Source organism: Eschscholzia californica, unplaced genomic scaffold (assembly GCF_041429995.1).
Source record: "Eschscholzia californica isolate CP2 unplaced genomic scaffold, dmEscCali1.0.p SCAF_3, whole genome shotgun sequence".
Taxonomy (NCBI): domain Eukaryota; kingdom Viridiplantae; phylum Streptophyta; class Magnoliopsida; order Ranunculales; family Papaveraceae; genus Eschscholzia; species Eschscholzia californica.
Window position 1 is genome coordinate 11,105,678 of NW_028238420.1, and position 144,179 is coordinate 11,249,856.

Sequence of the window (144,179 nt, forward strand, 5' to 3'; positions counted from 1 at the left end):
ACATAAATTAGATTGGATGTACAATAAGAAAAATATAATGTTATTTGGCCCGACAAAAAGTGGTCTGAATGGCCCGACAAGATCAAATTTGCACATTACATCAACAATTAGGCCTTGTCAGGCCATTTGAGCCCTTTTTTTGGTCAAGTTGAAGGAGATATCTTTTCATATGAAGGAGATGTCATTTGACCAAGATGACAATGCGCTTAATTTGTCAGATAGGACAATGATGACTTTATCCAAAAGATCATCTAGTCCGGTCGATTTAGAGATCGTAATACTTAGCTAGAAGCTAACTACGATTGTCGGATCACTAATGGGTTGCACCAAAGAGTGACGGCTTGATTGGAGAGATAAAACTAGAGGGAACGGTGTTAAAAGAGTGGATTATATCTCCTTCAACAGAGACCCGAAGAGTGACGGCCCAAAGAGGTTCGGATGAGATCCAGAGATATAGAAGAAACCGCGCCTGAAACAGAGGCCCTGATCAACGAGAAGGGCCCGACTATATCGTGGCAGCTATGGTTATGGGGTGGCCAGACCAAGCCCACTAATGGGACTGTCCTGGCCGGCCACTTAAAGGAGTCCCAGATGGGACATAACTTCCATATGGGAATCCAACTTAGAAAAGGTTTCTCAGTCTTATCTTTGCTGGAGTTTTTAGGAATCCTAATTCAAATGGGATTCTAGTTTTAGGGTTCTCTATATAAGGACTAATGTTAGAACAGAATTTTCTCAAGAGAAAATCTATCTCTACAACATCAAGTAGAGAAAGAGATTTTAGAAAAAAAACTCAGATTTTATCTATCTAGCAAAGAAGAAGGGTTTGTGGTCTCAACCTCTCGATAAAGTCCTAGGTGACTCTAAAGGCTGAAGATCAAGTCGATTGCTCGGGTGTCTCAAGTAGAGGAGTTGCTATTTGGAGTCTCATCTTATGGGATAAAGGCACAGATTTAGTTACAGGGAAAGCGATTCAGGTAAATCTTTATCCCGTTCTAGTTCATCTTTAGTTCTTGCATGTGATCCTCGAAACTAGTACTAGACGTCTAAGATTCCGCTTATAACACTAGGTAACACCAAATCCCAACACAAATGGCATTTTCAACAATGAAAATATATCAAGAATGGAAAACAGTATGGGACTCTTATAGAGTTCCACCGGCAATACTATCCATATTACCCTCCCGTATATCGGATGAAGATTTCAACCGAAGTTTCAATTTGGGGCAGACTTCTTGAAGTCAAACGCTGCCAAGGCTTTTGGTAAGCATATATGTCATTTTGTCATGCGAAGTGTTAATGTGGAGATGATCATTCGCTACCTTCTCACAAACAAAGTGATAGTATGGGGAAATATGCTTTGATCTCCCACAGAAAACTAAATTTCCACTTAATAAAATAGCATTCATGTTTTTTTTAATAGAATATAACACTCTTGTTATAACACAAGATGAAAGCATGCTAAGAGAGAGTGACTCCTCTCGAAGAACAAAGGTAATCCGGGTAGCATCTACATTAGTAGTTGCAACTACAATATTATAGTTCAATACTGGAACGAGATACCGTGGGTTGCTTTTAGCACTCTAAGTAACAACTTGGAGCCTGAGATACCGTGGGTTGCTTTTAGCACTCTAAGTAATAACTTGGAGCCTAAGAAGACAGAAAATTCGGTAGTAAATCGTCGAGTATAAAGGCAACCAGCCCAATCAACATTTGAGTAAGCAATTAAAGTGAAGAGGAAGAGTCCTGATATAACTGCGAAGCCACATGAATCGACCCTTTATATATGTAATGAATAATGTGTTTTACTACCCAAAAGTGCGCAATGGTGGGGCATGTATAAACTGACAAACAACATTAATCGAATAAGTCAAGTCTGGTTGTATTAACGTGTTAAATGTTGAAGGGAATCGACAATCGATAAAAAATAGGATCATAAAAGAGATGAGATGGTTTGACCATCTATTTTCAAAATCTTAAGAATATTGTAGAATACCTTTATTATATCTATATCTATATATATAATGATATTCAAATGTTTGAATCCATCTAATTTTATCAAAATAATTGGTCAAGCTGTACTCTAAAACTAAAAAAAGACTAAAACTAGGGAGCAAAGCATAAATAATTGGACAAATGTTCACATAGTTTAGTTTCTATCTATCTATAATCATTCTATATATATAGATGCTATCTATCTATAATAAATATTGGTAGAATACCTGTATGATAGTGATGAATCCAGATTTTATTTTTTAGAAACTCAGAGTCAAATATGAGACCTGTGCTTATTTGTTTTACTAAGTCATGAATGTTTCTTTCAACAAAAAAAAAGTCATGAATGTTTGATAATGTTGGTTGCCAATGCCTAGACTAATATACATTTTGAATGTTTCTTCTTATTTTTGTCCTAGAATTATTATTATTTGACTCCGTATACTTGCGGGGTATAAATTCTTTTTGGGCTTATCAACCTCTTACCGTGCTTTTTGACCAGCACAGGTTTAGGTGCCAAAGAGACTCATGCTGACATTCCATGTTCGGACTCTATCCACCTCCTTGGCGGTCTCAACAAGGATATGCTCTCGTTTGCGACCTTAGTCAATTAGTTAATTTCTTGACGTGGTCAAAGTTGGCCAATATTTGACTCAGTTGTAATGTCGCAGCAATTAGGTGCTTAGGTTTTCTTTTGCTGCAAAATTAGTATTAAAAAAGTAATAAAATTATATGGATATGTTTCCAGAATGAGCCACCTTTTTGTGTTGTGAATACTCTCACTAGTGATCTTTGAAGCTAATGGAATCCTTCTTATTGAACAAATAAAAAGAAGTTCCATGACACTATTAAGTTGAATAAGCTTCATTCTTCACCATCTATGAATCAGTTCAAAGTAACCATCTATCTTAAACACTGGGCACAAAATCAACAGTCTTGAATAAAATCTCTCACTTTTTTTTCTTACAATTTTGAAAAACATAAAACAAAGCAATATACATAAAACAATCATCATCACTTATCTTGCTATCTTTCTTTTATTGGAATTAGATATAAAATACACAAACGCGCAAATGTCTGAAATAGAATTGGGGTGAATGTTTAAGGTGACCCGTATAAATTAACGGATATACTAACATTTTTCGGTGTTGAAATGATTGAAGTGGCTGGATGATCATGTAACGAAAATCCAAAAATTATTTAAAAAAACATTTCAACACTATGTTCCCGTCTATCTTTGCATACCACCTTGAACCATGGGAGGAGTCACGACCTTATTCTGTCTCTCCATATTATCATGCCATCCTACAAAAAATTAAATAATTTAATCGACAGAGTTATTATACGCATAAAGACAGTCTATATGCTCAAGAATCTAAAAATTTGAAAATCGGTCTATAGTGCGTAGTTGTAATCAATAAAAGATTTGCATACATACCGAGTGACATGTCGAAACCCTTCTTTTCCAACTCCCTATATTCCTGGGTCAGTGCGCAAACACCACAAAAAGTATGTGTTAAGCAATCGCAACAACCATCTCCTTCTATTTTGTAGAGTTTCCTCAATTTGGTACGGTAGAAACAAGAGTAAATGCAAGGGCAACCAGTGAACATTCCTACAAGCACGTAAAGCGCTCCGTTTGATCCACAGGCTGCACCAAATACATAGCGTTAATTTTTTAATAGTGTAGATTATCTTTTACGAAATAATTATATATACACACACACACACACTAACATGAGGTTCCTCTGTCGACTATCTCAGATGTGTGACCAAATGTAACGCAAGGGCACCAATATGTTAAGCAACCTGTAAAAGGACGGATCAAACAAAAACTATTATGAGGAAGTAGATAGACATATATATAGAGACTAGAGAGAGGGAGAGAGATTGAGGGAGATGAGAATAGTCTCGTATAAGAGAAGACAGATCTAGTAATTAACCAAGAATACAATGTTTAGGTCCTCTTCCCTCGTAGTCAATTGGGTTTATGTTAGATGACCACAAACTTAACAAGAATTAGGAGGAAAAAAGGGTACATACAATTGCCACAATCATCAAAACAATCACAAAGTCCAGTAGACCAAGGGACCAATACTTCTTGATTAGTTTGAGATATTTGAAATGGTGGTGGTGGATGACTTTGAAAGTGAGTTGGAGCTGGCTTATCTGAAGAGAATTGGTTTGTGGAACTTACCGGAATACCGGTGGCCGGTGGAGGTGGATATGATGGTGTAGAATGGGTGGGAGCAGAAGGGTAAGAAGAAGACTGCATTGTCATATTCAGAGATGGTCTTCTAACTCAAGACAAATGAAGAGAGAGAGAGAGAGAGAGAGAGAGAGAGAGAGAGAGAGAGAGAGAGAGAGAGAGAGAGAGAGAGAGAATAGTATTAGTTGATATTTGGCTGAAGGTCTGGTACATTTTGGGTTATTAGTTTGGTTGGGATTTTATAGAAGAAAGAAGGAAGGGAAAGAAAAAGAGTTTCATTTCATTGACTGAGTAGATAAAAGTATTAACTAAGGGAGTTGAGTTTTAGCTGGGATATCTGCTTAGCCGCCTCAAGGAGACTAGATATAGAGCAGCCCCTCAACAAAAAAAAGAAAAAGATACAAAGCACTAAGAGCAGCCACCTTCTACTATAAAATACAACTAGTCTATATGTCGTGCCCCCACGGCACGGACAGTTATATCAATCAAATGTGATGAAATTTTAACCCAGTGCTTCTAGAGTCATCCGATTTTCTATATTTATTATTGCTATATTTAGTAATTATTTTTTTTTTAACCCTTGAAATATCTTTTGTTTCATTTTTTCTTAAATTAGTTATTTTTTTCAAAAGACGCGGTTATTTTTTTCTTTAAATAGGTTATTTTATTTCTAAGGATGATTATATTTTAAATTTTGAGAAGGGCTTCTAGACAATATTCTTTATTAAAAAAGGATGTTTGTCCCAGTCATCGTTTTCCCTTCCGTTTTATTATATAGATTATATGATCATAAAACTAGGGGCGAATTTTTGAACAACAAAAAAAACAGGACGAGGCTAGATAGGTGCTCCCATATGCCCAACAATGAATATTCTCGTGCCCTCAAATTCATGTGTTGTAACCCGATTCAAGGCCCGTTTGATCACTCTCAGTGTCTAACCTATCCAATGCCCAATTAACCACCACCTGCCTATGTAATCAAGTCTCACATATAACACCTTAAAAACCACTACTTCACTTTTTAGTCTCCAGATCTGCTGCTAATGCATTTAAAGCCCAAAAAAGTAATATGCGTTGATGTCAAAAAAATGACCTTCTGTTATATCAGCATGAAACAGGGACTTGATGCATGACAACGTCCGTTATGATCGAATATTCTGTGAGTTGATTAGGATTCTTTCTTTCTGCTCCTCGTTCCAACTCCTGCTCCTGATTCCTGGGGGGAAAACCTGTAAACGGTTTGAAAACCACTCCGACGCTCAAGACAGTCAGGTTGCTCTTTGCAGTAAAAGAATGAATATTGATTGATCCTTTTGGGGGCGAGTTATGGGAACTCTGTAAAAGTGAGGATCTTTCTGGTTGAGAGATTGTGTCTTGTGGAATACGATAGGGGGCCCTTTTATAGGCGATGTTAGGCCAACAGTGATAAGTGGCGTAGGTGAGGCGGCTGCCGTCAACCATTAGAGAAGTTACCTCTTAATCGTATCTCGGGTTTGCCTTAGAGTCTATCTTGTATCTAAGATAACAAGAAGTTCCTATGTTCAAGGATACTTCGTAGATATCTTGTCGGGGTGATAGATCTTTCGGGAGATACTTTCTCCTTTGAGACTCTTGAAGTCCAAACTTGCTTAAACACTTAAGATCCTTAACCGACTTGGATCCTTTAGGGAGATTCCGGGATTGAGTCGGTAAGTTGTGGGCTCGCTTCTGCGTCTCTATTTTGGGGTGTGAGACATCGGTCTAGCTTACGTGGACCTCCCTCATTCCTTTACAGATTCTAGGGCAGATCTATTCGTGCCGGGGGCGAAACAGAGCTCATACCTCTTAGCCTGTCCTGACCGACCTCCCAGTTAGGGGTGTAGGCGGCGGAGCGTTGTGTGCTTAGACGTTCTGCTGCCTTAAGCCGGGTTGACCCGTTGGATTTCAGGTCAAGTCTTGACTCCTTGGCGTCAGTCAACGTCTGGACAATTTATGCATCATCAATATGAACTTATGCCAAGACGTAAATTGTATATTACAGACATTCATCTTCACTTACAAATTGGAGTTACACCTTATAATTCTGTCAAAAATCAGGTAATTATTTTGTACATAGGATCAAACTACTTTTTTTAACGAAAAATGGTACTTACCTTATTATTTCTCTCTCTCTCTCTCTCTCTCTCTCTCTCTTCTCATTATCTTCAAATCCTTATTCATCTATCTCTTCTCTCATCATCAATTTTTCTCTCCCTATATTTATCTTCTATCATGTGTCTTTCACGTTAAAGTGATGATGTAGGTTTTGATAAATTTGATAAAAGTTATAATTCAAATGCCGCGAAAAGTGATTAATTCAAGAGCCTTCATTGATGGTGGACCTATATGAGACAAATAAATGAGAGAGAGAATAATACGAACAAAGACTTAATGATGGTTGAGAAAATAGAGCAGAAGAGAGAGAATGAAGTTAGTTCTATTAGCCATAAAAAAAATAATTTGGCATTCCATGAAATAGATTTACGTGGTCACTAAGGAATCTTTCAATTGGGGAGGCAAAGTTCAACTATGGTATCTTGAATCAATATAAGTAATTTTTGTTTGTTGCTAATGTCTTCTGTGTATCTACTATCTTTAGAATGTGTCCCCATAGAGAATAGTTTCAGGTCTCGCCACTGCATAAAACAATATAAAATTGGAGGTAGTTATTAGATTCATCCTCACCTTTATTTATACAAGTTACGAAGTTGCAAACATTTTAAGAGAATCTAATGATAAACATAAATTAGATTGGATATACAATAAGAAAACGACATTGTTGTTTGGCCTGCCAAAAAGTGGTCTTCATGGGCTGACAAGACCAAATTTGCACATTATGTCAACAGATTGGCCTTATCGTGCCATTCGAACCACTTTTTATTTGTTCAAATACTATTTTCCATAAAGAAAATATATCAAGAAAAAAAAACTGTGTGGAACTCTTCTAGAGTTCAACCGGTAGTACTATCCATATTACTCTCGTATATCGGATGACGATTTCAACCAAAGTTTCAATATGGGGTAGACTTCTTGAAATCAACCGCTGCCAAGGCTTTTGGTAAGAATATATTTCATTTGATCATGTGAAGGGTTAATGTGGAGATGACCATCCATTACCTTCTCTCGAACATAGTGATAGTAGGAGGAAATACGCTTTGATCTTCAATGAAATATCAAATTTGTTGAGATATGTGATACATGTGACAGATCGAGAAGGCAAAGATACGACGATCAAGACTAATCTAGGATATTAGAAGATATAATTTCTAATGTCAGGATATCTCTTGTAATTATGTAATGAAAATAATAGACAGATATTATCCAGTTTTTTTTACTTTAGTTAGGGGAAACTAGGCACAACTAATCACTATAAATTCTTTTCAATAATGAATCCTTTTCAATTCATACATAATAACAAGAACTATGTAAATATGTAAACCCTATAACAAAAATTGTTACACATATATATCTAATCAGGTATCTTAGCCATATGTGCCTATAGGGAATTATCGTGTTTGAATTTTTCATTGAATGAAAAATTGAAATTATGATATAGCACGTCCCATCTTGTCGCAAGTAGAACTGGGATAGGATATATGTGGATAGCTAGATAGATAAATCTGTGTGCTTATTAAATACAACCTCCCTTACGTACTTCAATCATATTCCACGAATTTTTTTTAACTAAAAACTAATGGGAAAAAGTGTCTCTCTTCTCAACGAATCCTTTTTTGAACTATGGAATCGGCGAAAAAAGTTATTGGTTGATGGAGAATCAAAGTGGATTTACTAATGAGTTGTGAAATGCTATGGTTCGTCCATATGATTTCTTAACTTGTTTAGAAGTAATTCGCGAGATCGTGCACCCTTCTTTCCTAGTTATAAAGAAAAAATGCAGCTGGTTAGATCTAGCCTATTTTTGAAATAAACAACTCGTACACACTCCCTTTCTAAGAAAAATACTTATTCGAATTAGGCCCAGATCTCATGTCAATTGTGAAATACCTCATTTGTTGCAACGATTTCTAAAAACCAAAAATGTTACAATTGGAGTAAGAACAGGAAGAAAGAAAGGAAGTGGGTCAGCTAATTCCTCATCCTCAAATCAATCCTCTATGTATAAGAGATGGTTCTACGAGTTTAAGCATTAGATTACATTTGATTAGAATTTTAATCATTTTAATGGATCACTACAATAGTGAGAAATAAATTATGTAGCCATTGTGACTTTCCGAAGATGTAGGTCGGACTATCCGACTGAACCTCGTTAAATATTGTGTCTTTACTTTATGGGCATATGTTTGATTATGATAAATCGTGAACTTGATATGGTATCTGAGCAGGTTAATCAATCTTGATTCAATCTTACGCTAAATTTCCAACGTTTTTCATTGTTCTTTGTGATATAATAGTCGATCAATTACTTTGACGGTTTTTTTTTAATTCCCAAGTTAATCTTGTGATTATCAAATTCCCACATTTTTTCTATTTTTTATGATTGTTTTATGTTTCATAACTTTCATCTTTCACGGAGTTTATCAAGTATAAAGTAAGAGTCGTCAAAAAAACAAAAGAAAAAAGAAAAAAAAAAGGAATGGTCCAGTTGAATTTCAAATTTGGCGCATTGATGGTGGTGATGCTTTATTCAATCGTGCAACCGTGTGATTATTGGTTGAGATACCTATAACCGACCAACTATAGCTTTATTGAATTTCAAATTTGGGGCCAATCCTAGCTATTTGTCTTCATGAAGCCTAGAAGCATTTTTTCCGACAATCGAGGTCGTAGTTGCTTCGTCAAACCTAGCAGATTCAAGTAAGCTCCGAATTTTCTATGGTATTTTGATCTTTTCTCTTCAAGCTAGACACTTTACATCTTCCGTGCTCCAACTTACGAGAAAAGGGGGTGTTGAGATACGTGATACATGTGACGGATCGAGAAGATGAAGATCTGGCGATCAAGACTAATCCAGGATATGATAAGATATAATATCTTATATCAGAAATATCTCTTCTAACTATGTAATAGAAATAATAGATAGATACTATCTGGTTTCCTAGTTTAGTTACGGGAAACTAGGAAACCCTAATTTACTTTATAAATAAGAGATGGATTCTAGGAGTTTAAGCATTCGATTACATTTTATTAGAACTGTTGTCATTGTAAGGGATCACAACAATAGTGTGAATAAATTATGTAGTCATTGTGGGTTTCTTTGAGGATGTAGGTCGTGACTGTCCGATTGAATCTCGTTCAATATTATGTCTTTACTTTATGTTCATATGTCTGATCATAATTAATTGTGAATTTGATAAAATTTTCACTTAATAAAATAACACTCTTGTTATCACACAAGATGCAAGCATGCTAAGAGAGAGATTGACTCCTTACTATCCAAGAATAAAGGTAATTCGGGTAGCATCTACATTACTAGTTGGAACAACAGTATTGTGGTTCTATACTGGAATGAGATACCGTTGATTGCTTTTTAACACTTCAAGTAACAAATTGAAGCCTAAGAAGATAAAGGCAACCAACCCAATCCCTATCTGAGTAAGCAATTAAAAATAAAGAGGAAGAATCTCAATATAACTCCAAAGCCATATGATCCCCTTTATATATGTAATGAATCAGGTGCTTTACTACCTAAAAATGAGCAACGGGGGGGGGGGGGGGGGGGGCATGCATAACCTGACAAACAACATTTGAAGATGATCTTACTTTATATCTATCGCAAGATGGTCGCTTTTCTTCAACACTTAACACATTAACACGACCATATTTGACTTATTAGGTATAAAAGAGATGAAATGGTTTGTGTTGAAAGTGTCTTGAATATGGGTTGATATTGAACCCGGTTTGCGACCCGCCAACCCGCTTACAAGGCAATGGTAATTAGTGTTAGTGTATCCATGTGTAATTCGGATTTAGAGAGAGAGAGTCGGTGAGGCGGTTGAAGGAGTTGAAGGAGATGTCCTTCGACCAAGGTGACAATGCGAACAATTTGTCGGATAGGACAATTGATGTAGAAGATCATCAAGTCCGATTGATTTAGGGATCGTAGAGTTGTAGCTAGAGACCAACTACGATCGTCGAATTACGAAGTAATTCGCGGCTAACTTCGATCGGATCCTACAATGGGTTACACATAAGAGTGACAAATTGATCTAGGATATGACTAGTGGGAGTGAGATATAATCATGGGAGTGTCCCATAAACATATCTCATAGGCCTAAAAAGGAATTAGGCAAAGATAGTACAAAAAGGCCAAAAACAGGGTTTTTGGGCCTAGACCGGTTCGGGTACTTCTAGGACTCGGATTGGGCTGAATTTTGGAGGGTTAGTTTCTGATATAATAAACATTATATCTGCCAATTTTCGTGGTGGTTGGACACCTCCTCCTTAGGGAATTGAGAAAATATCAATAGTTGCTATTTTCGACTATTTCCCTAAATCTTATTCTAAAGGGTGTTTTAGGAAACCTAAAAGGAGGTGGATTCTTATTAGGGTTCTATATAAACACTCTTAGGGCAGAGAATAAGGTGTGGAATGTTGGTTTTTACACCCTTCTACTAGTGTTTATAGCGGAATTAAGACATCTAATGTCTACACTAGTATTCCCAGGATCACATGCATAAGCCTATGATAATCATTAATTAAAACTAGAAAGATAAATACCTTGTTCGCTAGTCTTCCCTCGAACCTTTCCAATTGCTTATGAGAAGACCAAGAGCTTCAAGTGTAGCTCCTCTACTTGGGACACGAGCAATCAATTTGATCTCCCACCTTGTTGTATAGCTAGCACACCAATGGTGGTTGTAAGAAGAACTCCTTTCTTCTTGACTAGATAGATAGTTAATGGGAATTAGCTCACTTTCTCCTCTCTACTTGATGTGGTAGAGTAAGAAAGCTTAGAGAGAAATTCCACACCTTATTCTCTGCCCTAAGAGTGTTTATATAGAACCCTAATAAGAATCCACCTCCTTTTAGGTTTCCTAAAACACCCTTTAGAATAAGATTTAGGGAAATAGTCGAAAATAGCAACTATTGGTATTTTCTCAATTCCCTAAGGAGGAGGTGCCCAAACACCACGAAAATTGGCAGATATAATTTTTATTATATCAGCAACTAACCCTCCAAAATTCAGCCCAATCCGAGTCCTAGAAGTACCCGAACCGGTCTAGGCCCAAAAACCCTGTTTTTGGCCCTTTTGTACTATCTTTGCCTAATTCCCTTTTAGGCCTATGAGATATGTTTATGGGACACTCCCATGATTATATCTCAGTCCCACTAGTCATATCCTAGATCAATTTGTCACTCTTATGTGTAACCCGTTGTAGGATCCGATCGAAGTTAGCCGCGAATTACTCCGTAATTCGACGATCGTAGTTGGTCTCTAGCTACAACTCTACGATCCCTAAATCAATCGGACTTGATGATCTTCCACATCAATTGTCCTATCCGACAAATTGTTCGCATTGTCACCTTGGTCGAAGGACATCTCCTTCAACTCCTTCAGACTCCCACTTGGACTTAGAACAAGTACAATGCTCGATTCCCATGTCACTTAGTATCCCATCTGATACGTCACGTCATTCAGACTTTCTTGATCTCGAGTACAACTGTCAAAACAAATGATTAACTTTTAATCCATTTGAGCACGGCCATGCATTTTCAGTCGTTGCTCGTCAAGTGGCCCGAGGACACTGTACCCTAACATGGTTAGGAGGACATAATCCATTCTTGCGCTCCCACTCAACTTCATGTCTATCCTGTCCTTCCCAGTATCCGCCTTTATAACCTCCTTTTACGGCGCGGCGTTTAACGGAACCAAAGTCAGACATTCCTTACATAAGATGAGTTGAGCACTCATGTTTTGAGGAATCTCTTCAATCTTGTCTTTGTGAGAAGTTTGACGATTTCATCATTCTTTGGATGAACTTCTCACGTTGAGGGTTATTCCAGCGTATAATCCCTATTATGCACTCACGTAGTCGAATCGAATACACTATTCCTGTAGCCCATGAAACTGCGCTATCCCATCGACTCCCGTACTAGTCTTCGTGAGTCATTGTTGTCCATGCAATGACCTGGACTAGGGAATTGATAATGAATCACTCCAAGTTCACTTAGTAGGGTTTCATTCATCAGATCACGTATCTGACAAGCCTACTCGGAGCGTTTTCTTTATCGTGTGGACTGTCTCTTAAAATACCAAACCAAATTTTAAGGACAAAATAAAATTTCTTTTATTTTATTTATCGAATGTAAGTAATTAGGCACATAAACTCTATTATGAATCCAAATTACATTTGTTGCCATTCCCCAATGCGCTTTATACCAATGTCCCTCATGTGTGAATCATGTTTGGGCTGAGGTAACGGTTTGGTTAACGGATCTGCAACGTTATCATCCGTATGAATCTTGCAAATTACCACATCTTTTCTTTCTATGATTTCTCTAATCAAGTGGTACTTCCTTTGGATATGTTTGGATTTTTGGTGCGCTCTTGGTTCCTTGGCTTGGGCTATTGCTCCGTTGTTGTCACAATAGAGAGTCACGCCCTCTTCCATGCCAGGTACGACACCAAGTTCTATCAGGAACTTCTTGATCCAAACTCCTTCCTTTGCAGCTTCCGAGGCCGCTAGGTATTCTGCTTCAGTGGTAGAGTCTGCAACTGTGCTCTGCTTGGAACTTTTCCAACATACCGCTCCTCCATTCAGACAGTAGACGAACCCAGATTGTGATTTGAAGTCGTCTCTATCCGTTTGAAAGCTTGCATCCACATGGCCTACAACTTTTAGTGTATCTTCCCCGCCATATACCAGGAAATGATCCTTAGTCCTTTTCAGGTACTTTAGGATATTATTGGCGGCGTGCCAGTGCGCTTGGCCTGGATTTGATTGGTAACGGCTACACATGCTCAAAGCATATGAGACGTCTGGGCGAGTGCAGATCATGGCGTACATGATTGATCCTATTGCCGAAGCATAGGGTACTTTCATCATGTGTGCTAGCTCATCAGGACTCTTAGGACACTGATCTTTGCTAAGCACCATACCATGTGACATGGGAAGGAATCCTCTTTTGGAGTTTGTCATCTCGAACCATTGAAGAATCTTATCTATATAAGTTTCTTGACTAAGTCCGATCATCCTCCATGATCTATCTCTATAGATCTTGATTCCCAATATGTATTCTGCTTCCCCTAAGTCCTTCATAGAGAAGCATTTCCGAAGCCAGTCTTTAACTGATTCCAACATCGGAATATTGTTTCCTATGATTAATATGTCATCGACATAAAGGACTAAGAAAACTAGGTCGCTCCCACTAACCTTCTTGTAAACACAAGATTCTTCTGCATTCTTGAGAAATCCAAATTCTTTGATTTTCTCGTCGAATCGAAGATTCCAACTCCGGCTTGCTTGCTTGAGTCCATAAATGGATTTCTTAAGCTTGCAAACTTTTTCAGCATTTTTGGAATCTACAAAACCTTCGGGTTGTGTCATGTACACATCCTCTTCCAAGTGTCCGTTCAGGAAGGCAGTTTTGACATCCATTTGCCAAATCTCATAATCATAATGAGCTGCAATTGCTAGAATGATCCGAATGGATTTAAGCATTGCGACAGGTGAAAAGGTTTCATCATAGTCTATGCCATGAATCTGTTTGTATCCTTTTGCCACGAGTCTAGCTTTGAAAACGCTAACGTTTCCATCCTTGTCAGTTTTTACTTTGAAAACCCATTTGCATCCGATTGGTTTTGCTCCATCGGGCAAATCGATCAAGTTCCATACTTGATTTTCTGACATGGAATCCATTTCCGATCTCATGGCTTTTAGCCATTTTTCGGAGTCGGGGCTCGTCATAGCTTGGTTGTAGGTACTCGACTCATTATCTTCTAACAGTAGGATATCTGTTTTTTGAGATAATTCCTGGAGCCTTTGAGATCTACGAGGGGCCAGAGCAACTTTTGGAGTGTTCTCAACTAGTTGAGATGTCTCCTGCGAATTTAATTCGACTTGAGCGGGAGGTACTCTCTCGGCCTCATTTTCCTCTTCCATACTTTGTGTATAGATAGGAGCCGCTAAACCTCTTGATATTTCTATATCTGTGTTTATTTGTTGCTCATATCGAATTTCATCGATATCTACATTTCTTCCACTTGTCTGTTTGGAAAGGAATTCCTTTTCAAGGAAGACACCATCTCGAGCAACAAACACTTTGTTCTCAGATTCGTGGTAGAAGTAGTAACCCCTTGTCTCTTTTGGATAGCCCACAAAGAGACATTTGTCTGATTTAGGTGCGAGTTTGTCTCCTTGTAAGCGTTTTACATAAACTTCGCATCCCCAGACTTTTAGAAAAGACAGCTTTGGAATCTTTCCAAACCATAACTCATATGGCGTCTTTTCTACAGCTTTTGACGGAGCTCGGTTAAGTGTGAAAGCAGCCTTTTCTAGAGCATACCCCCAGAACGTGTTTGGAAGATTTGCTAAACTCATCATAGATAAACCATGTCTAACAAGGTGCGATTTCTCCTTTCAGAAACACCATTCATCTGGGGTGTTCCTGGCGGAGTGAGTTGAGATACTATACCACAACTCCTAAGATGATCGTCAAATTCTTGACTCAAATATTCACCACCTCGATCGGATCGAATGGCTTTTATTTTCTTGCCAAGTTGATTCTCTACTTCGTTCTGAAATTGTTTGAACATGTCAAACGATTCGGACTTATGCCTCATCAAGTATATGTAACCATAACGAGTGAAGTCATCCGTGAACGTGATGAAGTAGCCATAGTTACCTCTCGCCGGAGTACTCATTGGTCCGCATACATCCGTATGTATGAGTTCCAAGGGTTCTTTGGCTCGGTCTCCTTTTCCTTTAAAAGAAGACCTCGTCATTTTACCCATTAAACATGATTCGCATGTGTCATATGATTCTAAATTATACGAACCTAGAAGTCCATGTTCATGGAGCTTCTTCATGCGTGTCATGTTAATGTGACCCAAACGACAATGCCAAAGGTAACTTGGATTTGAATCATCTGACCGTAGCCTATTGGTTTCTATGTTGAAGACTTCGTTCTCAATATTCGTAATATAGAGACCGTTGTATAGCTTAGCACTGGTATAAAACATTTCACCTTTGTATAAAGAACAACGATGGTTTTTTATTAATAGGTGATATCCCTCTTTGTCTAATTCTGAGACAGAGATAATGTTTCTAGAAATAGAGGGTACATAATAGCAATTATGAAGTTCTAAAACTAGACCAGTTTCTAGAGGTAGACTTAAAGTTCCTACAGCTTTCGCAGCAACCGTTGCTCTATTTGCTACTCGTAGGACAAGCTCCCTTCCAGATAAATACTTGATTCCCTTAAGGCCCTGCACATCATAAATGATATGAGCACCACATCCGGTATCGAATACCCAGGATTGAGAATCAAATGTATTTGCTAAGTTAACTTCGATAACATAGATACCTTGGTCGGAATCGTGAGTTCCTTCCTTTTTCCTTTTGTTCTTCTGAATCAGTTGAAGTTCTTTCTTTGATTCAGACATTCCAATGCCTCTCCGGATTGCCTTAGAAGTTCCGTACTTCCTCAACCGTGATTTGTTTCGGGACATGTCCCTTAATCGACGGATGATTGTATGCGCATCCATTTTCCTGAATCTCTTTTGAAGATTAGGCTCCATGGTTGCCAACATAAGGCAAGTTACTGAAATTGATTTCATCCGGATACTTTTGGCCTGCTTTTGTTCCTCAATCTTTGAGTTCGCAGTTATTTTTGGAATAGGGGTATCCAGTACGCTTTCTTTGTTTGTAGATTTGAGAACACTTCTCAATCTCTTTTCCCAATCAAGGAAGTTATCCATGTTCAATTTGTCCTCATCAAGGATTGAACATAGGTTGAAAAGATTGATTTTTGCCATAGTAAAACTACATGAAACAGAAAAAGGATTTTGCTAAGTATTACATTCGATAATTTTTGCAAAAAGTCCTAAGTTTTTGCCACATTATTCAAGATAAAACGTGTCCCTAGATGAATAATGCGATTCCAAGATCCCATCTCTCAAGGATTAAGCGGACTAGGGCCCTGCCCTTAATTCCCATTGATTTAGGTGAGTGAATACTTTCACTGATCATACTATATGATTCTCGGTTGATGGATTACATGTTTAGTGTAAAATCCATCCTTTTGCCTCGAGTATCCAAGACTCTCTTGCTGATCTCGTTGAGTAGAACCATTTAGACATGTAGGCCTCTTCTATAGGCCTACCCGCAATGTCCCAAGGTAGAGGAGGTACTCTGCGAAGGCCGACCCACCTTCCTCGAACAAGGGCGCAAGGAGTGTCTTAATTTGGATAGGCACTGTACTCAAAATTACTTTTAGGGACTTTTACGCTAGTCTGGCGTTCGTTTTAGTGAACTAATTAGCCTAACTAACATCCACGACATAAAGCGTAAATAAGTAAGTAAATGCGCGCGAGAAAGTAAATCAAGCACATATGGATCCTAGTATGGCCCCTAACCTAGAAGATCTAATCTCCTTTGGTTTGCTTCTTGTTTCGCCTTTTAGTTCGTCTAGATCTCCGTCTTTAAACCTCCATTGATTTCTCCCACTCGCCTTTGGATTTCTTCCTTGAGTTTCATCAATGGACTCATAAACCCTAAACTCTAATTACAAGACTCAAACGATTCGCAGATCGTGTAAACTTGAAATTAAAATTATTACAAAACATGCACCCATCCGTGCTCAAAACAAGAATAAGAAATAAATTCTGTGGCCATACTAGTTTCCGCATTCACATCACATGCAATCATATAATATATTTCAAGGCTATCAATTATATATGCATGTATATCCGGGAGATACTTTTGTCGACATCCGTATGTCATGTACGCACCTTAAGTCTACATCAAAAGATTAGACTAATGGTGTGTCTTGGTTTGATTTTAAAATTTGATTTTAAAGAGAAATTCCGTTTGGGCCTTGAATGGCCCGGGTTAATTTCGGAAATATTTGGATTGGAATTTTGGGAGAAAATTTGGATAAAACTCCCACTCGAATAGTGGTCCCTTTTCGTGGTCCGAAAAGCCTTGAAAAGACTCGGGACAAGTCCTAGACAAGTCCCGGCCCAAGCCCACAAAAGGGCTTGGACAAGGTCCGGATATGGCACGGCCCATAGGGCCGGCATGTCCGAGCCGAGGCCAATAGGCCTGATCTCGTCCTGGCCGGAGCCAGGACGCTAGTCCAAGCACCAGACGCGTCCTAGACGCATCTGGTGCTGGACCGGACCAGCACTAGGTGTCTCGGACATAGTCCGAGACACCCAGGACCCCAGACGCGTCTCCAAGACGCGTCTGGTAGTAGCTACTGGACGCGTCTGGAAGACGCGACCTGGAGCAGCTGGACGCGTCTACCAGACGCGTCCTCAGGCTACTGGTCCGGCCAGGAAGCTTCCTGGCCGGACCTATTGAGTTTCTAAAAAACTCAATAGTCTCCCCTTTTTTTTTTTTGTTGCAATTTTAAATTGCTTTTTCCAAAATTTGAAACACTTCTAAATATTTCAAATTCTTTTTAGAACAATTCTAAGTTTCCAAATTTTGTTTTTCACAAGTTTCCAAAAACTTGAAAACAACTCCTCAAACCAATTTGGATCAAAATTTTAGGTTTTGAAACTCTTTTCAAGAACAAATTTTGAAATCTTTTGACACAATAATCTATCTAGGAAAGCATGGAATTGGTCCAAAACTTAGATAAGATAGGCTAATTGCAAGAGGCTCTGACGCCACTGTTGGGTTTTACACCTTTCTACTAGTGTTTATAGCGGAATTAAGACATCTAATGTCTACACTAGTATTCCCAGGATCACATGCATAAGCCTATGATAATCATTAATTAAAACTAGAAAGGTAAATACCTTGTTCGCTAGTTTTCCCTCGAACCTTTCCAATTGCTTATGAGAAGACCAAGAGCTTCAAGTGTAGCTCCTCTACTTGGGACACGAGCAATCAATTTGATCTCCCACCTTGTTGTATAGCTAGCACACCAATGGTGGTTGGAAGAAGAACTCCTTTCTTCTTGACTAGATAGATAGTTAATGTGAATTAGCTCACTTTCTCCTCTCTACTTGATGTGGCAGAGTAAGAAAGCTTAGAGAGAAATTCCAAACCTTATTCTCTGCCCTAAGAGTGTTTATATAGAACCCTAATAAGAATCCACCTCCTTTTAGGTTTCCTAAAACACCCTTTAGAATAAGATTTAGGGAAATAGTCGAAAATAGCAACTATTGGTATTTTCTCAATTCCCTAAGGAGGAGGTGCCCAAACATCACGAAAATTGGCAGATATAATGTTTATTATATCAGCAACTAACCCTCCAAAATTCAGCCCAATCCGAGTCTTAGAAGTACCCGAACCGGTCTAGGCCCAAAAACCCTGTTTTTGGCCCTTTTGTACTATCTTTGCCTAATTCCCTTTTAGGCCTATGAGATATGTTTATGGGACACTCCCATGATTATATCTCACTCCCACTAGTCATATCCTAGATCAATTTGTCACTCTTATGTGTAACCCGTTGTAGGATCCGATCGAAGTTAGCCGCGAATTACTCCGTAATTCGACGATCGTAGTTGGTCTCTAGCTACAACTCTACGATCCCTAAATCAATCGGACTTGATGATCTTCCACATCAATTGTCCTATCCGACAAATTGTTCGCATTGTCACCTTGGTCGAAGGACATCTCCTTCAACTCCTTCATGGAATTTCTCTCTAAGCTTTCTTACTCTACCACATCAAGTAGAGAGGAGAAAGTGAGCTAATTCCCATTAACTATCTATCTAGTCAAGAAGAAAGGAGTTCTTCTTCCAACCACCATTGGTGTGCTAGCTATACAACAAGGTGGGAGATCAAATTGATTGCTCGTGTCCCAAGTAGAGGAGCTACACTTGAAGCTCTTGATCTTCTCATAAGCAATTGGAAAGGTTCGAGGGAAAACTAGCGAATAAGGTATTTATCTTTCTAGTTTTAATTAATGATTATCATAGGCTTATGCATGTGATCCTGGGAATACTAGTGTAGACATTAGATGTCTTAATTCCGCTATAAACACTAGTAGAAGGGTGTAAAACCCAACAGTGGCGTCAGAGCCTCTTGCAATTAGCCTATCTTATCTAAGTTTTGGACCAATTCCATGCTTTTCTAGATAGATTATTGTGTTTAAAAGTGTTTTGAACACAAAATTTTGATTAATTTTGAATAAGATTCAAGTATTTGTCAAAAGATTTCAAAATTTGTTCTTGAAAAGAGTTTCAAAACCTAAAATTTTGATCCAAATTGGTTTGAATAAGAGTTGTTTTTAAGTTTTTGGAAACTTGTGAAAAACAAAATTTGGAAATTTAGAATTGTTCTAAAAAGAATTTGAAATATTTTAGAAGTGTTTCAAATTTTGGAAATAGCAATTTAGAATTGCAACACAAAAAAAAAAAAAAAAGGGAAACTATTGAGTTTTTAGAAACTCAATAGGTCCGACCAGGAAGCTTCCTGGCCGGACCAGTAGCCTGGAGGACGCGTCTGGGAGACGCGTCCCAGATTACTGGTGGATGCGTGATGGGCCTAGAAAGGTTACCCTAAATAGGTCTACACCCGCAAGTGCACGGGTGTCAAGTTGTAATTTTTCCGGTAAGACCGGTTCGTTCCTCAGAGACTAAGTGAAACCTATTCTAAGACTTGGAAGTAAGTACGGTTTTTGGTTTTTGAAAATTTGTTTTGGTGATAAAATATTTAAATAAAATAACGGAAATAAAAATGAACTCAAATGGGGAGAGGATTCTAGGAAGAGAGCCTAGGATTTTAGAATCCATTTTAACACATCCTCATGAAAACCTAATCATGCATATCTTTTTATCACTCGAGTTTTGGTAACCGAATGTACCAATCCCCGGAAAATAGTCTAATTAACGCCGAAAATAATTAAAGTCTAAATTCTAAAGCCTTGATATAAAGTTTCAACTATTGACTATCAATCTATAAGCATACACTATCAAAGAACTAAACCTAAGTATAATGTATCAAATCGAAAGCATAGTCAATGAAGAAATCGTCATATATCGAAACTAAGAATTCAATATTTTTATATTTAAACCACATCAAGATATTAAAGCATAAAGAAGATATCAAAATTATATGTCAAAACTTCATCACAAATCCTAGCAAGATATTTTAGCTATTCATGGTGGGAAAGATAAACATTAATAACATTGAAGAAAGAAAAAGATTCGAAGAAGAAAACACTTTTTTTTCGCTTTTTTTTCCTTCTGCACAGCCAAACAGAACCTTAGGGAAAATTATTTTCTCATCTTCCCGGAAACGATTTCCAGGTGAGAAAATAATTTTTCTTCTCTGGGTTTTTCTCTTTCCTTCTCTGTTTTCTCCTTCTTTCTCCTTCTGAACTCTCTATTTCTCTCTCTAAAACAAACCAGTAACACCTCTTTCTCTCTCTAACCGAAATAGTAAAGAAAGAAGAAGATAAAGAAATTTTAATGGAGTTTATATTAATTCAATCTCTCTCTCTCTACAAACCAGGAGCTCTCTCTCTCTTAACTCTTTCTATGTATCCTTTTCTCTCTCACAAAGAGAAGGATTAGAAGAAGAAGAAGAAACAGAAAAAGAAAACTCTTCCTCTCACTTTCTCTCTCTAGCTCTCGGTCTTCAATGGCTGTGGAGGAGTCGTTCCTCCTTTTTCTGTTCAAAAGCAGAGGTACCCTCTCTCTCTCTCTCTAATAACTTCTGTTTAGTTGAGCTCGAGAGGCTTCGTCCCATCCGACCTCCTTCATCCCTCTGTCTCTGTTTTCTTTTATAATTTCATGGCCGAATCTCTCTTTCTCTTCTTTCCTTTCTTCTCTTTTCTTTCCTTTCTTCTCTCTTCTTTCCTTTCTTCTCTCTTCTTTCCTTTTCTCTCTCGGTTATAAGAGAAACTTTCTCTGTTTGAAAAATCTCCGTTTGAAGAAGAACAACTCTCGGTTCTAATAAAAGGAAGAAGATGATGATGACGTCAGCTGACGTCATCGAGTCGGGTTGGGCTGTCCGGGTCACGTGTATAGCTTGGTGTACCTCTGGACGTGACAGAAATTAGCCCGTGCATTCCCTGGTCCATTCGATTTCTTGCCGGATGCATGCCACGTGTCCCTCTTGACTTTTAGTATACCAAATTTGACCCGAACTTTGACTTGCTCTAATTTATTCATCCGGACTCCGATTTGACTTCCGTTTTCGCCTACGGGACCGTCTTGGACTATACTATCCATCCGAGCATCAACATTTGCCAAAATTTACAGAATCAAGAAATGACCAAAATGCCCCTCTTGTGTCCGTTTTTATCTTCTTTTCGCCCTAAACTCCACAAAAGGCGCCTGAGAAAGAAAAACACACAATTCATCAGAGTAACTGCTCGAAATAGACTAACTAGTCCAAATTAAGAGAATCAGATGAGGCATTTTCATGACTCATCAAACATCCCCAAACATAGATTTTGCTAGTCCTCGAGCAAAACAGAAAAATAAAACTAAACCTAATTCACCACTTTCGTAGGGAATCACGATTGCACTTAGCCCGTGCAACAAGCCGTTAAACCTCTAGGTTGCCCAAGAGGACGAGTTTTGTCTCGTGAGGGTTTGCAGTGAATATACCCACAAAATTCAGTATTTCAAAATTCATAAGGGTCCAAATGTAACGAGGACTAAAAATGTTTATCCGGTAGATTTTCAAAAGTTAATAGAAATGAAATCCAAGTCAATCAAACCATACAAACGCTAAAAATCTCTTCACTAGTAATCAAGACTCGAAGTGCACGTGACCAGCCAATATAAGTATCATTTCGGTTCTGAAAAGACAAGACCTTGATTACCGTCTCGATACATTTCGCCTCGACTACTGCCTCACGGTCATACACTCAAAATTTTAAATCACTCAGAAATGGTTCACTCAATGTGCGAGTATGAGTATGACGGAAACTCAACACATTACAAAAGATGGACTAAAAGTTTGGTGAACGACTGATCTCATAGGAAGGAAACAACCACTAATACGGAATGTGGAAGCTAACCAACTCTTCTCACCTGATCAACTATCTAACAATGCTTCCTAGAGGTTAATAGACTATAATGATGATGTCACTAGAACTCCTGAGAACTCGACGTCTTCAAATCTTCAAGAATTACTTCAAGGGATAAACACTTAAACAAAACTAAACAAACACTTTTTTTTCTTTTTCTATATTTTTTTCTCTTTTTTTTTTTTTTTTTTTTTTTTTTTTTTTTTTTTTTTTTTTTTTTTTTACGACTCATAATACAAATACCACTTTCTTCACATTATTCTTTCCTTGGTAATAATCTCTTCATTTTGCTTCATGCCTTATTCTCAGGGTTCTAAATGATGGATGAGGTTCCTATCTTCCTCTAGTTCACACTGCTTTCAAGCTTCTCAGACTACAAGAGAAAGGTTCGCTTCCTGATGACATCCCTAGTGGTTGTAAAATGTGAACTCAAGAGATCAACTGAGTTCTTCTTTCAATATTGCGAGGTTGAGTAGCTCTTCATTCTACTCAGAATTAGCTCAGAAGAGATCACTCAAAACAACAAGAAAGGCTCAGAATCTCACATAGGTTAAGTCTCCACTAATGATCGATTAAGTTCTCTCAGAAAAGTCAACTCTTCACCTATCTAACACTCACATGGCTAGTGCACTGACAACCTCAAGACTCGAAATTCGTGGAAAAACCTTTAGCAAAAGTGTAGTACAACCAACTAGACTCTATAACTATTAACAAGCAAAAACAACTAGACTCACATTTTCAATCCAAAAATTTTGAAATTTTGAACCCTTTTGAGTTTTTGAAATAAGGACTTAGCAAAAAATTCATTCCCCTATCCCCAAACTTAAACCGAACATTGTCCTCAATGTTCTGAAGACTATGCAAAAAATAACAGGATGAGGGAAAGATATTACCTGATTCCAAGGTCCTATGCGTGGGTTGCCTCCCAGAAAGCGCTAAGTTTAACGTCTTCAGCCAGACGAAACAGATGATTCGACAAAATAAAAAGGATTAACCTACTGGATTACAGATATGTGATTAACTGTAAACCAATATTCGATACATCTGTGGGTCCACCCAAAACACAAATTTTTCAGTAAACGATAGTCTCACATTTTTGTGAATTGCAGAGAGTGCATGTGAGACTATCAAAGAAGAGGGGCAATCCCCAAACTTAGTGGATGCACAGTCCACTAAGTAACTATAAATACTCGGACCAATGACTAGAAAGTCATCAAAAGGATCGACATAACAATGAAGGGCCAATATATCCGTCGAAGGCAGAAAGTCATCTGCAAGTTTAGTGGATAGAATATCCACTATTTCCATAGACGTTCTCGAGGAGACATCTGAAGTGTCCCAAAAGGGATCAACAACCGAGTCTGAGACCATGTGAAAGGTCAAACTAGACTCTAAGGGTAAGGCAATATGCTCGGGGACCACGTCAAGGTCCATGGTTTCCTTAGGTAAACAGTCTGACAAACTATCTAACATGTCTCTACTGTCATCAATGTCCTCAAAGACATCTGAAGCCTCGCAGTCAGGTATAATATCATGCCTTCCTAGAATTTCATCTAAGGCTGACTCCTTACAAATCTCAAATGTCGGAAAGTTCAGAATAGTGTCATTCCCAAACTTGCTCATAGAGCCATCATCTTGAATATCAACGTCTAATACAGTCCTATCATGGTGAGATGACATAGGTGGAGGAAGCAAGACAACAAGGTCATCAGACCTTTCAGGCTCTAGGGTATTATCAGTAAATTCATCGACATTTAACTTAGTACTAGGGTTAGACGTATTAACCTCGTCATCGTACCTAGTACCTTCCTGAGTTTGGGGTGGTGAACCCCCTTCCTCGTCGGCGAATAACTGTGACTTAAACATTTTCATCTGTTGAGCCAAGGACTCAGTATCCTGCTTCATTTGAGTCGTAAATTGTGACATAATCTCAATAAGACGACTCTCGGACTCTGATCGAGATCTATCTTCAAGAGTCTCCTCATAATAAGGTTCGCTAGTGTAATTAAACGTAGACTCTTGATAATAACTTCCTCCGTACATATTAGGATCATACCTGTCTCTAAAGTCATTGGTCTCAGAATAGTGTGGACAATAAGGTCTCTCATATATATTTGGCGTCGGACCATATCCATCGCTAATCGGACCATCTCTACACATTTGCTGATAATCTCCTAATGTCATATGAGATCGATCAGGCTCATATGGTCTACTCCACTCACTAATCGGACTGTTTCTAGACATTCGTTTATAATCCTGAAATGTCATACCCGGTCGGTTAGGCTTGTCTCTACACATCTGTTGGTACTCTCCTAGGGTCATACCAGTTCGGTTAGGCTCAACTAGCCTATTCCCCTCGTTAAGTCGTTGACAATCTCTTAGAGTCGTACCACGTTGGTTAAGCCAGTCTTTACGCAACTGTTGGTATTCTCTTAAGGTTATATCAGTTCGGTTGATGACGGGTCCCTTTAGATCAAGGTCATCATCATCAATAGGGTACGTCCAACCATTAGAAAAATGCGCCATGATGATCAGGCACGATCACAAGATGGGAATTGACACTTGCAAAAACTACACTCGATTCCTTTTTATTGGTCCTTTTTTTTTTTTTTTTTTTTTTTTTTTTAAACACGAAAACCGAGGAAGCACTACTAAGATCTTATAAAAAGTACCCACTAACAGGGGATTCGTGGGTGATTAGAGAAAGTTACCTCCCGTTCGAGACGGGCGACGACCTTTGCAGACGACTCGGGCCACTCTCCCCGCGAGTGTTCGAACCCGAGGCTTCGTTTTGGTTTTTCGGTTACAATTTATGCCCTTTAAATTAGGGTCAAAACTTAAATCCAAAAATAAAGTCTAGAAAGTCTAAAGTCTCTCTCTCACCAAAAATAAAATAAAATAAAACTGTAAATTTCTTCTTTTCGACTCCTCCTCCTTGTTTGCGCCTTCTCTTTCGCTCCTTAATGCCCTGCACACCAAAAATAGAGAAGCAAGTCAAAGTGGCCAAAAATAAAAACTTACCAAAAATAAAAACTTTCCAAGTTTAGAATAAATTTAAAACATAGTCCCCGGCAGCGGCGCCAAAAACTTGATGGGCCTAGAAAGGTTACCCTAAATAGGTCTACACCCGCAAGTGCACGGGTGTCAAGTTGTAATTTTTCCGGTAAGACCGGTTCGTTCCTCAGAGACTAAGTGAAACCTATTCTAAGACTTGGAAGTAAGTACGGTTTTTGGTTTTTGAAAATTTGTTTTGGTGATAAAATATTTAAATAAAATAACGGAAATAAAAATGAACTCAAATGGGGAGAGGATTCTAGGAAGAGAGCCTAGGATTTTAGAATCCATTTTAACACATCCTCATGAAAACCTAATCATGCATATCTTTTTATCACTCGAGTTTTGGTAACCGAATGTACCAATCCCCGGAAAATAGTCTAATTAACGCCGAAAATAATTAAAGTCTAAATTCTAAAGCCTTGATATAAAGTTTCAACTATTGACTATCAATCTATAAGCATACACTATCAAAGAACTAAACCTAAGTATAATGTATCAAATCGAAAGCATAGTCAATGAAGAAATCGTCATATATCGAAACTAAGAATTCAATATTTTTATATTTAAACCACATCAAGATATTAAAGCATAAAGAAGATATCAAAATTATATGTCAAAACTTCATCACAAATCCTAGCAAGATATTTTAGCTATTCATGGTGGGAAAGATAAACATTAATAACATTGAAGAAAGAAAAAGATTCGAAGAAGAAAACACCTTTTTTTCGCTTTTTTTTCCTTCTGCACAGCCAAACAGAACCTTAGGGAAAATTATTTTCTCATCTTCCCGGAAACGATTTCCAGGTGAGAAAATAATTTTCCTTCTCTGGGTTTTTCTCTTTCCTTCTCTGTTTTCTCCTTCTTTCTCCTTCTGAACTCTCTATTTCTCTCTCTAAAACAAACCAGTAACACCTCTTTCTCTCTCTAACCGAAATAGTAAAGAAAGAAGAAGATAAAGAAATTTTAATGGAGTTTATATTAATTCAATCTCTCTCTCTCTACAAACCAGGAGCTCTCTCTCTCTTAACTCTTTCTATGTATCCTTTTCTCTCTCACAAAGAGAAGGATTAGAAGAAGAAGAAGAAACAGAAAAAGAAAACTCTTCCTCTCACTTTCTCTCTCTAGCTCTCGGTCTTCAATGGCTGTGGAGGAGTCGTTCCTCCTTTTTCTGTTCAAAAGCCGAGGTACCCTCTCTCTCTCTCTCTAATAACTTCTGTTTAGTTGAGCTCGAGAGGCTTCGTCCCATCCGACCTCCTTCATCCCTCTGTCTCTGTTTTCTTTTATAATTTCATGGCCGAATCTCTCTTTCTCTTCTTTCCTTTCTTCTCTTTTCTTTCCTTTCTTCTCTCTTCTTTCCTTTCTTCTCTCTTCTTTCCTTTTCTCTCTCGGTTATAAGAGAAACTTTCTCTGTTTGAAAAATCTCCGTTTGAAGAAGAACAACTCTCGGTTCTAATAAAAGGAAGAAGATGATGATGACGTCAGCTGACGTCATCGAGTCGGGTTGGGCTGTCCGGGTCACGTGTATAGCTTGGTGTACCTCTGGACGTGACAGAAATTAGCCCGTGCATTCCCTGGTCCATTCGATTTCTTGCCGGATGCATGCCACGTGTCCCTCTTGACTTTTAGTATACCAAATTTGACCCGAACTTTGACTTGCTCTAATTTATTCATCCGGACTCCGATTTGACTTCCGTTTTCGCCTACGGGACCGTCTTGGACTATACTATCCATCCGAGCATCAACATTTGCCAAAATTTACAGAATCAAGAAATGACCAAAATGCCCCTCTTGTGTCCGTTTTTATCTTCTTTTCGCCCTAAACTCCACAAAAGGCGCCTGAGAAAGAAAAACACACAATTCATCAGAGTAACTGCTCGAAATAGACTAACTAGTCCAAATTAAGAGAATCAGATGAGGCATTTTCATGACTCATCAATGCGTCTGGGGACGCGTCCAGTAGCTACCACCAGACGCATCTGGGGTCCTGGGTGTCTCGGACTAAGTCCGAGACACCTAGTGCTGGTCCGGTCCAGCACCAGATGCGTCTAGGACGCGTCTGGTGCTTGGACTAGCGTCCTGGCTCCGGCCAGGACGAGATCAGGCCTCGGCTCGGACATGCCGGCCCTATGGGCCGTGCCATATCCGGACCTTGTCCAAACCCTTTTGTGGGCTTGGGTCGGGACTTGTCTAGGACTTGTCCCTGGTCTTTTCAAGGCTTTTCGGACCACGAAAAGGGACCACTATTCGAGTGGGAGTTTTATCCAAATTTTCTCCCAAATTCCAATCCAAATATTTCCGAAATTAACCCGGGCCATTCAAAGCCCAAACGGAATTTCTCTTTAAAATCAGATTTTAAAATCAAACCAAGACGCACCATTAGTCTAATCCTTTGATGTAGACTTAAGGTACGTACATGACATATGGATGTCGACAAAAGTATCTCCCGGATATACATGCATATATAATTGTTAGCCTTGAAATATATTATATGATTGCATGTGATGTGAATGCGGAAACTAGTATGGCCATAGAATTTAATTCTTATTCTTGTTTTAAGCACAGATGGGTGCATAATTTGTAATAATTTTAATTTCAAGTTTACACGATCTGCGAATCGTTTGAGTCTTGTAATTAGAGTTTAGGGTTTATGAGTCCATTGATGAAACTCAAGGAGGAAATCCAAAGGCGAGTGGGAGAAATCAATGGAGGTTCAAAGATGGAGATCTAGACGAACTAAAAGGCGAAACAAGAAGCAAACCAAAGAAGATTAGATCTTCTAGGTTAGGGGCCATACTAGGATCCATATGTGCTTGATTTACTTTCTTGCGCGCATTTACTTACCTTTTACGCCTTATGTCGTGGATGTTAGTTAGGCTAATTAGTTCACTAAAACGAACGCCAGACTAGCGTAAAAGTCCCTAAAAGTAATTTTGAGTACAGTGCCTATCCAAATTAAGACACTCCTTGCGCCCTTGTTCGAGGAAGGTGGGTCGGCCTTCGCAGAGTACCTCCTCTACCTTGGGACATTGCGGGTAGGTCTATAGAAGATGGTTCTACTCAACGAGATCAGCAAGAGAGTCTTGGATACTCGAGGCAAAAGGATGGATTTTACACTAAACATGTAATCCATCAACCGAGAATCATATGGTATGATCAGTGAAAGTGTTCACTCACCTAAATCAATGGGAATTAAGGGCAGGGCCCTAGTCCGCTTAATCCTTGAGAGATGGGATCTCGGAATCGCATTATTCATTTAGGGACACGTTTTCTTGAATAATGTGACAAAAACTTAGAACTTTTTGCAAAAATTATCGAATGTAATACTTAGCAAAATCCTTTTTCTGTTTCATGTAGTTTTACTATGGCAAAAATCAATCTTTTCAACCTATGTTCAATCCTTGATGAGGACAAATTGAACATGGATAACTTCCTTGATTGGGAAAAGAGATTGAGAAGTGTTCTCAAGTCTACAAACAAAGAAAGCGTACTGGATACCCCTATTCCAAGGATAACTGCGAACTCAAAGGTTGAGGAACAAAAGCAGGCCAAAAGTATCCGGATGAAATCAATTTCAGTAACTTGCCTTATGTTGGCAACCATGGAGCCTAATCTTCAAAAGAGATTCAGGAAAATGGATGCGCACACAATCATCCGTCGATTAAGGTGTAGGGTTTTGTGTATCCTATACACTAACTACTGTTGTAAGCGGAATCTCAAACATCTCATGTTTAACACTAGATTGCCCAGGATCGTTATGCATAAACTAATCAATGAACTAGAGAGGGATAAATACCTTAACGCGTTTTTCCCTCGAACCATTCCAATCGCATGCAAAGATCGAGAGCTCCAATTGTAGCTCCTCTACTTGAGACACCGAGTGAATAGACTTGATCTCCCTTCCTTTCAGACTGCTAGGACTTACTAGAAGGTTGAGAAGAACTCTTCTTCTTGACTAGATTGATAGAACGGGAGCTTTTTCTCTATATTCATCTCTCTCCAATAGCTGTATATTCAGAGAGAGAGAGAGCTGTATATTTTTCCTTAGAGAAAAATCCACACCTTTTCTGTTCTCAACTGACCCAATATATAGACAAACCCTAATTAGAATCTCATTCAGATTAGGATTTCTATTTTCTGGGTCACAGAAAAGATAATTACCAAAATACCCTTTTTGGGGTATTTTGATAATCCCCTTAAGTGTGGCCGGCCAGGGCAGCCCACCATGGGCCTTATGTGGCCGGCCCACTTACTCTGGTCGGCCATCTCATGGCCGGCCCAAAGAGCCTTCCTTCTATCTTGTCCCGAATCTCCATTCGGACCCTTTCGGCCTTTCCAGTTGAATCCCATCCAACTTTAGCCAGTTCCCGTCTAGTCAATTCTCTCCGATCAAGCTACCACACTTATGTGTAACCCGTTGTAGGATCCGGTCTATGTTAGCTGCGAATCAACTCCTTGATCCGACGATCGTAGTTGGCTTCTAGCAAAGCATTACGACCCCTAATTGGACCGGACTGGATGATCTTTACGTGTGGTCATCGTTATCCTAACTGACAAATTGATCGCATTGCCATCTTGGTCGAAGGACACTCCTTCGGAAGGACATCTCCTTCAGACCGCACGGATAAATCCTTCATAAGGGACATGTCCCGAAACAAATCACGGTTGAGGAAGTACGGGACTTCCAAGGCAATCCGGAGAGGCATTGGAATGTCTGAATCAAAGAAAGAACTTCAACTGATTCAGAAGAACAAAAGGAAAAAGGAAGGAACTCACGATTCCGACCAAGGTATCTATGTTATCGAAGTTAACTTAGCAAATACATTTGATTCTCAATCCTGGGTATTCGATACCGGATGTGGTGCTCGTATCATTTATGATGTGCAGGGCCTTAAGGGAATCAAGTATTTATCTGGAAGGGAGCTTGTCCTACGAGTAGCAAATAGAGCAATGGTTGCTGCGAAAGCTGTAGGAACATTCAGTCTACCTTTAGAAACTGGTCTAGTTTTAGAACTTCATAATTGCTATTATGTACCCTCTATTTCTAGAAACATTATCTCTGTCTCAGAATTAGACAAAGAGGGATATCACCTATTAATAAAAAACCAGCGTTGTTCTTTATACAAAGGTGAAATGTTTTATACCAGTGCTAAGCTATACAACGGTCTCTATATTACGAATATTGAGAACGAAGTCTTCAACATAGAAACCAATAGGCTACGGTCAGATGATTCAAATCCAAGTTACCTTTGGCATTGTCGTTTGGGTCACAGTGCTAAGCTATACAACGGTCTCTATATTACGAATATTGAGAACGAAGTCTTCAACATAGAAACCAATAGGCTACGGTCAGATGATTCAAATCCAAGTTACCTTTGGCATTGTCGTTTGGGTCACATTAACATGACACGCATGAAGAAGCTCCATGAGCATGGACTTCTAGGTTCGTATAATTTAGAATCATATGACACATGCGAATCATGTTTAATGGGTAAAATGACGAGGTCTTCTTTTAAAGGAAAAGGAGACCGAGCCAAAGAACCCTTGGAACTCATACATACGGATGTATGCGGACCAATGAGTACTCCGGCGAGAGGTAACTATGGCTACTTCATCACGTTCACGGATGACTTCACTCGTTATGGTTACATATACTTGATGAGGCATAAGTCCGAATCGTTTGACATGTTCAAACAATTTCAGAACGAAGTAGAGAATCAACTTGGCAAGAAAATAAAAGCCATTCGATCCGATCGAGGTGGTGAATATTTGAGTCAAGAATTTGACGATCATCTTAGGAGTTGTGGTATAGTATCTCAACTCACTCCGCCAGGAACACCCCAGATGAATGGTGTTTCTGAAAGGAGAAATCGCACCTTGTTAGACATGGTTCGATCTATGATGAGTTTAGCAAATTTTCCAAACACGTTCTGGGGGTATGCTCTAGAAACGGCTGCTTTCACACTTAACCGAGCTCCGTCAAAAGCTGTAGAAAAGACGCCATATGAGTTATGGTTTGGAAAGGTTCCAAAGCTGTCTTTTCTCAAAGTCTGGGGATGCGAAGTTTATTTAAAACGTTTACAAGGAGACAAACTCGCACCTAAATCAGACAAATGTCTCTTTGTGGGTTATCCAAAAGAGACAAGGGGTTACTACTTCTACCATGAATCTGAGAACAAAGTGTTTGTTGCTCGAGATGGTGTCTTCCTTGAAAAGGAATTCCTTTCCAAACAGACAAGTGGGAGAAATGTAGATATCGATGAAATTCGATATGAGCAACAAATAAACACAGATATAGAGATATCAAGAGGTTTAGCGGCTCCTATCTATACACAAAGTATGGAAGAGGAGAATGAGGTCGAGAGAGTACCTCCCGCTCAAGTCGAATTAAATTCGCAGGAGACATCTCAACTAGTTGAGAACACTCCAAAAGTTGCTCAGGCCCCTCGTAGATCTCAAAGGCTCCAGGAATTATCTCAGAAAACAGATATCCTACTGTTAGAAGATAATGAGCCGAGTACCTACAACCAAGCTATGACGAGCCCCGACTCCGAAAAATGGCTAAAGGCCATGAGATCGGAAATGGATTCCATGTCAGAAAATCATGTATGGAACTTGATCGATTTGCCCGATGGAGCAACACCAATCGGATGCAAATGGGTTTTCAAAATAAAAACTGACAAGGATGGAAACGTTACCGTTTTCAAAGCTAGACTCGTGGCAAAAGGATACAAACAGATTCATGGCATAGACTATGATGAAACCTTTTCACCTGTCGCAATGCTTAAATCCATTCGGATCATTCTAGCAATTGCAGCTCATTATGATTATGAGATTTGGCAAATGGATGTCAAAACCGCCTTCCTGAACGGACACTTGGAAGAGGATGTGTACATGACACAACCCGAAGGTTTTGTAGATTCCAAAAATGCTGGAAAAGTTTGCAAGCTTAAGAAATCCATTTATGGACTCAAGCAAGCAAGCCGGAGTTGGAATCTTCGATTCGACGAGAAAATCAAAGAATTTGGATTTCTCAAGAATGCGGAAGAATCTTGTATTTACAAGAAGGTTAGTGGGAGCGACCTAGTTTTCTTAGTCCTTTATGTCGATGACATATTAATCATAGGAAACAAGATTCCGATGTTGGAATCAGTTAAAGACTAGCTTCGGAAATGCTTCTCTATGAAGGACCTAGGGGAAGCAGAATACATATTGGGAATCAAGATCTATAGAGATAGATCAAGGAGGATGATCGGACTTAGTCAAGAAACTTATATAGATAAGATTCTTCAACGGTTCGAGATGACAAACTCCAAAAGAGGATTCCTTCCCATGTCACATGGTATGGTGCTTAGCAAAGATCAGTGTCCTAAGAGTCCTGATGAGCTAGCACACATGATGAAAGTACCCTATGCTTCGGCAATAGGATCAATCATGTACGCCATGATCTGCACTCGCCCAGACGTCTCATATGCTTTGAGCATGTGTAGTCGTTACCAATCAAATCCAGGCCAAGCGCACTGGCACGCCGCCAAGAATATCCTAAAGTACCTGAAAAGGACTAAGGATCATTTCCTGGTATATGGCGGGGAAGATACACTAAAAGTTGTAGGCCATGTGGATGCAAGCTTTCAAACGGATAGAGACGACTTCAAATCACAATCTGGGTTCGTCTACTGTCTGAATGGAGGAGCGGTATGTTGGAAAAGTTCCAAGCAGAGCACAGTTGCAGACTCTACCACTGAAGCAGAATACCTAGCGGCCTCGGAAGCTGCAAAGGAAGGAGTTTGGATCAAGAAGTTCATGATAGAACTTGGTGTCGTACCTGGCATAGAAGAGGGCTTAACTCTCTATTGTGACAACAACGGAGCAATAGCCCAAGCCAAGGAACCAAGAGCGCACCAAAAATCCAAACATATCCAAAGGAAGTACCACTTGATTAGAGAAATCATAGAAAGAAAAGATGTGGTAATTTGCAAGGTTCATACGGATGATAACGTTGCAGATCCGTTGACCAAACCATTACCTCAGCCCAAACATAATTCACACATGAGGGACATTGGTATAAAGCGCATTGGGGAATGGCAACAAATGTAATTTGGATTCATAAAAGAGTTTATGTGCCTAATTACTTACATTCGATAAATAAAATAAAAGAAATTTTATTTTGTCCTTAAAATTTGGTTTGGTATTTTAAGAGACAGTCCACACGATAAAGAAAACGCTCCGAGTAGGCTTGTCAGATACGTGATCTGATGAATGAAACCCTACTAAGTGAACTTGGAGTGATTCATTATCAATTCCCTAGTCCAGGTCATTGCATGGACAACAATGACTCACGAAGACTAGTACGGGAGTCGATGGGATAGCGCAGTTTCATGGGCTATAGAAATAGTGTATTCGATTCGACTACGTGAGTGCATAATAAGGATTATACGCTGGAATAACCCTCAACATGAGAAGTTCATCCAAAGAATGATGAAATCGTCAAACTTCTCATAAAGACAAGATTGAAGAGATTCCTCAAAACATGAGTGCTCAGCTCATCTTATGTAAGGAATGTCTGACTTTGGTTCCGTTAAACGCCGCGCCGTAAAAGGAGGTTATAAAAGCGGATACTGGGAAGGACAGGATAGACATGAAGTTGAGTGGGAGCACAAGAATGGATTATGTCCTCCTAACCATGTTAGGATGCAGTGTCCTCGGGCCACTTGACGAGCAACAACTGAAAATGCATGGCCGTGCTCAAATGGATTAAAAGTTAATCATTTGTTTTGACAGTTGTACTCGAGATCAAGAAAGTCTGAACGACGTGACGTATCAGATGGGATACTAAGTGACATGGGAATCAAGCATTGTACTTGTTCTAAGTCCAAGTGGGAGTCTGAACGAGTTGAAGGAGATGTCCTTCGACCAACGTGACAATGCGAACAATTTGTCGGATAGGACAATTGATGTGGAAGATCATCAAGTCCGATTGATTTAGGGATCGTAGAGTTGTAGCTAGAGACCAACTACGATCGTCGAATTACGAAGTAATTCGCGGCTAACTTCGATCGGATCCTACAACGGGTTACACATAAGAGTGAGAAATTGATCTAGGATATGACTAGTGGGAGTGAGATATAATCATGGGAGTGTCCCATAAACATATCTCATAGGCCTAAAAAGGAATTAGGCAAAGATAGTACAAAAAGGCCAAAAATAGGGTTTTTGGGCCTAGACCGGTTCGGATACTTCTAGGACTCGGATTGGGCTGAATTTTGGAGGGTTAGTTGCTGATATAATAAACATTATATCTACCAATTTTCGTAGTGTTTGGACACCTCCTCCTTAGGGAATTGAGAAAATATCAATAGTTGCTATTTTCGACTATTTCCCTAAATCTTATTCTAAAGGGTGTTTTAGGAAACGTAAAAGGAGGTGGATTCTTATTAGGGTTCTATATAAACACTCTTAGGGCAGAGAATAAGGTGTGGAATTTCTCTCTAAGCTTTCTTACTCTACCACATCAAGTAGAGAGGAGAAATTGAGCTAATTCCCATTAACTATCTATCTAGTCAAGAAGAAAGGAGTTCTTCTTCCAACCACCATTGGTGTGCTAGCTATACAACAAGGTGGGAGATCAAATTGATTGCTCGTGTCCCAAGTAGAGGAGCTACACTTGAAGCTACACTTGAAGCTCTTGATCTTCTCATAAGCAATTGGAAAGGTTCGAGGGAAAACTAGCGAATGTTTATGTAGAGAATGTTTTTCTGCAAATAGTTCATATGATTATCATTGGAATCATGGAGAAACCATAGAGAACCCATCACATCCTCCATCTTCTTATTATCCTACACCATATTCACCATCACCTCAATCTTATTACTATTCTACATCATATTCACCATCACCTCCATGTTCTTATTGTCCTACACCATATTCACCATCACCTCAATCTTCTTATTATTCTACATCTAAAGCAAGTTACTACAACTTCCGAAACGGAATTGGAGAACATTGAAAGAGACCTCTCCACCGTGCCACAGTTGGAATAATTCATCAACAACAACGTACTTCAACAACTTCAAGAGCGCAACAACAAATTTAACGATATGCTCCTTAATATTGGTCGAATATCTTGATAATATCTATATATATATATATATATACTGTTATGACCAAATGGGGTTTTCTATGACAACCACAAGTAATCCATGAAAAGCAATAGGAAATAAAGAACAATCAAGAACAGAACACAGAGATTTACGTGGTTCAGTTGGTGAGACCTACTCCACGGCGATAACGGCTTGATGATTTCCACTATGATAAGCAAACAAGTTACACAAGAGATTCGTGAGTCTGAGACTACTGATATCTCCTAGGGTTTTAGTTTATATAGCCACTAAAACTCTAATCCCACCGCCTCACTGACTCTCTCTCTTTAAATTCAATTTACACATGGATACGCTTACAAGGCAATTACCATTGCCTTGTCAGCGGGTTGGCGGGTCGTAAACCGGGTTCGATATCAATCCATATTCAAGACACTTCCAACATATACATATACATATAACCGTATTCAAATGTTTGAATCCACTTAATTTTATCTAAATAATGGGACAAACTGTTCTCTAAAGCTAAGGAAAGACTAAAACTAGGTCCGAAACATAAATAATTGAGCAAATGTTTGAATTTTAGTTTCTATCTACCTATAATGTAAATATACATGATAGTGATGAATCCTGATTCTACTTGTTAGAGACTCGGAGTCAAATATTAGATATGCAACTTTATTGAGTTATTTCTTTTTTGCTTCCCTAGTTTGTGACCAGCTTTCTTTTTGGCCCAATATTTTTCGTAAATTCAAAATTAGGGAAATAGACAACATTACAATCTTGAGAACCAAAGGTTGAAGATAAACTTTCATTTAGGGAACATTTTATTATGCACAATACATTTTTAAATGTACTGTAAGTTTCATAATTTCATTCGCATGTTAAGATCGCAAAGTATAGAAAACAATTCTCGAACAAAGTACATCAGTAAATGTACTGTACATAACATAATGTCCTATAAATTTTCATTGAAATAGTTTACCTTTTGGAAGGAATGTATAAGATATTTTATTATGTATTGTACATAACAAAATGTCCTTCGAACAAAGTACATTAGTAGATGTACTGTACATAACATAATGTCCTATAAATTTTCATTGAAATAGTTTACCTTTCGGAAGGAATGTATAAGATATTTTATTATGTTTTGTACATAACAAAATGTCCTTCAAATTTTTAATAAAATAATTTGCGTTTGGGAATGAATGTATAGGACATTTTATTACATAATGTACATAACGAAATATCATAGAAATATCTCTTAAAATAACTTATGTATTGGAAGGAATGTATAAGACATTTGATGCAGATCATATTGGGCCTCACGACCATGCGTAGGAAAGCCCACATGACCAAGTCTAGTTAGGTCAGATTTAGGGTTATTATTATTTGTTTCAATCTTTAAGATATTAGGATTAGTAGCAAACAAGAAATTAGTATTTAGAGAATATTTATTTCCTAATTTATGTTTATCAAAAGTTTAGTTTGAGTCTATCCTAAAGTTTCTAAATTCCTAAAAAAGGGAATCCAGTCTGTCTTGTTTTACATCTTCGAATATTATCAATAAAATCTATCTTGTTTGCATATCTTTTATCAGTTATTTAATTGTTTTTAGCTTAGTTTATCGTTAGTTTAATTATTTGTTTCAATTCCACTTCGTCTACATCATGTGGTATTCAGAGCCACCAAAGTCTTGGGTGAATAATTCTGGAAATTTTTTTTCAAACAATTTCTCACAATATCAATCATATTCACCTCCTCAAGGGAGGATAAATCAATGCTTATGTAGAGAATGTTTTTCTGCAAATAGTTCATATGATTATCATTGGAATCATGGAGAAACCATAGAGAACCCATCACATCCTCCATCTTCTTATTATCCTACACCATATTCACCATCACCTCAATCTTATTACTATTCTACATCATATTCACCATCACCTCCATGTTCTTATTGTCCTACACCATATTCACCATCACCTCAATCTTCTTATTATTCTACATCTAAAGCAAGTTACTACAACTTCCGAAACGGAATTGGAGAACATTGAAAGAGACCTCTCCACCGTGCCACAGTTGGAATAATTCATCAACAACAACGTACTTCAACAACTTCAAGAGCGCAACAACAAATTTAACGATATGCTCCTTAATCCTGACCCTATAATTATTCCCTTCAACACCACTTCTACTCCACTTATCACCACATTGGAAATACTACTACAACACCATCATCACCACTTTCAAACCAAGTTACCATTATCTTCCAACCACAACCTATAACCTGCTCTTCACCATTACCATTATCAACACAAACCGCCATCACTATTACTCTTCCTTTTAGGTTCAATGACCTAAATCAGGAACGACAAAACCCCAAAACCATAGAATCCTCTCTAATACCCAGACCTTCATTTTTCCTTAAAAACTCATACCCCTCCCAAACTATGTCGGAAATTGAACTACCTCGATCCGGGAAGAAGAAGAAAAAAAACAAAAGCAAAGAAAAAAACTAAACCAGGACAACCTAAAACCCTTGAAAATATTGATTCTGATCCTACCTAGAAATATTTTTTCATCAAACCACAAAGCTTCACTCCAACGTTGGGTACTTCTCAATGGTCGATTCTCCTCAATAACTACAACCGCTTGAAAATTCGTACAGGCCACTATCCTCTCATTGAGTATATCAGGTATGGTCTCATCAAACTTGATAAACCTACAAATCCTTCCTTTCATGAAGTTGTAGCTTGGATTAAACGTATTTTACGTGCTGAACAAACTAGCAATAGTGGAACCCAAGATCCTAAAGTAACTGGAAATTTTATTGTTTATCGAGCTACTCGTCTTGTTAAACCTCACCAAGGTGCTGGAAAAGAGTATGTATGTGTTGCTAGACTTCATTATGTTGTTCCTGAAGTAACTAAAGTTGCTAGGGCACTTGAAACCTTAAACGGTGTTATTTTTTAACGACCACATGTGATTAATTTCTGCTATTAAGAGACAAGTTCGAATCTAAATGATGAGACATGAAAATGTCCCATCTGAATCTCTTAACTCGGGTTAGTTAGTCCAGTTCGAGCGGTTACTCTGATAATTTGTTTGTTTTTCTTTCTCAGGTCTCATTTACGGAGTTCGATGCGAAAACATCGTGATAAAGACATACTTGAGGGGCATTTTGGTCATTTTAATGACAAGGGTATTCTGGTCAATATTAGTGCTCATGTGAAAGTAGAGTCCAATACGAATCTATCGGCGAAAGCGAAAGTGAAATCGGAGTCCGGATGAACAAGATAGCCCTGGTCAAAGTTTTGGTTCAAGTTGGAGTCAAAATCTATTGACCAAGGTCAACAGAGAATTCACCAATACACGTGGCGTGCAGACGTGAAAAGATCGGACGACGCAGATTAACAGTGGGATTTATCCGGGCTAAGTTGGGTAAGTGTCTGGTGTAAGATTCCCGCGCAAGAATCTAACGGTCGGTTTGATCACAGCAAAACTTGGCGGAATCTGAGAAGGGCGTTGCACCTTGTGCCGCTATCTCGCGAAGCACGGGATCGGGCTCACCTAACGACCAGCCAAATTTGAATTTGGCTCTCTCCCGATTTCTTCATGAACTGTTATAGTAGAGAGAGAGAAAACCGAGAGAGAGAGAATCAAAACAGATTATCTACTTCTCTCTCTCTCTCGTCTTTATCTAAGGAAACTGATTCAAAAACAGGAAGGAGAGAGAGATAACCGAGAGAGCTAACCGAGAGAGAAGATTAAAGACCAAAGATTTTGGAGAACCGAGATAGAAGGAACTCGGGATTCGACTGAGTGGGAGATCGGGATTTGTTGAGGATTTCGAATTTTGAATTCTCTCTATATATATCAGTGAAAAACAGAGAGCAATTTTTATCTCGTCTTTGGGGTCGGCCATTGAGGATCATCACGGGTTGAGGAGTTTTGGAAAGAGAGAGAGAGATAGAGAGTTGAATCTCTCGGCTGGGGGCTCTCGGTTTTTTATTAAAAGAAATAAAGTAGAGAGAGAAACCGAGAGGGAGGGATATATTCAGAGAAAGAGAACCTTCCTGTTTCTTTTTCTTAGTGAGAGAGAGAGAGATAACAGAGAAAGAGAGAGAGATTGTAGAGAGAGAAAGAATCAGTTTATTTTAATCCAATCTGTTTTCCTTAATCTTTTATTGTTTTCTGTTTTCTTGGTGAGAGAGAGATAGAATACATAAGAAGAGAGAGATTACAGCAAGTGATAGTAAAGATTAGAGAGAGAAACAGAAAGAAAGAGAGTTGAAGAAGATGAGAAAATAATTTTCCCAGAAGGAATCCGTTTCTGGGAAGACGAGAAAATCGTTTTCCCAGAGGGTGCGTTTGTCAGATTTCCGGGAAAAACAGAAGGAAATCAATTCCTTAAGGGTCTGTTTGGTGGGAAAAGCGCAGAAAAGTAAGTTTCTTTCTTCTTTTTCTTCTATTACTTTAAATATTTATCGTTTTTAGCATGAGTAGCTAAGTCTTTATATCTAGGGTTTTAGATGAAGGTATAATAATTATTCTAACGATAAATTTATTACAGTTTTTACTATTTTAACGATAATATCTTCCGGGTTTTTAGACCGTTCATGGACTGAAAACCTGAGTTATATAAAGAACTATCCAATTAGACCAAAATTAATTTGTCCTTAGAATTGTTAGGAAGACGGATTCGAAAACCCTAGGTTCCCTTTTTCTGAATACCGACTTATTTCTTTGTTTATTTATTTTTTTTGAGTTTTATATTATATTTTTATTTTACCTTCATCAAACCACTTTTGAAAATCCCAATAGTTTTAAGGTTAGAATTTAGTTTAACTTAGTCTCTGAGGAACGAACCGGTCTTACCGGACTTATTACTTGACGCCCGTATACTTGCGGGTGGATACCTTTTAGGGTAACCTTTTAGGCCCATCACTAAACTATTTATGAAAGTAAACTTCTTGATTATGACGTTGATAATCATTTGGTTATATTTTGTATTTCATGTGAGGCTGGTACTTATGTTAGGACTCTTTGTGTATGTTTGGTTTTTATTATGGGTGGGGGTAGTCATATGCAAGAACTTCGAAGAGTTCGATTTAGGATTTAGGGCGAACAAGAAAATATGGTACCAATGCATGATGCAATGGATGCGCGATGGGTTCAAAATAATTATAGAGACGAAGTAATTTGAGACGCGTTATTATGCTGCTTGAGGTTTTGTTATCTAGTTATAGGAAATTGGTTGTGAAAGATTCAACTGTCAATGTTATTTGTTATGGTGCTAAGTTGATGATTCCTAGGCTATCGAGATTTGGAGCACTATTGAAACGGGGAAGAAGTTGTTTTGATGATTACTAAAGGAGAACAGATTGTTTTGGGTCCTCGAGCTTCGATGAAGAAAAAGTTGTAAATGCAGAGGGATTGTTGGATAAACATGGGAAGCCAAATGAGAAGAAACTGGCAGTGTGGAAGCGAAATGTCGTTCTTCCAACAGTTGGTGATGCCATTATTGCAGAAATGGCAGTTGTGTGAACATGCGAAAGTGGATAAAACTACAGGAGAAGAGAATAAAAATGAGCCCTAGAATGAAGAAGAAGATGGCGAGATGAACGTCCTTTATTTACTAAAGTTAATTTTGCGAGACTCATTGCAATGTGAGATTGAGAATGAGGTTAATGATTTCTTCCAAAGTGGTATTCTTCACATTCAAAGCAAAATTCATTTGAAGTGGGACTTAAGTATCGCCTTGGCGGAATTCATCGTACAGGAGTACAACAAACTTTTCTTTACCGAACGGTTTGGGACGAACCTCTTGAGAGAAGGGGAGGCTGATGCGGATCATATTGGGCCTCTCGGCCAAGCTTAATGAGCCTCACGACCATGAGTAGGAAAGCCCACATGACCAAGTCTAGTTAGGTCGGATTTAGGATTATTATTATTTGTTTCTATCTTTAAGATATTAGGATTAGTAGCAAACAAGAAATTGGTATTTAGAGAATATTTATTTCCTAGTTTATGTTTATCTAAAACTCTAGTTTGAGTCTATCTTAAGGTGTCTCAAACCCTATAAAAGGGAGTCCAGTCTGTCTTGTTTTACATCTTCGAATATTATCAATAAAATCAAACGTGTTTGCATCTACTTTATCAGTTATTTAGTTGTTTTTAGCTTAGTTTATCGTTTGTTTAATTATTTGTTTCAATTCGCTGCGTCTACATCAACATTTTATTATGTACTGTACATATCATAATTATGTACAATACATTTCATTTATGTGTATTGTACATAACAAAACGTCTTATACTTTCTAGCCAGAAATTTAAAAAGTGCATATGACATAATCACATATACAGTACAATTCAAGAAATTTGAATCGGTACTGACATAACAAAATGTCCTACGAATTTTTAATGAAATAACTTATGTTTTGAAAGAAATGTATCCGACATTTGATTATGTCTTGTACATTTTCAAATGTCCAATTATTTTCGGGACATTATTTTATGTCCAGTACATTTTTGGCTTAGGTGCTTCTAAAGGCACCGGGCCGAAAGGCTGTTAGCATCTAGAAATTTTATTGACTCGGGTCAATGGTCATTGACCCGAGTTCTCTATGAGCGCCTGTTTTTAATTTGGGTGACGCTCACCTTCGTTTGCTTCTTTCATATTCTTCTTCCAAAATAAAAGGAATCCCAGTCTATTTTTCTTCTTGATATGGTTTATGTCCTTGTTGACATACTTCGTGAAGAGGGATTAAATTGGGGTGGGGGTGAACAAGAAGTAAAAAGAAAAAGCTTCGTATTGTTACTATGATAAGTTCACCTGTTTGATAGCTATGACCTGGTTTTTCGATGGTAAGATTCATTTGTATACTTCACCAAATTTATGGCTTCCGGTTACATAATTCTCATTGAAGTTGTCCGTTGCAAGTTGAATTTCATCAAGAGTGTAAAACTTACAATCCCGTTATAACCCATCAAAGGCACTGAAAAAAAGGGAACATAAAACTTTCTTTTGTTAATAACACAAGTCAAAAAGATTATGTTTGAATATTAAGAGAGAGAGAGAAAGATAGACTCATAAATTCTCAATCAAGACAGAAAAAACATTTAGGGAGAGAAAGAGTTAGTAATTCACTAGTAAGTAATGGTGTGTTTAAGTTGTTCTTCTTGTTCACCAAATATGATACTAGTAGTGATGATTCCATTGATTTTAGTATCTGAGTATCTCATTTTTATGGGTCCAAATATCTCTTATTCATCAACTTCTTGTATTTCTCCATCTTATTCCTCCTCTGTTTCTTCTTCTTCTTTATCTGCAATTAATGAGAATCATCAAGCTGATTTAACTAAAAGAGTAGTGATTGGTGTTCATCATACAAAAGAAGAGGAAGCTATTTCTGAACCTTTTACCTTCAATCTTTCTTCAAAACATTGAATTTCACCAACATGCAGTAAGTAATCAAGAACCCCTTTTCTCTCTTCTTTATTCCCATCCTCTGTTTTCACTATGGATTATTTATCTTGTTATAAACCTCTCTCTCACAAAGACCCACCTCTTTGAATCTAAAATAACTTCTATAAGTGATTTTGTGAGTAGAAGTTCGGTTGTTCAAAACTTAAAGAGAGAAAGTGCTGAAATTCGGTTCAGATTTTGTGAGGGATGACGGAGGGGTTAGGGTTAACTCCACTTTGACCGGTGCCTACATAGTTGGACGGTGCTAACAGATAAACGAGTAGTTGGGCCTGGTGCTAATAGAGATGGATGCTAACAGCCTTTTGCCATGGTGCCTTTAGAAGCACCCTTTTGGCTTTTCTCTTACATATAAGAATACTTGAGAATCTAAAAAAAATTGCCGAAAATATAAGGAGATAAAATTATAGAACGAAAACAGTAAAGGAAGAAAAAATATTTTTAGATAGAGAAGGTGTAAAATAGAATGGAAGTATATGGGGAAATAAAGTATAGATTGAATTAGTAAAAATTCTAGAGAGAAAAATTGTAAAGAGAGAGAGAGAGACAGAAATTTGGAGATAAATTTAAAACTTGAAAAGAGGAATATAATGGAATGAAAAATTAGATACAAAAAATGAGACAAAATCTATCCAAATAAGAAAAGAACTTTAAGATTTTAAGAAAAAAACCTACCTAAAACAAAAGAAAGAATTTAAAGAGGGATAGAGAAAAATTGTAAAGAGAGAGAGAGAGACAGAAATTTGGAGATAAATTTAAAACTTGAAAAGAGGAATATAATGGAATGAAAAATTAGATACAAAAAATGAGACAAAATCTATCCAAATAAGAAAAGAACTTTAAGATTTTAAGAAAAAAACCTACCTAAAACAAAAGAAAGAATTTAAAGAGGGATAGAAAAATATTTGTAAAGAGAGAAAAAATTTAGTTTAGATCTGAGAGAGAAAAACATTATGAGAAAAGAAATAAGAGAAGAAACATGTGAAGAGAGAAAAAGATTACGTGGAGAGAGAAACAAAGTAGAGAATAGAATGTAGAGAGAGAAACGAGAAACACTAGATTTATTAGTGGTATTTTTGTAATTTTCGTATAGAAATTTATATAAATAAGAGTAAAAGTTTCCTTGTCGTGTAATTTACACACTCTGGTGACTATTGGACCTGCCCCTCATTATTTCTCTACAATGGTCTTACTTCCTATTTTGGGAAAATGAATGGGCATTTTGCTCAATCCCTCTAAATATTATACAACAATGAAAATCTATGGGCTGGTTGAAAGAGTGAACTTTTTACCTATGAAGGAATGGGCACTTTGCAACATTTTATCTAAATATTATACCAATTTTTGCCAAGGAAGAAGAGAAGGATAAGTAAATCCTTCAAAAGAATGTTATTAATAGGAGATCTTTATTGGTTACTTTGATTTACCAAAACATATTTACTTGGAAAGAATTCACAATTTAATATCTTAGTTGCAAAGGATTTTGAGATTCCAAATCAAAATGAAAATGCAAGATCAACTAATAAAAAACTAGCTATATTGGAGGAGCTCAATCCATGACCTCTCTCTCTATCTCTCTGTCCTTCTACTATGTATATAAATAGATTAGCTAGACACAATTTCATGGAAGAAAAAGAATCAAAATCTCTCAAAAAGAAAAAAGTTTGGTCCGTGCCTGGAGAAACACTCACAGCCAGGTATCCAAGACTTTATTATGTTTGCTAATGTAAAATTTCTTATTGTTCTGGTTGTTTTTCCATAAAATTTTATTTCGGGTAGGAAATATCGATCTCTTAGGTTGTGTTGGATACTAGATGGATAATTCAATGAAAATAAAAGATTTTCATGGAAAGTCTTCCATAGAATATATATATATATATATTTTTTACGGAAATAAGAGTTCTTTCGTTTGATTGTCATTTATTATTCCGTCGAATTACATATTTTGTAATGAGAAATGCTAAGTGTAGAAAGAATCTTTGACAAAATTCTTGCCTCGATGAATCGCACGGATAAAAGAACGGTCCAGATCAAAGTCAAACTTTTGTCTTTTAATGAAAATGAGTCATTAAGTCGAGAAATTTGTCAAGACCGGGCCTATAGCCCAACTAGACATGGCCTAAAGCCCAACAACATTATTTACATCTTAATAATCCCAATTCAAATAACCAACTTCTACAAATATAATATTCAATTAAAATTTTTTATTTACTCCTTATGTAGTCAAAATGACATTTTTACCCTTGTGTTGTATATAACATGGTTACCCGTGTGTCGCGCAAATTAAATTTTTAACTTTACGCCACCGAAATGACATTTCTACCCTTAAGTTGTTAAAATGATATGACATTTTAATCCTCGCGTTCTCATTTTGGTATTGTAAGAAGGTAAATATGTCATTTTGAAAACATAGGGATAAAGTGTCAATTTGATATTATAAAAAAGGTAAAAATGTAATTTTGACAAAGACTAAAATGTCATTTTGACAACATAAAGGTAAATATGTCATTTTTGGTATTATAGAAAGGCAAAAATGTCATTTGTCAATATATAGGAAAAAGTGCAATTTACTAATATTGATGGATAAAGATGTCATTTTAAACATTTATGCAAATAAATATTAGGTGTCAAGTATCCAAGTAATCTTCAACAAAAAAGTATCTAAATAAATTAAAATAAAAAAAAATTGACTTCTGACTTGCGATGGTAGCGAATCCTAATGAGGAACAAGTAATAGAAATATAGTATTTCAACAAAAAAAAAAAAAAAAAGTAATAGAAATATAGTATTTCATTCAAATAGATTCTCTAAGAAAATAAAACCATGGAAATAGATATTAGAAATATACTTCGTATCATACAAAATGTCTTCAATGATTCTTATCTATTTTTTGATATTGAGAAACGAAAATGAAGGATATCATCCAATCTTACATCATACTTCACCTCAATTCCTATAAGACAAGAGGGGAAACCTGGTTTTCGAAGGTAATATCGTGATTTCCCTCATCTTGTCTTATTGTCCACGAGGAAATATAGTTCAGTAGAAACTAAAGTGGGAGGTACTAGATCTGTCGTCTTTAAACCAGTTCAAGATTAATAATCCTATGGAATTCTTATAGTAGTTGACTTAATTACTTATCACAATTTGTGATATAGTCAACTGCTAAAATTGTGAATAGTAAGTTGTGATTAGTATTTAATAAAAAAAAAAAGGTTATTGAATAATATATGCTAATTTTGGATTTTGATTGACATATATAGGTTCAAGATGAGGACTTCTACAACTTATGAATCTTTAGTTGTTCTAACAGTAATACTTCTTTCCTTTTCGTTCCCAGTTTCATGTTCTACTTCCACAACCCTAATTCATAAAAACTTCTTATCATGTCTTAACCTCATCTCTAATTCTTCAACCCTTATTCCAACCTACACCTCAAAAAATTCTTCCTATTCATCAATCTTGGAGTTTTCTGCACAGAACCTTCGATTCGTATCACAAAAATATCATATCAATAAACCTGAACTTATAGTTACACCCATGAATGAATCTGAAGTCCCACCAATTGTTCTGTGTTCTAAACGTCTCGGGTTGCAAATCAAAGTTAGAAGTGGTGGTCATGACTACGAAGGTCTATCGTATACATCTGACCGTGTTCCATTTGTCATTGTCGATTTATTCAATCTTCGATCGATAGAAATTGATGTACATGATCGTAGTGCATGGGTTCAATCTGGTGCAACTCTCGGTGAACTTTATTATAGAATCGCGGAGAAAAGTCAAGTTCTTGGATTTCCGGGTTCTTTTGGCCTTAGTGTTGGTATTGGTGGTTTATTAGGTGGGGGTGGATATGGTGGCATGATGAGAAAATATGGTCTTGCAGCTGATAATGTCATTGATGCTCGAATAGTCGACGTTCATGGAAGAATACTAGACAAAAAATCGATGGGCGAAGATTTGTTTTGGGCTATAAGAGGAGGTAGTGCTGGTGGAAGCTTTGGGATAATCCTTTCATGGAAGATCAGATTGGTTTCTGTTCCACCTACTGTGACTGTTTTTAAAGTTAACAAAGACGTGGGACAAAATGTTACTGAGCTTGTTCATAAATGGCAATATCTTGGACATAAACTACCTCATGATGTCTTTGTTAGAGTCATGATACAACTTATAAATGGAGATGATAAAGTAACACAAGCCGCATTCGATTCCATGTCTTTTCGAAGTGCTAAAGAACTTGTTAATTTGATGAATGAAGTACTACCTGAATTAGGGTTACAAGAGAAAGATTGTATTGAGATGAGTTGGATTAAATCTGTTTTATATTTTAATGGATTACCACTTGAAAGTCCAAAAGCATTAGAAGTTTTATTGAATAGAACTCAAGAGAAAAGTAGATATAAAGCAAAATCAGATTATGTAAAAAAACCTATCCCAAAGATTGGGTTAGAAGGGTTATGGAAGATATTATCACAAGTAGAGAATCCTATCATGATTTTAGTTCCTTATGGTGGAAGAATGAGTGAGATTTCAGAATCTGAAATTCCTTACTCACATAGAAATGGAAACCTATTCCAGATTCAGTATGTGGTGTATTGGAAAGATGAAGGACTTGAAGAAGCTGAAAAGCATGTAAATTGGATGAGAAGATTATACAATTACATGACTCCATATGTTTCTAACTCTCCAAGAGAAGCTTATATCAACTATAGAGATCTCGACTTAGGTCCACACAAGAATGCGTCGACAAGGGAATGGGGATTAAGTTATTTCGGAAAGAACTTTGAACGATTAGTACAAGTAAAGAGTAGAGTTGATCCTGATAATTTCTTCAGAAATGAACAAAGTATCCCAACCGTATTTTAGAAAAAAATATTCACAAGTTTTGTTTCAAAGATGTGAGACTTTTTACATTAAATAAAAGGTATCATTTCATGTTGCATTGTTCAATTCAATCTAAATAAAAGATGGGTTATTTTCCTAAAGGCTCCCTATTTTGTGACCAGTTTCCCGCGAGGCCCCCTACTTAATCAAAAATACCTAGATAGCCCCATTTTTTCTGTTACCGTTAAATATCCGTTACTCTCTCTCCTCCATCTCATCACCTCTCGGGAAGCTGGTCACAAAGTACGAAGGTAATGTAGAGATATACAAACCGGCTGGATACACAAGAATTAGAGTTGTTTTTATTTTAATTGTTCAGCATGCCTCGAAACCTTGACCTCAAAGTGGAAGATTATACCTCTTACCACTCCAACTAAGGGTTGTTGGCAAGAATTAGAGTTGTTGCTAAAGTTATGTTATCTCTTTTTATTTTTTTTCCATCTAATGTCTACTATAAATAAACGTAGAGGTATATGATTTTCCTCAATCAAAGCTTAAATTTTATTCAGACTTACACCTTCACAAGCCCAAAAGCTACAACACAAGCAAAGAAGCACCTTTTGAGGTCAGCCTGAACATTGCAGTAGAAACCACCGACAAATTGACCAAGTTATAAATTATGTTCAGTGAGCAAGTTTAGTTTTATATTAGTAGGACAGATTTAGGCCTCAACTGAAGATTATGAACAGTGGCAGATTCAGAAATTAATTGTTGCGAGGCTAAAATTAAAGAGATTTTCTCGACAAAATTTAGTCCTATGTAAATGGAAGTTCTACTAAAACAATTGAAATTAAAATCAAACATAAATAGTAAACTCGTATCTTATCTGACTTAAAAGTTGGATTACCAAAATTTTATAGCTAAAGTCGTTTAAAAACATTATATAAATAAATTAACCTTAGTTTAATACTAGTTTAATCTAAATTGTATAGACTCGAACTAAATAAATAACTTAATTAAATCTACATTAGATTTAACAATATATAATGATATAGACTCACATTTTCATCCTAGTCTCGTAGATAAGAAGAGATCTGACCCTAAGGGCTTTTTTAAGTCAAAAATAAAAAAGTAAAAAAATTCATAATGTATCTACCCAAAGAGATTTTATGTGGCCTTTCGGGGCCAACATATCTTAATTGACAGTTATAGTGTTTATCCAAATTCATGATGTAAACTTTAATCAGTTCGATGATTTTTCGATCCCCAACTATGATATTAACATCAAACATCTGTTCTTCGGTGATGATTGTATTATTTTTTGTCGTAACACATTGGAGAACATCCACAATCCTAAAAAAATTCTCGCGGAATTTAGCCCTACTTCGGGGCAAATGATAAATTATGTCAAATCGACAATCTTTTTCTCCAAGAATTCTCATTCGAAATTCAAAAGAATGATCATTCGTAATCTTAAAGTTCATCAATCCTCTTCCCTGGACAAATATTTGGGCACTCATTTTTCATCAGCAAGAATAAGAAACAACTCTTTTCCTCTCTCCTCTCCCAAATTCATAATAAGCTATCCAAGTGGAAGAATAATCTCCTCTCTCAAGCTGGTCGCTCTATAGTGATTTCCTCTATAGTAGCAGCCATTCCCCGATACCAAATTCAATGTTTTGCCATCCCAAAAAGCATAAGTAATAGCATCGAGACCTTGCACAGGGCCTTCTGGTGGGGAAAAACCAAAACTATCCATACCATCAATTTGGCGTCGATCTGCAAACCCCGTAAAATGGGGGGTCTGGGATTTCGATTTCCTCACATTGATAATCAAGCCTTTCTTAGTAAATTAGTGTGGCGGATGATCAAAAATCCTCAGGATCTTTGGGCCAAAATTCTGAAAGCCAAATATTTCCCGAAGTCCCCCAAACCTAACCTCACTAAATCTAACCATTTTTGGTCGTGGAAGTCCATTTGCAAGCATTACGATCAAGTGTCCAGTATTATATTTTGGGACGTTAATAAAGGTACTCATGTGAACATCTGGCTAGACAACTGGATTCCTAATCACCCGCCTCCTATTCAAAATGTTAGAAATGCTAATTTAGAGTGGGTTAGTCAGTTAATTACGAAAAATGCATGGAATCTAAACATTATTAATAATTGTTTCACCACTGAAATTAAAAATGCTATTATGAGTATTAATTTGTAGGCTGATGCAAAGGACATAACTAGATGGCCTTTAACCAAATCTGACAATTATATTGTTAAATCGATGTATCATCATATCTGAACCAATGGCAATGAGACAGTAACGATACGACGGAATGGAATCATATATGGAAATTGAATATTATACCACGGATAAAAAAAAAATTTACGGAAATGCTGCACCAATAGTTTACCAGTGAGAGACAAAATAGGTAAATTTATTGGTAATATATACTCTTGTACAAATTGTGAGACTAATGAAACTATAGCTCATGTGTTGCTACAATGTCACTATGCCAAAGCGATTTGGTTCTATTTTCAGGCCAGGACGGATCATATACAATCAGTTAAACTATGGATCCTTTTTTGGAAGGATCTGGATGAGGATCTCACAAATTTGTATGCTAAAATATTATGGTTTATCTGGAAAGCAAGACGTGAGGCTTGCTTCACATCCAAAAAACAATTTCCATGCAGGTCATACAAATGATACAAGCTTCTACAATAGAACCATTAAAGGTAAACAAGAAGATCAAAGAACCAAAGCATAAAAAATGGAGCCTTCCATCGACACCATTTCTAAAAATCAACACTGACGCCTCTTTTACAGATTTAGCTTAACCAGCAGGATTTGGATTTGTTATTTATGATTCGGGTGCCAACTTCATCTCAGCTCTTGCAGACACTACCAGAGGTCAAAATGCGGAAGAATGTGAATGTCTGACAATCAAACAGACTCTTATGTGGGAAGCTCAAGATATCTCACGTGCATATAGAAAGTGCCAATCTGAATATCATCTCATTTCTGGAGGTTCAAACTTTCACCACACAATGACAATCCAGGAAACATTTGTTCGAAATTTTACAACTGAAGGACATCATCGAGTCAAAATTCTCCTACATTCCTAGAGATTACAACTCGATAGCGGATGCATTGGCTAAATGAGGGGGGAAGAATCCAGGGCCGACCCTGGCCCAAAGCGAGCAATGCCTCGCTTTGGACCACCAAAATTTTGGAGATTTTTGGGGCCATATTTTTTGGAGTGTCTATAAGAATTTCCAACCTATAAATGCTTTCAGTCTAGCCCAGCACCAGGAAATTAGATGAGAGCCACCCACATTTAAGACTTTTGGAAAATCTTTTGTTCTTTTTCAACCAATGGGCCCAACCAAAATATATATACCTCTTCCCTTTAACAAATACTAACTATTTTTAAGTTTTGACTCACGTCTGATTTTAAAGTAATTTTTGTGCTTCTTTCCACTACATCTCCACTTTTTATTTCTCACTTCTCTTTAGGTCACTATTCCCCATTTCATCTTTCTTTGTTAAGGAATTCTCCATTTCATCTTGATATGGCTACATCTTTATTTGTATGTGTTTATTTTTTTTTATTTTTTTGAACTTTGTATGTGTTTGTTGGTTGTGTTAATATTTTTATTTTTTTTTTGATGATAGAATGTTCTGTTAATATTTATTGGAGTATAATATTAGTTGATATTTTTCGAACGAAAAATTAAAATTTTCATGAGATGAGTATTTTTATTTTTTTTGACTTCATCACTAAGTGTTGGAGACATCTCCTTCTAATATATAATTTAAGTTAGATAAATTTTATTTTATCGTAGATGAATCTAAATGACTATTTTGTTGGGAGAAATCTCCTCCCAATATATTATAAGATCTCAAATTCAATGTTTTAAGTCACTCCACGAGATAACAAACACATCACTCTCTCCAAAAAAAAAACACACTACTAAAATCTTGTTACAATTTGCAACTTCCATATATGTTGTATAACGATAGCTAGGTTCTTGTTCTAGATACTAATTGTAGTATGGGAACTAGAATTCCTCATGTTTAAGTAATTAACTGAAGTCTTAAAATTTTGACGCGTAAAACAAGTGGTCTGGAAAACCAAAGACAGAACCACTCAAATGTATGTTCTTGTCCCATTTCAGCATCACAAAAAAGTGCTCCCATGTATGTTAGTTAACTATTGCGATGAATCTAGCCAGGATTAAATTGATAAGATTTACATTATGTATGCATTTTTGAATGATGGGAAAATATTTAGTTTCATGCATAGATTCTATAGGATCGGGTTCGACCTAGGTTCATGAGGACATAAGGTGAACTTAAAATTTGCGTATAATACAAAGGGGCTCATTTCTAGACTTCGCTTCGGACCACCAAATAGTCAGGGGCGACCCTAGAAGAATCACTTGAGGAAGATTTGGGACGCTTTGTCTTCTTTTGTTTCAAGTGTTGTTTAGTTTTCTTGTATTATGTTAACAAAAAAAAAAGACTGTAATGCTCCAGCAGATGCACTTGCAAAATGGGGAAGAAGAAATGAGGATCGAAAAGTGTGAAATTATGTATCTTCTTTTGTTTCGGTTTTACTTTAGTTGTCTTGTTTGTATATTGTACGCTCGTTTTACATTAATGCAATGCTGCCTCCTCAAAAAAAAAAAAAAAAAAAAACAAAACAAAAAAGAAAGACAAGCCTCCAGATTGATTTTGTACATTGTTGAAACATTGTTGAACTGATAATAAATCGAGGGTTATTATTAGATCTCAAACTTCTACCTCTAATGATTGGTGACACGACAAAAGTCACCATTTAAAATGCTTAATCAGTCGCCATTTGGACGCTTCTATAAAGCCAATCACTCGCACAACAACAAAGTAATAAACTAACTTTTTAGTTCTACCGTCTACGTCTTCAACCTTTCCATCACTAGTTCCTCTCTCTCTCTCTCTCTCTACTTTCTGTAAAATTCTTTACTACATTTCTAGGGCTTCTTTCTGACAGCCAATTGGCGAAACAGTATAAATATCTAGGGTTAGAGAGTTGGCGTTTCTTTCCTTATATGAGAGTGAGAAATCTCAAGTAATTCCTTTAGTGATTGATAGGGAGGAATCTCAGTTCAAACTTCAAATGGCTAGTGAAATTCACCTTTTCAAGGAAATAATTCATGTTAAATATGGATTATAGTGATTTTCAGAAGGTAAGAAACGAATTTAATGACTGTTTTTGCTCATTTGTGGTATTGAATTTCACTAAGAAAAGACTGAATTGAATTAATGACTTGTTTCAGTGAATCAGTGGTGATGAATTTTCTGATTTTTTTTCCTGTTTATTGAGATTCAGGCTTGAAAATTCAAACTCTGTGTTTTCTTTGACCATCAAATTGCCATTTTGAAATCTTCAATAGTTGAAAATCAAGAAATTCTGTTCTATTTACTTGTTTGGCTGATCTTATTGAACTTCCAAATTCGACTAATGAATGTTCTTTACCGATCTGCACTTCTTTCAAAAGATGAATCTTTCAACAGATCCCAATGACTTCTGTCTTTGATTTCTAATTTGATTGAATTCTTTTAGGGATTGCTTTATCTTCATTTTGCTACTGTTGTACGTTTAATTGTTGTTGTTACTTTTACAGTATTCCCAAATCGTGTTGTCTTAAACATACTTAAAATAATAAGATTTCCAACCTGTCAGATTTTGTTTTTTTATTCTTCTTTTGAGAAAGCTTTAAGCTCCTCTTTTCTGCTTGAGCTTCCCTTTACTGTTACTTTCTTCTTTCAATTTCTTTTGTCTCTATTGAGAAACAATTTGGATATATGAATGAACCTATAATATTGGGATCTGTCTGCCAGAAAGAAAAGAAATTGAAAATTTTTTAAACAGATTAAAGGGTCTGTCCCCATACCCTTCCATGAGATTGGGATTGTTGTACTTTATGTGGTTTTGTTTTTGACTCTGTTGGTGTTACTTTATGCAGGTAGCAGGAGAAGATTTGACGCTACAGTGAAATTCAGAAAAAAAAAGAAACAAGGTTAGGAATTTTTTTTCATTATAGTTTTCTATTGTTGGTAAATGCATTCATTTCTATCTGTCTTAGAGAGATCCATTTAATTGGCATATAAGATACCCGTGAGTTGTTCTTCTTCTTTCCTGTATATTAGTTAGCATTTAATAAACTAATCCACTTGTGTACAAGTCATCATAGAGTTAATACTGTATAATGTGTGCTTTACTCGTGACCCACTGCCTCGTTCGTGTTTATATCCGTTTAAACTACAATGTGAGTGATGGTGTACATGTTTTTATGTCTATCTCGGTTAACATATTCCGAAGCATTAAGGCTCATTTTTTATATTGTTATGTCTGCTTGAAATTAATTTTTTGCAGACATAGGTTCGAAGATATGGGATGCCTGGCATCTGTTCCAAAGGATACTGGCGGTATTAGAAAAAAACCTGGGAATGTAGGAGAGGTGGCTGTTTTTGTTCCTGGACTAAGAATTCCTAAGTCTGTAGATTTCTCTCAGCCTCTTGGTGATAGTCTGTCTAAAAGCCTAGTGGAGCGGCTCTCTGCTCTTCGGACTCGAGTAGTTGTTATGGCCGCTCAAGAAGCACCAACAGCTACAAGAACAAAGAGAAGGACAGCCACACAACATGGTTTGTTCATGTACTACTGGAGCATGTAGATTTTGTTGAGATAACTTTTTAGTTGGTCCATCACGGAAAATTTCTTACCTGTGCAGGAGGTTCGACGTTGTCTGATCTTCAGCAGGCTCTTGAGGATTACTTACCGGTTCTTCTGGGTTTAGTTAAAGATGGTAGGTAGAATCTTCAAGCATGATGTAACGGCTCAATGACGTTGGCCATAAAGAGATAAATTATTTCAGACTGAGAAACAATAATAATTCTAGATGTTGTTACTCAACTTTGAAAAATTGAACAAAGTTTTAAATCTCTTACGACAGAGGCTAAGTAACCTTATGTGAAAAAGACGTATTTTTAGTCCTCTTGGCAAGTGATAAACTTATTTCTGTTTGAATCATGATGGTTATATGAGTTTATCCTACAGGAAGCCATCTACAGCACAAAGTACAGTTCATCTGGGTCAATCAGGAGGATGATGCAGAGGTAAGTCCATTTTTATGGATTACATGTACGTATGAATGAATATAACTTTTCAACTTTATCAAGATTTACTTGGGATACTGTTCTGTCTTCAGGAAACAGCCATGTCAAATGCTTGGTATGAGATATTGTCAGTGTTACACTTTATGGCAATGCTATCCTTGTCGCAGGCAAATGTACTGCTTCTTCCTAAAACTGCAGCCGATGGTTATCAGCCAAAAGTATCAGAAGGTGCGCGTATATTCTACTGCAACACAATCTGCTGCAGATCTTCCTGAATCTGATTTACTGAAGTTTGGCTACCTTTTGTCATTTATCTTGTACATCATGCCTATTTTGATTACCTTCTTTTATTTTGTTAATGAGCGCTACTCATTTCTTCTTCCACCAATATATTGACTCACAGATATATGGCTTTTATTAATCAAACTACTTGTTTAGTTTGACCGAATAAGTTTATTATTTGTTCTTCAAAGCTTGCCTTTTCTTTTCTCCTACCAATTCTGATGGCTTGACAACTTAAATACCCTTTTACATTGTTTCTTTGATCCGACCACAAGTTGTTTTCTCTATCATTTTTGTAGCAGAATGCAGACGGATGTCAATAGATATTTTCTTAAAAGCAGCTGGATATTTGGATTGTGCTCTCCAGAACGTTCTCCCCCAGTTGCCCCCTGAACTCAGGTATTCAGATTACAATTACCAATGCAACTGTTGAATAGATCGTCTGGTAGTGGTCAGAAGCGCGATTCTCTTAGGGGGGTCAAGATTCGGTCCATGCAGGCACTTTCTACTTAAGGTAGTTTCCCTAAATGATTCCTTCAGACGGCCTAACAGCAAAAGCGTGTCTGAAGCTTTATAATCATCAGCCCATGTAATTCTATCACTGAGTCTAGGTTATATGAACCACCTCCCCTCTATAGAAATTCCTCGTTTCCCAATGAGTCTAGATTCACATTGACCCGTAAAGGTTCACCAGGATGTCTAAGTCGTATCCATAGCTCATAGGTGTTCTGAGCCTTAGAAATAAGCATTCACTTTCATCAATAATACAAAATACACTAAAAACCCGACCATTTAGAGGTTTACTGTCTCAACTAGGATACTTTTCAGTTTTATCAAAGCTCAATGTACGTTAGTATCTTTTATTGTCGGGTTATATATTACATTGTCTTTCTTCAAAAGGTTGTTGTACATAGGATGCATGCTTCGAACTCACCACCCTTGGTGGCACTCACATTTCTTCTCACTGTAGGAGAGTTCTTCCAGTAGACCTAACAGAAAGGGTGCTCCGAGCGCTTTCCTTACAAGCACTAGGGCAGGTATTAACTTATTTACTATTTTTTGTTTGCGTTGTTTTCTTTTCTGCTTCTTTTGTTCTCCTTGTGTGCCTTTGACATTTAATTTTCTTATATTCGCATATAGTCACTGCTCGATGTAAGATTTTAACTGTTATTTAACCAACCGTTGTTTCTAGTTAACTGTTTGCTTGTTTCTTATTTATGTCTATGAACTATGTTACCTCTCTGAATGGATTACTCAATCCCTTTGAACTGCGGATTTAAAAAGATTTGCAGTGATGCACCTTAAGGTCTTAAGTCATATTTCGTTCATGAATCACTAATGCTTCCAAAAGAAAGAGCAAAATTTGCATCCATACAAGGAGCTGTCCTGTTCTTGTAGTTTTCTACACATTCCTAGTGTAAAGAAGTAGTGATCACTTGATGCTCCTTCATTTATTGACTATATTGACATAGTTCCACTGTTCACATTAAAGTTTGTACACTTTGGGGATAAAGATACATTGTTGACTTAGCTGGAATGACAAATTAGTGATAACTCGGAGTTCCTTCATTTACTGACTTATGGTTTTGACTGTATGTGATGAAGGGTGTTGATATTCAACTTGGGATGGCAATTGATAGTGCTAAGGCCACACTGGCAGTGAAAAGGCGTCTTGCTTGCGAGATGGTTAAATACTGGCATCAGGTATTATTGGCAGTGACTGATCAAGCAACAGCTTTTTTCCTTCATCAGTATTTACGAACTGGGTTTCTACTGCACTGATCTTTTTAGTGTGAAAGAGGTCTCAAGTTAGACATAGATAGTACTTACAAGTTATATAGCATATGGCTCCACGTTTTCTGAATAAGGAGAGATAATCCTTGCCTGGTGTAACTGAGTACTTTTTTGATAGGCTGAAGAAAATATTATGCCCCTCTCATTAACGAATGGATGGGGAGAAAAACATCAGCTATTTGTCAGGTGGAAACATAATGAAGCAAAGGTATGCTGACAGTTTCTTTCCCCTCATTTATATGTATGATTTTCTTATCCCGTTCAAGATACCATTTAATTGAATTAATCTATCGTTCTAGTCTTCTAGACACATCAGATACATAATATGACATCCCATAGTCATGAAATTTGTTTCTTTTGGGGCTATCCCAACAAAGTAAACACTCCTCAGTCATTTAAGTTGTTTTACTAGAAAATCTGAATGTTTGGATTTGGTCAAACTGGATTTGACTCCTAGGCTCAAACCTTGAAACGTGGTCTTGCATCAGTCCTGATCAATACTAGTCACATGGCCCCCATGTACTTAGACTTGGTCCACTCCTTATTCGCTTGTCTTAAAGTGGAGAATGATCAAGAGTTTTGTTTTTGTATTTTGTACGGAAAAAACAATTTTGTAAGGACTTCATGCTTACCTGCTAGAAAGGTTTCCTTTAATATAACTGGAATTAAAGAAGGGTTTAGGACTACTAGTTGTAACAACCATTCTCTCCCATTTTAGTTGCCATCTTTAAGATGTTGATTTAATACATTATGTTGTTCTTTTATGTCTATGTCAGGCAGCAGCATATTATTACCATGGGTTAATCCTTGATGAGGGTAACACTGAGAAATCCCATGGCATGGCTGTGGCTGCTCTTCAAGCAGCAGAAGAGTTTCTAAAAGAAAGTAAGAAGATTTGTGAAGCTTTCAATACAGCTTCTCCTACTTCAAGGTATCCCCTCTATAAAACTATTCATAAATTCTAAATTTATTTATATGAATATGCCTAGGTTAGTGGTATTTCCAAGAGCAGCAAACAAACAATATTGTCGTTGTCTCTTGTATTTATGTGGATATATATCGCTTCAATTCGTTCACAAGAGATCTTGTATGCAGAATGGGAAATTTTATGATGATAAGAATGTATGTTATTTTTGTTACATGTGTTTGTAGATGGTTATACTTTTACTGTAGCTACCTAAATTGTTTTGCATTTGCCAAAAGAATTCCTCCATAAGTTAGCATTAAACCATCAGTCTGAGTCTTTGATTTTTGTAATATTATTCACCATACAGGAACCCACCTCTTTATGGAACCATGAAGTATCTCTCTGAAAAGATCCCGAAAGACACTTCTAGCAAGGTGCGGATCAACCGAGATCTCTACACTTCCGAAAAGTAAGTTAAGTCTTGTTCTTGTATTTTCGGTTTGCCCCTAATCCGGGCGATATATGTTTTCTTAATAGACTTCAGTTCAGTCTTTAGTTTTTTGACTTAAGAACTTAATCACAAATCACTTATTTTATTCAAAGAAAACAAACATTTGTCTTGATGGTGTGCCTCTAAACCTAAAATGGAAGTATAATTTTTTTCCCCAGACACCGACGCCCCTAGTTTCTCGACAACTCATTTTGACATTAACTCTTGATTGGTTGGGTTGCTCCAGGATAATTGAAACAGCTCCACCACTACCAGATTTTGCATTGGCGCTTAAACCTGATGAGTATCAACTACCATCAGTCGACCCTTCGTGGAATAATGAAGACGCAACAAGAACTCAATATGTTGTTAATCAGAGGAGTCCAAAGAAAACCTAATGTTAGTTTGTGATACTCGGCATATTATAGAGACAGGGTCCATACAGGAGAATCTCAACTCAGGCATACAACAATGTGAATTGAAAGAAAGTTAGAACAAGTATTCTATCAAATCTGTGCCAATGTTAATGATCCATTAGCTGCACTCACTTTCACTATTCTTCAATATATACATATGGTCATCTTCAGTCTTTGCTTTTAATGTTTTCCTAAAATTTTATAGCTTCCGTGCATGCAGGATAGCTCTGTGTGAAAGTTTTATTAAATTGGATGTGAAGTGTTCAATGCAAGTATGTCATGTATAATCTTGGTATCAATGTACTAGTTCGATGTGGTAAAGAGTCATTTATCATTTATATAACTAAGCATAACCTGAGCCTGCTGGCGAAAGCAATGGCATTGTTCAAAAGAAATTCTTTTGTATGTGCTTGCATACATCATTATGACCTAGTTGTATTGTAAAAAAGATAAGAATTTGTGAAAAGATATTTATCAGCAAGGTGAGTGAGTGTGCGTTTGTCATACCGCCTCTAAGATAGAAAGTAAAAAACTACGGGACCTAGTTTATTCCTAGAACAATAGGGGATTGAACAACTCTTGAAGATGTGTAGAAACACTTATTCATAATAATTCTTCACCAAAACTATGTCGGATAAACGGAACAAGAAATGAAATACAAAGATTTCTTACTCCTTCGGATTTGAAAAAATCCTAGACTATCACAAAGGTTGAAGAAGTATAACACAAACTAAATTGCTTCACAAGATCAATAATCTTATTTTCTTCAAACCAATATTTTTCTCTTTCTATCTCTCTTGAAAACAATCACTTTAGAAATCTATCTTTGTCTCTTTTTTCTGATCTCTCTCCCTCTCTCTCTCTCTCTCTAATCTGAGAGAATATGATCTGGGAGGATTCTTTATCTTCTTGTCTCATCTCTATGATTTCTCTCCAACCTAGGAGGATATAATCTGGGAGGATTATCTCTATCTCTCTCTCATATCTCTGGTCTCTCTCTAGTCTGAGAGTATACGATCTGAGAGGATTCTCTCTTTCTCTGTCTCATCTCTACCCCCTCTAATCTGAGAAGAATAATCCGAGAAGAATAATCTGAGAGGATTATCTCTCTTTGTCTCATCTCTCTAATCTGAAAGGATATGGGCGGAGAGGATTATACGAGAGGACTTTTTTATTTGAAAGTATGAATAATATTTTCTCATTCACTCCCTTTTATAATGATAATTAGGGAAGTATTTTACTAGAAATATGATTCTTTTTTAGCTTGAAATAGGAAACCTATTTCGCCCTAGAAAAGGAATAAGAAAAATCATATTTCGACTTGGAGTCGTTTATACATAAAGAGGGACCCCAACAAACACCCCTTTCCAACTTATGAAAAGGGCCCACCATCCCCAAGCCAACAATACCATTACATCGTTCATGCTTGCCTTTCAGCAATGATCTTATCATCATACTGTCTAGGGGAGGTACTCTAATAGCACTGTTGGGTAGTCTTGGGTCTTTCTCTCCCCAAAAGCTAGCTCTTAAGATAAAGTTTCTCCCACTTATCAATACACTCCATGCCCCTTCCACAACCAATGTGGTATTATCCTAACCTTAATTGATTGCTACTTGTAGAAGGTATGTTTTAGGACAGAACTTACTAGGTTTATCAGACAACTTTTGGTAACTCTAAACTTCATGTGGAAAGTATGTTTCAGGGTAGAATTCCATGTTTTGGGCATCCTAAAAAGTCTGTAGGAAATAAATACTTAGTCAATCATGATTTACTTTTGAGGCATATTTATTTTTAACCCAAAAGTTATCTTGATTGTGTTTGTGCCCCCTAATCTTCATCTCCTCGTGTCTTTTTCTCCCTTTTTCTTTCTTTACCCCACCTACACCACCATAACTTCGAACCACCACCACCATTTTCGACCGCTGACCACCCCTGTCTCTTTCACTATGTCTCTTTCGTTCCCTAAATCTCAAACCTCGAGGAGGGTTACGGAAATCCTCGTCAAAGTTTCACACTTTGTGGTTGGTCGATCATAAAACCCTCCCAAAAGTTTTCTAGCCTCGAGGTCTTGTTCCGAAGAATGAAAACTTTCATTTGCAGGAATTGTGTGTATGTGTGAGAGTGAGAGAGAGAGAGAGTGTGTGAGAGAGAGAAATGAGATGAAAAGTAGGGGTCAGAAATCAAAGAAGTCGATTCTTAGACTAAAATTGAATATGCCCTTTAGGTAAAATCGAGTCGGCACAAAATCTTTAATCCCATATACATTTTAGGATACTACAAAGCTTCTTACCCGCATGCGTCCACTCGACAAGCTCAATGAACCTAATGTTCAAGAGCCAGAACGACCTGACACAAGTCGATAAGGGAGTAAGCACAGCGTCGCCTATCTTGGCCTGATTCTCACCCGGAGACTTATAGGTGAGACTGTGGAAGGGCTCCGGGCCTCCGGCTAACTTCCCGGTTCTTTAGCCCAGATGGCTTGGGCTCATATTCTTGGTTAACCTCCAATACCTGAACTTGGCCCATTAAAAATCTATCGGGTCAGTCTGAGTTTAATGGCTTCGGCGGGAAGTCAGAAAATAAAATACTCATTTTAAAAGACTACTCGAGACAAAGGCACTGTCTTCGACTTATTATTACTGAGAATCGGACTCAAGCTTACCAACTCGATCCTCAGGTATGAGCACAGTGTAACCCTAATTTCATCTTCCTTTTAAATTTCTCCATTAAAACCCTTAAACATAACAACCCCTAAATTTCAAATTTTCCTTTCATTTCTTCGTTTTAGGGTCTTGAATCGAGTCAGTTATGGAACACTCTACGTTGAAATTGACAGTAGACAAAGGTCCTAAAGAAGGACAAACCCTAGATTGTACAACTAGATCCGTGATAAAAATCGGTAGAGTTGTTAAAGGTAACACATTTACCATTAAAGATTCTGGCATTTCATCTAACCATTTAAGAATAGAGTTCAAGAACAATAAATGGGTTATTTCTGACCTTGATTCATCAAATGGCACTTTTGTGAATGGGACTAAAATTCAACCACTTAAGGATTTCCATCTTAGAGATGAAAGTTTGATTAAGATTGGAGAATGGACATCATTTAAAGTTCAGATTGTGGAGCATGAAGTGGTAGATGTTGAAGAGGAGTATAAACCAACAAGAGGTAATAGAAAAACCAACAAAAATGTTGCAGTAGAAGAGAAAATTGATGCTAAAAATGTCGAAGAACAACAAGTACGAAGGATTCCAAGTCGCCGAGCAGCTACTAGAAACACTAGGGCTTCCTCAAAAGTCAAAGAAACAGAATCTGAGTTAGCTTCTGTATCTGTAATGGAAAAAGTTTCACAAGAACCAGATAATGTAGCTAATGTTGCTGCAGCTACTCGACCTCGACGAGGAAGATCCAGAAAAGAAAAGGACGAGCCAGTAGTGGTACAGAAATCTCCCAAAAAATCGGAATTAGCTTCAGAGATCCGTGAAGAACCGAAAATTGTTGTCCCTGTTAAAGAGAAGAGAACACGACGGGGAGCTCTAAAAAAAGTGGAAGGTTCCAAGGATGGACCTATTACAGTTTCAGATGTTCCAACGATTTCGGAAAAGGACAATGCAGATCAAGAGGGTGTTAAAGAAGTAGCAAATGTTGATCCAATTGCAGAAGAGAAGAAAGAAAGAAGCAGTGCCCCAAGAGAAGATGAGCCTCAGAATGTGGCTCCATTAGAGAAGAAGACGACACGACGAGTGGCTCAGAGGAAGATAAAGACTTCAAAAGAGAAGGAGCCCTCAGAATCTGCAGGAATTCAGGTGATTGAGGATTCAGGTAATGCTAACAATGCAGAAGAGTTGGAGCGAAAACTTCGTGAAGAACCGGGAAGTAGGTCTGGTGTTAAAGAGAATTTAGTTCCACCAGGTTACCAAAAGATAGATTGGGAGAAGCTAACATTAGGTGAATGGTTTGATTATATGGAAGTTGATTTGCCAAAATATGTTCATGAAAGAACAGATGAAATCATTTCAAGTATGAGAGAGAGATCTCGACAATTCAATGAGTTCATGTTACAACAACAAAGGGAAGGAAAAGGTAAATTTCCTTTGTAGTAGTAGTAGTAGTAGCCCTTGTTCTGATTTAATACTAATATTTCATTATGTGAAGAACTTGCTCTTTCTTCTTGTGTAGTTGATATATGTTTCCTTTCTTTTCTTGTCAATGAGAACTTGTATTGCACAGATATTAGTAGAAAGTTCACAAATCTAATCAACACTTCTTCAATAAGTTTCGAGAAATGTTCTATATTTCGGTTTTAGGACTTACGGTTGTATTTGATTGTAAGAAATCTGTTCATTTCAATGAGTTACTCTGAAGTGATTCTATATATAAAAGTGTATTACACCAAAGTGTTTAAAAACGTCACTTTCTGTTGCTATGATGCCCAAGTATGCGCATACTTCGACGGAAATAAAACTATTATCACTTCCTATCGACGGAATACTTTCACGCTTTTAATTATAGGAAACTATTAAGTTGAGTTCGTAATGAAAAAAAGAACAATTTCTATACATCTATCTTAGATCATAACTATCAAGTAAGAACTTGTATATTGCTTTCTTATGCTAATCGGATAAAAAATGATTACCTTGAAGTCGACAAAGCAAAGAGTTATATTTCCTATAGGCTATATACTTTCACATGAAATTCAGTTTTTTGAACAGGTCATGTAATCTAGATTTATACCCATTAGCGCAATTGTGAATATTAGACCCCCATAAGTGCTTCATAATTGATTGCACATCCCTCATTTCCCATCAGCCCAGATCAATATTAAAGTATAAATGTTAGGATGTGAAGTACTAAAAGCGTCTTGCCAAGTGTTATTAGCGCCCCTACAGTTTCAAGAAAACGGCTAAACAATTACAGTTCATTTCTAATGAAATTCATTGAAGTATGTTGCTTCTTTGAAAAAAGTAATTATGTCTCTCTGTCAACTATTTTTCTCTATACTATATTTGTGTGAAAGAAGAAGGTAAGCGAGAATAGAGGACACTGCAATCAATTCCTCTCTCATCCTATGGTTCCAACCAAACAGTTCAAAATCAACATCCTTTTCATCTTGATCTCCAGAGAAGATGCGACTTTCCCACTCTACAAAATCCTTCACTTGCAGTGTTCCATCTTCATCTCCTCTCCAAGTACTAATGTTTTTCGGTTTGTATCTTATTTCATCTCCTTCTTTGCAGGTATGAATTTTTTTCTTCATTTCATCTAAAAATTTTCGTTTCACGAGATTAAGTGATTTTTCTCCATCCATTCAGCCCGATTTATACATATAGTTTTGCACCTCATTCTATGTTTGTCTAATTTGTGTTATGCATTTTGCATCTCATTCTCTCTTTGTCTGAGAGAAATTAAGCTGCCATATATCTGTTCGATCAGTTGTATGAGAGAAATTAAGCTGCTTGGAATACTACTATATTAGGTTGTGTTGTGTTGTGTTGGGGTTGGTTTATATTCAAAAACTTTTGAATTGTTATGAAATTTTTGGAAGGTTCTTAGGTACATGTGTATGTATAAAATTCAAAGTCTAGGTTGTCTAGGTTTTGCAACTCATCCAAGTTGGGTTATTATTGCAGTGGGTATTTAAAAAATAATCATGTCTGGTTCTGAAGGTGCGTCTTTGGCAGCTAAAAAAAGCTCTTTCTGCTTCTAAGGTTGCTGATCTTGCTCTTGTTGATCCAAAGTGCTAGCTCTTGTTGATCCAAAGCGCGCAAAGAGGTAATTTTTCGATTAGTAAATCACGTGGGTTGAAATTGTTTACATTTTGATGTGTTAATATCTCTTCAAAACTCAGAAGCGAAATCATATATAGGATTTGAAAGATGGGTAGATGAATAATTTGGAGTAATTATACATTATATGGATACAAAATTTGTATAATTTTATTTTATTGTTATTGGAAACATAATTATAAGGACATATATATCTTTATGTTCTTTTATATCTTGTTTTAGGATTTGGGCAAACAGACAATCAGCTGCTAGATCGAAGGAGAGGAAGATACCCTACATATCTGAACTTGAACGGAAGGTGCAGACCCTTCAAACAGAAGCAGCAACGGTATCTGCTCAATTGACAATGTTGCAGGTATCTTGCCTACTGCTGATCAATGCGGCACATCAGTAGTTGCTCGACTCATTTATTTAATGTCGGAGTTATCTATAGGTTTGGAGTGAGAGCAGCTTTTACTAATGTGTGTTTTTCCTGTTGCTTCTGGACAGAGAGATACAAGTGGACTAAGTTTGGACTAAGTGTGTAAGTGTGGACTAAGTACTGACAATAGTGGGCTAAAATTGCGGTTGCAGGCAATGAAACAACAAAGTCACGTGCAAGATGGTAAGATTCATCTTGTTACACTTCAACATTTTAATTCAGCTATATGTGCAATAGATTTAATTTGAAGCAGAAAGTGGACCGACCGATAACCATTTTTTTTTTGTTTTAACTCCTCATATCTAGATAACTGCAACCAAAACCCTTTTCCATTATAAATGGTTATGTTTATGGATACTTTGATAGCCAACTGAATCAGGACTAACGTACTTTGCATTGATATTCTATTACCTATCAATGTGTTCTGCATCAAAGACAGAACTTACGGGGAAAGGGAAGTCTCACTGCTGCTCTTTTTGCTGATTTAAGAGATCTTCTTCCACACAAATTGCTGATTTTTCCTGTATACCAAATGTAACCTTACTTCAAATTACTCCCAGTGGTTATTGTCATTTAGGCTTTCGTTGATATCTAGGGAAGTTCTGCAATATTCTGTTTACGCCTGATGAATGCTATATCATGGAAGGTATGTTCATGCTAAAAAGTTCAAAAGAAATTTATTGAATACTCACTCATGTGTTTCTCTTGATCTGTATAAGAGGCTCGAGAGAAATCTTATAATCTTCTAAAAGGAATATGACATTTTTTTCCAAAAATGATGCAAGGGATAGGAACTTTCTTGTAAATGATGAATGCAATTCATTATTTCACCATTTGCAAAGTTTTCTTACAATTTCATATCTTTACAGGACACAAACTTCTACTGGTGGTGACTCCATAGCAGTACTCTGCCGGAAAGGAGAAGCGGTTGAGATATCCCAACGTCACAAGCCAATATATCCATCGAAACGAATTCAGCTCAAGATTTTTGGTGGGTATAGTGAGGATGGGTATTTGAATAGGGTACTCTTTGGGAGTAATGCTCTAGAGGTTGATTTGAAGTTACCAATGAGATCAGCCTCAGTCCTGAGTGTGGAGCGACGAGTTCCTGATAAATGGATGTGATGATATATGGGATATTGCGCAAACGAAGGAGCAAATATTGTTAGACTGCGAAGTCACAATTAGCCGGAGCAGAGTGTGAGGTACCTACGTATGCATGCACTGAGGCAATACATTGACAATCTTACTGTGATTGTAATATACTAATTGGCAGCAGAGATAGGGATCATCACGTCGTCATCATCGTCTACGGCTGGATAGAAGAGAATGAGTTGCTGAAACATATCAATGGGGAAGCGTTATGTAACGTGAGGACTCCTGGAAGAGAGGTTATATCTATATAACATATGACATAGGTTTTCATGCCATGTCATAACTTTCATTTACTCCCTCAGTCTCAAAATGATAGTCCATTATTATTTTTTAGGTTGTTTCAAAATGAAAGTCCCAAACCACACAGCCTATATTCAATATTTTGACAAATATGCCTCTCTTTAATTGTATCGATATGAAGTGCATTTATCAAGAAAGATAATGCATGTACTACTTCTCTCCAATAAAATTCACTTGATTGAATGACAATAAATGCTAGCATTCTTATTTAATAAGGACAATATTGGAGCACAAAAAACGAAAATAAATCAGGTGAGTTTCTATAATGGACTATAAATACGAGACGGGGGAGTATAAATCTCAACAATCTAACTTTATTTCTCGTAAATTACAACCCTTCTTTTTAAAGAGTTTTTAAAAGATAAAGATGTAAAAGTCAAAATAATTACCCACTTTTTATTAAATCTCCCTCCCCCCCCCCCCCCCCCCCTTTTTCTCTCTCTATCTTTAAATTCACACAAGTCTCTCTCTATCTTTTCTCTTCTCTCTTTAAATTTCACTACAGTCATCATTTTTATTTTGTCTACTTGAAGATTTCTGAATGACTAAAACATATGTTGATAATTCGACTTAAAATGCTTATAGAAAACTTTGTGCCCGAAGTTCACTCTTCTTATTAGTCGAGTATCGCAAGATTGTCAAGTAATAACAAATAAAAAAACCAAAGACGAAGAAGGTATACCCTTTAATGTAGTTTAGTTGCAGGATCAACATTACATACACTCTAAGAGGCGGCATTTTTTGGTGTGAGTGCTTCATTCTAAATGGCTTACAGAAAACTTTTTGCAAAACCCTAGAGGGAAATTAAATGGCTAATGGAATAAAAAAATTGCAATCGACCCGAATTGAATATTTCGAGAGAGGGAGAAACAAAGAGATTTTTTACAGGGAGGGAGAGAGAGATCTTACAAAGGGAGAGAGAGATTTTCAAAGGAGAGAGAGAAATTTTCAAGACAGGGAAAGTTTTTTCGGGGAGAGAGAATCAATTTTTTTAGAGAGAAAAAAAGTTTTTAGAGAGAGAAAGTGAGAGAGTTTAGGGCAAGTTGACTAGATAGTTAAAAATGGGGGTATTTATGAAAAATCACAAGAAAAGTTAACAGTCAAATGGATTGTACGGTCAAAGGGAGCCATCTGGGTATCTTCGATAAAGTAGGGGGTTCCGCGGGAAGCTGATCATAAAGTGGGGGGTCATTTGGGAAATAACTCTTACAATAATATAGTATGATTTACCCAACGCTTATAGAAACTAATAACTTATGTACTTTTGATTAATTATTAGGTTTTTCAAGGCTCCCGTATTCTAATCCACCACTAACCCTGATAATACTACGATGTTTCTCCTTTTCAATATATATATAAAAAGATCACACCTTTATCTAAGATAAACCTTTATAGCATCCAAACTTGGCATGCGCACAAATTTATGCCAAAAGAACAATCATCAAACCCTCTTTCGGTATATCAGACCAATACACAACAGACATTGACTCTTATAAAGAATTACAAACAAGGTCACCAAACAATTCAAGCCGACAAAACATGACAAAAAAAATAATGCTCATAGTAGATCCTCAAGTGGATTGCAACCTCAAACAAGCAATAACAATAATAATTAACAAATATAGTCTCACCACTAGAAGGTATCTACCGAAGAGATACATTGCCTAAAAAACAGAAATCATGTGAATTATTTTAATAAATTAGTTTATTAGAGACTGTCTTGACCCCTTACACAAAAACCATCATAACTCCTCACCCAGAACTCTGATTAATACACTGAGTGAAGCATTTGAAAGTAGACAAATAAAACTTTCCAAACATATAAGATACAAACCCAAATTCGTCACCTATCGGTACCAGATTCAATTTAAACCAGACCAAAATACTGTCTCTGTAGATGTTTTATAGAATCTTAGATAAAACCAATATCTAAACCATTTAATCATTCTTAATGGGAAATATTCGGTTAACAATACTAACCCTGTTATGGAATAAATTGAAAGAACCTACAAAAGAATTAGGAGATAGAAAATCTACTTCTTTTCGCCTTAGATGCCTTTAATACCACAATCATGCCTCGTTCTCTCTACAAAACTCTATCTCTTTTCTTCTTTATTTATCCTTGCTTACTAAGGAGCGGCTGCACCATCTCTCTTTTCTACATGCTTTGTTCAAAAGTGAAGAGGATTAGGGTTTTTAAACCCACTAGTATTTCATCCACACTGAACTTACCTAGAGTTTTGTTACTTCCACCCAATTTGCAGCAAAAAAATTAAGGGGATTACAAATATATAAAATGGCAAGTTGAGATTTATTATTTAAATCTAATGGTTAATAAATTAATAAGAAAAAAATTTGTTTCGAATACCGGGTATTATCCAATATTCGTTCATCTTATCGGAGTCTAATTCAGATATTGATATATAATATCCACCGGATGATTAACGGATAGCTTATTAGATATTGGATAGGTTATCGGATATGGGTATGCTTATATCTGATCCGATAAGCTACCGTTTACCGTCCTATCATCACCGACATATTTGTACTCACAAGCATAAAGTGCTTAACAGTGTGCCTGTTTTTTATTTCTCATAAAGAGGGGCCCAATCTTTAAGTTATTAAGTGAGGGGCCCAATCAAGTTATTAAGCGAGGATTTCTCATAAAGAGTTGATGTTAATTTTGCTATCTTTGATAATACATTCCCTTCCTAGTTCAAAAACATATGAAATTAAGAAATGACGAGATTGGCTAATAGCATACACATGCGTGCCTGTTTTTTATTTGAGAAGACTGATATTTTTGTACGTCTAAAACACTTATTTGGATCTTTAATTTCATAACCACTAATCAAGTTTGTAAATTTTTGTTTCAAAACTATTGATGTATTTTAAATATTTTAGTTGAATTATTAGTATTTGTGTACCAAAAAGTGTAATTTTGTAATTTTTAGTTTGCCTCCTCTATTGAGTTAAACACGAATGTTCGTGTCCCGCGGGCACGGGCAATACTAATTAGTACTCCATAGATATAGAGTTACAAGTATAAGACTTTAAACCTAATTTACATTGAATCTCAACCATCGGATGTAATATGTCTTGCACTGTTGGATCTTGTGGAGGGGTGGTCCTCCTTGTCTTGGATGGTTGGACCGGTATGATATTGTACTTTAGTGAAGGATAAGAAAACTATATATACACGACTGGATTTAGTTATTTTATTTCTAAGAAGGAAAGGATTATTGTTTTTTAAATATGGAACTTTATTTCTACGAAGGACTATATCTTAAATTTTGAGAAGGGCTTCTACACGATATGCTTTATTATAAAAGGATGTTTGTCCCAGTCATCGTTTTCCCTTCTGTTTTATTATATAGATATATATGTATATATACACGACTGGACTTACTTTCATATTTGGTAATAAATTGAGTAGTAATTTGATTTTGGATATATACATATATATCTATATAATAAAACAGAAGGGAAAACGATGACTGGGACAAACATCCTTTTATAATAAAACATATCGTGTAGAAGCCCTTCTCAAAATTTAAGATATAGTCCTTCGTAGAAATAAAGTTCCATATTTAAAAAACAATAATCCTTTCCTTCTTAGAAATAAAATAACTAATTTAAGAAAAAAAGAAACAAAATAAATTTCAAGGATTAAAAAAAGAAATTAAAATCTCTCTCTCTCAATAAAATAATAACTAATTTAAGAGAAAAGAAAAAAAAATAGTACAAAAAAATAATAACTAATAAAAATCTCTCTCTCTCTCAATAAAATAAAACAATAAATTTCGTAACATTTGATTGATACAAGTGTCCGTGCCCTAGGGCACGAGATATACCCTAGTGTATATCAGTTTCGCCTCGAGCGGTTTTCACAACCCCGAACCGAAGGCAAACCAAACATGTTACGATTAATCAATTTCGCAACTGAAGTTGAGCCAAACAACTTCGATTCGATCTAAAAACTCATCGGTTGAGTTCGGTCTAGTCAGTTTGGCTGACCACTACTCACCCCTTTGATATGTTGCCTAAAAGTGATTATAAGTTTGTCAAATGGCAGAAGGTCTTTTGAATTCAAAATCAATACAGGATTTCATTTCTTCCATCTTCTCATACTAATATTCGCATATACTTGAAATAGTAATCAAACCTTAATTTTATTATATAACTAACAGATTTGATAGAGATCTCAAACGGGGGACCCAACCAAAGTTGTTTAATACACTGTTCTGGCTTTAGTATATCTGTTAGGTTTTAGTAATAGTCCTGTAAGTGGTGTTGAGCAGGATAACCGGCATGGTAGGAGAGTTAGATTTGGGGATAGGGGATATATGAGTAAATTGGAACGAGATTTACAACTCTATTGACTAGCCTTAAAGTAGATATAAAACTTTGACATTCAGAGCTTATCTCACTGAAACGAGATTTACAACTTCTAAGTGTGCGTTGATACTTTGCACTCGCATTATATTCATCAGATATTTTTTGCCAAAATACTTTATATTTTTGACAATTTCCGACAACCGCATCAGATGTGATTTTCAAATACCAATTAGCAAAAAATATCTTCATCCGGCTTATATGGTTCCCATTTAGTTATTTTTGGTGAAGTCGTCCCTTCGTGCACAAAATCATCCTCAAATATTTCATAATAATCAACCCCTAATTGAGCCGACGAGTAAGTAGAATTAGAGGACAACATTTCCATATAACTTTGGTCGTTGAATTCGTTAGTATCTAGTGGATCCATAGGAGATCAAATGTAAAATATAGAAAGAATTTGAAGGAAATTAAAGAGGGAAAGAAATTGAAAGAGTAGAGAGATAGACAAGTGAGAGTGAGATGAAATGAGAATGGGTTCAACCCCTATTTATATGGGTTGAACCCATTTCCAACCGTTGGATTTGATCCAACGGCTGGGAGGGGTCCCCAACATGACCGTTGGGTCCCAAACGGTAATGTTTGGAGACGCTTCAATCGCCCCTAATGTTAGGGGCAACTAAAGCAGTCAGTTGGGACTCCGCCCCAATCGATTGTGCTTGAAATTTTGGTCTCACCCCGTCTCCCACTGGGTTTGCTCTAAAGGCTACCATTATTTTTCCCACTCCACTAACACAACATCAAGTCAACATAAATCATCACTAAGAAGTAATTTTTGTTTTCTTTCTCTAATACTAATCTTAGTAATCTACTATTATATAAAGGTATTGTTCAACTATTATTATTATTTGATTTCTTCGATACCTGTGTATTGGGTACCCTTTTTCACTCACTCTTTGGTCTCTAATCTTATTAAATATGAAATATGTGTAAGTAATGTGTTGTTTATAGTCTATAAATTATTAGATGTTTCAATTATCACTAGTCAATTAATATTTGACAAAACCTAGCTAACTATTGTTCCTATTAAGCTATTATTTTTCTTATTATCATGTGATATAGTTTTTCAAATTGACTTTTGAAGATTTAGCTATGCTTCCAAATAGAGTACGAAAGTATGTATCCGAATCCGAAAAAAAAAGAGGAGAAGAGAAGAACTAATTCAATCTCAAGTTGGTGCCCTTGGTCGATTTATTAGACACAATAGAAGCGTAAATATTGAAAGTGCGGAAGATGTTACAACAAATGATAATAACATGAATGAGGACGTTGTAGATGATATTGAGAGAGAGAATACAAGTCAACCCTTATGTGACAATACAAATGAAGATCTCGTAAATAAAGAACTAATCAATGAAGAACACGAACCTATAAATATATTTGATCCGGAAATTGGGACATCATTGATCAAACTTCAAGGGACTTTTTGGTATAAAAATATCCGACAAGAATTCCAAATTAGGTTTTCCTTTGGATGAACATGGTAGACGTTTCTCTCCGGCATATTATACTCGTACTACTATAAATAGTGATAAGTATGATAGGATATGACTTGTATATTCAATTTCGAAAAATAAAGTATATTGTTTTTTGTTGTAAGTTGTTCGCTTATGGAAATATTAGTCAACTAGCATTTGAAGGATTTCAAGATTGGAGAAATCTTATGGGAAGACTTAAAGGTCATGAATGTAGTAAAGATCATTATGAAGCTTCAACTAAATGACGTGACTTAAACGTTAGATTGCAAAGAGTCGAAACTATTGACAAATATATTCAAAAACAACTTAACAAAGAGAATGAACATTGGAAAAAAGTTTTAAAAATGATAGTTGGTCTTGTGAAAACTCTTGCAAGAAAAGTCTAGCCTTTCGTGGGACTAGTGAGAAGATTGGTGAAGAAAATAACGGGAACTTTTTGGGCATTATTGAATGGGATGCGGAGTTTGATGAAGTATTAAAATTGCACCTTCAACGCATTAAAAGTGACGAAATTCATTATCATTATCTTCTAAGACTAAGAGCATGACTATTAATAGAATTCTGGATGCCACGTACTACTCCGTTATACTTGATTGCACTCCTGATATAAGTCATGAGGAATAAATATCGTTAGTAATAAGATGTGTCAATGTTGCAAGAACTCCTATAAAAGTGAAAGGATTTTTTCTTGGGTTCTTAAAGGTGGAAGATACATCCGGACAAGGTCTTTTTGATGTCCTTAAGAATGAATTAGACAATCTCTATTTGAATATCAATAATGTTAGAGGACCAGGATATGATAACAGATCTAATATGAAAGGCAAACATAAAGGTGTGCAAAAAAGACTGGTTGACATAAATCCAAGAGCATTTTACACGCCTTGTGGTTGTCAAAGTCTTAATCTTTTACTTTGTGATATGTCTAACTCGTGTCTTAGAGGGACTTCTTTCTTTAGAGCAGTGCAAAGTATTCATGTATTATTTTCATCTTTACCAAAGCGTTGCCAAATCTTGAAAGAGAAAGTACATGATTTTGATGGTATCACACTAAAATCTCTTTCACAAACTCGATGGGAAAGTCGAGTTGAAAGTGTTAAAGCAATACGGTGTCAAGCTCCACAAATACGAGAAGCTTTACATAAATTGGTGGAAACAAGTGATGACTCAAAAACAGTTCATGATGCTGAAAGTATAATAATGCAAGATTTTGAGTTCTTGCTTAGCATGATTATTTGATATAATATTTTGTTTATGGTAAATTCTGTTAGCAAAGCACTTTAAACCGAAGATATAGATATTAATGTTGCATTAAATAAATTGGAATGACCCATTCGTTATCTTCAAAGTTATAGAGAAGTGGGATTTGAAGAAGGCCTGATTGAAGCTAAAGAGATTGCAATTACAATGAGGGTCGAAGCTATATTTCGAGAAAGACGTATCGCTCGTAGAAGAAAACAGTTCGACGAAAATGTAAATGAAGATACATCACCATCAGCTGAATCCTTCAGAATAAATTACTTCACATACATATTGGATCATGTCATTTCTTCATTTAAGAGTCGATTTGAACAATTTCAAAAGTACAAAAGAATATTTAGTTTTTTGTTCGATTTGAATAAGTTAAACTCTATAGATGGTGACGGTTTAAGAGATTCATGTGCCTCCCTTGAAACTTTTCTAAAGTTTAACGAGTCATATGATATAGACAGGTTTGATTTGTTCTCAGAGTTGAAAGTGTTGAAACATCTTGTACCAAAAGAGGTAAAAAAAAACCAATTGAAGTGTTAAGTTATTTGAAAGAAATGGAAGGCTTCTATCCAAATGTGTGGATCACATACAAAATTTTGATAACTATACCCGTCACCGTTGCATTTGCCGAAAATTTTTTCTCAAAATTGCAGTTGATTAAGTCTTGTATTCGATCTACTATGTCACAAGAAAGGTTAAATGGTTTAGCTATCTTGTCGATTGAGAAAGAAATGACTGAAAAAATCTTGACTACTCGACAATTATTAGTGGTTGTGCATCTAAAAATGTACGAAGAACAAAATTTCAATGAATATAATCATCATTATCCTTTTGGAATATAAATATAATGAAAATTTTGAAGTACTTGTGTATTTGTTTTTATAATTATGATTTACGTATAGTATAGGGGCCTCATTTTCGGATCTCTCTTCGAGCCTCCAAAATGTCAGGACCGGCCCTGGAGCCAAATTAGTGGGTGTAAATAGGAAACACCCATTTAAACCTCTTTTAACCTGAAAACCTACTTCCTTTTTATTCTTTTGGTTGGAGCCATATAGTGCTAGATGAGAGGGAGGGGACTTTGGTGCCTTAGAGATAGAAAGGAAGGAAGAACAAGAGGAAAAAAGAGGGATTAAAAGTGGGTGATTGTTCGTTCTTCGCGTGGGGTTGCTTTGCGTTGGATTATAAGGTAGGATTATACTTTCATGCGGCTTAAATAGTCTTTTTCATGGGGAAATCAAGTGATTAGATAGTATTCATACATCCAAAACTCGACATAATTCAAACTAAAGTTAGGGTTTTTAACATAGATATTTGATAGGTTACATTCGATTAAATACTCCATAAAATCAGGAAGTATAATCCCTTCGGATCATAATTAGAGGCTTATTTATGGTGGAACACAATCTTAATAATTAATAAATTGAACTACTCATAATCTAATCTAACGATAGTTGTTATATATTATACTCATATGAGTTCATTTTTACAAGATATTTGGATAATTCAACAACTATTTAAATTGGTAAATCACTTATTTAGCATGTCTAATGTGTATTACTTTCTTAACTAGACCTCTCTTACTAATTGACATGATTAGTGTACAAATATGTTTGATTATATGAGTAAAATTTTGCAATAACGTTAAGAAAATGCATGACTAATTGTCATTTTCTATTAAAGTAACGAATCCATTATATGTTGTTGCTGAACATGAAAGCTACATTGGTAGGGTATGATGATTGATTAATATTCTTGATGTGGTGAGTTGGTGGGAAATTGCTGAGTTTGGTGGTTGGTGCGATCTCTATACCTATTGTTAGTGCGATGACTGATGAGTTCGCATGGTAAGGCATACTCAGGTTGACTTATGTACAAATCGTATGGGTCGACTCTAACGCAAGGGTAGACTTGTGGGCCACACTCTCACGCAACGTGGGTTATAGAGGGTTTGGATGGTGGTTTTCATCTTCCTTAACAGACACCAACTTATCAAATCACTTTTGTTTGTTCGTGGATTGTTACTTGCCTTTACTTATGTTGCCACAATTACTTATATATATATATATATATAATATATATATATATATATATATATATATATATATATGTATCAGTGGCGTGGCTGGAAAATTGGGGGTCCGATGTCAAAAATAGTAACGGGGCCTATTACATATCCAAATTTTTTTAATAGAATAATAATACATACTAACGGGCCAATTACATATTCAAATTTTTTAAATAGAATAATAAACATAAAATTTAAACGATCTAACCATAAAAAAAATTTCATCGACGAATTGAATCTCGATGGCTATTTTGAACTATATGATTTCAATTAGTATCTTTATTTTGAAATTTTTTTTCTTTTCGCATTTTTCAAAACACAATTATCAACTAAATCTTCATAGTCGAATTTGATCTTTCAATTTAATTAATAATCTCTATTTTTATTCTTAATAACGAGAAACAAAGCTAGTGGACACGAGTAGTTATTAGTTAATATTTTTATTATATAGAAAGAGATGACACTTGAATATGGGTAGAGAGGAAAGCTAATAAGAGAGAGAATAAAACCAAAAAGGAGGAGATGAATTGGAAAAGTAGGTTACTAGGGTTCTGAGTCACCCCCTATTCTCATGCCCTCATTGGATGACTTGGGTCTGTATTCAATTTTTCACCTTAATCTAAGAAGTCCAAAAAAGTAAAAAAAAATTGGGGCCCCATGTGGTGGGGGGCCCTGTGCGGGAGCACATCCCGCACCCCCCACCACACGTTGTTGATATGTATATATATGTTGTTACTTTTATATATTATGGAGAAATCTAGTTGACTCGATAGATGTTGAAATTATCTACTAAGGTCTTAGGGATTTTGAAATCTACTTGATTGTTTTGACTCAACCTTCTATTTTTCAGGCCAAGGACATCAAGAAGTGTCACATGCTTGAGTTGTAGGTAGCCATCAGATGAGTTTCCTAGTAGTTTACTTGTATTTCAGTAGGTAGTAGGGTTGGAGTTGCATCTCCTAGTTTCTTAGCTTTAGTTATTTCATTTATTCGTTTTTTTTATCCACTAGTCGATGATTTAGAGACATCGTTTTAGTTTTGAGAACTTGATAAAGTTTCTTTCAGTTGATTCATTGCTGCTTATGAGCTTTATATTCGGTGTTATTTGTCATTTTTAATGAGTACATCGATTGTGTTTACTGCTTTGCCGAGAAATGTTTTAAGGTTTTCATAGCGAGCGAGGTGGAAATCTGAATTTGAGCCGTTACAGGGGCAGATTTTAAGCGATTGGTTTTGATCATTAAAAATACTTAATCAGTAAAAAATTTCTAGGATTTGAGAGGAACTGATGGGGTTGCTAACAAACTGATTAGTGAATGTGTTCATGATCTTTGTCTCATTCGATATCCATTCACCATCCTCCTTTTTGATGGTCGAGATTTTATTTTGCTGATTCCGCTTGATAGCTTGGAAGTGAAAGTTTTTGGTACTTTGCACTCGCATTATATTCATTGACTAGTCTTAAAGTAGATATAAAACTTTATTGACTAGCCTTAAAGTAGACTGCTAGATTTTGAAACTTCTTTTTAGAACTTTATTGAGAACTTTTTAGTTAATATGTATTGTAATAGTACTCTGGTTGCTTAATAATATTTCATAGTTCAACAAAAAAAAAAAAAAAAGACGTATTTCCAAACTGTCTTTTATCATATACAGTACCCTCCTAACCAAAAATAAGTTAGTAGTGACAATTTTCTCCATTCTATTACCGCCCTTCGTCACCTCCTGCTTTGGAAATGAAATGGATATTTTTATCAAGTTTTTTTTTTGAAGCCCAACACCCAGAAAAAATCCCAAAACCCTACTACTATCTCCATTCATAAACCTCATACACAAAACTATCTTCTCCCTCTCTCTCTCTCTCTCTAAAACCCCTTTCTCTCTCTAAAATTCCTTCTCTCCCTAGTCGCTACTCTCCCTTATCATGCCTCAAGCATTTCAATTTCTTCATTCATCATCTTCATCATTTTTACGGTAGACATTTAAACCCCAAGCGAAGACTACTAACTTTCAGTTATATCTCTGCTGCTGAATCATTCTAGAGCGAGAAAAATAGGTATATACTTATTTGAACTGAATATCTATCCTATGATTGTTAAATCATTTTCAATCTCTTCGTTTGGGTTTTCTTAATTATTTCCGTTTGCTTGTTTTTACTTGTAATAATAATGGATTCTTTCTCTTTCAGTTGGTTGTTGGTATTCTTATTTGGGTTTATGGGAAATGATAAACTGGTTTCAATTAGTAAACGAGATTATGGAACACAGAGGAAGAAGAAGACCCCCCTTCAAATTGAAACCCTCGAGGAATTCTATACAGGTCATTGTTTTTCTTATATGTAGTTCTTCATTTTCTTTTAATTTAAGTTTATTCATTGTCTTCTACTTGAGTTCTCTTAATTGTTTTGTTCTGTTTCTATGATTAGTTTGGTTAAATGCCTTTGGGTAATCTTCTTTTTCACTCGTTTGATTTAATTGGATTTTAATGTATCTAGGGTGTTTATAATATGATTCTGTTTATGAACAAGTATATAGGTTTCTATAAGATTTTTAAGATACTAATTTTAGGTAATTTTGGCGGAAGCTTTCCGGAAAATCATCTATTCTTAATTGAATCTTGTGTTGTTTCTTTATGGTGTCTATAAGTTCAAGATGCTTTTAGCATTTGCTTCATTTTCGAAAAATTTGCAGCTATCTTGTTATTTATAATCAACTGATTTGATGCTGTCACGTACTCATGAAGTTTCTATTCAGTAAGGAGTAGGGTTTCATCTCAATTCTCGACACTCTTCTTATTTAGTTCTTGTTTTCATGTGTAGAGGAAAACAATCCGAAGCCGCAAGAGATGAAGGACTATGCTTCAGTTCTCGGTTTGACATATAAACAGGTTCGTTCATGGTTTGCTGATAGGAGGAGGAAGGATAGAAGTGATAATAACAGTAGTAGATTACGTCTAAGCAGTAATGGCATTAGGAATGACGATAGAAGGGCTTCGGCAACTACCCTGAATAACATATCTGTTGGAAATAAGGCAAAGAAGAAGAAACGGAAGCTTAACTTTGTACAGGATACATTGCCTCAAGATTACATTTTGAAGAAGATATTCCGGAAAGATGGTCCTCCACTTGGTGTGGAGTTCGATTCTCCAGGTACTTTTTTAACCATCTGTGGTTTCTCATTTTTCTTCATTTAGTTGTCGGACGAAATCAGATACATTCTAGGCCGTTATCTGTGATTTCAATAACTTAGATGGACAAAAGCCAACCTCTTTTGAAAGAAGATTGATCCTAGACTGCTAGATTTTGTAACTTCTATTTTGACTCTTGGACGTTATTTACGTAAGTTGGTGACATTAACATGTTTAAGTACGATTAGCAATGTTTGGGCTTAAATAATTTATGTTAATTTGTAATTGATCTCAGGTATGCCATGTCCATTTACACTGTTCGGCATCACCTAGTAATGTAACATACTCTAAAAAAATTTAGTCATAACATTCGAACAGACAACTTTTCTAGCAAAATTTGTAGCCTTATGTGCCCCTTCTCATTTTGTTTTCTCTTTTCATTTTATTTTTGTATTTTAAAATCCAGATGTTTCCATTCTCTAGACTTGAAATCTAAAAAGTATATATATTTTGTTAGACCCCTGTTTCTATGAAGCATGCCCCCGACCATATTCGAGGCGTGTGTTGTGGCTGTATGTCTCATGTTGACGAGGCATGCGTCTTTTTCTTTGTTGAGGAGGCATACACTTCAAGGGTGTTGAAGCTTATTTTTACGGCCCAAGGCTTACCTTGGCCACTTTTAAATATTGTTCACTTGCTCTTTTGTTCACATTATCATTTTTTTCGTATTTTCGCATCCGTTTTATAAAATAAAATCAGACCAACTTTCAGAAGAAAATATCAGTCTTCATGAGTACAATTGTGGAGGACTTGGTAAACTTTTCAATCAGTTTGACAGGACGATGTTCATCTACATTGAGCTTCAGATGCATTTTACTAGACCAATCACCTAATCTTCTTTTGCTTCAGTTCTTCCTCTAGTTTTGGTCTCAACTGGCTGTTTGGTGTTTCCAGTTCTTCCATATTTTTCTTTCTGAGATGAAAGAATAGAGAACACATTGCTCAGCAAGTTGTGTTATTATTGTTGATTGCCGAACGATGTGTCTCGACTTACTTTTGATAGATTGGTATGAGTAACTTTAGTTTTGATTTCGGTTGTTTTTTTTCCTTCTCTTCACTTTGTAGAGAAAAAACTGTAAAATTACTTAGAAATCTGCAAGAGTTCACCTAATAGTTTGGAGTTTTCTTTTCTGTTTATGTTGGTTAGGCAGTTTATGAAACACGTTTTCTTTAAGTGTACTACTGTTCCCATTCAAATTTCATTTTGATATTTGTAACTTCAACGAATTTTATTTGAAATAGTGCTATTGCCAGATCCAAAAAGCAAGAGTCTCACTTGCCCAGACAACCAAAGGGGACCCAAAAGGAGAAAGGTGTTGGTAAGTAAAACTCACTCTGGTCCAACAATGATGTTACATGTTTTCACTTATCATTCATAATTAGGTTTTGACAGTTGAGCTGATTTGGTAATTGGGACTATAATGATGAATGTTGTTTTGGAATATACAATGAAAATTGAATTAAGAATAATATGTTTTTGTTTTGTTCCTTTCCACTATTTCAGAAACTTGCCTAGTATTGAAATTAGACTGGCAGAGTGGCAGACTAAATATGCTTTTGTTGTCAGATCTATTTGCTTAATAAATAAAATACATTTTGATAGGTTGCCAAGTCGCTAATTTCACAGTCAGTAGCTTGCAAAAGGAAAAGCGCTCGTGTGATGAAGCATGGCATGGGGAAAGGATTGATGAAGCATGGTATGGGAAAAGGATTGATGCAGCATGGTATGGGGAAAGGATTGATGACTGTGTGGCGGGCAATGAATCCTAGTGGTGAAGGTGTTCCATCTGGTGCCACTGGAAGAGAAGCCACTAATACGCAACTGAATTCAAAATTGTCTAAATCCAAAAAACCGTCACGCCAAAAAGCAAGCACGTCGAAAAAATCGTTACATCAGAGACTTGCTGAGGTATTTATGTTGTTTGAATGACACAGCTGTTGTGATTCTGTGAAAGTATGTGATTTTGCAGGTTGCTCAGATTCATTTATATATGTATATATGGGGAAAAATTACTTACTAAGTCTAATCATTTGTAATAGAAACAAAGTAGATTGGCTATTGAAGTACAGAATGTGAGGAAACGAGTCGTTAGGAGAAGAGAGGTAAATATAGCATAGTGATTTTATTTATGCGTTAAAGTTATTGCTTGCATGTTTCAAAGCTTACTATTCTATTCAGGTGAGAAGTAGCAAAGCCGAAAACTTGAAGAGCACACGCGAGGAAGAATGCAAGCTTGTGACTGGAGAGTCGAGGTGTGAAGAATACCACAATGCATTAGAATCAATGGTGGATGATGAGGAACTGGAGCTTAGAGAATTACAAGCAGGACCAAATCCATTAACCTGCGCTTCTGGTCTAGCTTCTAATGGCAATCATAGCTGTTCACTTTGCAAAGGTTTGAAATGATCCTGTAAATTAGATTTACTGAGATCTCTTCTAAAATCGTCAATTTCTTTCATGCTTATAGTTTGTTCAGATGTAGTGGATGCCTTCACTAACAATGTTCTGCTCCTCCAGACTTGCTTCCTCGATTTCCTCCTCGTTCTATAAAGATGATGCAACCATTTCATGTGCAACCGTGGGCTTCTTCAACAGAGCTTGTCAAGAAACTATTTAAGGTGAACATAGCAGTGATTGGTGAAATGCAACCTTATTTTGTGTCTCTACCCTAAAATTCAAGTTTTACTGTTCTCTTAGATACCTAAAAGACATGGCTAATATAGAAGTTAATTTGTCATGATCAGGTGTTCCGCTTCTTGTATAGACATGCAGATACAGTTGACATGGTCCCGTTTACTCTTGATGAGTTTGCTCAGGCTTTTCATGATAAGGTCATTCACATTTTGACCCAACTATCTACATTTCCTGCACTCCTGTGTCTGCTTTTTTTCAGCAACTATAATGTTACACAACTTTGTATCCTTGAATTTCAGGATTCCTTAGTAATTGGTGAAATACATGTGGGTCTTCTCAAACTTCTTCTATCGGATGTCGAAACAGAGCTTAGTAGTGGTTTCCTTTCCCATATGAGTAGAGATAGCAAGTTTATTGCGTTCCTTCACTCGGTGAGTTCAGTCTTGTCTCCATCTTATCTGCATTAGTTGGGTGTGTCTATATTTTCAAACAGTGCTATAATTTTATTTGTTTGCCTTCTGTCTTTAGCTTTCCTTTAGTTAATTCAATGAATTCATGTATTTTTATGCACCATATTTGAGAATTTTTGACAAAGAAATTTTCTTTAGGATACAATTTGGAATATCATCAAATATGACATAGAGTTTGGCTATGTTTCTAAGTTATTTTACATTGAAAGACCAGAGCCTCATATGATGCATCCACTTATCTATCAGAAAATAATCTTACTTATCAAAAAGTTTTTCTTCATCTTCTTCATCTTTTTCTCTGGTTTTCTGTCTTGTTTGTTCTTCTCTTTCTTCATCTTCTTTTTTCTTTAATCTAACTTATTTTCTACTTTAAAGAGTAGCTTTTAAAGAGAGAAGCGAGAGAGTGACTCTCTCTCTCTCTCTCTCTCTCTCTCTCTCTACTAAACACTCTTGATCTTGTCACTGAATTCCTTCTTTTTCTGCTTTGAGTTGTTTATACATCTTTACTATGCTTTGGAAACACAAGATGTGCTTTGGAAAGAGAATAATGTAATGGTAATTGCATAGGAAACAGGAGAAAGTTATTGAAAATAGTCCATTTGCCTTCGGAAAAATAGTTTAGGCTTTGAAATGAGAAAAAGGTAACGCAAATTGCATAGGAAAACATTAGGGCAATGGGAAGGCCTATGGAAGAGTAAAAAACAGAAAAGAAATTTGAAGGATGGTTCGTTTAGCCATTATTTGGAACATTTGGAAAAACATGAATTGCAAGATCTTCAAAGAGAAAAATCTTTCGACTAACGTGATAGGAGATGTCAAAGGCACAATCTATGGTTGGATGAAAAGATTACCCTCTTTCAAAGATGTATGTTCCTTGGATGTTGTTGTTGATTGGGAGGCCTGGATATCGTGAGAGATCCAGCTGCCTTCCCCCTTCTCTTGTAAATATTTCTTTTCTCTAATATATTCGTTCGAAGTTTAAAAAAAAGTTGCATAGGAAAATGAAAATAAAAGAAATATATGGAAAAGTGGTCCAGCTGCATTTGGGAAGGATAAGGATAACTCGTAAATACCTTTTCTACTATTCATTAACTATTATTTGGGTAAGGAAGTATATTTTATATCACTATTGTTGTATAATCTTCTAAGAAAGGATAATATCATGTTTCTATCATGTGCTAACAATTCCATTGTTTCCATGAAGTTGTAGCTACACTGGCCGAAATATATCTATGCAATATTTCCAATTCCATGCCGACTGAAATATCGGCTGAAACCAATATTTAATACCCTTCTAAATGCTACGGCTTGTAAAGAGGCTAAGAGCTATAATTTTTTTTTTGGATATATTAAGGTTGGAACCTTGGTCTCCCAATTAGAGAGACAACACATGTTACCCTCAAACCCAAGTGGGGTTCACTAGTGTAAGAGATGTCAAGCTTTCCAATTCAAGGTCCCATCTACTTCACGATATCTTAAGTATTAAAATGAATCTCAATGATTTTTTCTGAGGGTTAAATAATTGGCACCTCAAAAATGTGCAACTTTTGTGATTGCTCAGCTTGACTTTCCAAGTTTAGAAATGGGTTTTATCATAATCGTCAAGTATAAAGCTGTCAGGTCATTTGTATGGAATAATTAACCATCCTAAACCTATCTTTGGCCCATCATGTGTAAACTTTAGGTCCTTTCCAGTTTTCTTATCGCCGTTTTAAAATTTCTGTTTGTTAGCTTCTCCATTGCAAGTCATATTGATATCTTTCTGCAATGTCAGATATATAATTTTTTTCATTTTCTTTCTATTTCGGTGTGAATCAGTTGGTAGTATGCCAAATTTACAGTTGTAACTTGTACATGGGGGGATTTCACTTCGGAGAGTTGAATAGCTCAAACTTTGTTTTCTTTTTTTCTCTTGTTTTGGCAGGTCAAACATCAACAGTTACTTGTGAATCTGTGGATTAGATCTTTGAACCCTCTGACATGGACAGAGATACTGCGACAGGTTTTCATCGCAGCTGGTTTTGGTTCCAGTCAGGCCTTACTGCGGAAGAAACTTCTTGAAAAGGTAATAATTATTGATAGATGCTAGAGAGCAACACCCTTTTGGGGTCGTCTGAGAGCAATATCCCAATAAAAAAAGAAATTTTACATGGTGGCTGGTTACTATGTATTTTCTTTTCTTTCTCTACTTCTCTCTGGAACACTCTAATAGTTCAGTTTACAATACACGTACTATCATTCCAGAAACAATAAATGTACTACACAAAGATGCATCCTTGAAGTGATATACATATAATATATATGAACACTAATTGCTAAAAACCAAAGTGGATATATGCTCAAGATATTTCATCTTTAGTGACAGACTCCACTAGGGCCTCCAACTTCAACACATAGGGTATTGAGAATTTAAGTGTTTTGTTACATTGGATGCTTGTCTAAGAAATCGTTGCCTCGGTAATTTGCAGGAAGCAAATCATATGGTAAAATATGGCCTCTGTCCTGGTACTTTGAAGGGTGAAGTGTTCAATATTCTCTCTGAGAAAGGAAATAGTGGGTTGAGAGTCTCTGAGTTGGCAAAACTTCTTCAGGTACATTTCTTCCTTACTATTTTCATCTTTGAGAAAACTAGAAGAACGTTATAAAGTTAAATAAACCAAATTTATTTTTGATTTGAAGACTGTCAGCCTGAGTCTTGCCGAAACAAGTGATGAATTGGAAGCACAGATATACTCAACCCTTTCTAGTGACATCACTTTATTTGAAAAGATTTCACCTTCTGCATATCGTGTACGAAGCAACTTTTTAACAGGAAAGCGTAGTGGAGGTCCTCAGTCAGATAGTGAGGAAAGTGATGATCATGACTCTATGGACAGTGGCACAGACACCAGCGATTCAGATTCTGATAATTCTGAGTTGGATTCAGCAGCTAGTGGTCTCAGTATAGTCAAGTTTAAGGACCGCCAGAAAAGAAAAAATTACGAGTTGGTTGATAACACTGAAATTGATGAGAGCCATCCAGGAGAAGTGTGGGTGTTAGGGTTGATGGAAGGTGAATATTCAGATCTAAGCATTGAAGAAAAGTTAGATGCCCTGATTGCTTTAGTTGATCTTGTGAGTTCTGGATGCAGTCTAAGAATGGAGGTAATCTTGCATATGAAAGTTCATTTTTTCAATCTCTTGAATGCCAAGTGTTTTTGTACCATTGGTATGTAAAACACCTTTCCGACTGGAAGGTTATGAGTGCAAACCCCATAGTGATCATGCATGAGTATTGACAAATAATTATTCAAAACCTATATAATATGGACACCATTCCGATGCGCCTGATAATGCAACCAAAAAAGAAAAACCCAAAAGGAAACGGCTATACACGTATTTCCTTGTTTAGTTTCCGAGGAACCCAGTGTTCTCCCATGACACGTTAACAGATGAACGGAAAAAGAAAGTCAAGCTCTTCTTGCTCTCTTAGCAGTCTTTCTTCACCATCCGAGTTTATACTTGCATATCATTGTACGGACACTGACATAAGTCCAGACATCTTTGTAAGTTATTTTGTATTAGTAATGATAGCTTATATTTTTTAAGGATATGGAGGGGTGTGGTGATTGATTTGATCAATTTTTGTGTAGGATCCTCTAAGAATCACAACAGAAAGCGTTGCTACTTTCCAGCATCAAGGTGGAGCAAAAATAAAGAGATCGTCAGCAAAGCTGCAACCTATTTCAAAACCATTTCAGAGCCACTTCTCTGATCTATGTGAAATTCGATCAGCAGGACATGGCATCTCAAAGCCTTCCAGGAATGGAAACTCTAGCAAGGGTAATGGTGGAAGAGATGGTTCCAAAACAAATGGAAGAAATGATGGTGAGGAAACGGGAGTGAATGGCCATCCTCTGCAATCTATCTATCTAGGATCTGATCGTAGATACAATGGTTATTGGCTTCTTCTGGGCCCTTGTAATGCAAAAGATCTAGGCCACAGGAGAATTTATTTTGAGTCTTCTGAAGATGGTCACTGGGAAGTGATTGACACTGAAGAGGTAGTCCATTACTTGAAAATCCAATAGAAATGTATAAGTAGGTTTACATTGTTTTCTTATTTTATCATGAAAATGTATCTAGCTTGGTTTCTAAACTTCTGCTCCGCTTGACCAAATGCAGGCTTTATGTGCTCTTCTATCAGTTTTGGACGGCAGGGGTACAAGGGAATCTCGTCTTCTTGCATCATTGGAGAAGCGTGAAGCTTTTCTTTGCCAAGCTATGTCTACTAGAATGACAGACTGTAACGATACCATCCAATCGTCACAATCTGATCAATCTGGTTTAGATGTTATTAGCGGTGAAGGTTCTTCCCCAGTTTCCGGTATAGATAGTAATCGAAGTTTTACGGACACCTCAAATGATTCTTTATCTTCATCTCCTGCCACTATTCTCCAGCATGGGAATACAAGAGAAAACCTAAAACAAAGATGGGAGCGCCTTCAAGCATATGATGCGTGGATATGGAAATCTTTCTACTCTAATTTTAATGTAGTAAGACATAACAAAAGATCTTATCTGGATTCACTAGCTCGCTGTGAATGTTGCCATGACCTATATTGGAGAGATGAAAAGCACTGTAAAATATGTCATACTACTTTTGAGTTAGACTTTGATCTGGAGGAAAGGTATGCCATTCATGTCGCCACATGCAGAGAGAAGGAATCTAACACGTTCCCAAATCATAAAGTCTTGTCATCACAGCTGCAGTCACTTAAAGCTGCAGTTCATGCTCTTGAGGTAGGTCATTGAATTACCTAGTCCATTTGTGTTTTTCTATGCTTCAGTTTTTGTTCGAATTATTCTTGCAAGATTACATCTTGAATTCATGGGTAGTCTTTAGAGCTTAGTGCCCTTCTTCTGGATCTTCTGCTGTAACATTTCAACCCGTATTGAAAGTTCAAACTATTTGTTGCACTAGTAGAAGGGCCATCTCTTATTTTCTCTAACACAGTTGAAATGGTGATTTATTTCTGAGTCCAGGCAGCGATGCCAGAAGGTGCTTTGCTAAGTTCATGGATAGCATCTGCACATAAGCTCTGGGTCAAGCGTTTAAGACGAACCTCTTCTGTACCAGAATTTTATCAGGTTCTTATATCAGCTTTCTATTTGCATAGTACTTCTAGGTTGAATTATTGTTCAATCTGTCTATTTTTCAGTAGCAGTTTTAACTCACCAGAACTCGTCTCAGATTCTTATTCTTATCCTTAATATCTAACAGGTTCTCATTGACTTTGTTGGTGCAATCAATGAGGAATGGTTGGGACAGTGCATGAAGTTCAGCTCTAACACAGTAGTGGACGAGATCATCACATCGTTCCCAAGTACGCCCCAAACAACTTCTGCACTTGCACTTTGGTTGGTCAAACTAGATACCCTACTGGCTCCTTACTTGGAAAGAGTTCATTCTGAAAAGGCACAAGAAAAGAGTACTAGACAAAAAGGTAAGCTGTTTTCCATATATTTTAGGGTATAATCCATTCAAGTCATTGCAGAAAACCAGAGATGTACTTCGATTTTTGCTTATATTTTAGGATTGGAAGTTTAAATACCAGCCACATGCCTACATATATTTGGATATGCGCGTTTTAAGGTCTCTTTAGATCTTTTTCTGTTATGTGACTATTGTGCAGTGAAGCAGAATTTCTTAAAACCCCATCTGGGATTTTCATCAGTCATCTGAGCTATTGTTAGTCACCAAGGGCAAATGGCTTTAATGCACTCTTATCTTAGGCTGTTAGCATACCTTGATCTAACCTACATGATACCAATTTACCTTAACCTTAATTCCTGTTTATTTGAAAATGAACACCATTGAGGGTTCATGCATGCAGCTAGCCATCTAGGTCGATGATATACATATAGAAGGATGGCATAAGCATATAAACTATCATAGAACTTACATGAAACACTCACAACTTTCCCCAAGGTTATGATTACTTAACTCTTAAAGGCATAACGAGTTTGAACTTTATTTACATCTATAAATTACATAGAATAATACAAGATGCTAAACAACAAACCCCAAGCATAAAAAATTTGGCCTCTTGGATGCACATCCGCCAGGCTACAAACCCATGTCTGCCTTTTTGTAAGTTCTACCATGTCATCAAACGTTAGCTCTTAGGTCATTGCAATTCACAAATTACCATCATGTGACATTTTGCTCCACTTTCGACTGAGCATGCTGTTCTTTACAGGAAGATCTGTTCGTAGCTGATAGATACTGATCTGCAAGATCATGCGAGAGCTGCGCATATCGGTCTACATTCCAATGAGATATGTGGGTGTATTTGCTTACCTTTGCAAAATATCTCCTGAACTATGGATCTCTTTGTTGATCGTTCTACTGCGACAAGGTTTTTGTTTTAATTGTGAGCCACATGAGAATCACCATGAGATTTCTTGTCTTGTGTCAGAAGAAATTATTCTTTAGTTCTTCGATTTCATTTTTGACCTCACTAGAGTTAGATGATTGAATAATAGTGTACAGTATATAGGTTTTCAGTAGAAGATAGCCACCCAAACTGTACTGTCTTATTTTTCATTATCAACTGAGATACTGCTTTTGGACAAGAAAAAAGTTCTAATCAAATGAGTTACCGGTGAAATGTTTATCATTATACATCCCTGATCAGGTAAATTCTAAGCTCGAATATGTATCGATTCGAGTATAAAATATTTGATTGTTTTGTTATGTATAGATCGAGGAAACTGTATTTGAATTACTAGTAGTGTTGTATTGTGGAGATTATTCTTTGGAAGTGGAAGATTATGTATATTATATGGTTTCTAAACTTTAGTTCATGCCGGGACGGTTGGTCTAGTAGTTGGGTGTTCATCTGTCACAAAAACCAGAATTTCAACTCAGTGTAAATTTATTAGTTTGAGATCTCGAAAATTAGATCCATATGGGTAACAAAAAGATGAAACTATAGGGTAATATAATTAAATTGAAAGAGACAAGGGTGCTGAATGATATTTTTCTACCCTAAATTTGGATTCAGTGATAGTTTGCTTAGGTGGGTTTTTTTTTTTGGCCATGAGGAAAAGTTTCCTGAGCAGAAAGAGGACATATTTACATTTTTGCCTGAAGATTCTCTTAATTAAGCATTGCCACATAATTTCCATCTTATCACCTTTGCCATCACAACTTCTGGTCATCGCCATTTCCGACCGTCTTACTTTCTCTCTCTCGCTCTCACTATATCTTTGGTTCGTTATTTCTCTTACTCTCGCTCTCTCACTTTCTCTCTATGTAGATCTCCCCCTCTCTATAGAATTCCCCCCTCTATAGATCTCTCTCTAGATATCGTTGTATTTCGCTCGCTCTGCACATATAGACCTCTTTGAAGTCTCTCACGGATCAGGAGAGTTTTGTAAGGAGAGGAAGTCCATATCTGCGGTTTCCCTAGATTTAGACGAAGTTCTAGCGTAGGGGACCCGTTCGCTGGAATAGAGGGGATAAGAGGGAGAGAGGGAGATGGATGGCAGAAAGAGAAAGAGAAGATAGAGATCGAAAGAAGGCGGGGAAGGTAGTAATGGAAGGAGTTAAAAAAAAAGTGAAGGTTGCGACCTAAGATTCTTAGGTTGAAGAAGGTGAGGTGGAAGAAAGAAAATGATGAAGTGGAGATGAATGGGACGAAATGATGGAGCCAAAATCAGAAGGTTGACAAAATTAAGGGGCCAACTAGTCAAAATTGAGGATCAAAACGAACACCCGGACACGATTAGAAGCCAAAAGAAAATTAACATTTTTTTCCCGTAACTATGCTCTATAAAAAAAAACTCAATAGACCAATTGAAGCCAAAGAGCCCTAAGCCCCAAGGCCCAATCTTTCATTATAAAACATTCTATATGTTTCCACGAGTAAGACTTAAACCTGCAACCTGTCAATCTTTTGTTCAAAATCTTAAATATCTCGCCCCAGGTAAAATCTCTGAAAAATGTTGTTTTTTTTTATGAAAAGAAAAATGTTGTTTGAAAATTCTTTTAAATATGTCTAATTTATAACAAAACTAATTCAACACGGAGTCATAGATGAAGGGAAGACAATGTCCCCTTTGTTAGTTGTTCATCGGGCCATTGCAAAGGTTAGAGGAAGGTTTTTTTTTTTTTTTTTTTTTTTTTTTTTTTTTTTTTTTTTTTTTATGATTGGCTGAACATCATAATTTCGCTGAGTAAAACGAGAGGAGACACAACCAGCCGTAGTAGACGTCTCTTCATGTTTTGAAAGTACATACTAAAATCCTAAGTAGCTGTTTTGATAGTATCTAGTCTAAAAACATAGTGCATCCTTAACAAAACTCTGATTTCCAACTGCAACGTCACTAATTATGATTCCTAAATTATCTTTCTTTTTTTTTTCCCTGATATGGACTACGATAGTCAATTATAAGGCATTGATACATCATCAAGATGTAATAAGCACGATGATCGCCGAATTTATTTAAACCGAAATCCAATAAAATCATAAATTTCTACTTCTAGGGGATCAAACTTGGAATCCCTGAATTGCGGAGTGTCCACTGCCACAAAAAAGTTGTGTGGACATTCGCGAGTTATCTTAGAATATGGGAGTTTCTCTAATAAACATATAAGCTTTTACTAATTCCAAAATTTCATTGTGTATTATATACTATTTTATTAGTAATTATGTATCAATCTTAATGAATTTTTATTGCAAAATTGAAAATTTGGATTTGGAGCTCAACATTGTAAAAATTAGGGGTTTCCAAAATTAAGGGACTCCCAAACTTGAAAGCTCGAGCCCAACACATTGTATTTGCTCTTGTGAGTTGAAATAGGTGGACTCCAACCAAAATTTGTCTAATTCACCGATTTAATTAGTACTCAATAGTGGTTGTAGAGTTTAACCACAAAATCGATCCGAAACCACCAAACTTTGTACCAAAAAAAATATGGTCTCCTCATTAGCCCGTAATCGACTTCTACAAACACTTCCTCAAATTATTAAAGATTAATACAAAAATCTAAATCAAACCACAAGTAACCCAATTTAGATTCGTGAGAGAGAAAGAGAAGCTTCAATATTAATCTCAAAACTAAATTGGAAGAGGAGGACACCAAGAGGAACAACTAGAATCAATTGGTGACCAAAATGACCAATTAGTCACAAATTGGAGGGCAAAACAGAATTAACCAAAAAATTTAAGAGCAAACCATGCATGGGCATTATACCCAACAAAGAAGCCATATTTTACAGCCTATGTTTCAACAAAAGAAAGAATTTACAGCCTAGTGGTGTATTAGAATCCAAGCACATAAAAGAAAAATTTGTTTGGTAGATCAAGACTCATTGGTGAAAGATACAATTCCAAAAACACCTACATAATTCTCATTTCAGAGGTACCCAAAAACACTTACTAGAATACAACCCACATAAGATATGAATTACGCAGAAGTTTTCGAATAGCAATGACAAAAAAGAAAAAGAAATTATTAGTATTCTTAACTCATCTGACAGATTCAACTTGAGCAACAATACTCTATACAATGATAACAACCATCAACTTGAACCAGTTGAACCGAATTCAACGCAGTAACTTCCAGAGTTCGAAATTGCAGATACAAAATAGAAGAAATGGAAGCATGTAATGTGTTTCCTATGATTCTCAAATTTTACACTAATCTTCTAATCAAACTTGGTCATTGTCCAAAACCTTAGTCAGAGTCGATAACACTTCAAGCAATCCTTATGAAGAATAGCACTAACTTGAAGAGAAAGTTAGCTTGAAAAACAAAAAAGAACCAAGCAATAAATTCGACAAGGATGGTAAGAACAGAACTGTCAAAGAAATTCAGCAGTTTGCATATATGATTTATATATATATATATATATATATATATATATATATATATATATATATATCGATGACCATTTTCCATGAAGTTATGGATTTTAGTACTCCGTTAGTGATGTTGTAGAGATCATCGACATCCATACTTAATTACTATGAACTTCAAACTCAAAGATTTAAATAATGAAAAAAGGAGAAAATATTAGTATCTACTGAAAGCTTAACCCGAAAAAGAGTTCCTACCGAAATGGCACAAAATGGAACTTAACCCAAACAAAATGTGTATCTATCCTCCACAAACAAACTGACTACCATTCTAAACCTCAGTAAGAGTGCTTATAATAGGGAGATACAGTACAGAACCTACAAACAATGGATGACCTTCGTAACGTAAAGGTTTTGAAACACCAGTACGGACATCATGTTCCATCTGTAAGTGCACCGTGCACCCAAACATGTAGTAGAATTTGGTTGAGATAGTGAACAAAAATCTTTGACCATCAAAGAACAATGGTCTAATATAAACTATGGGAATCCTCCAAGGTTTTATCACATCTTTTCTCTTAATTTTCCACTTGTTGTTTTCATAATCATGGAGTACCCAAGTTTCTATTTCATGTTTAGAGGTAGCCACAACAAGATTAACTTCATCTTCTAGTACTCCAAGCCAAGTACAATTCCACCAATCCATGTTCACTCCAACCGCCATTACGCTCTTTGGTATTTCAATTGTCCCACTCTCTTCTTTATCCAAATTGAATGCAATAATATATCCCTCTTTAGTTAACCAATGTATAATCCCTCGATAACAAATAGGAAGAATATGTCCGCATACGGAATATTTTTTTAACCCGTTCGTACCATAGCTTATCATTGAGGACTTGTTGGAGTCACTCCAACGGCTTCTCTTTGGCAAAACAATCTTGAATTTCAAAGCTTTGCGTGCTTCAACCAAACAAACCAGAGTGTAGTGATTATTATAGTCATACTGGTCGGAGGAAGTTGACCTACCCAGTGGCGGACCCAGAAAATCTTCTTTGTGGGGGCACTTTTAGTCAGGGACGACACAGACTCAAAGCCACCAAAACGGTCGCTTTAGGCAGCAACGTAGTTAAAGGCCTCAAAATTTGGATTTTGTATGATATTTTCAAAATGATTTTATATTTCAAATATATTTAAAAATAGAGTTAACATGTAGCTTAATGGATAAGAGCATGTGTTTTGTGTAAGAGGTCAGTGGTTCGATTCCTCTTATTCTAAGCATTGTTAGAAATTTTATTTATTTTTTTAAATTTGCACTATATTAGAGACACAAATTTTAACTTCGCTTGGGGCCTCCGAAATGTTTGGGTCGACCTTACTTTTAGTTATAATATGTTGTAAATTGTCTAGAAATCTTGATGTGCGTCCGAGCTAGTGATTTTATACATTACTGTTAGTTCTAAGCCAACTCAACTACTATTTACTTGCGAGTTATGTTGACTATAACCAATATAAATAAGTAGTCTTATAAATCGAAATATATAAAGAAGTTAAAGAAACAGAGAGTGTAAACTCATTTTAGAAAATAGTTAGAAACTAACACACACGCAATTTTGAAAAATAGTCAAGAAAAAAAAAAATTATATATATAAAATGAATTAAAAAGAAGGCATAAAATGGTAGTACGAAGAAAACTAGCGGGGTCAAAATGGAATAACATTGGGTTAATATGACAGGTAATTGAAAACTAGGGGGCATACAAGAATTTACCCACAAAAGAATCAATAAATGAAAGGCTCCCCAAACTCGAACTCGGGTCTCCAAAACCATCACCTTACTCTATTACCACTACACCATTCCATAGTTGATATTACTTTTAGGGTTTGTTTTTATTTATAGGTTATTCTAATCCGAAAAACTATATAACTTTAGACACTGGACGTGTGGGGGCACGTGCCCCCACGGGTCCCTCTCTGGGTCCGCCCCTGGACCTACCAAAGATTATTCCATAATTACAACGGAACATTTCGTAGAGAGATGGAATTGTTTTCATTTTCTTGGTCAAAGGGTTGTATACGTAAATGTAGTCTCCAATTTCAACCATAACAAGGCCACGGCAACTAGCACGAATGGTTGATATACTATTCTTACCGGGTGGTAAACCTAGAGCAAAGGTGATTTCACCAAGGAGATTGGGTGAAGGGCGATCCAAAGATAACGGAGTGATATTATCATCAAATGTTTTCGAAAATAAAATAGGTGTTTCCGAAAGAAAACTGGAAGGATATTGAGGTGTTTGAAGACTAGTGTGTTTGGCGACAAAGGAAGGATTGGAGATGAAGGAGTACCATCTTTTGTTAATAACTTTTAGTCGACCTAATATTTTTGCAGGCAGTCTTATCAGGATTTCACAAAGGAGATCGTCGTTGTCCATGACTAGTCCTGTCATTGTACGGATACAGTAGTAATATTCTGCAAAGAAAGACAAAGAGAGAAAAACTTCAAAAACTAGTTCTAGATAATCAATCAATCATGGGAGAACAATAAAGTATCATAGAATAGGATAATAAACCCTAGTACCTCTTCCTTGTGTTCTCCTTCTCACATTCCTCATTGTTTGGTTACTACTCCTAATATCGTTGTTGTCAGAGAGAGAGAGAGTGAGAGAGTTTCAGAACAGAGTTTAAGGAGAGAAGAGGGTTTAGAGAGAGAGAGAGGTTGGTTGATTTGGGGAGGAAAAGACGGAAGTGGTTGTCCCATTATGTAGAGAGGGCGGGAGAGAGAGACCATGCGGAGATTCCCATACAAAAGTGTCAGACTCTCTCCCACCTCCCTTGAAGTAGTAGTTCTTTTTCATGATGTAACTTGTAGGGGTGGGCAAAAACAAAACAAAACCAAACCAAGTCGAACAGGACCGATCGATTTTTGGGCCGCACCGGTCGAGTTTTTAGATCGAGTTTTTAGATCACTGTTCGATTCGGTTTGATCGGAACCGAACAACTTACGTCGGTTTGTTTTGGCTTCGGTCTGGGTTTCTAGAAACCGCACAAACTGCGGGATCGGTCCTGACTTTTTGGTGACCCAAAGCGAAATATAAAAAATGGCCCCCCTATATTAACAGGTGTAGTTGAGCGCATTACAATTGGTTGTGTACATACCAAAATTCTAATTTAACTAGGTTTCCTTTGCGTCATACGACGCAGTGGATCCTTCTTGACTAAGACATTTGCGAAAGAAACAAAAAAATTGAACTACAACTTCAATCGAAGAGCTTACCTCTAACATTCTCTCATGATATTAAATGACTCAAACAACTTTTGGTTGTTAACAAAATTATTACAAAAAAGTTAGAAATTATATTTAAAAAAAAATCTCGTAGATTTGATCTTTATCAAGTTTTCAACAAAAAAACGAACGACTAGATTTATCACTCGCATAACCGACTGGCTGTTTTATTATAATAGATATTGTACGTGCATGGCTACATAACGATTTGCTTTTCTTCTAACAAAAAAGAAAAGAAGATAACCATATGCTTCCAACGAAATTAATGGCCTATAGCCCGACGAATTAAATGACTTCAAATATTTTCTTTCACTTTCTTAAATTTCTTCCACATCCTTTTAGTTCTTTTGTGTGTCTAGAAATATCAATAATTTGAAAACAAACTAAAAAGTTATCGGTGTTTCATTGTCAAGCAAAAAAATACACAATAGTTAAGAAAGAAATTTTGAAATCATTGAATATTCACAACTTATATATATATATATATATATATATATATATTTTAAATCACGTAAAGATAAACGACATCGAAAAAGAATTATAAGTAAATAATGAATCATAATTTCCGAAAAAAATGAGGTAAGGAACTAATATAGAAAAAATTAGAAAATTTAAGTAAATTAAATTACTCAAGAATAAGAAAACTATAAATACTAGACAAATGAAAATTAGTAACAACATTGAGATATTTTTCCGCGTTCAGACTCTGCCCTATGTCGGTGTAGACAGTGTAGTATATAAATATATGGATTATATGCGGTGAGCTAGAGAGATGAAACTAGGGAGGGAACAGAGAAAACTAAAACAGTAAAATTAGATTTAGGTTTTGATCAACATATGATCTATTTAATTTAGGTTCTAGATTATGTAAATAATGTCAGTTGCATCATTTTATTGAGTTTGACCATTGAGGCTTGAGATAAAATTACCTTACTAATCAGCTAGTATGAAGAGAAGGAAGGGCGAGAAAGGTTTAACAGTAAAATACAGGGGGGGGGGGGGTTCTAAAAAAATTCGGAAGTGAAGGACAGTTTGTGGGTCCCACTTTCTTAAAATACGATTCTTTTTCGTGGCCCACTTCTTTAACAGATAATTTAGCGGTGGCCCCTACACATCCTCGCAATAACTAGGCCATGACCATAACTCCATGAAAAATAACACTCCGGTGGCCCCTAAAAATTGGGGGCCAAAGCCACGCTTTGCGCTCAAGGCCGGGCCTGACAAACCGAACCGACCGGATCCTAAAGTATTTATCGTACTTAAATATTATATATAGAAATATCGAATAAGAAATACTAAACTTTAGTAATAAGTTTAGAATGATCTTTATTATCTTAAATTAATAATAATTTAATAAAGTTTAAAAGTGTTAAACTAAAAAAGAAAAGAAATTAAAAGAACCCTAACCAAGAATAAGAAATTTATTTTTTATGTAATGAAATAAAATTGTGCTCGTTAAGCCGATCAACCGAATTCAACCGAACCGAACCAAACAAATCGGTCAGAAAGTATCCTCCCAGTTGGGAGCTCCCAGTTGGGAGCTCCCAGTTGGGAGAGTTAGTAGAGAATCCTTTCGAATCATATCCTCTCAGATTAGAGAGAGATAGAGATTAGAGAGATGACACAACAACTTCCAGAACAAAGAGAAGTCAGAGAAAGAGAGATTTCTGAAGTGGTTCTTTCAAGAGAGATTGAAAGAGCAGAATATTGGTTTGAAGAAAAGAAGATTATTAATCTTGTGAAGCAATTTAGTTTGTGGTTATCTTCTTCAACCTTTAGTAATCTAGGATTTGTTCACAAACAGGAAATTGGGTCGGAGGCTCAATTTCATGTTTTTTTTTTGTCAAAAAGACAAGTTATCTTTTTGTCCTTTTAGGCCCCATATATAGTTTGGAAATAGGCTTGAAGGACAATTCTAAAAGCACTCCCATTTCTAATGCCGAAATTGCCCTTGGAATCTTAGCTTGCGAAGCTTTGCAAAATGGTTTGCAGTGCTTTGCAATCTAGTTTACAGAGCTTTGCAAACTGGTTTGCACTGGTTTGCAATCTGATTTACAGAGCTTTGCAAACTGGTTTGCAGAGCTTTGCAATCCCGTTTGCATTGCTTTGCAATCTGGTTTGCCTTGCAATGATTTTGCACACACTTTGTAATCTGGTTTGCAGAGCTTTGCAAACTATTTTGCACTACTTTGTAATTTGATTTGTCTTGCAAAGGTTTGCAATCTGGTTTGCAATAAGGTCAGTTTCGTCTTTTCCCTATATTAGATTATTTACAAAAATGCCATAGAGAGCTGAAGCCTATAAAAAGTTGATAAATCCTTTTTAACGAAAACTCAAATTTTTTAGGGAGTTTTGGCCAAATTTCCCTTGTTCAAATCCTCAAGAGTAAGAGATTTTATTTCTTTGTTTCTTTGTTCAGTTTATCCACCATAGGTTTGGTGAAGAGTTGTGTAACCCATTATTATCATTATAGTGGAAGATTTCTGGACTAGGTCCCGTGGTTTTTTACCTTCTATCTTGGAGGGGTTTTTTGCCACGTTAAATAATCTTGGTGTCTCTACTTTTACTTTCGCATCGTTTATCTTCATATTCCTGAACAAGTTAATTAGGTTATTTTTCCTAACAAGCCCAACTATGTCGGCTAGCCGAATAATCGGCTCAGCTTTGGCTACTTATTGATTCGATTACGGCTCAAGCTAAAATCGAGAAAACGGACGTGTTGCTCACCCCTAGTTGTGTCACAATCAAATCTTCTTTTTCAAGTAGGAGAGAGAGATCAAATCTGACGACGACCAAATGCAATGCTTTACTCTTCCTAAGGGTATATGCAAGAGCATTTCGACTTTGCAAAAGTCTTTTTGGTGGGGTAAGTCTAAGGGTATCTGTACTAAAAGTTGGGCCTCGATTTGTCGCCCCAAAAAAATTAGGTGGGCTTGGGATTCATTCCCCTGAACTTGATAACCAAGCTATGTTAAGTAAGCTAGCGTGGAGGATCAAATCTGAACCGAATCCAATTTGGGTGCAATTCCTTAAAGCTAAGTACTTTAATCACACAGACAATCTGGTGGCAGCCAAACCTCATCACTCGTGGCATTGGAAAAATATCAGCAAACAACTAAATAACATTGAAAAGTATACCACTTGGGAAGTTCACAATGGTAGGAATATTGATATTTGGAATGATAATTGGATTCCTACAATGTTTCAACCTCCTATTAATCATACTAACTCTCAATTGTCTAAAGTTTCGCAGCTGATTGAGGAAGATAAATGGAATGAGGTATTGTTGAATAACACTTTTGATAGTAATATTACTAATTTAATCTTGTCCATCCCTATAGCAGGAAATGACGACGACCAAAGAAAATTGACCCTTACAAAATCTGGCAAATTTTCGGTTAAATCCTTATATCAAAATCTTTGCATCAGTATAAATTCGCCTTTACCTCTCTCACCTAATTGGAACTTTATATGGGCAATTCCAGTAATACCCAGAATCAAGATTTTCATATGGAAAATTTGTGCTAAAGCCCTCCCGGTGAGAGAAAGAATAGGTAAATACATTGACAATAATTTGTATTGTCCAAATTGTAAGGAAATTGAAACGATAGAGCATGCTTTGCTTCACTGTCCCATAGCAAAAAATATAGAGTTAATTCCTATATGGCCCCCTACTTTGTGACCAGCTTCCTTTATGGCCCCCTACTTTGTGACCAGCTTCCTTTATGGCCCCCTTTTTTTCGTAAATTCAAATATGGCCCCCTATTTTCAGATAAATGTCATTACTACCCTTCTTAATTCTAAATTTAAAACAATAAAAAAAAATTATTTCCACCTCACCCCTCTCTCTCTCCACCTCATCTCTCCCTACACCTCATCTCTCCCTACACCTCACCCCTCTCTCTCTCTCTCTCTCTCTCCAATTCACCTCTCTCTCTCTCTCCAACTCTCTCTCTCCTACTCACCCCTTTCTTCTCCGGCCGGCCACCTTCAAACTTAAAAAAAAAAAAAAATTTTTTCTCCTCTCTCTCTAAATTTTAATTTTTTTTTAAAATCTCACCACTCTCTCTCTCTCTAAAACTCCGGCGAAGGGGGTTTCCCTTCGGCGGAGGATCTGTTCACGAACAGAAAAAAAAAATTTAGAGAGAGGAGAGAAATTTTTTTTTTTTTTTTTTTTAAGTTTGAAGGTGGCCGGCCGGAAAATTTTCCGGCCGGCCACCTTGCCGGAGAAGAAAGGGGTGAGTAGGAGAGAGAGAGTTGGAGAGAGAGAGAGGTGAATTGGAGAGAGAGAGAGAGAGAGGGGCGAGGTGTAGGGAGAGATGAGGTGTAGGGAGAGATGAGGTGGAGAGAGAGAGGGGTGAGGTGGAAATAAATTTTTTTTTATTGTTTTAAATTTAGAATTAAGAAGGGTAGTAATGACATTTATCTGAAAATAGGGGGCCATATTTGAATTTACGAAAAAAAGGGGGCCATAAAGGAAGCTGGTTACAAAGTAGGGGGCCATATAGGAATTAACTCAAAAATATATGATTTTATTTCAATATACTATCAGAACATATACCTTCGGTAGCAGAATGGATTTTTACTTGGGAACAGAAATCTCAAGTTAGTAGCACGGGTGATAATACCCACTATGCCACTATTCTATGGATTATCTGGAAAATTCGTTGTGACCATTGCTTTCAACATGAGATTAATAATCTGGACAAAATACATAACATGATATCTACCTTCCCTAAATACATAGAAGTCAATATAACCACTACCAAAACAGAACCAGGAAAATGGAACCCTCCTGATAGGTCTTCATTGAAAATTGATGTAGACGCGTCCTTCCTTGATATTCAGAATGTTGCAGGAACTAGGTTGGTCATTCATAACAACGAATCCAAATTTCTTGAAGCATATGCAACCACCACTAGGAGCAGAAATGCAGAAGAAAGCGAAGCGATCGCAATATTAAATGGAATGCTTTGGGCTGAATCCCACAACTATAAACAGATCATCATAGAAAGTGACAACATCAATATCATACAATATTTACAGAATCAAAGGAATGAAATACAATGGAAATCCAAAATTCATATCAAAAAAATTCAGGATATCAAGCGACGACTGGAAAAAGTCAAGTTCTCTTACACAAACAGGAAGTTCAATCAAGTAGCAGACAAGTTGGCTAAGTGGGCGAGGAAGAGAAATAAGACTCAAGCATGGAATAATGTTCCTTTTATAGTTTCTAATTTGTATTGTAATAAGACTCTATTGTTCTAGTTTTTAATATATTTAACTATTTCAACAAAAAAAAAAAAAAAAAAAAAGTAGGAGAGAGAGAGAGGAATAATAGCAAGACTTTTAAGCAATAACAAATGGACAAGGAAGTGGGATAGAATAGAGAGAGAGAGAGAGTGTGTGTTTGCAAATTGCAACTAAAAAACTTTCGAGGTTCCCCTGTATATTTCTTTCATCAGGTCGGATTGCATTATATAGGTAAATAGGACACAAAACTCTCCTTCTCCGATTAAAGGTCATGTTTATCTCTTTTTCAATCTCTACTTGCCTAAGATCTATCTGTTATTTCTTAATCCATAATATTACCCCCCCTTATTTCTAGATCTATTTTTCTTGATTAAACTATTGGTATGATTCTCTTATCTTATTAGATGATCTTCTTCCAATTTTATATTTGGTCAATCATATTAATTAAACTAGTAAATTCATTCATTGTTATTAGTTATTGCTATATATATATTATCTTATTTGCAGTTTTAGTTATCTACGGAATTCGTAAACCCTAAGTTTCTACAGTTGGTGTATAATCTTATGTTTGTAGTCGTCCAACTCAAAACCAATTGGCTATGAGTAGGGAGAACCTAAATATTGTATTATTGGTTGCTAGATCGCCTTTCACCCATGTGGGACTATTCTCACATATAAAATTGTTCATTTCTTAGAGATGCTAACCTCGCATTTTACTCATGAATTCTCTATTTAAGTTTCCAGTTGTCGGACTTGAACTCAAGAAAATCGATGATACTGAAACCTTTCATTGTTTTCTATCTCGGAAAAGGGTTCTAACTTGACTGACTAATTCATAATGTTAGTCATCATACACTGATCTTAAGACATTTTTTATATTCTTTTCTTGAAGGTGCTCGAGATAAAATGTCGATGGTTGCAACTGCTGAAGTTTGTGATGCAAACTCACAGCTAATTTCAACTGGTGACCTTCGAGCTCTTCAACCAATTTTCCAAATATATGGACGACGTCAAGTTTTTTCTGGACCAGTAGTGACACTCAAGGTCTTCGAAGACAATGTTCTTGTTCGTGAGTTTCTTGAGGAAAAAGGTGATGGTAGAGTTCTTGTTGTCGATGGTGGTGGAAGCTTAAGGTGTGCAATATTAGGAGGTAATCCTGTTCAACAAGCACAGAACAATGGATGGGCAGGTATAGTTGTTAATGGTTGTATAAGAGATGTAGACGAGATTAATGGGTGTGATATTGGAGTTAGAGCTTTGTCTTCCCATCCAATGAAAGCCTTTAAGAAGGGTATCGGAGAGAAACATGTCCCTGTAACAATGGCTGGAATACGCATCTGCGATGGCGAATGGCTTTATGCAGATACGGACGGAATTCTTGTTTCACGAATGGAGTTATCAATTTAAGCAGTATAGCTATTTCCTGTTGTAGTCAACCACTTATGGTATCATTATGCACTCTTTCCGTTACCCTAACTTTATTCTTGTACGAGTTTCTGTTTTTTTAGCCATTTATGATGATCTATGTTTGTTATATTGCAATATGAACATCTCTATGGCATGTTCAACCACCCTAGAATCAAATTGTTTTCAAGGTTATATTCTGTCTGTGGATCAGTATTTCTCCCAAGAGTTTGTGTAATTTATTTCTTGGGACAAGGATATTTAATCCAAGGGAACCATTTTGATGTTTAACTTTTAAGTTACTTGTGTCCCAATAGACTTGTATCTATCGGAACTAATGGAAATGAACTACCGAAAAATATTATCATAAACAACTTTAGCAAGGGGCGCATACCCTTGTGGACTTGTTGTTGAAAGAAAAGGGGCGTTGAGACGGATTAGCCTATGGAGATATAGCTTCTTACTCGATGTAAAGGGATATTTCCGTTGAGACACGGTTCTCATTCTTGATGGGCGTAGACCATGCAAGTTAAGAAGAAGAGCTAACCTAAGCAGGAAAAGATCTTTACGAAGGGGACATAGCATTAAGTTAGGTAGATCATCGACGAATTCAACCAATATGTTTTTCTTTTTGGTGTAAGATTGTTAAATTACAATTGGTGAAATGTAACTGTGACAGTTAGACATCAAAACTTCATTCTTGTATCTATAAAGTTTTTGCTTGTGATTTATTTATTGTGTTTCAACTCCAGATTTATGTATCCAAGAGGGTTATTTCTCATATGTCCCTCTAAATTAGGGTCAGCTTCTTGCCTAACCCCCTACTTTGTAAGAAATGTCTGAGAAGACTTCCTTTTCACTTATAGTATTATTGGCGCCTCCCACAACCCTCTTGACTTGGTCTTTCCAGTTTGACTGTCCTTCGATAATATTAGGAGCTAACTAGACGAGTTGGTCAGATTAGGGAGGCCATTTGCAAATAAACCTAAAAATAAAGTGCTTAAGTTGTTAGAGAATATAAGCCGCCTTCTTGGAATTTGACCTCACCACCAAAAGCAAGTCTTTTCTATACATTTTCTTATTGCACTGTGTAGTATAACAACTCAGAAGCACATGTTATTTAACTTTTTTTTGCCTTTTGGGAGGAGATTATATCAAGCAAATGAAGCTTCCAATCTAAATCTAAGTACTCATAACTAAAACAAACTTGGAGAAGGGAGAAGGAAGAAGAAAGAGATTTACATTTGTCACTTGGCTATATCAAGATAGTCAGAAATTTCTCCTCACTCATCAAGGTAAATGCATTCTTTACACTCTTTTTATGCTAGTGGTAGTATGAGACTCACTTGGAGATGATCTCTAAGGAAATGTTCTAGAAAATTGTTGTCGCGTGTTTATTACGTATCTCAATTAATAGTTCATCCAATTCGTAACATACCGATCCGTGAAAATAATATGTACGCTTATGTTTCGCTTCGCCTTGAAATTAAGATCACCTTCCCAAACAATCAAGAGCTTTGAAACTAACTTAGAATCTCATGGGAAGTTGATCAGAGATCTTTTTAATGAAATTTTACATTAGTACTCTAGTCAAGTCAATTAACACAGTAGTTTAAGCTCTGCTTAGGGCACATTTTGATGTTTAACTTTTAAGGTAGTTAACTATTCTATTAAAAAATAGTTACTTTGAGTAATGATGTGCCCCAAATTACTTTCCCTCGCCCATTTCTAAGAATATCATAACTCTTCAAGTAGTTCTAATTATTTATACATTTTTCCGCATAGATTTAAAGTTTTAAGAAAGGCTTCTGAGACTTTTGAATTAGATACAGTTTTAAACGAAGAACTCTAAAATTCCTATATGTCACTGAGAATTTTTAAGGTAGAGTGTTAAATTTGAGATGCTCTACATAAGGTGGCTAAACCCGATCTCTTCTAAAGGAGACAACATCTTAATCATTCATTGCTCTCGACATTTTAACTATGATCATTATAGATTTGGCAAAAGAAGATGTGAATATTTTCTATTGGCTTTTTTCATTGAAAACTAAAGCTTATACATCCTTGCTTTCCTCAAAGGAACTAGAAAGAAAATGTCAATGTTTACAACTGCGGAAGTTTGTGATGCAAACCTAACCCAACTCGAGACTGGTGAGCTACGTGCACTCCAACCAATTTTCCAAATATACGGGAGGCGACAAGTATTTTCAGGACCAGTAGTGACACTCAAGCTTTTCGAAGATAATGGTCTAGTTCGATTGTTTCTTGAAGAGAAAGGTAATGGAAGAGTTCTAGTTGTTGATGGAGGTGGAAGCTTAAGATGTGCAATATTGGGAGGTAATCCTGTTCAACAAGCCCAAAATAATGGTTGGGCTGGTATAATACTAAATGGTTGTATAAGAGATGTTGATGAAATAAATGGATGTGATATTGGTGTGAGAGCTTTAGCATCTCATCCTGTTAAAGCCTCTAAGATAGGAAATGGGAAGAAGCATGTACCTATAACAATAGCTGGAACTCGAATATGTGACGGAGAATGGGTTTACGCAGACTCTGATGGCATTCTTGTTTCTTCGACCGAATTATCAGTTTGAAACACTACATCTCCTAACTTGTTATATTATGGTTATATTCAAGCTTATGCGCGTCTGTACTTTGTTCTGTTGTGAGTTGTTTAGCCTTCAATCATCTCTAGTTACCTTATTGGTTGTATAACTTTTATGCCACTATTACTTGTTGTATGATACTTTTTTAGATCTAGAGTTCATTTTTTTCTTGTTAGAAACAAGAAGAGAAAAAAAAAAACGTGCCATATCTTCTTGTTAATCTTGCTTAAAAGAAAAAGAATCTTCTTATTAACGATTAATTGTTTTAATTTGTCCTCTTCCGAATTTGTGTTTAATGCTCATTTGCTTGTCATATATAACTATCAAAGATCAATTTAAAGTTTTCGATTACTGCTCCTATGCTAAGCCCAGCACGGCAGTACCTGAAATTGAGGTCGCTTAGTGTTCCTGCAATCCTTGTCTCTTTAGTTATGCAAGGGATCTTCGGAGGATTCAAGGATGCTACAAGTCCTTTATATGCTACTGTGGCAGGAGATATTACAAATATCATTTTAGACTCGATTTTTATGGTCTCCTTCCGTTTTGGTGTAGCTGGCGCTGCCATTGCACATATAATTTCTCAGTACCTAATCTCAACAATTATGTTATGGAAGTTACCAGAGAGAATTTATCTCTTACCTTCAAGCATCAGCGATCTGCAATTTAGTCGATTTCTTAGAAATGGTCTTCTATTACTAGCAAGGGTAATAGCTGTGACATTTTTCGTGACTGTCAGCATCAATGGCTGCACGCGTTGGGTCGACATCCATGGCTGCGTTTAAGATCTGCTTACAGATTTGGTTAGCAACATCACTTCTTGCTGATGGTTTGGCTGTTGCTGGACAGGCAATACTAGCATGTGCATTTGCCGAAAAGGACTACAATAAGGCAACATCCTCAGCGTCTCGTGTGTTCCAGTTGGGTTTAGTTCTTGGTTTGGTACTCTGTCATCCTTCGGGTCGTATTGCATTTTGGGTCAAGATTATTCACTACCGACTACGTTAAGGTTTTGCACCTCATAGGTATTTGTAGCAGCAACCCGGCCAATCAATTCCTTAGAGCATCTCCAATGCAAAACTCAAAAAAATCTCTATTCATCCTATTTGTCGAGTTCCAATTGAGATTCTCACTCCTAGGTAGCAAAAATTGAGATCCTCAATTCTTGTATGTCTCCAATGCAAAACTCTTAACTTTTACTTACGTGGCATGGTTATTTTTGTAAAAAAATAGTTAGTTATTTTGGAAATATACAAACACTTGATTTCTATTGGTTGAAATTTAAATATTGATGAGTTGGACAATTAGAGATATGTCAGATATCTCTATTCCACCCTCGACACATCATCTTTGAGTTCTTAATTGAAATTTGCATTGGAGATGTTCTTAATTGAAATTTGCATTAGACCATCTCCAATGCAACACTCAATCTTAGAAACTCTGAGTGCCACGTGGGATTTTCAAAGTTTTTCCTTGAAAACCCTCTCCAATGCAAAACTCAATATAAATCTTCAAAATGATGTGGCGGTAGTTAAATAGAGATATCTTAAGAGGACACTCTGAAAATGGAGTGTCCTCTCTAATTGCCACCTCAGCATTATTTATATTTATAAAGCCGAACCCAATTAAAACACCCAACTCCTTCACAAAGTCTGATTGAATGGCATCTTCATCTCCCCCAGTCCCCCTGCCCTCCCATCTTTTCCACTGTTTCATTCTACCTAATTCAACTATAATTGTGTTTCTTAATAGTTAAGTGTTTTAAGCAACAATACATGGAAGCAGAGAAGAACCAGACCTATATAACAACCTAATTTGATTATCTGTGGCTTACACCCAATCATCTAACTATGTCAATTGCCATTTTTACATTGCTAGCAAACCATGTACCCTAAAGTGTTATGAACAAAACGAATGGTAAACAACAATCTGCCAAAAGAAGAAATAATCTAATACAAACCCAAAACCCGTATGGAGATTGACATAGTAATTTATTCTTGTGGTGATGAAAATTTCTGATCAATAAGAAAACCCTAGCTACCTTTCCTTCATGTCCTTTTCCTTTCTCAATCAAAACCTTAATAAACCTAGAATCTTCTTCGAACTGTTAGAGATTCACCAAGAAATCACAAGAAAAGTCCTGTTCAATCTTCATCTTCATAACTATCTTGCCACTTCACGGCCAAAGAAACTATTTTCTCGTAGCTTGTTCTGTTTTCCCCTACTCACTTTTTAATTTTTTATTTGTGTAACTTCAAATTAAAAATGCCACGTAAGTAAATATGTATGAGATTTAGAGTTTTGCATTGGAGAAGTCCTTGAAACTGAGGATCTCTATGTGGCCAAATAGGAAAGAGAAACTCTAGATATCCTCCTTTGAAACTTGACATCTAGGATATTTAGAGCCTTTTTAGAGTTTTGCATTAGAGATGCTCTTAGCCTTTGTTTTTGATGGCTAAATTTTCGGGCATCTGATTTTAAATAGGAAAATAGTAGACTTCCCGGGCACTCTCCCGGGTGAATCCCGGCCGGGTGAGGTGGCCGAGCCAGATTTAGAGAGAGAAAGTGAAAAAACTTTCTCTCTCTAAATCTGGCCCGACCACCTCACCCGGGAGAGGGCCCGGGAAGTCTATCACGGCTGTTTTAAATATTCTGCTTCCTCAATAGTATTGTTTAAAAGGCTGGGCCGGCCCGGGTAGGGTCCGAGACCGACCCAGTCTACACAGGCCCGACCTGTAGAGAAAACGAGTCAGGTTGACCCGGGTTCCTTCCCGGTCCCGGGTTGGTCCTATGTTTGGGGCCGACCTGTCAAAAAACTGCCTAAAGTTTTTTTTTTCCCTTTCTTATTTGTTAAAATTCAATAGAGTTACGAAAAAATTGAATCAAACTTTCTGTCCTTTCCAACAAAATCATTCCTAAAAAAATCATTTTCATAAAATCTTTTCAAAAGATCTTTCCTAAAGTTACTCACTTATTTGTCTAAATCATCCTTTATGGATTATTTCCAAAATGTAATTTCTAAAATCACTTCCATAAAATCTTTCCTAAATTTATTTACTTGTTTATGATCATCCTCAATTAATTATTTTCAAAAAGTAATTTCCAAAATTATTTCTGGGATAAATCTTGATGACAAACGGCTTCTACCGATACTCGATCTCACGACCTCATGAGCTTAAGAGGGGTGTCCGCAAATCATATCCTATTAAGTATTAACTAATAACTATTCCAAATCTTTCCAAAGTAATTTCCATGTCATATTTATTCTTCTCATGAAATTCTCCTAAATTCATTCCCAACAAATATTTCAATAAAATCATTTCTAAATTATGGATTTATGTAACCACAATATTGAGTAGTCAATAAAATTCCGACTTTGGTGAGAAGAGCTTCGAGGTCGACGTTGTTTTTTATGGCAACATAGGCGCCGGTGATGGAGACAGCTGAGACGGAGAAATGAACGCCTAATGCTACCTTCCCGTATTTCTTCATCAGCTCACGAAATCTACCTTTGAACGCCATTTGATCAGAGAAAAGTAACAGAAGAAGTTAGGGAGTTTTAGACCGAGACCGAGAGATAGGAACTTCTAGGGTTTTAGAACATAGTAAATGTAGTACTTGGATAAGAGAAGCAAGAGACCAAGAGTAACCCGAATGAAAAAAATCGAACTCCAAAGAGGAAACAAATGAATCTAGATTAAGATTCCTAATCTTATAACCCGTGCTACATTTGACTTGAAAGTGTCTTTGCATATACCCGTCTTTCCACGGTTCCACCCCCTTCCAAATCAAAGTCACCCGAGACAACAAGCGCGATTTCTTTTAAGAATATGAAGTCACTTTTCGACATTAACAATCTCGATCTGTAATCAAAAGGAAGAAGAAGTGTCCCATGAAGGATTGGAAAGTTAAGTGGATAATTCCCCTTACTATCACATGTGCGAAAGACATGCTTGATTTTAGCAGCCCTTATACAAATCTAACAACCTGAAGGGCCCGGGTACATCCTACTACCAATAAAAAGAGGGGGGGTAAATTCACATACGCATTTTATGCTACGGGGTAAATTAAAAAGGCCGCGGCTTTGGGGAATAAAGAAAATTCTCCGGAGAATAAATTCTCGAGGGAATCCAGATTTTTTTTAAAGTTCTCCGGGAAATAAATTTTTATGGGGAATACAGAATACGGTCTTTTGAAAGTTCTCCTCCATCTCATCACCTCTCTCTGCCACCTAACCTTCTCGCCACCTCATCGTCTTCTCTGGCGAAGGTCTGATTGCAGACCCTTTAGTGGTCTGCGAACAGACCTGTGAAGGTCTGTTCACAGACCACCTAGATCTGGTGAACCAGGTCTAGTTCACCAGATCTAGAGAGAGAGAGAGGAGGGATTTTGAAAAAAAAATGTTAGAGAGAGAAAGAAGAGAGGAAAAAAGAATATATTTTTTTTTTTTTTATGTTTGAAGGTCGCCGGCCGGAAAATTGGGCCCCTTAGCAATAAAAAGAAGATGATGAGGTGACGAGAAGATGAGGTGGTAGAGAGAGGTGTGAGATGGAGGAGCCTTCTGAACTTTGTTTTATTTTGAACTCCCAAAATTAGAAGCCCCTTAGCAATAAAAAGAAACATAAAAGTCAATCTTATTTGACTAATTTTAAGAAAAGTCTTTATTGCCCGAAGAATTTTCTTTATTCCCCAAAGCCGCGACCATTAAAAGAATCCAATTTATGTTTATAGATTATTTCCGTACATATACATATTGTTTACATTGATAAAGAACGACAGTGTATTACAAAATTCGAAGACTTTGAAATATTATTTTGTTTTGCAACAGAGGTTTTTATCCCGTATTTTCTAGATTGGTCCTTAAACTTGGGTTTTGCACTGTGTAATATGGAGAAGAGCGTTGACCTCGGCACTGGTTTGACTAATATACCATTGATTTATTACCAAAAAAAAATAAAGATTTTCCTAATAGTTAGTTACCTTAGAGCATCTCCAATGCAAAACTCAAAAAAATCTCTATTCGTCCTATTTGTCAAGTTCTAATTGAGATTCTCACTCCTAGGTGTCGAAAATAGAGATCCTCAATTCTTGTATGTCTCCAATGCAACACTCTAAACTCTTTTATTTTACTTACGCGTCATGGTTATTTTTGTAAAAAAGTAATTAGTTATTTTGGGAATATATGAAGACTTGATTTCTATTGGTTGAAATTTAAATATTGATGAGTTAGACAATTAGAGATATCTCAAGAGGACACTCTGAAAATAGAGTGTCCTCTTGAGACATCTTTATTCCACTCTCGACGCATCATCTTTGAGATCTTAGTTGAGTTTTGCATTGGAGATGATTTTTTAAGAAAAACTCAGAAAATCCTATGTGGCACTCCGAATTTTTAAGATTGAGTTTTGCATTGGAGATGCTCTTAAGGGCAGATGTTAAGAAATAAATTTTTTCTATTTATAACTATGAAATATTGGAAAGTGTATATATACTATATAGTGAAGAAACTTGTCTTGTTAAAAAAATAAAGAGGGTGTGTTGGGTTGCAGGATTCCTATCAAAAGTAGGATTTGATAGGAATCATGAATCCTTGGTCTGTTTGACTACCAAGAATCGTATGACTCTTGAATCCTAAGGATTATTAATTCAAAAATTTGTATTGGACTAAAATCCCACCCTACCCCTTAAGATTTGCTAGGATTTTGGATTAATAAATCAAAATTTCAAACTTAAAATCAAAGAAAAAAATATTTCCTTCTACAAAATAACTATTTTAAATTTCAAAAATTATATTTTTTTTTCATTTCAAAAATCATAAAATCATTTTTACCCGAAAATTATTTTTTCCCCCAAAAATCATTTTTTCCCCAAAATATGATTGTTCCGACAACCATTTTTTCCCCCGAAAATCGATTCTTTGCAAATTATATATTTTTTTCGAATATCAATTTTTTTTTCTAGAAAACAAATTTTCCTCCAAATCCATTTTTTTACCGAAAAATTGTTTTTTTCTCGAAAAATATTTTACCGAAAACTGAAATTTTATAAATTTTCTTTTGCTTGATAGGGATCGTGTTTCTCCCAAAAAAAAAACGATGCTGGAAAAAAAAGATTTCCGGGAAAAAAAGATTTTCGTGAAAAATACTTAAATAATAATAAATCATAAGATTCTTATTAGTTGCCAAACAAACCAAAAAATATTACTTGGATTAATGAATCCGTGAAATCATGAATCCTAAGGACTCATGAATCCGCGGATTCATGATTCCGTCATCCAAACACACCATTAATGAATTACCTACTGACAAAAAATTGTTCTAGGTCAATGTTTCACAATCATGATTGAATTCAATTAGAATTTTCTAACATCTTCTACTGCTATAAATAAAGTTCAAAGGGTCTTCTCCCTCTCTGTCTCTTCAGTTCCTATTACAGTTCAATAGTCTACGATGGATTCTAAGGATCACCATATCCATATCTTCTTTTTCCCTCTAATGGCTCAAGGCCATTTACTCCCCATGGTTGATATAGGTAGACTATTTTCAAGTAGAGGTGTTAAGTCAACCATACTTACTAAGTTACTATTCCTCTAGTTGCGGCATCTCTATAAAAAACTCTTGATCGAGATCGACAATCTGGTCTAGATATCAATATTCAAACATTTCAATTCCCTTCTATTGAAGCTGGATTACCAGAAGGTTGCGAAAGTGAAGACAATATTGTTAAGTTTGTGGCCATCCAACTCAAAACCAATTGGCAATGAGTGGAGAGGACCTATACTTTATATTCTTGGTTGTTAGTTACCCGTTCTCCCATGTGGGACTATTCTCACAAATATTACTTCAATAGAAATGCTTCCAAAATTCTTCAAAGCTCTTAACTTGCTCCAAAAACCATTAGAACACCTCCTAGAAGAACACCAACTAGATTTCATCGTTGCCGATTTGTTTCTACCTCGGGTAACAGAAGTAGCTGCAAGCAAGTTTGGCATTCCTCACCTCGTCTTTCATGGTATAAACTATTTCTCCCTTTGTGTAAATGATAGTTTACAACGTTACAAACCATTCGAACCCCTAATTTCGTCTAATAGCGATCAGTCTTTTGTCATTTCGGGTCTTCCAGACAAGATAGAGATGAATATGTCACAATTACCTGAGTATTTTAAAGTTGAAACCCCAATGACAGAAATGATGCAGCAAATAAGAAATTCAGAGCTAAGAAGCTTTGGGTTTTTAATGAACACATTTTATGAGTTAGAACCAGCTTATGAAAATCATTATAAGAATGTTATGGGAAGAAAATCATGGCGTATAGGCCCAGTTTCGCTTCGAAATAGAAACACAACAGATAAAGCTCAAAGGGGAAAGAAATCAGCGCTTGATGAACATTATATCTTTAGTTGGCTTAACTCTAAAGAACCAAATTCTGTTCTTTATGTTTTATTTGGGAGTGTTACGAAATTTAGTCGCGATCAATTGCTTGAAATTACAATGGGTCTTGAAGAATCAGCCACTTCATTTGTTTGGGTTGTTAGAACATTAAAAGAAGAAGAAGAAGAGACATTTTTACCCGAAGGTTTTGAAGTTAGAATGGAAGGGAAGGGGTTGATAATAAGGGAATGGGCACCCCAAGTACTAATCCTTGATCATCCGGCGATTGGAGGATTCATGACTCATTGTGGATGAAATTCATTAGTGGAAGGGATATGTGCAGGTGTTCCTGTCATAACCTGGCCTTTATTTGCAGACCAATTTTATAATGAGCATTTTTGTAAGGGATAGAGGATAAAGATGAGAGAAGCAGATAAGAGAGTGAAGAAGAAGAAGTAAACTACCAACTACCAAGATATAGGCACTCGTACACTTGAAGCAAAGCACTCAGAAGGTCAAAGCTAAGTGGCACTCCTGATGTGTGTAGATATCATGTATTTGATTTCTAACTAATTCTTGATTAGTTAGTTAAGTTCGTTTTCACTCGCTCTCTATAACTAATTCAGTTTACTCTCTCTCTACTTATATATAAAGAGAGTTGATAATCATTATAACTACGATTGATTTGAGAAGATTAATACAATATTAACTTCAAGAAACTCATAGCTTTTCATGGTATTAGAGCCAAAACCCTAGAAATCGATTTTTGAAGAAGAATTTGAAATCAAGAACAAAGAAGAAGCTGATCTTCTGTCATCAAAGAATCAGGGATACCAGTCTTCATCAAAATAGCTTAACTTCAACAATCGAAGGATGAATCCTAATCAAAATCAGGTAAACTATAATCCAAATCTCACAAATCTCATATCTGCTAGATTAGATAGATCAAATTTGCTTATATGGAAAGATCAAGTAGAAAATGCCTTAATTGGAAATGACCTAGTGTGCTACATTGATGGCACCTATAGTGAACCCCCTCAGTTAACTGTAGAGGAAGAAGAGATGTAGCTAATCTAGCTTATCTTCAATGGCGGAAAACTGATAGTTTTGTGAAATCTTGCATAAAAGCTACGGTTACACACTCTATAGCTTAAGATATTTTAGGGTTAAAGACCTCTAGAGAGATTTTGTGTTATTTAGATATGGTCTTCCTTCAAGAATTTGAAGCACAGAAGTCATCATTAAGGAATAAACTTCAAAATTTCAACAAAGGGTCATCTTCTATAGCTGAATACTTGAGTAAAATCAAGAATCTTTCTGATTCTCTTGTAGCTGTAAATGACAAAGTATCTGAACCTGAGCTAACAAGAATTGTTCTACGAGGATTAGGGAAAGAGTATTCACAATTTGTCATTACAATACAAAATAGAGATGGGTTGCTAAGTTTTGGAGAACTTAGAAGCAGGCTAACTCACCATGAACAATGGCTGAAAGAACAAGAATCAACTGGTGATCCAAGTGAGTTGTATTTTGTTAAAAAATTTTAGAACAAGAACAGTTTCAGATAATGAGGTTTTCAAGTCAGAATCAGAATTTTGAATATGGTCAAAAGACTCAATTCAGATCAAACTCGAAGCAACCCATAACTCAGCCAAGAAACACATTTTTTTACTTCACCACTGTACCTTGTGGTATATGCTATAAGTGGTGTCACACAGCTAGACAATGTAGAATGAGATTCAAAAACTTCTCCTCAGAAGCTTCAAAATCTTTTACCAGAAACTTTGCAAATTTACATCTTCAAGAAATAGAAGATGAAGAACAAGCTCATTATGGTGCTGAACTAGAGGATGAGATATTAACTCATGAACATGCCTACCTATCTGTAGATATGAAAGATAAGAAGTGGATAGCAGACACAGGAGCCACTAGCCATATGACACATGTCTAGATGTCTAAGTACAGGATTAAGCGATTGTTCTCCAAAAATGGTAAAGAAGGTTCTCGTGACTTCTTATCTTTCTGAACGGAAGCAAACAGTTCGTTACATGACTTTTTCACTCTCTTCTTTCTCATTCTTTTATTTAAAAATTAGATTGTAGAAATAAAAATCGAGGCAGGTGCTTTCGGCATCTCGTTCTTGGGAGAAAGTAAAAAAATAGTATAAAGTAAAAGGCAGAGAATATTAGAAAAAAATTGGAGAAAGAAGATGAATAATTAAAAGGTCTTCGGTATAGGGACCCGTCTCTAGTATATTGGGACTCAGTTAGTAAAGGGATATTGGTCCTTTTAGTGAGTAGACATTTTTTTCCGGAAAATTAGTAAATCATCATATATTGACTTTAAAAGAACAATGTTTGAATATTCTAATATTTAAAAGAGTTATTTTCCAAATGGCTCCATAGTTGAACGGTTAAAAGACAAAATATTTGAATTTGGAAGTTTGATTAATCTGACTTTGGTCCTAGGTTATAGTACTGTGCAAGTGATCATCATTCAAATATATTTATTTGAACATTAGCTCTAATTGTACTTTGTTTTACGGTGGAAATAAGATATTATTGGAACTATTTGTGAGAACTATCATTTTGATAGTCCGAATGTTAGTCGAACAAGAGAGAGAGATGCCGAATGTAGTAAGAGAAGAAGAAAGTAGAGATTAATCTTTTCTTTTGTATATGAAATCAATGATGTTTACATGTATTTATAGTACAATTATAGGCAATTAGGGTAAATCTTAGAGAAAGATACATAGGCTTTGATATCAATCTAGTTACAACAAGTCATGTTTATCTAATAGGAGGGACTGGTTGGTGATGGGGACCCGGGTCGGTCGGTGTAGGCGGGTGCCCACATGGATCGGGTGGCCGATCCAAATTCATATTCCTAATACTAATGCCAAATCTTCCGTAACTTATTAAACCTCTCCATGAGAAAAAATGGGTGGGAGGTCCAAAAACAAGGCCTTATTGGTACAAATAGTCCATTCATCTCCCAAAATGAATCAAAAGTCCAAAAACAAACTATAAACCCACATCTAGTCCAAAGACGGACCGCAATGCACTAAATCCCATTTTTAGGAATTTTTTTCTTCTTCCAACTTTACCCCTCTATACATAATACATTATTCAGATATTATGGTACATTATTCAGATAGTTTGTACATTTTTTGAAATGTATGTTTTAATTGTCTAATGATTTACAATATGTACATTTTTAAGAATGTGTATAAGAATGTGTAAGGAATGATAATACAATGTTTTTTCAAGCTTTGTTTATATTTTAACCATTATTGTCGCATTGTATTAGTTGCACCATACATTACATACAATGTATACTTCATTTGTATTTTATAATTCAACAATTACTCTAACATTGTCGAATTTGTACCTTACATTGCTCATCATGTTTTTCAAGCATTACTTATGATTCTCCATGCATTTTTCAGAATTATTGTACATTATTCACATAGTTTGTACAATATACCAGATCCAATTACACACTTAAAAATGCATTGTACAAACTACCAGATACAATATACCAACATTGAATTAGAAACTCATACAAAGTCAAGTTCGTAACCTAATTTTTCAGATGTTAAGAACCTAAAATCATAGACTAAAATGGATTATACATTTAAAAATGCAATATACAAACTAACAGATGCATTATACAAGCTACCAAATGTATTACACAACCTACCAGATGTATAAAATCTGTTGACTGAGGGTATTTTTGGCATTTTAGACAAAGGTATAGATCTTTAAGGGTGGATCTGGGACAAAATTTTTCCTAACTTTTGGACTTTCAACCCACGACTCCCTTCATGATATTGGGCCAATATTGGAGGATATCAATCATAAGAAAGTGATGGCTATAAAAAATGAACATCTTTTTAGTGAGAAACTACTGCATCAGTCTAATACCCTTTTCCCTCTTTCTTAAAACTGGGTGAAATAAGACTATTAAGGGATTTAGAAAGATCAGATAAAAAGTAAAAATAAACATAATTAGATTTAGGTGATCCAAGAATACAGCTGCTGGCACACCTTTGATTCTAGGTAGTTGTTTTTAGTACTTGTTTCAATTTCGTTTCACAAGATGACCCTTTAGTGTGAACTTTTGAAAATGCAACTGTTCGATTGTTCTTTTCCTTTCTCTTTCTTGATGAATGTATAGTGATAGAAAGAGTAGAGAGAGGTTGTTGCTATAAATTTTTTGTTCATCCGAGAAAGTTTTTCTTCGGTAGGAGACAGGTAAAAAATTCCACATATTTTGAAGGAAATTTTGGAAAAACAAGTCACGTGACATAATTTTTTTCCTAATTAGATGCCAAACACAAGGAAAATATAAATTTTGGAGAAAAACTTTCTGCTTTCTTTGGGGAAAGTTCCTATCAAACGCAACCTATATTTATCTAGGTCAATGTCTTAGGGAAATAAGAAAAAATCCGAAAAATAAAATATCAAAGGGTTGAAAACTAAAAATATTCCCCCAAACACACCCTCTAATGGGTGTGATATTGGAGTTAGAGCTTAATTTGGCTTCCTATCCAATGAAAGCCTTTAACAAGGGTCAGAGAGAAACATGTCCCAGTAACAATGGTTGGAACAGGCATCCGCGATGGTGAATAGCTTTACACAGAAACGGGCGGAATTCTAGTTTTACGAATAGAGTTATCAATTTAAGCACTATAGCTCTTTCCTATTGTAGTCATCCACTTATGGTACTATTATGCATTCTTTCCGTTAGCCTAACTTTATTCTTGGCCAGCGCTTTGGGGATAGCTAAATATTTTCCAGGGTGTGAAATTTTAAAGGGAATATGTAGAATTTTATAAATTTTCTGGGGAAATAAATTTTAAGGGGAAATAAAAAAAACTCCACCTCACCTCACTCTCTCTCCACCTCACCTCTCTGTCTTCTCCGACAGGTCGCCGGCCGGAAAATTTTCCGCCCGGCGACCTGTCGGAGAAGAGAGAGAGAGTGGTGGGGAGAGAGAAGATGAGGTGGAGAGAGGGAAGTGAGGTGGAGTGAGAGAGAGGTGAGGTGGAGAGTTTTATTTATTTTTATTTCCCTCGAACAACTTACAAAATAAAATTGTCAAACAAAATTGACCAATTTTTTACCAAGTCTTCACACCCCGGAAACTATTTTGCTTTCCCCCAAAGCGCTGGCCTTATTGTTGTACGAGATTTTGTCTTTTTATCCATTTATGATGATCTATGTTTGTCATATTGCAATATGAACATCTCTATGGCATGTTCAACCACCCTAGAGCCAAATTGTTTTCTAGGTTATATTCTGTCTGTGGATCAATGTTTCTCCCAAGAGTTTATGTAATTTATCTCTTGCGACAAGGATATCTTAACCCAAGCCCAAGCCGGCCACTTTGATATTTAACTTGAGGTAATTTCTAGAAAGGTCAAAATAATATTGAAAATGAGTAGAAAAACACAAAACATTTGAAAATTATTATTCAGGTCAAAAAGTGTCCAAATACTAAAATACCCTTTTTTGTCATTTTGTGTAACTAAATTCTTTTATTTTTTTTAAATTTTAAATCGTTATAACTTTTGTTTGAGATGTCGGATTTTTATAAAAATTATATATTTAGAAATGATTTTCCATTAGCTTTCTAACAAGATCCACTTTCAATATTTTTTTTTTCAAAAAAAAAACTTAAAAAAAACGGCGTTTTTTTCCTTTACGTTTTTCTGCAAACGTGTTTGCAACAATCTGTTATGCAAACGCATTTGCAACAATCTGTTATGCAAACGCATTTGCAACAATCTGATCTGCAAACGCGTTTGCAACAATCTGTTATGCAAACGCGTTTGCAACAATCTGATCTGCAAACGCGTTTACAACAATTGTTGTCAATTCCTGAAGTTCCTTCAAAGACCTGGCAAAAACAATATCAACAAAGCCAAAACTTTAAGAACATGTTGCTCATCCAAAATCCAAAGAAGTACATGTAAAGAGTATAAGAAATATATGTTCATACAACCAATCAACTCTAGATCTCTAACTTATACATTTTAGAGAGAATACCATACATTATAGAAACAGAAACTAGGGTTTCACGAGTTGTATCCCTGGAAAGGCCATGAACGAATATTTTCCGGTGAGAAATGTCTTGATCAGCAGTGGTTTGTATTTTACGAAAGAAAGAAGAATCGTTTATAGCGTCGATCAGTTGGGTTTTGGAGTAGGGTTCAAGGAGTTTATCGATTTTGTTTGATTCTGATTCGTTTATGGAGTTGGAATCAATTAGGGTTTCATCAAGATTATTTATTACAAAGAGAAAACATTCAAACCCTTATAAAAGGGTTCAGATTTGTATATTTTATTTGTTGAAGAAGAAAACATTTACACTACCTTAATGGAGAAGAAGATGAAGAAAATGATGGCTATGGTGTTCTAGAGAGAGAAAGTAAAAACACAGAGAAAAGTGAAGAAGGAGCATGGTGGCGTTTCCGGAATAACCTTTTTTAAAATGACCTTAATAATAATTAATCATATTATTTTAAGCCAAACTAACCATTATATATAATATTATGACACATTTTAGTTATTTGAAAAAGTTTAGTGTTTTTTTACTAATTATATAAAATATTATGACTCATACAGTCATTTTCTCATTTAACTTTTACTTATGTCCGAGTAGACTGAACTAATGGAAATGAACTACTGAAAATATTATCATAAATAATTTTAGTGAGGGGGCATACCCTTGTGGACTTGTTGTTGAAAGGGAAGGAGCGTTTAGACAATTAGCGTATGGATATGGCTTCTTACTCAACCTAATGCAATACTTCGGTAAGTTTCTCAAAACACTCTTATTTTATTCAATCTTCTAAAATGATTACAAACTTAGCTTTTATAATAGAGAAGCTAAAGTTAGTTATTGAGAAACTGAAATGTAACAAACATATAACAAAATTGGAAGTTTAGTTAATGACTAACTACTTCTTCTCTTGGCAGGTGCCTCCAGAATATGAGTTGGTGCCTTCAGAATAGAGCTCGGCTTGACTTAGTCTAAGCTGATCTTGACTTTGACTGACAAAGACCAATGTAAAGACTAATGTGAGAAAACCCTAGAGTCATTCTTCTCTTCTTCTAATCGTATCATCTTAGCTGAAACCATAGGTTAACATCCCCCCTTAAACCGATGGTGAAGAAGAGTGATGAACCATCAGTTTGTTCCTCATCTTGTGAAAGAGATCTAGGGAGAGACCCTTAGTAAAGATATCGGCTAATTGCTCCAAAGTAGATACATGATGAACAACAACCGATCCATTAGTTACCAAGTCTCATACATAATGAAAATCAACCTCGATGTGTTTTGTCCTTGCATGAAAGATTGGGTTAGAAGCAAGGTATTTGGCACTGATATTATCACAATACAACATAAAAGGCTTGATCATTGGAAGGCGAAGTTCATTCATAAGGTAAGAGATCCAAACCACCTCTGTTGCTACTGAAGAAAGTGCTTTATACTCAGCTTCAGTAGAAGACCGAGCAACAATAGCTTGTTTTTTTGAACTCCACGAAATTAGATTACCCCCAAAAAACACACAGTAACCTCCAGTAGATTTTCTGGAATCTGGGCAGCCAGCCCAATCAGAATCCGAGTATGCTGTGAGGGTTGGTAAGTCTCCAGCAGAAATACTAATGCCTGACCCCATTGATACTTTTAGATAACGTAATATCTTTTTAACAATAATCATGTGTGTTGATGTTGGTTTATGCATGAACTGGGAGGCATAATTGACTGCAAAGGATATATCTGGACGAGTAAGAGTCAGATACTGGAGAGCTCCCACTAAGCTCCTGTATTCAGTAGGGCTGGACAATTCAGTACCATCAGTAAGTGATACCCTCTGCCCACTAGAAACAGGTAAATGTGATGGCTTTGAATCAAGAAAATTTGCCTTTTGTAGCAATTGTAGAGTGTATTTCTGTTGAGTAAGTATCATATGCTTTTGTATATGATCAATGGTTACCTCTATACCAAGAAAATAGGAGAGAGGGCCTAATCCTTCATTTTGAATACTGAACTGAGATCAGATACTAGCTTGTTGATCTGATTAATGGAGCTGCCTGTAAGAATGATATCATCCACATATAGTAAGAGAACTAGCATCTCAGAGTTGCAATGATAAACAAACATAGAGAGATCAGTCTTGCTCTTTTGAAAACCATACTTGTATAAGAAACTTGCAAATTTGTTAAACCATGCTCTAGGTGCTTGTTTCAAACCATACAGAGCTTTGTGAAGGTGACAAACAAAGTTCTCTTTGCCTGGTTGAATGAAACCAGGTGGTTGAATCATATAAACAGCCTCATCCAATGTTCCATGAAGGAAAGCATTGAAGGAGTTGAAGGAGATGTCCTTCGACCAAGGTGACAATGCCAACAATTTTTTGGATAGGACAATTGATGTAGAGGATCATCAAGTCCGATTGATTTAGGGATCGTAGAGTTGTAGCTAGAGACCAACTACGACCGTCGAATTACGAAGTAATTCGCGGCTAACTTCGATCGGATCCTACAACGGGTTACACATAAGAGTGACAAATTGATCTAGGATATGACTAGTGGGAGTGAGATATAATAATGGGAGTGTCCCATAAACATATCTCATAGGCCTAAAAAGGAATTAGGCAAAGATAGTACAAAAAGGCCAAAAACAGGGTTTTTGGGCCTAGACCGGTTCGGGTACTTCTAGGACTCGGATTAGGCTGAATTTTGGAGGGTTAGTTGCTGATATAATAAAAATTATATCTGCCAAGTTTCGTTGTGTTTGGACGCTCCCTCCTTAGGGAATTGAGAAAATATCAATAGTTGCTATTTTCGACTATTTCCCTAAATCTTATTCTAAAGGGTGTTTTACGAAACCTAAAAGGAGGTGGATTCTTATTAGGGTTCTATATAAACACTCTTAGGGCAGAGAATAAGGTGTGGAATTTATCTCTAAGCTTTCTTACTCTACCACATCAAGTAGAGAGGAGAAAGTGAGCTAATTCCCATTAACTATCTATCTAGTCAAGAAGAAAGGTGTTATTCTTTCCAACTACCATTGGTGTGCTAGCTAAACAACAAGGTGGGAGATCAAGTTGATTGCTCGTGTCCCAAGTAGAGGATCTACGCTTGAAGCTCTTGGTCTTCTCATAAGCAATTGGAAAGGTTCGAGGAAAAACTAGCGAATAAGGTATTTATCTTTCTAGTTTTACTTAGTATTATTATGGGCTTATGCATGTGATCCTGGGAATACTAGTGTAGACATTAGATGTCTTATTTCCGCTATAAACACTAGTAGAAGGGTGTGAATCCTTACAAGCATTTGATACATCAAGTTGTTTGATATACCATGACTTAGTGACTGCCACTGTCAAAATAAGTCTAATAGTATTTGCCTTGACTACAGGACTAAAAGTTTCTTCATAGTCCGCCCCTTCCTGTTGATGAAATCCTGTGGCTACTAGTCTAGCCTTGTATCTTTCAATAGTACCATCACTCTCTTGCTTCAACTGAAAGACCCATTTGCAGCCTAGAATATTCATTTGAGATGTGTATGGAACATTCTGTTGTAAAGCTAGATTTTCTTCATTCATAGCCTTACACCATTCTTCATGCTTAGCTGCCTCCTTATAAGTTGTAGGTTCAGATGGTACTTTAATAATAGATAAGTAAGCCACATTTAAAGTGTGAGGTGATGAAAAATGAGCACCAAAATCAGTTGGCAATTGCTTACTTTTAATAACACCATTCCTTCCTCTAGTTACAATCTGAGTAGTTGTTGCCAATTCTGGATCAGCTGGTGGACTAACAAGAGTGTTAGGTGTCCCTGATTCATGAAAGGGTAAACAACTAGGCCCTGAACTAGCTGGTGTGCTAGGATGAGTACTAGATGAACCTAGGTCAGGGTGAACAGATAAGTTTAAGGTAATAGAGGGTAGAGGTAATGATATATGTGGTTTAGGAATCTGATCACACTCCGACTGTTTCTCATGGATTTTAGCAGAAGGAAAGTTGTTTCATCAAAAGAGACATATCTGGAAATATATAACCTCTTTGTAAGAGGTTCATAGCACCTATACCCTTTGTGTTCAGTGATGTACCCCAAAAAGACACACTGAATGCTTTTAGGACTGAGTTTATCCTTCCTTAGCTCACCTAAGTGAGGGTAGCAAGCACAACCAAAAATTTTTAAGACTGAATAACCAGGAATCATGTAAAAAGGGACCTCAAAAGATGAAACGCCATGAAGAGTCTTTGTGGGAATCTATTTATGATATAAACTGCTGTACTAAAAGCATCAAACCATAAATGTTTTGGTAAAGAGCTGTGAAAGGATAGGGTATTACCTAACTCGGTAACATGCCTATGTTTCCTCTCAGCTTTGCCATTCTGTTGAGGAGTATATGGACAGGAACTCCTGAAAATGATGCCATTAGTATCCAAAAAGGCCCTGAAAACACCTTTTTGTAGTTCTGGAGCACCATCAGACTGAAAATAGACAATTTTTTCTTTAAGGAGATTCTCATTTGTAGCCTTGAAATGAGTAAAGCATTTGACACTGTCTGACCTTACTTTCATGGCATACACCCAACTATAGCTGAAATCATCCAAAAACAAAATGTAGTACCTTGTTCCATTTGCAGTAGAAATGGGTGCTGGTCCCCAAATATCACAATGTACCAAGTGTAATGGGGTATTTGTTGTAGTGGTTGATGTTTCAAAAGGTAAGCACTTGCTCTTTCTCAATGCACAAGAATTACATAAATACTTGTCACTAGTATCTGAAAGTAGTATTTTATGATCTTGATTTAACTGTTTTATAACACCACAATGAGAATGGCTAAGCCTGGCATTACAGGTTTCATATGAAGTTGTTGTTTGAGCTGTGTGAGCCTCTATAGACCTAGATTGAAGAAAATCACCTTGAACTTCAATTGGGTACAAATTATCCTTAACAGGACCCTCTGCCAGAATTTTATGTGACCAAATATCCTTAATATTGTATCCCCATGGCATAAATTCCACTGAAACTGAGTTACCCTTTGTGAATTTTGATATAGATAGCAAGTTTCTTTTAAGACTAGGTACACACAATACTTTGTGTAGATAAAAAACACAAGTAGAAGTAAAAAGTTTAGAAGTACCTGTGCTGGCAATTTGTAGAAATTTCCCACTGCCAACCATCACTGCCTCATTTCCTTTATAATCTTGAGAAGAAGATAGATTTTCAGCTGAATGGGTCATGTGGCTACTAGCACCTGTATCAGCTAGCCAAACTTGGTCTTTAATATTTGAATGACTAGATGTAGTTAGAGTATAACACTACTCATGAGAAAAATATGAATGACAATCTTCAAATATGTCTTCATAAGTTTCTTCAATAGTAGTATAACATTCCTCAAATACATCTTCATCTTCAGTTGGTTTATCTTGAGTATAATCATAGATAACAGCATTATTGCATTCTAGTAGAGGTTCTTCTTCATAAGGATATGAGTATGGTTGTTCATCACTTTCCTTTTCAGTTTTCTGATTATGTTCTTCAGTGTGATAACCTGTCTGAGGCTTATTTGGCTTATATCTGAAATAACAGACAGTTGCAACATGTCCCCATCTCTTGCAAATACCACAAGGTATGGTGGAAAAATCAAAATCATCAGCCTTTTTATGTTGTGACTGAGAATTTTGAACATTTGAAGATGAACCCTTTGTTTTAACATATGCTTGATTTTTATAGTAGGTTGGAGAGGGGTTGTTCCTCATAATCCATTTAGGAACTGATCTTCTGACATAATAGACTTCATGATCAGTTTCATTTGCAAGTAACCATTGCTCATGCTGAATAAGCCTAGATTTGAGTTGAGCTAGAGAAAAAAGCTTATTATTTGCCCTAAGTGTAATAGTAAATTGATCATAGTCAGATGGTAGACCTTGTATTGCTATTCTGACTAACTCTGGATGACTAATTCTATCATGAACAGAGATTAAAGCATCTGAAATCTGCTTTAACTCTGTTAAGTATTCAGAAATTGAGGCATTTCCCTTTTTTAGATTTTGTAATTTCCTCCTCAATTGATCTTTTTTTGATTTTAAGCCTTCATTGTTTGTAAGATCTAGATAGTCCCAGATTTCTTGTGCAGTTTTGAGTCCATAGATGTCATAATACATGGACTTAGAGAGAGTGCTCTTGAGGTAAGATTTCACAAAGCTTTCTCCACTTCTCCAAATCTGAAAATCAGGATTAACCTGTTCTATTCCATGAATTATCTTAATTTGAGGTGGTTTTTCAACAGAACCATTCACAAACCCTATTAGTTCATATGTACTTAACATTGTTTCAACTTGGTCTCTCCACATCAAATAATTGGATTCATCTAGCTTTTCAGTTATGAAACTAGTAACAGAGGATATAGGTGTAAGATTACCTGCATTTGCAGAAGACATGATGAGAAAAAGAACCTTACTTAGAGAAAAAACGAAAAAACAGTAAGTTATTGATGATATTTGTTGATTTTGATCTTGATTTTACTTGATTTTGATTTTGATCTTGATATTACTTGATTTTGATCTTGATTTCATTCGATTTTGATCTTGATGTTACTTGATTTTGATCATGGAGATGTTAATTTTACTTGATTTTGACATTTCTTGCGATTTTGTTGTGATTTTGAAAATGGAGAATGATGGAAGATTGTTGTTGAGTATAGCTGAGAAACCCTAAAGTGATCTAACCTGAAATCTGATACCATGTAAGTTTCTCAAAACACTCTTATTTTATTCAATCTTCTAAAATGATTACAAACTTACCTTTTATAATAGAGAAGCTAAAGTTAGTTATTGAGAAACAGAACTATAACAAACATATAACAGAATTGGAAGTTTAGTTAATGACTAACTAACTACTTCTTCTCTTAGCAGGTGCCTCCAGAATATGAGCTGGTGCCTCCAGAATAAAGCTGGGCTTGACTTAGTCTATGCTGATCTTGACTTTGACTGACAAAGACCAATGTAAAGACTAATGTGAGAAAACCCTAGAGTCATTCTTCTCTTCTTCTAATCGTATCATCTTAGCTGAAACCCTAGGTTAACAACTTCCGTGGAGTCACAATGCTCGTTCTTGATGGGTGTAGACCAGGCAAGCTAAGAAGAACAGTTAACCTAAGCATGAAAGATCTTTACAAACCGGACTAGTATGGGAGTGAGAAAAACAGAGTGAATGATATAGAACTATAGGGAATATGAGAACATATAGGAATTAAGAAGCACTAAGTTAAGACGAATTCAGTTAATATGTTTTTTCTTTTTGTTTTAAGATTGTTAAATTACTAGCAGTGAAATATAGTTGTGACCCTTGTACTATTAGGGATAGACAACCCGCCTATCCCACTCGAGTGGTCACCGACCTGGTCGATTAGAAATCTAAAATAATCGAAGGTTTTATTTTTAGTATTTAGATACCTCTAAATATCTATTGTATCTATCCACCTTTGTATAGGATTAAGACTTTTCTTTTATGTATAAATACACGTACAACTGTGTTATTCAATAGAAGGAAAATATTTACCAAGCTCTCTCTCTTCTCCTTATACATCTCGATATCTCTCTCTCAGGCCAAGCTTGAGTGACTGTAATATTTCACATGGTATAAGAGCAAGGTTGTTATTCATCAATTCTTGATATTTTTTTTTCTTTTCTTTGCTAATGGCTTCTTCTCACGAAACATCTTCTGAAACGATGCCAACTTCCACCACTTCTTCTCCTATTTTTGATGTTCATCATTCGGATTCTTCCATATCAATATCCTCATCACCCCACTCTTATGCGGAGATAACTATGCCTCCTGGTCTCGTCGGATGAAGATGGCCTAACGAGCCAAAGATAAGTTTGGTTTCGTGATGGGTCATGAAAATGTCCCATCTGAGTCGTTTAATTTAGTCGAGTTAGTTCGTTTCGGGTCTTTATTATAATAAAATGGTTGGCTTTCTTGATTAGGTGTCTTTTGTAGAGTTATTTGTGAAAAGTGATTAAAAACTAGAGGAAGTTACTTGAAGGGTATTTTGGTCTTTTAAACACAAGGGTGTTCTGGTAAATTTGGCCAAAGTTAGTTATGGGTGAAAAGTAGAGTCCGAGACGAGCCAGTAGGAGAAAACGGAAGTCAATTCGGAGGTCGGACGAGTAAAATATGCAAAGTCAAAGTTGGAGTCAAAGGAAGTGGACCAGTGGGACACTATTGGGCACCATTCTGGCTAGTGGGATAATATCGGATGACGTGGCGCAACGTAGTGGCTGTTTTATCTAAGCTCCGTATACCCGCTCAGCATTGAAGTGGCGTCCCAATTGCACTAACGGGCAGAATTGTTTCCTCTCGACAAGTGTCCCCTCTTTATTAGTGGTCCCCTCTTTCTCCTTTTAAGTGCCTAGAAATTACCACTTTAGCCCCTCCTTTTTGTCCCACTCAAATCTCAGCCTATAACTAATTGACAAGTGGCTATCTTTTCACCACAACTCCCACCAAAAATTCCAGATTTGCCCCCAATTGTACTAGTTGATTCCTTAGCCAATGCTTATACATTTCTTGAGTAGAAAGCAACCCTAACTTCCTATTTTAACCCTCTTTCTCCCAATTGACTCCTAAAACCCTAGGCATCAACCAATCTATAAATAAATCTCTACCTCTCTCATTTCTCTCTAGACTTAAAATCCCTCTCAAAAGGTTTTCTTCTCTAATTTCTAAGCCACTTCTCCTTCTATCTTCTAACCCTAAATTCTTTTCTTCTACTACTTTCTCTAGCCACCTTCATCTATTCTCTACAATTTCTTTCTACTTCTAATTTCTTCTTTTAAACTTCTAATTTCTCCATAACTTCTTCTCTAAAATCCCTTCTTCTTCTATTTCTCTTCTTTCATCTTCTAAAAAAGCTATTATTTGGAGTTTTGGGTAAATTTCTTGGAAACATTTGGAGCTAATATTGGACATTAACATGGAGGCACAAGGAGCTATGGATCTAAATCTCATTTGGTGATTTTTTTTTCATTATCTTTTGTAATTCTATTTACTTTAGAATTTCAATGAATATTACTTCAGATTTCATGAGTAGCTAATCTTGTATCTAGAGTTTTAGAGGAAACCCATACTTGGACTTATTTTGAAATATGTTGTTGATTAATGAATCCTTGTATTGAGTCTAAATGCCTATTACTTGTCATTTCATATAGATTTTATGGTATTTTCAATGTGCATGCTTCATAGTGAGATATTTCATGCTTTTGTTAAGTTATTAGATGAGGTATGCTTATTAGATGATGAATGATTGATAAGGTATATAGGTTTTATATGATAATCAATTAAAAATACTTGATTTTGAAATGTGTTATTAAAGAATATCTTCCGAAATCTAAATAGTTTATTATGTTAGATTTTGAGTTATATATGAAAAAAAGGAATTTATTAACTGAATGCATGTTTTAGATAATCCATTTATGTCGTGGAATCAAGAACCCTAGATTTCTTTCCCACCTTGATTTCACTCTTCTTTAGTCTTTTATTGTTTTCTTTTTAAAATATTTTTTTTAAAATAAATCAAAATTATTAAAGGTGGTGTTCATTTAAGATTTAAATAAAATTACTTGTCCCTTGGAACGATTTCCCGATTTTACAAACTTTACTATAACTTGATCCCTACACTTGGGGAATAGACCTATTTTAGGCCTATCAAGTTTTTGGCGTCGCTGCCGGGGATAGGTTTAGTAGTTTGGATATCGTTTGTTTGTTCATTAGTTTAGTGTTAATTTCTTACTTAGACATTTTTGCTTTATTTGTTTTTTTATTTTCTTAAGTGTATTTTCTTTTAGGTACCATTTCAAGGAAATAGCCACAAGAGACATAGGAGCGAAGAAAAGGAAGGAATCGAGAAGTAAAGCGAAAAGTGGATAGTATCGCATTTTATCTCTTCCTTCTTACTTTTGTGCGATTGTTTAGTTCTATAATTGTTAGTTCCCATTTTGTGATTATGTGTTACCATCTTTGAATATTGTTAGATCATGACCCGTTCTTATAATGGTTGGCCATTCGATGTTGATGATGATGAGCTTATTTTGAGGATTCCCCGCACTAACCGACCTGATATGACCTTAGGTGAATACCAAAGGATGTGTAGGGATGCTCCGATTAGTGAGGGGAATAGACCTTTTGAGCCTGACCGATCTCGTATGATCCTAGGAGAATACCGATGGATGTGTAGAGACGATCAGATTAGTGATGGATATGGTCCGACATCAAATATGTATGAGAGACCTTACATTTCACACTTTTCTGAGACAAATGATTTTAGAGGTCGGTATCATCCTAGCGTGTATGGTGTGAATTATCAACAAGAGTCTTCATCTCGTTACACTTGTGAGCCTTATCATGAAGAGACTCTTGAAGATAGTTCTCAATTAGAGTTTGTGAGTCGTCTGACTGAAATGATGTTACAACTTAAAGAGAAACAAGATCGATTTCAACAGACGCAAACTCAAATGCAGCAAGAGTTACAACAAACGCAGACTCAAATGCAACAAGAGTTACATCAGAAGTTTGACTCTCTAAATCATCAATTAGAAATGATTGCTTCACTGTTATTAGCCGACTAGGAAGGGGTTTCACCACCCCAAACTCAAGAGGGTACTAGGTCCGATGACGAGGGTAATACGTCTAACCCTAGAACTAAGTTAAATGTCGACGACAAATCAACTGAGAGGACCCAAGAGCTTGAACAAACTGATAACCTTGTTGTCTCGTTTCCTCACCATGTGTCATCTCATCATGATAGGACTACATTAGACTTTGAGATTCAGGATGATGGCTCTATGAACAAGTTTGGGGATGACACTATTTTGAACTTTAGGGAGTCAGTCTTAGATGCCAGACATGATGTTATAGCTGACTATAAGGCTTTAGATGCCTTTGAGGACATCGATGACATAGTACCTAGAGACATGTTGGATAGTTTGTCGGACCATTTACCTAAGGAAACCATGGATCTTGACTTGGTCCCTGAGCCTATTGCCTTACTTTTAGAGCCCAGTTCAACCTTTCACGTGATCTCAGACTCGATCGTTGATCCCTTTTGGGACATTTCAGACGTTTCTCCTAAAATGTCTATGGACTTAGTGGATGTTCTATCAACTAAGTTTGCAGATGACTTTTTGCCTTCGACTGACCTCTTAGCCCTTCACTTATATGTCGATCCTTTTGACAACTTCTTAGTCGTCGCCCCTAGCGTTTATGCTTACTTAGTGGACCATGCATCCACTAAGTTTGGGGATGGCTTATTTTCTTCAATCGTCTTACTTGCACTTTATAGTTTGTACATAGTTGTGAGACGATTATCATTTGTATATAGCTTTCTTTGGGTTGACTCCCAAATCTTTCGTCTTTTGCTTTATGATCGTTAGGTCGATTGAGATGGGTCTTGATGTTTGTGGGTATCATCTCTGGAAACCCTCCACGAGATATAACTCGTGATCTTGTGTGAAATCAAGAGAATCAAAGGCTAATTGCATAGCTCAATGCAATCGTGTATACCCACGTAGTGGTAGATTTGTGTGTGGTCATGTCTTTTATGTGATTCATTCTCATGATATTTGTTGATATTTTAGGAGAAATTCTTATATGTTTTACTTCTAAGGCGTGGTTTGTTCCAAGTTTGGGGATGGCGCGAGCTTGGCATCAACTTGGAACCTATTTATACATGAGCCTATGTAGTATCATCTTTTATCTCCTTCGGTTATGGTAATATCTCTCCACTCTTCTCTATAGATTGATGTGCCTCTTTATCTTTTACTGAGTGTATGCTTAGAACATTGAGGACAATGTTAGTTTTAAGTTTGGGGATGCGGGATATGACCATAACCAATGCATGACCATGGGTTTCAAAGACAAAAAGGTTCAAATTAGCCAAAATTTGAAAATTTTGAACATTTTGAGTATATTTGCATGTGATTCTAGTGATGGTTTTAAGAATTTTGATGCATATGTGTCGAGTTGATGAGTTTTGTGATTGCTAATGGCCTTCGCATGAAAGTCGAGTTTTTTAGTGTTTGTGTTGTGCCATGTGAATGACAACTTAGTGAAGAAGAAACATTTCTAAGAGACCTAGAGTAGTCATTAGTGGAGACTTAACCCATGTGAGAGCTCAAAGCCTAAATTGCCATTCGAGTGTACTCTTCCGCGCTAACTCCGAGTAGAATGAAGAGCTACTCAACCTCGTAACTATAAAAGAGCTCATTTGATCTCGTGTGCTCAATTTCCTTAGCCACTAGGAGTGACATTAGGATAGCGAATTAACCTTGCCCTTGTAGTCCATGAAACCCAATAAGAATGCCAACTAGAGGAAAGCGGATACACCACCATCCATTCATCATATGACTCCCGAGAATGAAGACATGAGATAAAAGAATGAAGAATGTCAAAAGAAAGTATGAAATGAAAGTTGATTGCAAGAATAGAGTTGTGTGTGTTGTATTTTGTTTTGGTTGATTGTATTTGTATTATGAAAAAAAATGAATAAAAGTGATATGAAAAAAAAAGAAAAAAAAAGTGAAAAAAGTGATTTTTGTGTATGTTTGAGCATGTGTTAGCTCTTTTGTGTGAGTGATGTGATTGTATATATGTCTTGGTGTTTTTGTTCATGAATAAGTATTCGAAGCAAGAAACAAATGTTGAGATGCTTAAGAGGTTCTACCATAATGAAGAGGTCAAAATTCTCGGGAATCCACCATCGTCATCCATCTCTAGTATCCGCTAAACTTTAGAAGGCATTTTTAGAGGGTAGAATGGGTGAGAAGGGCGAGTGAGCTTCCCCACTCTATTTAATGGCTTATTCCTTTTCGAAGATCATTTGTTCCAAAATGTTGTTCTCACCCCTTTTTATGTGTTGAGTTCAAGTTAAGTGATCACACTCACACATACGAACGAACCATTCTTGAGTGATTTCATTGTTGGAGTGTATGTCCGTGAGGCCGAAGTCGAGGCGACATGTACTAACTTGGGAATCAAGGTTTTGTGACTTCAGAACATAGATGTGCTCATTATGGTATGACACTTGCATTTTAGGGTAAGACCATTAGTGAAGAGATCTTTAGCTTTCACACGAACTTGTTTACTTGATTCATTATGTTTTGACATGCTTAAACCCTTCACTATATGAACCATGCTTATCTATGATTTGGATGTTGGACCCTTTTGTTTTTATGAAAATCGATGTTTGTGGGTATCATCTATGGAAACCCTCACGAGACAACACTTGTCCACTAGGGCAACCTATGGGTTCCACGGCTTGTTGCATACGCTAAATGCAACCGGGATGCCTCCGAAAGTGAGTTAGATTTTTGTTTTGTTTTGTTTTGCTCGAGGACTAGCAAAATCTAAGTTTGGAGACGTTTGATGGGTCATGAAACTATCCCATCTGAGTCGTTTAATTTAGTCGAGTTAGTTCGTTTCGAGTCTTTATTATAATAAAATGGTTGGTTTTCTTGATTAGGTGTCTTTTGTAGAGTTATGTCTGAAAAGTGATTAAAAACGGGAGGAAGTTACTTGAAGGGCATTTTGGTCTTTTGGACACAAGGGTATTCTGGTAAATTTGACCAAGGTCAGTTTATGGGTGAAAAGTAGAGTCCGAGATGAGCCAGTAGGAGAAAACAGAAGTCAATTCGGAGGTCGAGCGAGTAAAATATGCAAAGTCAAAGTTGGAGTCAAAGGAAGTGGACCAGTGGGACACTATTGGGCACCATTCTGGCTAGTGGGATAATATCGGATGACGTGGCGCAACGTAGTGGCTGTTCTATCTAAGCTCCGTACACCCGCTTAGCATTGAAGTGGCGTCCCAATTGCACTAACTGACAGAATTGTGTCCTCTCGACAAGTGTCCCCTCTTTACTACTGGTCCCCTTTTTTCTCCTTTTAAGTCCCTAGAAATTACCACTTTAGCCCCTCATTTTTGTTCCACTCAAATCTCAACCTATAACTAATTGACAAGTGGCTATCTTTTCACCACAACTCCCACCAAAAATTCCAGATTTGCCCCCAATTGTACTAGTGGATTCCTTAGCCAATGCTTATCCATTTCTTGAGTAGAAAGCAACCCTAACTTCCTATTTTAACCCTCTTTCTCCCATTTTCTCCCAATTGACTCCTAAAACCCTAGCCATCAACCCATCTATAAATAAATCTCTACCTCTCTCATTTCTCTCTAAACTTAAAATCCCTCTCAAAAGGTTTCCTTCTCTAATTTCTAAGCCACTTCTCCTTCTATCTTCTAACCCTAAATCCATTTCTTCTACTACTTTCTCTAGCCACCTTCATCTCTACAATTTCTTTCTACTTCTAATTTCTTCTTCTAAACTTCTAATTTCTCCATAACTTCTTCTCTAAAATCACTTCTTCTTCTATTTCTCTTCTAAATTTCTCTTCTTTCATCTTCTAAAAAAGTTATTATTTGGAGTTTTGGGGAATATTCTTGGAAACATGTAGAGGTAATATTGGACATCAACATGGAGGTACGAGGAGCTATGGATCTAAATCTCATTTGGTGATTTCTCTTCATTATCTTTTGAAATTCTATTTAATTTAGAATTTGAATGAATATTACTTTAGATTTCCTGAGTAGCTAATCTTGTATCTAGAGTTTTAGAGGAAACCCATACTTGGACTTATTTTGAAATATGTTGTTGATTAATGAATCCTTGTATTGAGCCTCAATGCCTACTAATTGTCATTTCATATAGATTTTATGGTCTTTCCAATGTTCATGCTTCATAGTGAGATATTTCATGCTTTTGTTAAGTTATTAGATGAGGTATGCTTATTAGATGATGAATGATTGATAAGGTATATAGGTTTTAAATGATAATCAATTAAAAATACTTGATTTTGAAATGTGTTATTAAAGAATATCTTCCGAAATCTAAATAGTTTATTATGTTAGATTTTGAGTTATATATGAGAAATGAATTTATTGAGTGAATGCATGTTTTAGATAATCCATTTATGTGGTGGAATCAAGAACCCTAGATTTCTTTCCAACCTTGATTTCACTCTTCTTTAGTCTTTTATTGTTTTCTTTTTAAAATAGTTTTTTTTTTAAAACAAATCAAAATTATTAAAGGTTGTGTTCATTTAAGATTTAGATAAAATTTACTTGTCCCTTGGAACGCTTTCCCGATTTACAAACTTTACTATAATTTGATCCCTACACTTGGGGAATAGACCTATTTTAGGCCTATCATTTCGTCGATGGAACGCCCGCCGACTTGCATGCATGAGGTGGATGGAATGATTTGGTAGCCAGTTGGTTGGTTAATTCCGTTACCACTGACATTCGTCAATTCATCCCCTATGATGAATCGGCTGTAGATATTTGGAAAAATTTATATGAACATTTTCATCAAACCAATGCACCTAAGATATTCCAACTTAAGCGTGCTATATCATCTCTTAAACAAGATGGAATGGATGTCTCCACTTATTTCACTAAGCTCAAAACTCTTCATGAGCTTCAATCTCTTATGGTTCTTGAACTTTGTCTTTGTGGTCAAGATAAGTCTATTCTTGATCGTACCAACCAAGATAGGGCTATGGAATTTCTTCAAGGACTTCATGATCGATTCTCTGTCATTGAAGTCAAATTCTCTTAATGGGTCCATTTCCATCTCTCTTAAAAATACATAGTTTGGTTAAACAAGAGGAAAATCATAAAACCATTATGTATGACACGAATCAAGGTACCGAAGTAGCTACCCTAGCAGTCAACCAATTTGATCCTTCTCGGCCTCCTTCATCGAATCGTTTTGAAAAGCAACGATCTAAACGAGTTGGACCGTTTTGTGACAATTGTCACATGCATGGCCATGTCAAGAAGACGTGTTATAAGCTACACGGTTATCCACCTCGTGATGGGCCTAGAAAGCTTACCCTAAATAGGTCTACACCCGCAAGTGCACGGGTGTCAAGTTGTAATAAATTCCGGTAAGACCGGTTCGTTCCTTAGAGACTTAGTCAAACTTAAATTCTAATTTTAATTCTAACTTGGAATCTAACTTGGTGTGATTGGTAATATTTTTCAAATTATAAAAGAAAATAGCAATTAAAATTTAAATAACTCTTAAGTTGATATTCAGAAAAGGGGAGCCTAAGGTTTTCGAATCCGTCCTTCTTACAATTCTAACGACGATTTATTATGATTTAATTAGCAAATTCTTTATATAACTCAGATTTTTGGTCCATGAATGGTCTAAAAATCCGGAAGATTTTATCATGAAAAACAATAAAAATTATTAACAAATCATATCGATAAAATTAAGTACGAAGAACTTCATCTAAAACCTTAGATAAAAGATTAGTTACTCATAGACATTATATAAAAAAATTGGAAAATAAAGTAAAGAGAGGGAAAAGAAAACTTAACTTTTTCGCTATTTCAAAACCAAACAAGACCTTAGGGAAAGGATTTCCTTCTGTTTTCCCAGATTTTTGCCAAACGCACCCTCAGGAAAAACGATTTTCTCGTCTTCCCGGAAATGGATTCCCTGTGGGAAAATTATTTTCTCACCTATTTTCTCGTCTTCTCCAATTAATTTCTTTAACCTCCCTCACTCTACTGTTTCTCTTTCTCTTGATATTAGAACTCTCTATATTCTCTTTCTCATTAAGAAAACAGGAAATCAAATAACAAACAATAATAAGCAAATCCGAAAACTTTCTTTTTTTCTTTCTTTTATAATTTCTCTCTCTACACAATCTCTCTACAACTCCCTGTTTCTATCTCTCTCTGTAATCTCTCTCTCTCTCACTAAGAACAAAGATTACACCAAAGAAAAAAAAAAGAGGTGATGATGATGAAAATCTCTGTCTCTATTTCTTTCTCTCTCTCTAACTCGTGATCTCCTTCTCTCTCTCTAAACCTTGTTTTCTGTTTTTCTCTTAGCCGTGGGAAGATGATCATTGCTGGTCCTCTCCATTTCTTTTTGTACTGTCTAACCCGAGATCTCTTATCTCTTTCCTTCTCTGTCTCGGTTTTCTTCCATGTCTCGGTTATAAGAGGGCGGTTGAGAGAGTAAGAGGAAAGGAAAGATTCTTCCCAAGATTTTGGGCAACTCACGGTTAGAAATCTGGATTGGCAATGGTTGACAAGAGAGGCAGATCCAGTGCATCGTGGAACAGTTTAGAGAGTTGCAACGCCAATCCAGTCGTTGCTATATGTGCCGGTAAAATTCTAACCGATAGAGGCACTCGAATGCATGGTATTATGTTGCGTCAGCTCACACAGAATCAAGAACCTTAGAAATCCTGATAGCCCGCCTGATATGCCCGAGTATATCCCGTGTAGATTTGGAGTCGTACGATTCAGTCCCTTGCGCGCCACGTGTCTCTGAAGCTAATGACTTAGACTATCTTTCTCATCCGGACTCCGATTCGACTTCCGTTTTTGCCCCCGAGTTCGTTATGAACTCTAGTTTCATCCGAGTGTCAATATTTTCCAAAATTCCCAGAGTAGACCAAAATGCCCTCAACACGTCTTTCTCTCGATTTTATCTGTTTTTCGTGCTCAATTCCTTAGAAGACACCTTAGTAAGAGAAACAAGTAATTCATCAGAGTAAAGGCTCGAATTGGACTAACTACCCCAAGTTAAGAGACTCAGATGAGACATTTTCATGGCTCATCAAACATCCCCAAACTTAGATTTTGCTAGTCCTCGAGCAAAACAGAAAAATAATACCAAGCCCAGTTCACTATTTTCGTAGGGAATCATGATTGCACTTAGCACGTGCAACAAGCCGTTAAACCTCTAGATTACCCTAGAGGACGAGTTTTGTCTCGTGAGGGTTTGCAGTGAATATACCCACAAAATTCAAAAATGCAGAAGGGTCTAAATATGATATGGACTAAAAATGTTTATCCGGTAAACTTTCGAAAGTTAATAGAAATGAAATCCAAGCTAACCAAACAATACAAAAGCTAAAATTCCCTTCACTAGTAATCAAGACTCGAAGTGCACGTGACCAGCCAATATGAGTATCATTTCGGTTCCAAACAGACAAGACCTCGATTACCTTCTCAATACATTTCGCCTCGACTACTGCCTCACGGTCATACACTCAAAAATTAAAGTCACTCAGAAATGTTTCACTCAATGTGCGAGTATGAGCATGAAGAAAAACTCAACACATTACAAAAGACAGACTAAAATTTTTGATGAACGACTGATCTCATAGGAAAGAAACAAATCACTAATACGGAATGGGGAAGCTTACCAACTCTTCTCACCTGATCGACTTTCTAACAATGCTTCCTAGAGGTCAATAAATATTAAGGATGTGACTAGAACTCCCGAGAACTCGTTGTCTTCAAATCTTCAAAAATTTCTTCAAAGGATAAACACTTAAACTAAACAAACATTTTTTTCTTTCTTTTTCTATTTTCTTTTCTTTTCTTTTCTCTTTTTTTTTTTTTTTTAAAAAAAAAAAAAAAAAAAAATCGAAAACCGAGGAATCACTACGAAGACCCTAGAGGAAAGCAAACACAATCAGTCTGACTCCACCAAGCAACCTAAACAAAATCTAGACGAAAGACAAGTTGGTCAGATTTCCCTTAAAAATCTAGACAGCTCCTATTTCGTAACAAAGCTTGAACTATAATGTTTATGAGGGTTACTCCATCCAAGTACTACGGTCAAACAACTCTTGGAGACGACCAACGATAAACGTTGTGATAGCCGTCCAACCTGGTAACGTTTCCTCTTCTCAAGGCGACCTTATAAAGAGTTGAGTGAACTTTCCCTTTAGGAATGCCCAAACAAAAATCAAGTCCCCGAATTGTTTCAAAGATCCTATGAGCTCGAAAATCTTAGGGGCTAATGTCTAAATCAGATTTTAGTTTTTAGGTGAGGTTTAGGATCGTGAATGTTGTTACCTATTTGGGCAAGAGAACGGTGATGAAATCCGTCTCCTATCTTTCAATTGGGTTATTGCCCTTACTAGAATGCTTATACTAAACAATTCGATCAAAGCAATTAGGCACACAAAACACGCAATTACCCACTGACAGGGGCTTCGTGGGTGATTAGAGAAATTACCTCCCGTTCGAGACGGGCGATGTCATTTGCAGACGACCCGGGCCACTCTCCCGTGAGTGTTCCAACCCGAGGCTTCGTTTTGGTTTTCGGTTACAATTTATAAAGCCCTCCAATTTAGGGTCAAAACTTTAAAACCAAAATAAAAACTAGAAAGTCTAAAAGTCTCTATCTCACCAAAAATAAAAAATACTAAAAATAAAATTGTAAATTTCTTTTTTTGAGCTCCTCTCCTTATTGCTCCTTCTCCTTTGCTCCTTAGCGTTCTACACTCCCTGTTTCTATCTCTCTACACCAAGAAAAAAAAAAGAGGTGATGATGATGAAAATCTCTGTCTCTGTTTCTTTCTCTCTCTCTATCCCGTGATCTCCTTCTCTCTCTCTAAACCTTGTTTTCTGTTTTTCTCTTAGCCGTGGGAAGATGATCATTGCTGGTCCTCTCCATTTCTTTTTGTACTGTCTAACCCGAGATCTCTTCTCTGTCTCGGTTTTCTTTCATGTCTCGGTTATAAGAGGGCGGTTGAGAGAGTGAGAGGAAAGGAAAGATTCTTCCCAAGATTTTGGGCAACTCACGGTTAGAAATCTGGATTGGCGATGGTTGACAAGAGAGGCAGATCCGGTGCATCGCGGAGCAGTTTAGAGAGTTGCAACGCCAATCCAGTCATTGTTATATGTGCCGGTAAAATTCTAACCGATAGAGGCACTCGAATGCATGGTATTATGTTGCGTCAGCTCACACAGAATCAAGAACCTTAGAAATCCCGATAGCCCGCCTGATATGCCCGAGTATATCCCGTGTGGATTTGGAGTCGTACGATTCAGTCCCTTGCGCGCCATGTGTCTCTGAAGCTAATGACTTTGACTAAAACTTTGACTTAGACTATCTTTCTCATCCGGACTCCGATTCGACTTCCGTTTTCGTCCCCGAGTTCGTTATGAACTCTAATTTCATCCGAGTGTCAATATTTACCAAAATTCTCAGAGTAGACCAAAATACCCTCAACACGTCTTTCTCTCGATTTTATCTGTTTTTCGTGCTCAATTCCTTAGAAGACACCTGAGTAAGAGAAACAAGTAATTCATCAGAGTAAAGGCTCGAATTGGACTAACTAATCCAAGTTAAGAGACTCAGATGAGACATTTTCATGGCTCATCACCTCGCAATCGCAACACTTCGACTGTTGCTTCAATCGTTAACATCGCCTCATACCAGGGGGTGTCGTTAGCCACATCGATGACAATAGACCAGTTCAATATTTCGAACAATCTGTTGGACCAGCACTGTATCATTGGAGGCACTGCCATGGTTCAAGCTGCCTCAAGTTTGTTACACTAACGACCATAAGAGCGGGTCCAACACTAGCCCATCTTCGGCCTTAAAACACTTTTTCAACCCAAAATTTTAAGCCTCAGTTCAACATAAAAAAACCAGTTGCAATGTGGGGAACGCGTGTGTAGGTTTTTTGTGGGTGTGCGAAAAACATTTGTGATCTTGTCTATGTGCGAAACACGTGTTTGAATTATTTTCGATATAATATTATTTTCAAACTTTCGAAATTATTTGTGAGAATTTAAAAAAAATTAAAACTAAAAATTAAAAAAAAAATTAAAACTAATTAAAATTAAAAAAAAATTAAAACTAATTAAAATTAAAAAAAATTATATCTTAAAAATAAAAGAATTTACCCGTTGGATTTGCTCCAACGACCAAGACACATGACCGTTGGAGGGAGTCCCAACTGTCATGTGAGGCACCTTCAGTCGATCCAAACCTTTGGGTGGACTGAACGGTGCACTTGGGCCTGAGCCTCTGCTCAACCCCAAGATGGTCCCGTTGGAGCAGTTGGCTGAGGCCCAAATTTGAATTTTCGGCCTCAGCTGTCTGCCATTGGAGATATGCTCCAAACGGAAATATGTTCGTCACTTTTTTATGTTACTAAATTTTATAGGCACCTCCTTAGAGTACCTCTAGGTACCACATTTCAGTGGTGGCAAAAACAAAACTTTTTTCCTTTCTCTGAATTGATGTGCTCAGAAGTTTTAGATGAAAGTACGAAGGCCATTATAGCTTCTTTGTAACCACATTCTTCACAAGTGAAACCAAAATTACGTCCACATATTTTGTCGATTTTATGCCAAATTTATCTTCTTTGTTGTTTTCTGGTGGTAGAGTTCATTCTTAAAGATGCAAGTACAAAATTTGATCAGTTTTGTGTATCTTGTTGATTAAATTTGTTGTTGGGAGATACTACAATTACTTAGATGATGACATAATTGTTGGGTGCCCTTGGGGTCTCTCTTATCCCAAAAACTAGCTCAAGAGGTTAGGCTTCTCCCGCACTTATTAACACACCTCATGCCCCTTCCACAACCACTGTGGGATTGACATAATAATCTCCCACTCACACATTGGCTCTAAACAACAATGGTTATTGGGCCGAGACTTGTTATTATCTGGGTTCTGATACCAGTATTGGAGTGGTTATGGGCCTCTCTCACCTCAAAAGCTAGCTCAAGAGGTAAGGCTTCTCCCACAATAATTAACACACCTCATGTCCCTTCCACAAATAATGTGGGATTAACCTAACAATAATGACTCATTTTTCACCAAAAGATATTTTTTTTTTTTCAAAATTTGAATACGATGTGGACCGTTTTTTTATCAAATGAAGAAACATGTCATCTCTAATCAATAAATTCTAAGTAACTTTAGCATTCGACTTTTTATTTTTTATTGTTGATAAATGAAATAACTTTTTGTGTTGTTGATAGGATTAAATTGGTCTATTACTAGGATTAGGTTTGATTCAGAGGTTTGAATTGAGTCAACTTTTTATTATATATGCCATTTTCTTACCTTCTAAAGTTTGTATATTTTTTTTTTTTTTGTAATATATCCCATTTTTTATCTTCTGTTTGTTATTTTGTACATTCAACAAAAAATCAGCGAACTTTCCACACAAAAAAAACCATGGCTCATGATAAATGATTATGGTTTGTAGCTCAACAAAAATAAAAATATGGTAATCTTTTTTTACTTTCGAACCAAGGTTTTCCCAACTCTCTATCCAAAATTTTCTCATGAACAACAACTAAAGAGTCAGCTAATAATTTGATTCGTCGAAGATACTCAGTATCTGAAGAATACATTTCTTAATACTCTGACTTGTTTAAGAAAAAAAATATTTACTTCGTGAGGAGTGATTGGACGAGCTCGAGTTCATATCCAGAGGTATGAGTTCGAGTGATCAACGGTGAGGAATTGATGAGATTCCTCTGAGGTCTTTGTCTCAAGCAAGGAAGGACAACTCACATCCTTAAATTCCTCTTTGTTTTAAGGCTTCTACTAATATCAACTAATTCACTGAAGGAAGGACAAGCTCGAGCTCATACCCAGACGTCTGAGTTCGAGTGTTCAACGGTGAGGAATTGATGAGATTCCTCTGAGGTCTTTCTCTCAGTGAAGGAAGGACAAAACGTCCAAATCACACCCTTCTTCATGTTTTAAGGCTACCAAATGTGACCAGCTATTCTTTTTTTTTTTTTTTTTTTTTTTTTTTTTTTTTTTTTTTTGTTAACAGATGTGACCAACTATTCTGTGAATAAGCTGATGTATTTCAAAGTAATTATGTAATTCCTACTCAACTAATTTTATGTCTTACTTTTTATTTTGCATAAAAAAAAGATTATAATTTTTATTGAATCTTAAGATTTTATTTTCTCTTTAGTTATAGAATATTTTTTTCCTTTTCATCATTATTTCATAGATTTTTTTAACCCATCATTTTTAAAGACACTGATGTAGTCAAGGCCAGCACACCTGAGTCTAAATTCTAATCCATTTAGTCTAGAATTACCATAAACATCCTAATCAAAAAAATATTACAAACTAGAAGACCCAAGTTAATTAAGATTTAGTATAGCAACCTTAAATTAAGATAGGAAGTTGAGCGTTTATTATTTTTGTTAAAAAATTAGGTGACCAACAGGTGGACAACCAATTTTCTTATATGGACAACTATTTTATGTGGACAACTAAAAAAAAATTATATGGACAACAAATTTTAAATGGACATCACTTTATGTTTTTTTTTTATTTCATGTCCTCTAAGAATTAGAAGTTTTATGTTTAAATCCTCATTCTTTTCTTCCATAAATTCTAAGTTTTATTCTATTTCTTCTGCATCTTCTTCATCACCCACACATTTATTACTAGAAAAATTTGAAGAGACATTGTTGAGTATGATATTAAGAAAATCAAAGGATTTACTACTAAACAGAAAAGTAAGGTTTATTCCAACCTACGAGTAGATTTGAGATGTTTTTTCTTGAAATTCTAGTGGAAGATTGGATGACGCTTCTCTCTCTAGATCCACCGGCAAGGAATACCCAGTTCTGGTAATTCATAGTCGGTGAGAATAAGTAGACGAAAACAAGATCTTCGCGGTTTTCCTCATTATAGGATCGGCTTCTTCTTTCTTAAGATGGAGAATCACCATTGATCATCGTCTTCTTCATTATACCTTAATTCCTGTTTGATTAGTAACTCAGTACTATAACAATTAACATCCTCTCTCTGTATTATCCTATTTGTTCTCCACTACCACAAAATGTTGAATCAATTTGGTTATTGAAGCTTTGATTAACTTGTTTGATTTAGATTGTCATGCCGTATTAGGATAATTGAAATTATACTTTTGAATGCTTTAACAGAGTTTCAGTTTATAAACCCTAGATCTTTAATCTGTTAGCTATTAAGCAAATCCTCCCAGAAAATACCACCATCGATCATGGCTTATAGGATAAATACCACCATCGATCATCGTCTTCTTCATTATGCTTTCCTCCTACGTCATTACTATAACAACCTCTCTTTCTTATCTTATTTGTTTTGAATCAATTTCTTTATTGAAACTGTAATGAACTTGTTCGATTCATCCTTTTAGGTTTCAGTAGGTAGGATGAATTAGTGTTAATATTTAAGTCCTCTAGAGTTGTCCCCTTATTAAATCAAAGTCAAATAAGCCAAAACATATTTGACTTACTCCGGGCCCGAAAATAATTAGCCATAAAAGAAAATTGGTTGTTCGCGTATTGGCCACCAAAAAATAGGCTTTAATTTTAAATATGAAGGACATGAAATTTCATTTAAAGATAGCAACGTAAACCCCAGTGATGGAGAAGAATTTGGTGAGAAGAGATAGAAACAGTTTCAAACCTATAAAGAAAGAAAGAGAGAGAGGAACTTGTAGGCTTTTTTAGACCTAGAGAGAGAGAAGAACTTCTAGGCTTTTTAGGTTTCCCTGCATGTTTTTAAAGTCATCATTGCAGAGTTTGAGGCACTTCCTCTTATAGGTAAATTGCCTCTCGGGATGAAGCTGTCTATTAGTATGAGAAACAGGATTTTAGGTATTAGTTCAATTTTTAGTCTGAGAGAGAACGAACAGGAGAGAACTCACTAGAGAGAGAGAACCAAGAGAGAAAACTCACGGGATAGAGAGAACACGGAGATTCAAGTCTTCCAGCTTCAATATTAAGGTTCCAAACTAAACCCTAGACTTTAATTTGGTTATTTTTATTCATCTTCTTGGTTAGGGTTTAAATTTTTAGAGATTATTTCAGTCACTTATTTGGGTTTCAAACTAAACCCTAAAGTAACTCATCTTTATAGTTAGGATTCCGAAAAAAAAATCTGCCGTTTATGAATATCACATTGAGTCACAAGTTGAAGCGCTAAGAACACTTTATAGTTAGGATTCTTAAAAGTTTTAATATTTTAAATTTTAATCTTAAAAGTTTTAACACCCAGATTTTTTGAATTGGAAAATCAGACGAATTAGAGCGCCAAGAAGAATTAATTATTTTTTTCATGGTTAGTTGTGGGAGGAAAGAGAAAATAAGAAGTTAAATTGGGGGTCATAAAATGATTAATTGTGGTTGGAATAGTGAGTTGTAAATTTAGTGGGACTTATCTGCAAGGGACAAAGGAATTGAGGGACTTAAAGCAAAGTCATTTTGTTGGCCACTTTAATTGTTGACAAGTGGCAACTTCATGCATTTGAATTCTTTATAAACCAACCCATTGCCCACGTATTACTCCAGCCACCCACTTTCTATTTCAATTTCAATTCCATCAGCAACAACATTAACAGTTCGGGTGAAAGCCACTTTAGGGTTTTATAAAACCTCGATTTTCCGGGTCCAATTAGTTTGTCGTCGGTAGTCGAAAAATTGTGCCGTTTCTTCCAGGTAACTCTATTCAACTTCATCTACGTTTCTAGCGGTTCAATTTTTTTTAGTTTCGTCCCAATTTGAGAGATATTGGATGGTAATATCAGAAGCTATATAGTTGGGTATAATTTTTAGTGGGTTCATATATTGGAGCTATTGGAATAGTTAATTATTAAGTTCTTTCAATGATTTTATGATTTGGGACTCGTTTAAAATCTTTTGGGCTTATCTGGGGTACCCATATGCAGACGAGGTGCTACCGAATTACTTCTAATAGTCGATTTCTGTATAACGAACAATTTTGGAATAGTTTGGCATATAATAGGTATCTATCATATGTCGGGTTCACTGTTATATAAAGGATTTGGCTAAGAAAATTCATATGGTCAAGGTCTATATGATATGATGGCTTCGAAATTACGGTTAAGATTATATGGACTTGTCCAGTTGTTTAGGACGGGAGTTAAGTATTCGGTGGAGCTATATACTGAATCTTATATCGTTCATAAGTTCATTCTCATGCATCTGAGCAACTTATGAGATTGCAGGATCTCCTCGGACAATTTTCTAATTGTCAATTGACCATCTTGTTTCTTCTTACTTGCAACAGGAAGTGAATACTACGTAGAAGAGGTCTTCGAAGAATCCGAGTCTCAGGTGGAGGATAGTACTGAACCTGAGGTGTATTATATTTGAGGTATGATCCTATGAATCTTACTTGGAGCACGGGTATTCCCCGTTTCACCATTATATATATAGTAATTTTTCTTCTTTTTATAGTTCTCTAGTTCAATTTATGATATGATATGGTATGATATGTATGTGGTGTACTCTATGTGATGGATGTTTCTCTTTTCAAAACAAATTGGTTTTTCTGAAAAATAATCACATGGAGGCGGAATCGCTTGATCTGTGTGATCGCTTTGTGTGAATTGTAAACACGTGGTGGCGGAATCGCTTGAGCTGCGTTTATAACATGGAGGCGGAATTGCTTGATCTGTGTTACGTGTAATGGTTGTTTTACCACGGGAATTGGTTGGTCCCCTTGTTTATTTTAT

General features: G+C 36.3%; 4 protein-coding genes and 6 pseudogenes across 36 annotated transcripts; 9 read left to right on the forward strand and 1 right to left on the reverse strand.

Moving 5' to 3' along the window:
• Positions 1–3,008: 3,008 nt before the first annotated feature.
• Positions 3,009–4,493, reverse strand: LOC147548373 (protein PLANT CADMIUM RESISTANCE 2-like). Its single transcript, XM_086669491.1, has 4 exons — positions 4,039–4,493; positions 3,733–3,804; positions 3,434–3,646; positions 3,009–3,300 (listed from the first exon to the last, which is right to left on the reverse strand). The coding sequence occupies exons 1-4, from the start codon at positions 4,274–4,276 to the stop codon at positions 3,227–3,229; spliced, it is 597 nt and encodes a 198-aa protein (XP_086525617.1). The 5' UTR covers positions 4,277–4,493; the 3' UTR covers positions 3,009–3,226.
• Positions 4,494–37,945: 33,452 nt separating this feature from the next.
• LOC147548374 (H/ACA ribonucleoprotein complex subunit 4 pseudogene) lies at positions 37,946–41,042 on the forward strand (annotated as a pseudogene).
• A 5,209-nt stretch (positions 41,043–46,251) lies between these two features.
• On the forward strand, positions 46,252–47,925 carry LOC147548375 (monolignol oxidoreductase AtBBE-like 13 pseudogene; annotated as a pseudogene).
• Positions 47,926–52,501: 4,576 nt separating this feature from the next.
• Positions 52,502–59,168, forward strand: LOC147548376 (uncharacterized). 2 transcript variants are annotated; one of them, XM_086666830.1, is made up of 13 exons: positions 52,502–53,028; positions 53,809–53,862; positions 54,219–54,487; positions 54,574–54,648; positions 54,900–54,958; positions 55,051–55,186; positions 55,543–55,639; positions 56,211–56,277; positions 56,846–56,944; positions 57,153–57,242; positions 57,811–57,965; positions 58,309–58,410; positions 58,679–59,168. In XM_086666830.1, exons 3-13 carry the CDS (start codon positions 54,235–54,237, stop codon positions 58,827–58,829), a joined length of 1,284 nt encoding a protein of 427 aa, XP_086522956.1. In that variant the 5' UTR covers positions 52,502–53,028; positions 53,809–53,862; positions 54,219–54,234; the 3' UTR covers positions 58,830–59,168. The 2 variants fall into 2 exon arrangements, with proteins under 2 accessions (XP_086522956.1, XP_086522955.1); XM_086666829.1 differs by having other exon boundaries at positions 52,706–53,028; positions 55,540–55,639.
• A 2,199-nt stretch (positions 59,169–61,367) lies between these two features.
• LOC147548377 (uncharacterized) lies at positions 61,368–66,704 on the forward strand. 29 transcript variants are annotated; one of them, XM_086670816.1, is made up of 7 exons: positions 61,368–61,525; positions 61,637–62,932; positions 63,971–64,086; positions 64,558–64,621; positions 64,858–65,109; positions 65,617–65,702; positions 65,926–66,704. In XM_086670816.1, exons 2-4 carry the CDS (start codon positions 61,657–61,659, stop codon positions 64,591–64,593), a joined length of 1,428 nt encoding a protein of 475 aa, XP_086526942.1. In that variant the 5' UTR covers positions 61,368–61,525; positions 61,637–61,656; the 3' UTR covers positions 64,594–64,621; positions 64,858–65,109; positions 65,617–65,702; positions 65,926–66,704. The 29 variants fall into 29 exon arrangements, 28 of the variants coding, with proteins under 28 accessions (XP_086526942.1, XP_086526959.1, XP_086526957.1 ...); XM_086670833.1 differs by lacking the exon at positions 63,971–64,086 and having other exon boundaries at positions 64,480–64,621; positions 64,858–64,990; positions 65,125–65,702; XM_086670831.1 differs by lacking the exons at positions 63,971–64,086; positions 65,617–65,702 and adding an exon at positions 65,125–65,239 and having other exon boundaries at positions 64,480–64,621; positions 64,858–64,990.
• Positions 66,705–77,291: 10,587 nt separating this feature from the next.
• LOC147548378 (Homeodomain-like transcriptional regulator) lies at positions 77,292–88,830 on the forward strand. 2 transcript variants are annotated; one of them, XM_086664972.1, is made up of 18 exons: positions 77,292–77,756; positions 77,889–78,019; positions 78,519–78,848; positions 80,141–80,205; positions 80,490–80,795; positions 80,927–80,989; positions 81,066–81,282; positions 81,405–81,505; positions 81,632–81,718; positions 81,821–81,952; positions 83,916–84,056; positions 84,460–84,582; positions 84,671–85,135; positions 85,624–86,034; positions 86,156–86,773; positions 87,017–87,121; positions 87,255–87,477; positions 88,234–88,830. In XM_086664972.1, the coding sequence occupies exons 2-18, from the start codon at positions 77,917–77,919 to the stop codon at positions 88,251–88,253; spliced, it is 3,510 nt and encodes a 1,169-aa protein (XP_086521098.1). In that variant the 5' UTR covers positions 77,292–77,756; positions 77,889–77,916; the 3' UTR covers positions 88,254–88,830. The 2 variants fall into 2 exon arrangements, with proteins under 2 accessions (XP_086521098.1, XP_086521097.1); XM_086664971.1 differs by having other exon boundaries at positions 77,320–77,756; positions 80,129–80,205.
• Positions 88,831–101,284: 12,454 nt separating this feature from the next.
• On the forward strand, positions 101,285–102,073 carry LOC147548379 (putative 4-hydroxy-4-methyl-2-oxoglutarate aldolase 2 pseudogene; annotated as a pseudogene). Its single transcript, XR_015237319.1, has one exon. The product of XR_015237319.1 is annotated as a putative 4-hydroxy-4-methyl-2-oxoglutarate aldolase 2 pseudogene (transcript).
• A 1,802-nt stretch (positions 102,074–103,875) lies between these two features.
• LOC147548380 (putative 4-hydroxy-4-methyl-2-oxoglutarate aldolase 2 pseudogene) lies at positions 103,876–104,536 on the forward strand (annotated as a pseudogene). The gene has a single exon (XR_015237320.1). The product of XR_015237320.1 is annotated as a putative 4-hydroxy-4-methyl-2-oxoglutarate aldolase 2 pseudogene (transcript).
• Positions 104,405–105,509, forward strand: LOC147548381 (protein DETOXIFICATION 42 pseudogene; annotated as a pseudogene).
• A 5,325-nt stretch (positions 105,510–110,834) lies between these two features.
• Positions 110,835–112,166, forward strand: LOC147548382 (scopoletin glucosyltransferase-like; annotated as a pseudogene).
• The last annotated feature ends 32,013 nt before the right edge of the window (positions 112,167–144,179 follow it).

What these genes read in the sequence shown, in the direction of transcription:
- LOC147548373 (XM_086669491.1), bottom strand. Translation starts at nt 4,276, where the DNA reads ATGACAATGCAGTCTTCTTCTTACCCTTCTGCTCCCACCCATTCTACA. An exon ending in TTTTGATGATTGTGGCAATT is followed by an intron (nt 3,805 to 4,038) that starts GTATGTACCCTT and finishes GTCCTTTTACAG; the next exon opens with GTTGCTTAACATATTGGTGC. An exon ending in GGGTTTCGACATGTCACTCG is followed by an intron (nt 3,301 to 3,433) that starts GTATGTATGCAA and finishes AATTTTTTGTAG; the next exon opens with GATGGCATGATAATATGGAG.
- LOC147548376 (XM_086666829.1), top strand. Translation starts at nt 54,235, where the DNA reads ATGGGATGCCTGGCATCTGTTCCAAAGGATACTGGCGGTATTAGAAAA. An exon ending in TCTGGGTTTAGTTAAAGATG is followed by an intron (nt 54,649 to 54,899) that starts GTAGGTAGAATC and finishes TTTATCCTACAG; the next exon opens with GAAGCCATCTACAGCACAAA. An exon ending in ACAGCTTCTCCTACTTCAAG is followed by an intron (nt 57,966 to 58,308) that starts GTATCCCCTCTA and finishes TTCACCATACAG; the next exon opens with GAACCCACCTCTTTATGGAA.
- LOC147548377 (XM_086670816.1), top strand. Translation starts at nt 61,657, where the DNA reads ATGGAACACTCTACGTTGAAATTGACAGTAGACAAAGGTCCTAAAGAA. An exon ending in ACAACAAAGGGAAGGAAAAG is followed by an intron (nt 62,933 to 63,970) that starts GTAAATTTCCTT and finishes CTTGATCTCCAG; the next exon opens with AGAAGATGCGACTTTCCCAC. An exon ending in TTTCATCTCCTTCTTTGCAG is followed by an intron (nt 64,087 to 64,557) that starts GTATGAATTTTT and finishes TCTGCTTCTAAG; the next exon opens with GTTGCTGATCTTGCTCTTGT.
- LOC147548378 (XM_086664971.1), top strand. Translation starts at nt 77,917, where the DNA reads ATGGGAAATGATAAACTGGTTTCAATTAGTAAACGAGATTATGGAACA. An exon ending in TTATTGCGTTCCTTCACTCG is followed by an intron (nt 81,953 to 83,915) that starts GTGAGTTCAGTC and finishes TTGTTTTGGCAG; the next exon opens with GTCAAACATCAACAGTTACT. An exon ending in CTGCAGTTCATGCTCTTGAG is followed by an intron (nt 86,774 to 87,016) that starts GTAGGTCATTGA and finishes TTCTGAGTCCAG; the next exon opens with GCAGCGATGCCAGAAGGTGC.